The 141213-nt window shown below is 32.4% G+C and overlaps 15 protein-coding genes across 37 annotated transcripts; 3 read left to right on the forward strand and 12 right to left on the reverse strand.

Moving 5' to 3' along the window:
- Positions 1-13490: 13490 nt before the first annotated feature.
- LOC101209503 (GATA transcription factor 16) lies at positions 13491-14964 on the reverse strand. Its single transcript, XM_004134187.3, has 3 exons — positions 14405-14964; positions 14183-14329; positions 13491-14079 (listed from the first exon to the last, which is right to left on the reverse strand). The coding sequence occupies exons 1-3, from the start codon at positions 14426-14428 to the stop codon at positions 13804-13806; spliced, it is 447 nt and encodes a 148-aa protein (XP_004134235.1). The 5' UTR covers positions 14429-14964; the 3' UTR covers positions 13491-13803.
- Positions 14965-19311: 4347 nt separating this feature from the next.
- On the reverse strand, positions 19312-22446 carry LOC101213640 (heparanase-like protein 2). 2 transcript variants are annotated; one of them, XM_011652767.2, is made up of 10 exons: positions 22334-22446; positions 21743-21974; positions 21633-21669; positions 21345-21528; positions 21043-21191; positions 20718-20954; positions 20421-20610; positions 20221-20346; positions 20030-20129; positions 19312-19936 (listed from the first exon to the last, which is right to left on the reverse strand). In XM_011652767.2, exons 1-10 carry the CDS (start codon positions 22429-22431, stop codon positions 19625-19627), a joined length of 1665 nt encoding a protein of 554 aa, XP_011651069.1. In that variant the 5' UTR covers positions 22432-22446; the 3' UTR covers positions 19312-19624. The 2 variants fall into 2 exon arrangements, with proteins under 2 accessions (XP_011651069.1, XP_004134497.1); XM_004134449.3 differs by lacking the exon at positions 22334-22446 and adding an exon at positions 22077-22245 and having other exon boundaries at positions 19394-19936.
- A 471-nt stretch (positions 22447-22917) lies between these two features.
- Positions 22918-24521, reverse strand: LOC101213882 (protein MODIFYING WALL LIGNIN-1). The gene is made up of 3 exons (XM_004134450.3): positions 24226-24521; positions 23660-23910; positions 22918-23393 (listed from the first exon to the last, which is right to left on the reverse strand). Exons 1-3 carry the CDS (start codon positions 24391-24393, stop codon positions 22982-22984), a joined length of 831 nt encoding a protein of 276 aa, XP_004134498.1. The 5' UTR covers positions 24394-24521; the 3' UTR covers positions 22918-22981.
- Positions 24522-26886: 2365 nt separating this feature from the next.
- Positions 26887-29957, reverse strand: LOC101214125 (transcription factor MYB8). Its single transcript, XM_004134451.3, has 3 exons — positions 29577-29957; positions 29086-29215; positions 26887-27631 (listed from the first exon to the last, which is right to left on the reverse strand). The coding sequence occupies exons 1-3, from the start codon at positions 29707-29709 to the stop codon at positions 27004-27006; spliced, it is 891 nt and encodes a 296-aa protein (XP_004134499.1). The 5' UTR covers positions 29710-29957; the 3' UTR covers positions 26887-27003.
- Positions 29958-37046: 7089 nt separating this feature from the next.
- On the reverse strand, positions 37047-43135 carry LOC101214368 (putative pentatricopeptide repeat-containing protein At3g16890, mitochondrial). 8 transcript variants are annotated; one of them, XM_031882366.1, is made up of 3 exons: positions 40284-43135; positions 40008-40141; positions 37047-39925 (listed from the first exon to the last, which is right to left on the reverse strand). In XM_031882366.1, exon 1 carries the CDS (start codon positions 43054-43056, stop codon positions 40963-40965), a length of 2094 nt encoding a protein of 697 aa, XP_031738226.1. In that variant the 5' UTR covers positions 43057-43135; the 3' UTR covers positions 37047-39925; positions 40008-40141; positions 40284-40962. The 8 variants fall into 8 exon arrangements, with proteins under 8 accessions (XP_031738226.1, XP_031738224.1, XP_031738225.1 ...); XM_031882364.1 differs by having other exon boundaries at positions 40268-43135; XM_031882365.1 differs by having other exon boundaries at positions 37047-37479; positions 39839-39902; positions 40008-43135.
- A 2098-nt stretch (positions 43136-45233) lies between these two features.
- On the reverse strand, positions 45234-48792 carry LOC101210404 (hypothetical protein). Of its 2 annotated transcripts, XM_004134191.3 has the most exons (6): positions 48619-48791; positions 47870-47932; positions 47644-47691; positions 46802-46867; positions 46012-46080; positions 45234-45492 (listed from the first exon to the last, which is right to left on the reverse strand). In XM_004134191.3, exons 1-6 carry the CDS (start codon positions 48673-48675, stop codon positions 45484-45486), a joined length of 312 nt encoding a protein of 103 aa, XP_004134239.1. In that variant the 5' UTR covers positions 48676-48791; the 3' UTR covers positions 45234-45483. The 2 variants fall into 2 exon arrangements, with proteins under 2 accessions (XP_004134239.1, XP_004134238.1); XM_004134190.3 differs by lacking the exon at positions 45234-45492 and having other exon boundaries at positions 45649-46080; positions 48619-48792.
- A 1804-nt stretch (positions 48793-50596) lies between these two features.
- LOC101209903 (acetate/butyrate--CoA ligase AAE7, peroxisomal) lies at positions 50597-53734 on the reverse strand. The gene is made up of 3 exons (XM_004134188.3): positions 53261-53734; positions 52107-52697; positions 50597-51696 (listed from the first exon to the last, which is right to left on the reverse strand). The coding sequence occupies exons 1-3, from the start codon at positions 53474-53476 to the stop codon at positions 50800-50802; spliced, it is 1704 nt and encodes a 567-aa protein (XP_004134236.1). The 5' UTR covers positions 53477-53734; the 3' UTR covers positions 50597-50799.
- Positions 53735-56129: 2395 nt separating this feature from the next.
- LOC101210152 (chitinase-like protein 2) lies at positions 56130-59332 on the reverse strand. 3 transcript variants are annotated; one of them, XM_004134189.3, is made up of 4 exons: positions 58715-59332; positions 58477-58636; positions 57142-57560; positions 56130-56455 (listed from the first exon to the last, which is right to left on the reverse strand). In XM_004134189.3, exons 1-3 carry the CDS (start codon positions 59103-59105, stop codon positions 57143-57145), a joined length of 969 nt encoding a protein of 322 aa, XP_004134237.2. In that variant the 5' UTR covers positions 59106-59332; the 3' UTR covers positions 56130-56455; position 57142. The 3 variants fall into 3 exon arrangements, with proteins under 3 accessions (XP_004134237.2, XP_011651079.1, XP_031739420.1); XM_011652777.2 differs by having other exon boundaries at positions 56130-56468; XM_031883560.1 differs by lacking the exon at positions 56130-56455 and adding an exon at positions 56722-56801.
- A 4865-nt stretch (positions 59333-64197) lies between these two features.
- LOC101210978 (serine/threonine-protein phosphatase 4 regulatory subunit 3) lies at positions 64198-80881 on the forward strand. Of its 11 annotated transcripts, none has more exons than XM_031882485.1 (24): positions 64210-64555; positions 68977-69057; positions 69199-69298; positions 69511-69595; positions 69682-69731; positions 71434-71513; positions 72958-73017; positions 73765-73864; positions 73954-74031; positions 75444-75511; positions 75637-75705; positions 75779-75856; positions 75931-76026; positions 76224-76294; positions 76517-76594; positions 76702-76795; positions 77251-77349; positions 77784-77998; positions 78109-78223; positions 78675-78806; positions 78884-78991; positions 79081-79190; positions 79278-79373; positions 79702-80881. In XM_031882485.1, exons 1-24 carry the CDS (start codon positions 64511-64513, stop codon positions 80249-80251), a joined length of 2658 nt encoding a protein of 885 aa, XP_031738345.1. In that variant the 5' UTR covers positions 64210-64510; the 3' UTR covers positions 80252-80881. The 11 variants fall into 11 exon arrangements, 5 of the variants coding, with proteins under 5 accessions (XP_031738347.1, XP_031738348.1, XP_031738346.1 ...); XM_004134193.3 differs by having other exon boundaries at positions 64211-64555; positions 76508-76594; XR_004215207.1 differs by lacking the exons at positions 78884-78991; positions 79081-79190; positions 79278-79373; positions 79702-80881 and having other exon boundaries at positions 64199-64555; positions 76508-76594; positions 77863-77998; positions 78675-78805.
- A 1698-nt stretch (positions 80882-82579) lies between these two features.
- LOC101211228 (DNA-directed RNA polymerases II, IV and V subunit 9A) lies at positions 82580-84903 on the forward strand. The gene is made up of 5 exons (XM_031881860.1): positions 82580-82674; positions 82823-82879; positions 82979-83054; positions 84136-84294; positions 84549-84903. The coding sequence occupies exons 2-5, from the start codon at positions 82851-82853 to the stop codon at positions 84627-84629; spliced, it is 345 nt and encodes a 114-aa protein (XP_031737720.1). The 5' UTR covers positions 82580-82674; positions 82823-82850; the 3' UTR covers positions 84630-84903.
- A 542-nt stretch (positions 84904-85445) lies between these two features.
- On the reverse strand, positions 85446-108497 carry LOC101214610 (bromodomain and WD repeat-containing protein 1). Of its 2 annotated transcripts, XM_011652779.2 has the most exons (24): positions 108076-108497; positions 105879-106239; positions 105446-105600; positions 104975-105214; positions 102095-102204; positions 101922-101999; positions 101730-101830; positions 100672-100769; positions 100473-100588; positions 100206-100309; positions 100050-100127; positions 99403-99481; positions 98780-98948; positions 92862-92932; positions 91885-91965; positions 91720-91790; positions 90405-90501; positions 90245-90304; positions 89421-89475; positions 88928-89328; positions 86940-88769; positions 86243-86824; positions 86096-86154; positions 85446-85952 (listed from the first exon to the last, which is right to left on the reverse strand). In XM_011652779.2, exons 2-24 carry the CDS (start codon positions 106232-106234, stop codon positions 85757-85759), a joined length of 5187 nt encoding a protein of 1728 aa, XP_011651081.1. In that variant the 5' UTR covers positions 106235-106239; positions 108076-108497; the 3' UTR covers positions 85446-85756. The 2 variants fall into 2 exon arrangements, with proteins under 2 accessions (XP_011651081.1, XP_011651083.1); XM_011652781.2 differs by lacking the exons at positions 105446-105600; positions 108076-108497 and having other exon boundaries at positions 105879-106014.
- A 5259-nt stretch (positions 108498-113756) lies between these two features.
- LOC101211477 (ubiquitin-conjugating enzyme E2 32) lies at positions 113757-116346 on the forward strand. The gene is made up of 5 exons (XM_004134195.3): positions 113757-114018; positions 114727-114858; positions 115156-115240; positions 115397-115560; positions 115671-116346. Exons 1-5 carry the CDS (start codon positions 113908-113910, stop codon positions 116070-116072), a joined length of 894 nt encoding a protein of 297 aa, XP_004134243.1. The 5' UTR covers positions 113757-113907; the 3' UTR covers positions 116073-116346.
- Positions 116347-117751: 1405 nt separating this feature from the next.
- On the reverse strand, positions 117752-120069 carry LOC101211722 (universal stress protein PHOS32). The gene is made up of 4 exons (XM_004134196.3): positions 119734-120069; positions 119448-119557; positions 119250-119368; positions 117752-118108 (listed from the first exon to the last, which is right to left on the reverse strand). Exons 1-4 carry the CDS (start codon positions 119909-119911, stop codon positions 118021-118023), a joined length of 495 nt encoding a protein of 164 aa, XP_004134244.1. The 5' UTR covers positions 119912-120069; the 3' UTR covers positions 117752-118020.
- Positions 120070-121556: 1487 nt separating this feature from the next.
- LOC101214850 (UPF0481 protein At3g47200) lies at positions 121557-124916 on the reverse strand. The gene is made up of 2 exons (XM_004134454.3): positions 124406-124916; positions 121557-123135 (listed from the first exon to the last, which is right to left on the reverse strand). The coding sequence occupies exon 2, from the start codon at positions 123099-123101 to the stop codon at positions 121803-121805; it is 1299 nt and encodes a 432-aa protein (XP_004134502.1). The 5' UTR covers positions 123102-123135; positions 124406-124916; the 3' UTR covers positions 121557-121802.
- A 1158-nt stretch (positions 124917-126074) lies between these two features.
- On the reverse strand, positions 126075-134739 carry LOC101215087. The gene is made up of 13 exons (XM_004134455.3): positions 134313-134739; positions 133097-133283; positions 132693-132765; positions 130921-131059; positions 130729-130838; positions 130340-130480; positions 130119-130260; positions 129870-130010; positions 128290-128450; positions 128060-128131; positions 127742-127880; positions 126896-127162; positions 126075-126552 (listed from the first exon to the last, which is right to left on the reverse strand). The coding sequence occupies exons 1-13, from the start codon at positions 134604-134606 to the stop codon at positions 126397-126399; spliced, it is 2022 nt and encodes a 673-aa protein (XP_004134503.1). The 5' UTR covers positions 134607-134739; the 3' UTR covers positions 126075-126396.
- Between the last annotated feature and the right edge of the window lie 6474 nt (positions 134740-141213).

Here is a 141213-nt window from a genome sequence, read left to right on the forward strand (position 1 = left end):
CCCATCAAACTCCTTTTTAAAAGCATACAAAATTACAGATCAAGTTGGTGACTTGGGACCTAACTTGTCTTTTTTGTGCCCTAATTTCTTAATCATATTATTCCTTTAACATCCAACTAAACCTTTTCTTCTCTTCCACAAATTATAATCACAAAAACCAACAAAAGTAAACATAAATAATAACTAAATTCTCTTTGTTAATGATTCTCTTTTTCTTATTTTGAAAACAACCAAGTTTTTTCTACTCTCAAATAACAAAGGGTTGAGAACTAGTTTTTAGGGCAGTGAACCTTTTTGTAGAGTTAGATGGGAACAGGCAAGCTTTTACCATAAATAATTACTTTTATTAAAAAAAAAGAACAAAATAACAAAAGTTAGAAAATGATTAATACAACACCATATTACCAATCAGGACTATTGATTTATTGTCGTTCATGATAGATAGATTTTAAGTCATTTTGTTATATTTGAGTACCAACAAAAAAGATGTTCTTTATTGGTGTAGAATCTTAGTTAGTCTAGATTTTATGTACAACTTATATAGCCTTTTCTCTTGCTTTTCTTTTCAAAAGTTGTTGGATTATTATTTTTTCTTTGGTTGCAATGTTGTACTAGTCTTGCAAGAGTGAAGTGGATGGTGATAAAAGAAGAAAAGGGAAGGAAAAAGGAAAATGGGCAGTATTGCCAACATAGAGAGGTACACTAATTGTAGGAGAAGAAAGTTATAGACACGTCTTAGACTATGCCATTGTGTTTGTGGTTCTTCTTTTGGGTCTAAAGTGTTCTTAAAATTCCCCCAATAATTCAATTATTATAAGACTTGTGTGTGCCTTTTTCTTTCCATTTTTCTTTCTTCCCATTACCAAAATGATATCAATCCAAACAAAAACAAAAATGGACGTTAATAACAAAATCTTAACCAATATACATAAATTACTTTATATCACAGTATTTCTCAAAAATATTTACAAATATAGCAAAATATCAAATTTATGTGATATATTATTATCTAGATAATACACTATTTTTTTTTCTGTTGTGGTCCATCGCACATAGACAATAACACTTTGTTATATTTTAAAAGTATTTTGTCGAGACATTTTTAAATATAGCAAAAAAAAAAGATTGAAATTATTTACAAATATTGCAAAATCTACCTAATACATCCTAAATAACTAAAAAAAATAAAAAGCAAAAGAAATGATTTTTATTATTTTACTTTAATTCAAATAAATATATGTTACAATAATTGACATATTTTTTTTTTAGTTTTGGAAATAAGTTGAAGTCTGTAGCACTAAAAAAATGTCAAGAAAATAGAGTTAAAAAGAAAAGTTTGTAGGTATGTGACTTTTGAGATTTGAACTTTTTATAAAAATGAATTTTTTTCAGTTCATATAAAAGTGAGTTTGAAATATAGATAGGAAAAAAAGAAGTGGTTTGAAGGAAAAGCAGTTTTTATAAGCATTTTTAGCATTTAAATAGAATTCATCACAAAGGTAAGTCTATAAATTAGAGATGGTGTGTGTGGAAGCAACTCTTCTCTACATTTAAATACTCTAATTTATGAAACATAGCGAAGGACGTTAATAATTACTATTTCACTTTATATTTATATATAATGAAAAAGAAAATTGAAAGAAGGGGTTGGAACCCACGTGGAAGTTGCGTGTTCCTTACGCGGCCTAATAGAGTGAAGAACAATAATACCAAATAATGAATGTCTAATATATATTTGGACATTTTTCTTAGAAGGACATTTATAATGTGTAAAAACTCATCCACCAAATAATTTTGACAATCAAAATGAGTGATACCAATGATTTAATTCTTTTGTATAGTTTTCAAATAATATGTTTTAATTATGATTAGATGAATATTCTGAAATTTAGTGATAATAACAATATTTTAAGTAAGTTTTATTGGTTTTTTGAGGTTCAAGTGGAAGTTCTCTTTCCTATATAAGAAAATGGTTTTGGTATCATGATAAATTATAGTAATTAATAGTTTTAAAAAACTCCAAATTCAGAGTTAGTTAAAAGCATGTGTTTAATTCAGTTAAATTATGTTTAAATTAGTCTAATCAAAGGTTTAAATAAAAAATGTAAAATAACTTAATGTAGGTTAACACATATTCCTTTTATAATTCAACTGATAAATGATACATGAATTAAAATATATACAAATTCCAAATTGAATGGATTTGAAATACTTTTTAAGTGTTTGATTTTTTTTTATATATATAAAAAAGTCATTTTGTTATAAAAAGAAAATAAAGAAGAAGAAAAATAGAGTATCCTCAAAATAGCTTTTGAGGTATATTTTAAGCAATTTTCATAAAAAATATTAAATAACTTTTTTTATAAACATTATTTTAAATTTTATTGTTTGTTTATGGTTGAAAATATAAAGATTTTAAAATTCAAAATGATTCAAATTCTGTTTTTATTTAAATTTTCCAGATCAAATGGTCGAATTTTGCAAAGTTTGATAAAATCTATTGATAATTGATCTCATCATATTTTAATTTTCAATTAACACATTCATATATTAACTTTATGTTTTTTTTTTCAATTAGCATCAAACCAATAAAATTCAAATACTTCATTTCATAACTTTCTCGCTCTAAATAAAATAAATATTTTAAAATCATCAATCCAAACAAATATTATTTTCAATTTTTAAAATTCAGAATTTGTAAACTATAATTTTTATTAATCTTTTGGACATGTGGGACGTTGCCCTTGAACATACCACATGGACTTTTTTTTTAATTTTATTTAAGTTGATGGTGGAGTTGAATTTTAGCAAATAGGTCTAAATACCAATTTAGCATTTGAATGGTATATATATGCAAGTACTATTCAATAAATGAGATTTACAAATATTATATACTTGTATCGGTTAACTACTCATTCTAAATTTTAACGGATTTAGACAATATTTCAATGATCAAGAAATCAAAGTTTAAAATTCAATTACAAATTTTGTCAACAAATTTGTTGAGTTTCATCTATGAGCTTTTAGAAAAATGTATAATATACATTTTCGTATTGATTTAGCGTTGAATAAAATGATGGCATATTAGAAATGAATGTGATGTTTGATAAAAATTATAATAGAAGTGTAATTTTTTAAAGTATTGATGTTATATAATAGATATAGACATTTAAGCTTCAAAAATTCATTAGACAGCAAAGGGGAATCATAAAAGAGTAAATATGAAATTGAAGAAGAAAAAAATGTAGGAATTAGGTGATGCATTATGCACTTATATGGTAAGTGGTAACTATGACGAATGTGTCCCACCTCTACAAGAAAGCAAAAACAAAAAGGTAAGATCCAAATAGTTGCCCAAGATTACTTGAATCATCCATGCTTTTTTAAAGTAAATATAGGATCATATTCATTTTCATTTTAAACTTTTTTTTCTAAAAAAAAACATATACTTTTTTAGGAATGCTTTCACAGATACCAAAATTATATATTATATTTATAAATCGTAATAAAATTTTACTTTCTTATCACTCATACGTCTCGGATGAACCAAATTAACATTTATTAGTGTTTATTACTAACCGTTTGATAATTATTTTATTTTAATTTTTCTTGAAACTATTTCTACATTCAATTTTCTTTATTTGTTATTTATATTCTATAAATAGTTTTAGAAAAAACAAACTAAAATTTGAAAACTAAAATGAAAAGTAATTTTCTTTTTGGAATTTGTCTAAGAATTTAACCGTTGTAATTAAAAAATGTGCAAATCATAGTACGACATGGAAAATAAATAGACATAATTTTTTTTTAAAAAAAAAAGTCAAATGGAGTTGTAGAAAACACACTCTTAATTATTGTTGTAATATATGTTGTATCACGTATTAATAACAGAAAGAATAACTATAGAAACGCATAACATGACACAACATTTATAGATAGGGTTTTTAACCAAATTGAAAAAAATCATTTTATAAATATTGAAAAGCATCACAACTATATAACTTATCAATAATGAAGTATTTTGAATCATATGTTTTCTTCAAGATAAACGTTTAGTCTCCCCCTAAATCATTGACACGTGAACAAAGAATTTGATCTAGACTCCCTTTAGATCATATGCTTCATGCTTCACCATTGTGTCATCGGTGTGCATACTGCCCTTGTGAGAGACTCTCCAAAGTAATTTTTAACTTTAGGCTCTCCCTCACTTGCACGAATCTTCTCAAACAAAGTGTTCAACACCACACACCACATGCAAAAGACTTTCTCAACACATAATTTTGTTGCATATTTGTCAACACTTTTGTCTTCAACCACATCAATATCACACCCGACCACAAGCCTGTATCTTTTAGGTCACACGTCGTAACAAAACAAAAGCCAAGTTTCATATATTTATTAATAAATATTAACCAAATCTCAAGAGCCAACTTATTATAAGAAATTAAGCTTCAATCTTACCTTCAATAAAATAAACTAGTCAATCTCAGTAAGTAACAGAGGCTAATGTGATGGATGTGAATAATGGTTTTATTTTATTTGGATACAAAATAAGAGTGAGATTATAAAGAAAGTAAAAAATGAAGAAAACGTGGAAAGAAGAAAATGAAATATTATAATTTATAAAGATAGGAAGAAAGAAAGAGTTGAGAAATAAATAATGAGTAGAAGAAAATGATTATAACAAATAAAAAAGAAAGAAATAGGAAATAAGAAAACGAACAATTTAAAGAAGTTTTAACATTAATTCATAAATATCCCTTTAGAAATATATTTATAAATTTCATAATACAAAATAATATGCATAAGAAATACACGTGACAATTTCTAATTAAAATAAAGAAATAAATAAATGAAAGGAAATTGAATTTAATAGCAAAAAGGATATATAGATTTTCACACGAAGATTCCTCTAATTTCACTCCACTTTACCTTCTTAACTAAACGTGTCGGTTTCAGACTCTCCTTTTCACCCTTATACTTCCATTTTTTCCTACTTTAACCCCAATTGTTTCTCTTTATTCATAAACAACCCCTTCCAATTAAAAACCAATCCCACTGTTTCTAAAAAACCACATACCTTCACTTCACTTCACTAATCTCCTTTGTAATTCCATTTCCCACCCTCTCTCTTCCCCCCACAATGGAAACTCCCATTCCTCTCCAATTTCTCATCTCTCTCACCGCGCTTCTCCTCCTTTTTCCCTCCGGAATTTCATCTCTTCCGGTCTTCCACCCCCGCTCCTCCGCCGGTGCTAAGTACCAAATTGAATGCACAATGTGCTCTGCTTGTGACAATCCTTGCGCTCAGTATCTATCTCCCCCACCTCCTCCACCGTCTCCTCCTCCCCCCGTCAACTGTCCGCCCCCGCCTTCTCCTCCCAGCTCCGGCACCTACGACTACTACTCTCCCCCCCCACCAGCTCAACCCTCTTACACATACTCCTCCCCGCCGCCGCCGGGTGGAATCATCGGACCCGGGGGGTACTACCAGCCCCCGCCGTATAGTAATTACCCAGCTCCCCCGCCTCCCAATCCCATTGTCCCATACTTCCCATTTTTTTACCATACTCCACCGCCGGGCTCTTCCGCCGCCGTCCCCCGTTTGACGAATTCCTTGCCTTGCTCTGTTCTTACCGTTGCCCTGTTTTCCTTTTTACTTGCTTTGTTTTAAATGCAAATAACAGCAGACAGAAACTTGCAATAATGGCGGATTTTGCAGATCTGGGAAATTGATGGAGCTAAATGAGAAAGAGAAATTGAGAAAAAAGAAAAAGGGTTTCGATCTTCGAAGAAGACGATGAGAAATTCACTTCAAGAATTTGCATTCTGTTGGGGTAAAGAAATTTTCTTTCTCATCCGGAAATTTCCTCTGAATCTCTTTCTTTTTACTTGACTCCATTGTTATTAGATTGATTTGTAATCTGCTGATTATATATAAATTGTATGTGTTTTTACTTGTATTCTTAACTCAATTCCTCAAAAAGCAAATCTGTATGTATCGAATATCTTCTTTATGTTTGTCATTTCAATTATATTTTTAAAGAACTGAATAACAGTGTTGGGACAGTGATTTTTTTATGTTCTTGATTTGTTCATCAATGGCGGATATGGGTCTAATCATTTTAGTTTGTAATTGTTGAAATTAATAAAGAAAAAAAAAAAAGAAACTTCTCGAAACATTATTGTTCATAATATCCTGTTCTCTTAGACAAAATTGTAATTCACAATCTCTTTATCTCAGTTTTTATATTTGAACAAAGCCTTGAATCATGGGTCCAACTTGATTTTCTTTTAATAAAACTTCAAAGCTGTTTGACTGTTTGTAAAAGTGGTACTGTTCTTTGTTTAATATGAAGATTCCACTTAATTACATAATAACTTTTAACATTTATAATGTTAATGCAACAATTTGTTCATTTAAATAGTTTCTTCAAAATGTTAATGGTATAGGAAGGTAGCCAAATAATACTTTTAAATAGTTTGTTTAAGACATTTGTCACGTAAAATTAGGACTGATTTCTACTCTCTCTCTCTCTCTCTTTCCCTTCTACATATAAATAATCGTTTGTTATTTTTTAATGTGTTTTGAATTAAATAAACCAGCATATGTTCGATTGAACAGGATCATATTTTTAAATGAATTGAAAATTACTTATATTATTTGAGTTGTGAGATTTAATTAAGCCTACTTTATGCAAAATCAATTCTGCAAGTAATTGATTTCTTGAGTAATATGTGCTTCTCTAACTAACTTTTGGAAACTACATCTATGACACGTGTTCATAGGTTTAGGCGTAATATTGGATTGTACAAATACTAATTAAGCTTTAGTTACATAATTTTATTTCTATAGTCAATCTTAGTATGTTAATACATTTTCAATACAACCAAATATCATAGGTTTGGATTTTCTACGTTCAACATAGTCATCAAATAGAAAAGAATGGTTACATGACACGGTCACTAGAGAAAAAAAAAAAAGAGTGAATGAGTTAGGATAAAAATGTGACAACAAAAAACTTTTGTTTTTCGTAGTTTTTCTTAAAGAAAGTGACAAAGAAGTGAATAGAATTAACTTCATAATTCAATTAAACTAAATGGGTTTGTAATATCTTTTTTATTCAAAAGAATTGAACACAAGCAAACCGACAGGAAGCTTAAGGGATTAATCTTTTAGATAAAAAGCATATCAACCCTATTTAATTATTTTTGTTTTTCCAATTAATTAAGAAATTAGAGAATTGTTTGATCAACCTTATTTTAGCAAAAATAGTTTTTTTTTTTCTTTAAAAAAATCACACCGAGCTGTCACGAACAAAAATACACACACGAGAAAAATAAAATGAAAATGAAAAAAAAAGAAGAAGAAGAAGAAGAAGAAGAGTATTTTTTATTTCCATAATAATTGATAATCGCATGTGCAATTCCAACCAAAAAGCCAAAGGGTTTCTTTTTTGTATCAAAAAAGGGCAAAGCGAAAGAAAGTTACACCTTTCTTTGTCCAATTGCATTTTGATGGACCGAACTAAATCTCCACCGTCCACTTCATCTCACTGTATGAATTGCAACTTTTTTGGTATAATATAGGGAGAGAATTTGAAGTATAGATATCTTGATTCTTAACACGTATTATAACTATGGTGGTGGTGATTGCAATGAATCAAAACTGAGGTTACAAAAGTTAATAGGGTTTATGGAAGTATAGAGTTGTAAAATGAAAAAAAAAAAAAATGATTTGTAGAAATAAAGATAGTTAAGAAGAAAAGGGGCATTGAATGTAATTGTAAATGAGGAAGGGACAAGGACTATGGGTGGGGACAGGATTAGCTGGATCGCACGCATTGTAATGTGTGGTGGACCTTTTTTGAATCGGCATCCTATGAATTTTCTTTATTTATTAACTTTTTTTTTTAAGGAAAGAGAAAAATAGAAAGGTTAGTTTAGGTATTTTAAATTTTTAAAAATAAAAAATTCATGCAAACGTCAGCATCACCGGAGTTACAGCCTGGCAACCGGTATGGAGCGTTTTCCACTACCATTTGTCCGCCTCATCTCTTCTTTTTTCTCTAAATGTCAACCAACCCCTTCTAAATTATAAATATCAAACTTTTCTATCAACATAATAATATATATCTCTTTCCTTTTAATAATAGGTGCTTAATTAATTTTTTTTTATGCTCAACTCATTTTACTCAAACTATTATTAAAAGTAAAATGGTTCGATTTAACGTTTATGAGCTAAATTTTTTGAACGAATCCAATTTGTTCTTCGACGAATGCACGTTAGAAAAAACCAACTTCTTGCGATATAGTACTAAACTCAAAGTAATGTATAATCTTTATATGAAATAACGCAAAGTTTTATAAATTTTTTACCGAAATTAGTCTTGTGTTATACTAAGATGTCCATTGCCATTTGCAATAACTAATTTTAAAACAATGTTTTGGAATTAATTGAGTCTCCAATATTACTTGTTTGTGGGTTCATATTATTATTTATAAAATTACCTTTGCACCTCCGTTTAAAGATTTGTGTTATATATAACCATGTATTTAGTTATTTACATTCAATTAAGGTGTTACTAATTATATTATCTACTGTGGTATAGTTTTTATATGCATCATCTTATTAAACATTATTAATTACCATTTCACTTAGCCTTTGTGTGGTGTATAGTCACATTTGGGTGCCTCGTCTACTCTCTACTACACATAACAAATGAATTGCTATACATTTTAAACTATAAAGGATTAAATTGTTGTGTAAATAACTATCAACTTAAATATGTAGTGATTTTATAATTGTTGTACGTTAGGGTTAGATACCAAATTATTAGGTTGATAGGAAATACATAGATTTAAATTATTCAAATTGGCATTGGGTGTCATTGCATCACAAAATCTTATTAAATGACGATTACACTTTTTTCGTTTTCGTTTTCTTTTATAACAATCTATCACATGTCACCTTCTCCATTAATTCTATTCTTTCTCAATCTGTGGATTTTTATTTTGCTATGTGTATTGATTCTCATCTACAATATTGTAGTATTTTATTTGCAATCTCTTTCTTTACTCATATCTCTTCTCATTTGAACTATGAATCAAATGATTCAATATGCATCAAAATGGTCTTACAAGAGACAAACCCTTCGAATGACGGAAAATATTACAATCTAAAGAATTAAGTTATTATATTATAGTATTTTCTCACTAAAGTTCTAAAATTATGTAATTGATTAACATTTAATCACATCGTTAGTAATAATCACGTAGATATTATTAACTTTTACATTGCTTAATTATTTAATTAAGACATATATAACTTTAAGTTTAAGATTAAGAGGTGAGAAGTTTAAATAATCCATCTAAATGTTGTACTGTTAAACTAAAAATAAATACATAATAATAAATAAATTAAAGAAGAAGACGAAGAGAAAATGAGAATGAGAATGAAATATCAGAAGACATTTAATTGACTAAATTTCACCACTCTTTGATCCTTTCATGTTTCTAATCCTTCTTTTTTCTTTTCTTGGAACTAACTCAATCATCTCTCAAAATAAAACCCCTTAAGATTACATAAACCAACTGAGACAACCCATCAATAAAGTTCTGATGAAGATCCTTTTGATATGTTTAAGTGAAAGAAAAGAGAAGGTGTGATATTTGGACTCAATATTTAAATAGTTGGGCAGGATTTTGATTCAATATAAACAATATATATTCCTTTTGATTTTCCTTCTTGCTTTCATCTCAAACCAAAACCATAGCAGAAAAGAAACTGATGAGAAATATTTCATTTGCTTCATTATTGGACATACATTCGGCCTCATGATTCCAACCCAAAACTTTGTGTACTGCTTGGATGGTCACATGTTAAAACCATTCAAACCAACGGAAATCTGCGGTATGGGATTGAAGAACCTCTACTTCGACCTCTAGAAAAAACTTGCAGAGCTCTTTGATGCCTTTTCGGCCCACTTTCCTTTGGTTAATTTAGATGTACGAAGCTAGAGCAAAAATTCAAATTACTCTCATAGGTGTAGTTTGTCCATGTCTAAATTAGTACATGCTAAAGGTTGTTTATAATTAAGGCACAATAACCTTTGACTCTTTCTCTTGAGGTTATGTACTATACTCTCATAGGAATAGTATATTGGAATAGGTTTGGTCCTTGAGGTTCTTACAGAGTACAAGCTGGTGGCAAACTCGGGTCCGTTGGGTGACTAAAATTCAAGGACTCGACCTTTCTTTTTGAGTCGTGTGTGCAGCTACATGCACACTCTTATACTTCCTTTGAATTCGAGTTTTGTGTTGGATAACACTTCAACAATATGACTGATAGTTACCAAAAATAATTTATTGTTTCCTTTTTTTTCTTTTTCTTTTTCTTTTTCTGAATGTTTGTTTTTCAATTTCTGAGAAACAAACTACACTTAGTAATATAAAAACTTGTTCTCTTTTTCTTCCCTTCTTCCCTTTCCTTTCCTTAACTTTCATGGGTTATGTTCAATCACTTGAGTTCTCTTTTTTTTTCATTGATTTACCTTATTCCATTCAAATTTCTCATATTTTAAGTTTTTAGTCTAATTCCAAATTTCAAAAACTTAAATTGATTTTTGGTTGGATTTTCAAAAACATTGATAAAAGTAAGTGACAAGAAAATGAAAAGGGAACTTTCTCCTTAATATTTTATAAATTAACTTAATTTGATTTCTAAGGTTTTAATTTTTGCACTGTTCACGGTCAATAAATAAATAAACATTTAATTACAACGTCTCCCAAAAGCTAAAAACAAAAGTGAGATTAGCTTTTATAGTAATTGATACACTTCATCTTTAACGAAGGTTAAGTTGGATTCTAAAAAGTTAATGTCAATTACCGCTAAACTAAACTCACTTTCATAAAATATATTATATATTAATTTCAAAAGCTCATATATATCTATTTTTTGTATAATTTAGATTATACAAAATTCAAAATTTAAGTCACGGTATTTTAAATAAATTTTATTTAACATTAGTTATCAATATAAAAACAATTAAAAGGTTAAATCTTACTTTGATTTATACAATTAAATTATACAAATTTAATTAATTTATTACTAAATAATGTAACTAGGTATTCCAATTGAAAATTAAAAGTACTAAACACTATTTTACTTTCTTACTTGTACATAATTATTGATAAGTTTAGAGATATATAATATCTTCATTACATTTTTCTCTCTTTTTAAAAGAAAATAAAAATTTCCAAGAGAGGCGATCCTCTCTCTGAATGTTCTTATCTTTTAAGAAGATGTTTCAAATAATAATTAAGAAAAATTGTAAACTCTTAAAAACCATGGGTGGAATGAAATGTCTTTTATACATGGGCTCATGAACGTCTCAAGTTAACACTTCCAATATTCTAAAAAAAATGGATTGAAATTAGGATTGTAATGTTGATTTGACAAGAAGAGATAGATCCATACTAGTTAAAATAAATATAATCGATTCATATTCTTATACTTCTATTATTCCAAGTCCTAAAATTTTACGAAAATCAAAATACTGTATAGAGTATATAGAGATGATCATTGAATAAGTAGTAAATGTTGATAGCATATGTGTGTATATATATATTGCTTCAAATATTCTATAAGTTTTTTAGTGCTTACTTGGTTATTTCTTTCTTCCTATCTCGTAAGGGAAACTTTCTAGTTCACCACAACACACGTAATATGTAAAGCTAATTGGTACAACTCATGTCAACATATCAAGTTAATCGATTAGTTCATGAAGAAGCTCAATAAACATTGTAGACAAGAGTATCGTTGATTTAAATTAAAGCAATATACTAAAGGTCAAAATTTAAAGAGTCTATGCATATAAACGGTTGACGTGTACCCCTTTTTTAAAGTTAGAGGTTTAGATGCGAAAACGAGCTTTAACTTAGTAATTAATAACTAACATGAACTCTTTTTAAAGTTGGGGATTTGTTGTAATAAAAAAAAAAAAAACATTCGATTGTAAAGAGAAAAAATAATGTCAATCGAATCATACTTATTACGTGACTAATTATAATCAAATGTAATAATGTTACAATGTAAACAATTAATATATAACCATCTTTATCGAAGATTTAAGATTACATAAATGGCAATTCTATAAAGTCGCTCGAACAAAATTAGAAAAGGAAAAAATATTGTTTATGACATGATTCTTTTAACTCGGAAAACAAAAAAACAATATAGTTATAAAATTAGATTAAATTCAAAATGGAAACTTGTTTCTTATACTCAACTTTGATGATGATTGATTCTCATCAAAGTTTTGACTCTATTTTGGTACATATAAATTATAAACTTTGGATTAAAAAATGAATAATATTGTCATATTAATATATATTTCATATAGAAATGATGAAAGAAAGGGACAGTTATCCTAATGATAACTCTTTTGGAGCAAAATGATTGGATGCAAAAAATCCATACCCTTCTTCTCCACCCCATCTATCATTCCCACTCAACCTTTTGGATAACAATTCTTTTCATTTCCTCATAAAATCATATTTTTCCAAATCTTTTGTTTTCTTTTCTTTTATTTTTTCTTTTAAGTAAGACCCATTAATCATTAGTTTGTTCTTTGTTGTTTTGTTTTAACATTTTGTTATTGTTTATAATTAATTTTTTCTTCTCATTTTTGTGTTCCATCTTTTTTGAAATTCTGATAAATATAACTCCTGATTAATCAGATAGTTGAATGAAAGATGAGTCTATCTCATATTTCTTTTAACTTAAAAAGAATGACAGGAACTGAAAAGGTTATTTAATGCAAGACTTCATATACTAAATCAAAAGTTTTGGAACTTTACAAATCAAAATAAAGTAAGAAATCAAGTTTCAAGGCCAAAATAGGATTTAAATACTAATTAAGAATACAGGTGTTTAGTGTAATTTCAAATTTCCAAAATTAACAATAAAATCACAATTAATTTTCATCATAATTCAATTTCGTTATAGGGAAAATTCTCAGGTTGTTGTGGGTTCTTAAAAGAATCCTAGTATGAAAAATTGAGCTTTGACTTGATAAGATACTCTTCTCTTCACCAAATAATTGTATGAAAGGAGAAATATGTCCATTCAAAGTATGGACAAACATTGCCTCTCAATTGTAATTTATTAATTTGTCAATTCTTTATGAACTTCTATGTAAGGCTCAAATTTTTTGTGACATTTGACCGTCCAACAAAAAGAAAAATAAATTCTACTGTAAATCACTTCCACAAAACATATGTTTCAATCACCAAATATAACTAAAATGATAGAACATTACTACCTCTTTTAATAAATTATTATAAGTTCAAGCTCCTTTCCACTTCATTATTACAACCCTGTTTATGCCACCATATTACAACAAAACATGCACAAATTTCTTAGGAATCACAACACAAATCCCTAATTAACATGTTTGATTGAATTTGGAGATCATCGAGACACAAGAAACAGCAATGACAATGTTCAACAAAATTCATTATCCAACTCTTTAACAAAAAACTACATTACTCATTACTCTTCAACATCCAAAAAAACCAATGGTTAGTTAATACAACAAAAAGGGGAAGAGATCCTAAGGGGGGGAGGAGGAATAATAATAATGAACTAAGAGAATTTCACTCAATATTTGGGGAAAGATTTAACAAAATGGATGAAGAAGATACACTTCTGGGTCAGATTTTGCTGCTTTGGAACCTTTTTTTTCTTTTCTTTTTTTTTTGCTCTTATTGTTCTTTCTGATCATAACGACAATGGTTATTTCAAGCATAAACAGAGCCACAAGATAAAGCCATCAGAAGCACAGCAGCTTGTTCTTCTTCTCCTAACTTCTTCCTTTGTCTTTCAACAGTAGATCTCTGCATCAAAACTTCTCTACCCAAAGCCAAAAGCCTTTGTTTCAAACTATCTCTGAACTTACTATTACTACTTATATTACTGCTCTTTTTGTTCTTCTTATCTTCAACAACTCCTTTGCTCAACCCTAAAATCGCTCTTCTCTTCTTCCTACTTCTGATCCCACACGCATTGCAAAGAGACTGAAAAATCAGAAGAAGAAAAAACAAACAGAAATCAGAGATTTGAATCAACAAAAACACGCTCTAGGTCTATTAAACTTCAGATCAATCAATGAAAGATCACCTTAGGACCAGCCGGGCCGCCTCTCCATAAAGGGGTTTTCGAAGTACCACAGTCGGCACAAGTCTTCTTGTTTTGCTCATTCACTTGACTCTCCTCCGACGAAACCCCGCTAGAGTTCTTCCCGGACATGTCCTCCGACTCGGATCCCTGGACCATTAACAAACACTGATTAGAAACCATCAAAATCAGAAGTAATCAGCAAAAACAGAGGTTAGTACTCACTCTATCACTCGGATCCATCATCATACACCCACTACTAAAGAGATCTAAGAGAAACCCAGATTCCAGGAACACAAAACTCGAAGTGGGTAGTGAGTGAAAGGATCAGAGAGCACAGAATCAAAGAGTAAGTAAGTGGGAAACCCTGGATCAGAAACAGAGGAAGAGAGTGGGGAAAGGAGATCAGAGAAGAAAAGGGGATCTGAGAAGGAAGGAAGAAATGAAACCCAGAAGAGGAAATCAATGGTGGAAAGAAAAGGGATAAGAAAGAGATAAGATTAGAGAGAAAGAGGGAATGGAGTGAAGAGAAAGACTGGGTTGGGGTTGGGTATTCAGAAAACCGAGGGAAAAGGAAAGATTGAAAGGAAAAAGAAGGGGGGAAAGAAGTTGAGAGAGAGGGAGAAAGGAAGAATGATGAAAATGGGAATCTCAATCAAACCGACACAAATGCAGTGGCCGCAAGCGGATCTGAAAATCCCTATCTTAAATATATACAACCACAGAGAGGAGAAGAGAAGGGTGGGGGGAGGGAGGGAGGGAGAGGGAAACCCTAGCTACCTCTTTCTCTGCTGTTTTTTAGTAGAGGAATAGACCAAAATACCCCTGCCCGAAAAAACCCTTCTCCCCGCCAAAAAGTTCCCCCAAATCAACAAAAAGGGCGCCATCTCCATTCTCCACTCCCCCTCCCGCCTCCCGCCTCCCTCCTCTTTTTTCTCCCATCTTTACCCTTTCCATTCTTTTCTTTTTTCAAAACAAAATTATTAAATCCAAATAACTTTTTCATTTCAAAAATTAACAAACAACTATATGCCCTCAATTTTCTACATAATAACAACTTCAACTTATTATCCACTTTCTTTTTACATATTATTAAATTCTCATCCATGTATTTTATATGGATCAATATTTTTTATACTGTATAAAAAGACTATAATTCCTTAGTACTTAATACATAAATAAAGATTATAATTCCATCTCTAAACCTTGGTTGACCTACCTAATCATCCATCCATTGTAATGTAAAGCTAAATCTAATAACTAAGCATAAAGCTAACATTTTGAACCATGAAAAGAAAAAAAGATATGATTAGAAAATGTAAATAAATAAATTTGGTATTTAAATGAAATTAAAGAAATATTAGAATAGAAGAAAAAAAAGGGGAGCAATCATACGGTCCTTGACCAATAATAGAAATGGTAACTTTACATCTAGACCGTCTGATTAGTAATTAGTCAACGTGGGCACACCTTTTGGCATTTGAATTTGGCGGCAACTTTGAATGTTTTCTTTCAAAATTAAAAATAGTGTATTTATTGTTTTTGGACCAAAGTAGATTTGAGAAAATATGTGATTGAAAAACCACCACTCAATCATTTTTCTTTTTTCTTTTTGTGTGTGTGTGTGATCATTAATAAGTGGTGATCTTATAACCAAGTTGCTTAATTAACAACACAAATTCAACCACATAAAAAAAACTAGATTGTGTTGTTTTTCTTTTATCTCTAATTAATCTGAATCAATCAACTATGATTCAATAATTGTTGCAGTAAAGTACAAAAAGTTGATAAAGTTATCTCTTTAATACATATACATGTCATTACTCTATGGCATCGAAGATTTGAGTGTCAAAACCTTTCAAAAAGGATAGAAAATTCATATGTAATGACATAGACATATTTATAATTTTTATGGTTTTTTTTTTAATAAAAATAGATGTCTCCTCAGTTTTTTAGTAATTAATATAAAAGGCTAGATTACTATTAAAAAATATTTGATTAGACTGTAGGGTGGTGAAATTAAGAGATTTGAATGCAACTTAAATTAAATCTCGTTAACTATAAATATATATATTTTTTTAAAACTATACATAGACATAAAATTCCTAAACCGGATCATATTTACCTTTCTTAATTCATCTAACTAAATGAAGATATAAAAAAAATGTACGAGAGTATGTATTTATCACTAGAACTAGATCCCTACAAAGTACAAGTTTATGATTATTAGGAATCTCTAAAATGTAAAGGATAGATTCAAAGTGACAAGAATAATAATATGGAAGAAGGAAACCACTACAGAAAAGCCATGATGTATGTATTCGTTCTACCTTATTAATTGTTCTGATTCGTCATTTCTTAAATTATATTTGAATTTTGAGGTAAAATATATTTTTTAATATATATATATTAATAATAATAAAACTTTATGAAATTGTTGGAAAAAAAACCCTTTTTAGAGTTTGAACAAAAAAAAAAAAGAGTAATGATATGGTGAACAGTGTTATCAATAAAAAAAATGAATGAACGGTAAGAGTTAAATAATTTCATACATAAAAGAATGAGTTTTACATCACATGCCATTAAAACCTTCCAAATGAAGCCAATTTATGTAAGAAAAACTTGAGATTCAAAGTTGAATTTTAAAGTGAAGAAGTTTGTTATCGAGTAATCGATGAGGGATGTTTGTAAAAATAACAAAAAAATATTATGATGATAGAGTATATGCCACTACATTTTTTAAATTGTAAAAGTAATAAATTTAAAAGCGAAAAAAAATTATCATCTAATACAATTTCTATTAAAAGTAAACTTACTTGTTTTGCTATTTATTTTTCTATTAATGTTTTTAAAACATAAATCAAGTCTGGAAAACTAAATAAAATAGATAACTTTTGTTTTTATTGATAGAATGCTATGGTTTTTCTTTTTTAAGATGAAAATATTTTGTTAAACAAAAACAAACACGAATTTAAATAACTAAAGTTGAAACTTATGAAAATTCAAATGAAGAATTGAAGTTTAGTTCAAAAGTTAGAGCTTACTCTATTGTGTAATTTTGATATATGTGTGTACATTTCTTCTTATGTTGACATAAAATAATCCAATCTATTACATAAACACAAGGCATGAGAGATTACATGTTGTTTGGATTCTCTAAATAACTTTTTTTTTTCAAAGTGATTTAAATTTTAAACACTTTTTTTTTTAAATATTGATTAATTTTTGTTAAAAGCAAGTATGAAAATTGGTGTAAATGGCAATTTTTTAAAATATTTATCAAATATAACATAATTTCATATTTCATCAATGACATATACTGATTTACTTTTATGCGTCTAATTAAGATCATTGGTACACAACACTCGTAAAAATCTATTGGTAATAAATCTTAAATTTTGCTATATTTGAAATTGGCCAGAAAATACATATACTTATATGTTTGATTACTTTTTATACAAAAGTTTATTTGACATATTTTATTACTCAAACTGTTTCTATGTCAAATTATTATAAAATATGACTAGTAATTAGCATTATGATCTTATAAGTTCAGTTTGTTGCTGGGGGCCTTACCAAGATTCCAAACCAACCTTCCCAACTTACCCGACCTTTCCAACTTTCCAAACCCAACCTTTTGGATTTCTTAATTTCTGAATTTCGGTCTTTTAGTTTTGGTGGTTTTGGATTGTTGTTATGTTGGTCTTAAGTATAGGAGAACGTATTCATCATTGAAGCTAGCCATTCCCAAAGTTGGTTGCATATGAGGTGGTTGTTTTCAAACTTAGTCATATAAGTTGGTTGCCAAAAATAGTATTTAAAAGGTGTCAATGATGTTTATTTACAGAGTTAAATGGTGGTGGTTGTTAGCAGTAGTCATCATCAAAGTCGACCATCCACCATGTGTAATGCTAGGTAGAGATAACCATATACGGAGAGAAGTTGTGTGGAGGGCTTTTTGATAACTTTCATATACTATGAAATATGAATATTAGAGAGATTAACTATTAACATCATAATCTATGAAAACAATAATATACCCTAATCTCGGACAACATCAATGAAAACAATAACTTATTTTATTTGGTGTATGAGAATTACATCATAATCCACCAATAATAATTCCTATATTCAATTCTCACGAGTTCGATATATCATTTTTTTTTGTTGCTAAAATATATACAATAACTACACCAACCATTTTGAAGAAGAAAAATTAGTGACATCATAGATTCACAGGCAACAAAAAATTGAGAAAGAGAAAAAAGTCCTGGAAAAAAACGTGTTTGCAAAAAGAAAAGAATGTAAATAATTGAATTTAAAAAGAAAATTATAAAGTTTTCAACAATTTATGACCATGGTGTTGACCATCATTAAATACAAATAATTAAGTGAAACTTTTTATAGATAACACAAAAATCTATTTACAAAATAAAATAAAACTTAAATGAGTTTATATCAATTTTGGTATATTCATTAAAATATTTCGTGATCTATAATAATTCGTTCTATAAGTAATTCACATCTCACCTTTATTTAATAAATAGAATATACATAACTATCCAAAATATTTTATAGACTTGTATCATTGATAGACTCGTATGATCTATCGATACTAATTTTTACAACATGATCTATCAGTAATAGCGTCTATCACTGATAGAATTTGACAAATTTTGCTATATTTACAATTTTTTAAAATATTACTATATACTTAATAATTTTGAATTTAATGCTAAATTTGCCATTATCCAATATTTTCTAACCTTTACTCAATCGGATGTCTCTGTAACTCAGAAATTTCAAGTTGGTATCTAGGCCCAGTCGGCCCAATGCAATCAGGTTGGCTTTATATTTTCCGGTCCATTGTAATGTTCATCAATTTTTCAACTATTTTTTTTCTCTTATAGTGGTCAATAATATTTTCTAATTTAGACTAGATCAGCTTAATTAAATTTCAATTCAGCATCTCCAAATCAACTCATTGTTTTCTTTAGGTAAAAATTTTCAAAACAATAACTTACTTATTGACACATAACTCAATAGATAAGATATCAATTATCATCTCAAAAGTCGATAATTCAATCTTCTTAAAATAACAAATTGGATGTAATAAATGCAACACGTAACTATAACAAGCAATATCGGTTATTGATTGTAGAGTTGTATATCTCTATATATTCCCACTTACAATTGAAGTACAACAACACACGATTGAAACCATTAAGATTGTTTTTTTTCATTCAAAATCACTGCTACAAGCACACATATCCAAGAAGAAATGACAAAAAGGAGGTGATAAAGAAATTAAAATGCTACAAATATGTCATCTTGGCATTGTTTCAAAACACACCACAAAAAAGTTATTGCTTAGTAGACGCTAGAAAAGTCCCAGAAGAAGAGTGAATGAAATGGACACCAAGCTTGGGATCTGACTGACAAAGCTTATTTGCAAGCTGAGGCTTCAAAATGAGGGATGACAACAAAAACAATGGACCAAGTAGCAATAGTAATAGAAGAATTACTATCACGATAAATAGGCGTAAGATCTGGTAAATCTCCATCTTCTGTGGTTTCCAATAGATTTCCATTCAAAAGCACTGTTGAACTTCTAACTAACCCATTATTTGGAATCAAATGATATTCTTCCCTTTGACTTGCCTTATCAGCCAAACTCGTGCTCATCATGTTGTTTTCAATGTCAACTGTGAACTCCGTTTCATTGCTTAGATTAATGAAAAGCATGGTTACACCACTCTACATTAACATGATAATTCAATTATAATAATCAATACTAGTGTTACCAATACCAGTAATAACAATGAAGAAGTAAAGAAATATGCTTCTTACTCTTTCTTTACTGCAATGAGCATAAGTACGCAAATAAGAAGAGACGTTATTGTCAACTTTGAGAACACCGGATCCCATAAGTCGGTGAAAGAGAAGAGCTCTGGAAAAAAGAACAAAATACACGAGAAAAACACATTTTACGAGTGTGTTGAGAAATGTAGCAGAGTTGTGAATTTTGAAGAGTAGCTTACCCGTAGTAATCTGGAGAAGGGGCTAGAGTATGGGGTAAGAGAATACCATAAAATCCACCTACTAAAGTTTGTCTACAATATACTTTGGTATTGTACAAAGCAGCCATTGCAAGTTGATCTATGTACCTATTTAATTCATTAATTCGAATTATTAAAGTAACTTTTCTCTAAACAATATCGAGTTAAAAATAAATAATTACCAAAATCCATCAACAAATGTATTAGAAATATAAGGACTGCCACCATGAAAGGTTCCACCAGCTTCTCCAACCCAAGCAACAGACCAAGGGGCATCGTTTTCGACTATGTTCTTAAGTTGTTGGAAATCCTTTGATTCTTTGCTAAGATAGTTAGGATCCACAAAATTATTGATTACCTTAGGGTCATCTCCTAGAAAAACCACAAATGTAGTTTGATCACAATCTCATTATTCAAGTACTTAATAATAGTTTCAACTCTAGATGTATCCAAAGGTATGAAAATAGTCGTTGACGAACCTGCACCCATATTATATATGTGATGAGTGAGAATGTCTACAATGCCTGGACCTGTTCCATTAACAAAATCTTTATACCATGGGGCATAAAAAAATGCACTTGGGGCTGCTATCGATGCCTTTTGTTGGGAGTTATTGTACAAACGATCAATAATTTCCCTAAGCTTGATCAAATCCTTTTCATATTGTGCAGAAGTAACATTTGCCCCGATACTATTATGACCAACCATTTCATTACCTGACACAATATATACATATACCTAAGTTCCATAATACTCAAACAAGAGAGAAATTAACCGCTCAGTATGTACATTATTTGAACTCACCGAACTCCCATGAATTGATTCGATAATTCTTCTCAATCGTGTATTGAATAAATGCCTCTGCATTAGTGTAGTTCCAATCCCCTTCCCATTGCAATCCTGTAGTATGGTGCCTTCCCAGGAGGGCATTCAAGCCAAAAGTCACTATTGCCCTGTATGTTTATCAAGAAAAACACTAAGTAATTACAAACTATTTGTAAAAAAAAAGGGATCAAGTTTGTAAAGTTTGTCTAAACTGCAGTAATTGAATCAGAATGCACATGCATAGTTATTTTCGAGAGGGTAAAAGAGATAATAACACATACCCTGTCTTGTTGAAAAATTGGTTCAAATCATCCCACCGTTCCATAGACAAACAACCATCGCTGATTTGAAACAATGCAGAGCTATTTCTTGCAAATTGAGGGCAATTGCCCTTGAAGCTCCCAACATCATAAATCAATTTGTCTTGCAAAGAGCCTCCTACTCTAATCCTAAGAGTCTTGAAAGCTAATGAAACATTATATCATACCCAAACAAATTAGTAAAAATTGGATTATAACGTTTTTGCTATGTAAAGACATTATTGTAAAGAGATTAAGAAAAGAATATACCTTGCACAGCCTTGGTAAGTGTAGGAAGAGACAAGTTCTTGGTATAGAAAAAAAAAAAGTGTTACTAAAAATAAAATACAACAACAACACAAATCTATAAAAATACTCACCAAAATGAGTGCTGATGCATTTCCATCCCAAAGACAAGGAAGTGTAGAACACTCATTAAAAGGCCAATAATCAATAGTCATACAAATATAATTCTCATCTGTTTGTGCTTTTCTTATAGTTCCATCTACCACAATTTTACCCATCGTAACATTCTTACCATAAATTATTGGAATAAAAGCAACCAAAAATATCAAAACAAATTGCCCTCCCTTCATTGTTTGAATCCAAATTCTGCCAAAAAAAAAAATTATAAAAATTAGTTTAATATATTTATATATATACAAAGTTTGGGATAAAGAAATAAAGAACTCTAAAAGCTTAAAAGCAACGTACAAGAGATTTCTACAATTAGAAATTGGGTATTAGAAAAGAAAAGAAACGGATGGTAAAACAATGTGGAAGAAGATAATGCTTCTAATTCTACTGTTTTTCTTTTCTCAACCGCATAACAAGGATAATAAATAAGAATAAGAATTATAATGGTGGTTTAAACCAAATATCTTAGCTTGTTTAATGATGTTGGTGTATTTGAAAACATTTTATGATTATAACTTTTGAATGCATTTGACAAATTAGGATTGGACCCATACTTTTGGAGCTGTTGGGGATGAAAAAGGTATGTGGATGGGCTTTCCATCTTCACCAAACGACAAAAACCATCTTCGCCAAGGAATTTGAGGGCACTCATTGAAGCTCAACAGACATATATACAATATATAGTTATTATGCTCTTCTTCTAGCTCCATCAATCACAATTCTACACCCCTTATAACATTTTCACTCTAAATTTTTTGAATAAAAGCTACCAAAATTGTGTATCAAAATAAGATTTCCATCCCTTGTTTGAATCACCTATGATATTTGAGAATAATGATGATGAGACCAATTTAGGAAGAATTTATATCATTTGAGTGCCTAACCATTTTGTCAAAAATCTTATTATTTTTTAACTTTAACATAAATTTCTGCTTCTTTTTTATTCATTCTCTTTAAGTATTTCTATATATGTTTGTATTGAAAATTTTGTTTTCCCCCTAATTTATAGGAACGAATCAAACATTATTCATTTTTTAAAAGCAACAAACTAAAAAATAACAAAAAGTAGAATTGAGAAGAACAAACATCAAAATATTACTTAACCTATTATATACAAATTTTTTTTTCTTTTCTTTTCTTTTTTTTTATAAAAAACAATCTCTTTCATCCAAAAAGAGAGAAGAAAAAAGAAAAAAAATGTTTTAAGCAGAGAGTTTGCAAAAAGGGGCAGTAGATTGAAGCAGAGACCAGAAAGGAGCCCGCTCTTGATGGTGTTGGCTATGTCTTATTACAGGGTCCTCTCTTGCGATGGGCGGCATTGGCTGCAGCGGTGGCGACGACAATGACCGCGGTGGTGAACTGTGGATATGGTAACTTTCCAATACCTCTCTTCTCACATTTTCTTGCTGTTCAAACATTCTCTGTGCTCGGACCGCGGTCATGTAGAGACCGGCGGCAAGGAAGACTGTGGCCAATTGAAAAACTCCGGCAGCTGAGAACAAACCTTCTTTGATCACCAAACAGCTTTCTTTTGGAGTTGACCAATTGTTAAGATGCCCTGACTCCACACTCAATCCTATTAACAATAAAATTTCTCCAACTGCAAAACTTATCCTGTCATTGTAAATTAAATCACCCCATTACATATTTAAAGAAAAAAACTTCTACACGGGTACAATAGGTAAAACTTTACGAGATACATCATTGTTACATTACTCCTCTTATTATGGATTGAAATATAATCAACTCACACAGTAAAGCAGTATATAGTTGGGTTATGATAAATTTAAAATTTTATGAAAAAACTAAAGTGGAAAAATTGGTGAGTTTAAGGGAATAAATGGAAAATGGAGTTATGATTAGTTGTTTTGATAATTTACCATGTTGAAACGAAGAAGAAAGCAGCTTGAAAGGTTAGAGATTTGGAAGTTGCAAAAGAAGGATCCCAAGCAATGAGAGCAGGAGGAGCTGACTTACTCACTGCAATCAACACATACAAATGTTGCACCACCATCATCACCGCCATCCCCAGAAACGCGCTCGCCGTGCACAGCAGCGGTGTCTTCCCGCTGCCGCTATACGAGCATCTCCTTTTTTCCTTATTATTTTCATCTATACCCATCCATATCACCTATCAAGTATGAACAAAAAAGAAAAACAAAAATCCTAAAGACAATTAAATGCAAACAAGGTTGTACCAAAACAGAAAAAAAAATTACTATATACATCTAGAATTATTACAATATTTAATTTCCACACTACAATTAATCGCTTAATTCAATCGTCGTATAAAATGCATGTATTATCAACCTCAAAGTTGATTCCCACCCACCTAAAAAAGAACACACTGCTGCACACATATAGACACAAGGTCTTGTAGATAACACAAAGCATTCAAAATTAAGTTTAAAATGGTCAATATCATCATATAGAGTTAATTTGGTACCTGAGAACGAGTGGTCTCAGCAATGAGGCAAAGAATGAAGCAACATAGACCACAGAGAATGGTCAAAATGATAAGAAAAGTACCCATTTTGCTGCCCAATTCAGAGCTCTTTGGACTTGGAAGAAGATCATCATGTGTGACAGCCATGTTTTTTTTTCTTCTTCCCATTAAAAATTTTGGTTTGTTTTGACCAAAATGGAAGTTTGTGTTTTTAAAAACATTATATATATTATTACAAAGAAAAGAAAAGGAAGAAGAGAGATAGAACACAAGAACACGCAGAGAATTGAATTACAGAATTGCTTCCACCAAAGGTTGCTTAAAAGCTACAAGATTCTTTAATCCCAATTAAGCTTATATCCAAAGAAATTCACACACATTTTTATTCCTATATCTTAAATTCCTCGTGAAGGAAGAAAAATCAAATCTACACATATTTAAAAGTAGAAGCTTTTGTGATTTTTTTTTCTAAAGATGTTTGGGGAAATTAAAACCATCGATCGTAATTTTTTAGAAAGTTTACAAAAATTTAAAGGAAAAAAAAAATGTTGACCTTCTTTATTACTTTACAAATTGCTTTTTTTGATTGATAATGAGTATTTTTATTCTAATTTAGTGCAAACCACAAGATTGGAATATGATTATTATTGGAACTAGAAGGAGCCACTATTCTCTATTAAAATTAAATGAATAAAAAAAAATCTATTATATTTGATATAATAAGTGTAGTGGATTTTATGATTTTATTCTAAATAATTTGCTAATTGTTTCTATTTTTTAAAAACAAAAATAAATAAGAAAAAATAGTTAACAAAGAGAGGCTGAATTACTACTAAAAAAAATCCAAAATTTCACCTTTTCTCCACCTAATCTCAATCAAATTATATTCCATACTGATAAACAAATAGAATTAGATTTGGTTAATGGGAATCTTTATGTTCCTTAATTTGCAAGAAGAGAACATACCAAAGTGCAGATTCCATAAATTACAAACTTCTTTAGAAGCTGATCACACAAATCAATGATTCTTCATCCTTCTTCCTACCAACCAACTCCCAGCAAAATTAACAACACCGCACCAAATAATTATAATGAATCCTGACAATAATCCCAATAACTCCAGATCATCAGCTTTTGATCCGGCCGCCACGACCGGCGGAATTCAACCGCCAACGAAGGCAGAGAAAAACCCAAACTCAAAAGCTTCCACTGCCACTGCCACCGCCACCGCGGCCTCCAATAACGTGGGGAAGGCTTTGGCAGAGAGAGCAGTTTATGGATCCCAACAGCGGCGGACAGGAAGAAGAAGAAGAAACCTCATCCATGAACATGGCGCCACTCGGTTGCTTCCAAGTAGGCTTAGTAAAGTTTCTTTAGCTGATCATCATTATAATTCCTCACCCTCTGATTAATATTTTGTTGATAACATATATATAATATAAAGTTTGTTAATTAATCTTATAGTTTGTGTGTATAGCATTTATTATGTTTATATGGATTAGCATTAGTTTAGTTATGTTTCCCAACTTATTTTTCTCTTTTGAATGTTGATTAATGTACATATGTTGAAGTATTACAATTGTTGATCCATAAATTACTAACACAATTATTATTCGATTATCTTCTATTTCAAAATTAGAGACTTACTACTTTCATCTCTGTCCTAAGCTAAAAATTACTTTTATTTACTTAATACATTAATTTGCATGTTTTTTTGTTTTAATAATAACTAAACACTAATTTTTTATACGTGATAATTACAAATTTAACAATTACATTCCGAAACCTTTAAAAAAAATTATAAATATAATAAAATTTGTCAAATTCTATTAATTATAGAAGTCTACCATACTATATTGTAAATATTGGTTTATCGCTAACATACACAAGTCTACTAACGATAATTTTACTATATTTATAATTTTTTTAAACGTTAGTATTCTTCATTATTATCCCTAAGATGCACTCAATTCCGGTTACACTTTGACACCTAATTTAGATGAATCAAACTCATGGGAGATTGGATTGGCCCAACGTGAATTTCTTTGGTTAATAGGCTTATTGGGCCTAGGCCCTTGGGTATGGTAGTTTATCTCTCTTGTAGAAAAATGATCTAATAAATACATTCAAGTTTTAGTAAGTTTCTATATATGTAATATAAAAAGTTTAGTTAAATTTCCAATACTAAAAATAATTAAATGACTTTTGACAATGCATCCGAAACAATTGGATTGTTTAAACTTCAAATAACTTTTCATATTTTATGAATAAATTTTTACTTATTTTGAGTATCGATCTGAACATAATTCAACTAGTTAAGATATATATTATTGAGAAAAACATTATAAGTATATTTATTTATTTTATCATGTCTTAATTGAGTCAATAATCTCACTATCACGAGGTATGTTTTTGAAAAAGAATAGTAATTGAATAGTACTATATCATAGATCTATTGGATTCGAAAAGTCAAAAGACCTATATTAAATATAAAATTGAACGTCTATAAACTTATTAGACACGTTTAAAGATTTAAAAACCAAATAGCGTACTCCACTCGTGATTTAATCTTCATTATCTTTTTTTTTTACTTTCTCTTTTTAAACTTTTCAAAAACTTGATGAGACATTTTAAAACAAAATTTGAAAGTGTAAACACACATACAATCAACAAATATTATTTTATAAATGAAATATTATATATATAATCAAACATAGGGTTTTCCTATCTAATTTTTTCTCAGGAAAACCCTAACTAACTCTAAAACATTGATCAATTTCAGTTTCCCATAACCCAAGATGAAATTTCCTCAAGTTCCCATTGATCCAAACTACATCCTTCCATTGATCCATTATCTTGATGATCCCAATCCCAATTCAACCATTGATCCATTTCCAAAGCTGAATTCACTGAAGAAGAACAATTAGAACCATAATTATGATTATGATCTTCAGTACATCTCACTTTCTCATTGCATCCATTGTTATTATTGCCTCTTGACTCCCCCATTCCCCATTCAATAATTTCATTATTCAGTCTCATTATTTCACCATCTAGCCAATCATATGGTCCCAAGTCCTCTTCACCTCCATCATTCAATACTACTCTACTATTTCCCAATCCATCTTCATCTTCTTTATCATCCTCTTCCGAGCTCAACCCTTTTTCTACTTTTTCTTTCTCAGTTGTTTTCATTTTGACAGTAGCAGCTTGTTGTTGGGCACTTTTGCTAATGTTTCGCTTTCGCTTCGATGCAGGAGTAATGTCAAGGATGCCAGTTATGGGTGAAGACGACTTAGCAGAAAGTCGTGTCATTGTGTAGATTCTTCGACTTAGATGAGAGTTCCAATAGTTCTTTATTTCGTTGTCTGTCCGGCCAGGTAAATGTCCCGCTATCAAAGACCACCTAAAACACCGTCAAATCCAAAATAGTTGTCACACACACATATATAGTTTAAAACCCTAATTAACTACTCAACGAACCAAACATTATCATCGTGTTCATTCAACAACGTCTCAATTAATATTATACATATATGGATGAAAATGAAGGAAAAATTAATACATTAGAATTGGAAGTAAATAGACATGATGTGTACAGTCTAAGGGTCCACGAAATTTTATTTTTGGTTGGGCATATTTATTTGCATTGGGAGACAAGATTGAATGAAAATGGGAAAAAAGAAACTGTTAAAAATGTAATGGCTTTTGTCGTTTGCTCTCTTTGTATTTAGGGTTTTTGAATAATTGTGTGTTCAATTGTGGTCCGTGCTAAGAACAAATGCTACACCACACCACCAAATGTTAATTAGCTTTAAATTTAAGGTGGGACTGAGGGACTGAGGGACTGGGGGACACCCCATCCTTCTACACATTTCTTAAATTTAAACCAAATATGGAAAATATATATTATGATCACATGGGATTGATTGTTAATTTGGATCAAATTTATTACTTTCTCTATACATCAAAATAAAAATAGTTTCTCTTTTTTACTATACAAAATCATACCTCAAAACTCAAATCCATAATATAATTAGTTCATTTTATTAGACGTTGAATTATGTTCATGTATTGGCAAAGGGAAGATTTTAATTATAGATCTTTTAGTCCATTATCATATCATGTCTTAATGGATCTATTACTCATTTTCGTAACGAAAGTTACAAAAGTATCTTTTAAAATTAAAAAGAAGTCACTTAGTTTTTTTTCAATATGCGATATGCATGGCCGGGTGTAGAGAGATCCAACGACAACCTTTGACTTGGAGATGATAATATTTTTTTTTTTTTTTTTTTTGTATTCATTTGAGTTATGCATACTTGACATTAATTTATTTATATTAAAATATAAATCTTAACTTTTCAAAATTCGGAGACTCACTACGTAGCGTGTCAACATCAAACACATGCTTATATATACGTTTAATTTTATAAATAAGTAAAAAAAAAAACAAAATGAGTTCATTCATGCACTTATTAAAGGATTTAATTTGTTAAATACACACCTTTTAAACATCATGCACTATCAAATGCTAAAAACAGTATAATTAAAAAATTTAAAGATGAAAAACGAAAAAGAAAAAAAACACAAGCTAACAACTAAGTAATACGTGAAATATCGAGAAGTAAACGGTTAATTTATATTTGCTTTGTCAAAAAATGTCTCCATCAGTTTTTCGAGTGAAAAATAAATTATCAAAATATAAGAAGTAAAAAATTGATTATCATAGTAAATTAATTAAGCTAATAATCATTAAGTGATCATAAGGTATGAAAAACTAAAGTGAGTAAGTCGTGTTGTTGCCAATAACATGAAAATGTATTTAATTATCAATTGAAAAATCAGTTGTGTTCGTACCTGTTGCCAAAAACATTATGTAGCTTTACAATCATCTGTTCTTCCTCAGTTGTGATGTTCCCTCTCTTCAAATCTGTCCTCAGATAGTTAATCCATCTCAATCTACAACTCTTCCCACATCTCAACAATCCTTTTACATCATATAAACCATAAATATATCAGAACCATATGTTCAATAGTAAAATTTATACTTGTGATTTTTTTTCACTATATAAGCATTTAAATTTCGAGTTGAAAACTTAAAAACAAAGACGAACTTTTAAAAATGATTTTTCAGAGTCGTCCAAAAGCAAAACAGAGTCTGTAAGCATATACAGCTGAATCAAAACCAACAAAAAAAGCACAAAATGTTGACAAAAACACACACCCATACAAGAGAATCTAAATCAAAACGAAGTTTGTAATTTCATTCTACAAAACTCAAACAATTAGTCATTGTACTGATCAAGCTATGAGAAAGAAAAAGCAATGAAAATGAATTGAAATGGAACCTGCATTCTTTGGTAAGGATCTCCATGAGCCTTCACCATTAGCTTGAATATAATTGGTCAAGATCTCATCTTCTTCAGCTGTCCATCTTCCCCTTTTCAGCCCCACTTTTTCACAACAAGGAGCTCTCACCATAGTTGATAATGATGAGAGCAACAATGTCCAATTACAATAACAAAAAACTCTTTGGGCTAACTATTATAAATTGAGATAGTAAAGATATATTATTATAATTCTCAATAATATTTTGTAGAGTTTTCTCTAGACAGATGAAGAACAGTGGCATTGCATTTTGGGAAAAGGTTGTCCCTAAGTTTATAGGGTTTGGCTAATTGAAGGAAAAAGGTCTCATAAATTTAAAATGGTGCACCATCTCTTTTGACCCCCACTTGATTGATATTGCTGTTTTCACCGTTTTGATCTCTACATTGAGATGCCCATATTTATTGCTACAACTGTGAGATTGAGAGTTATTACCATTGTGTGTTGTTTAAAGCCAAACATATTACACACTACGTCATGGTGATATGGCCATGCCAATGAGAAATGAGTATATGTGTGTTATGACAAAAACAATCCACAAGCAAATAATTACCAAAATTTAGATAATTGAAACACAAGTCAGTGTGTTAGCAATGTTGTTGATCAACTAGCAACAGCCAGAAAAAATGTTTTATTAACTTGAGGAGCAATAGAGAGATAGGGGTCAAGGGTAAGAGTTGGAATAACGTTCGCATATGCCACCACATGCATCTAAACCTTGAACAAGATAGAGTCAAACTAAAGTTGAAAATGGGAATTAGTGAATTATTGATGATCATCTCTATAGTTTTGGTTTAATTTGGTCATTTCCAAGAGTTAGATAACAGATCTAAGGCAGATATTTGAAAGACTTTACCTTTGTCTATGGCAGGGTGTGCTCTTATCTTTTAAACGTTTTAATTAATATGCGAGAAACTTCTTTTTAAGGCTCCAATTATACGTTTAAAATTAAAGCTCTCTTTATTTGGTCAAATTCTAATTTTTTAGATCGAAAAAACTTCTTCTAATACCATATTAGATAACATGAAGCTTTATTTTAAAACTCATTAACAGAAACGAGTAAAACTCATTTATTTTATAAAAAAAAACTGATCTCATTTTTTATCTTTTCTACGTGAGATTTTCAATTGTATAAATTATTCAACTAAAAAAAGTAAAATTAAAATTAAAATGTTTCAATAAACTGTTTATGGACACACTACATCAATCATTCCAAGAAAAAAACTTTATTACAATATGATCATCACAATATAGTTACCCCGTGATAAACATGCGAGGTAATTAACTTAACTCGAAGACTTGAGTCTTGTATATGTTGATTAAAACAAAACTATATTGAATTCAGAATCTTTTGATTTATGGTATATGTATGTCAGTTATGAGCTAAACTGCCGTTAGCTTATATAATCTTTTTTAGTATGACTAATTCCTTCTTAATTATATCATATCAGCTCATTTCTTTTTTACAAAATGAGTATCAATTTCAGCTTAGAGTGCGTAATGTTGGAACTAAATCAGCAGCTAAAAGTGATCATAGTTAAACCAATTCCACATGTCAAAGCCTATAATAGAATTAACGGCCACATTTAAAAATAATAATAATAATTTTTCTAAAGTTTGTTTTCTAACCCTAAATTGACCGTTACCCATATTTGTAGTTCCCAAATTAATGTTCCACCCTGCATTTGAAAGTACATTGACACGACACATAAGTAGAGATAGTATAAAGAAAACATAAGATTAGTGGCACACGTCGAGAGAAATAGAAAAAAAATTTCGACGCATAAATTCTAGTTGGGATCTTACTCGGGAAAAATGATTAGTTGGGAGAGAATATCTCGACGCATGGAATATAGCGTCAAGATATCCTCTATTTTTTTATAAAAAAATATCTTTCCATCGTCATCATCTTACTTACTTGGGTAATTAACCATCCATTTCATCATCTCCTCTTCAACTTCCTTCCTCTTGCATGCAAACAAATATATGTAGACACACTAAGCAGTAAGTAAACAACAAGGAAAATAAAATCATATTTTACCTTGTAAACTCACAATTGTTGCCAAGAACATAAAGAGCGATTACAACACATTCTAAACTGATGAAAAATCAAGAAGAAATATTGAGAGAGAGTTAAAATAAAAAAATTCAGTGATAGAAAAGGAAATTAAGAACAAATTCAAAGAGGTTTATATTTAGGATTTTAAACTTTGAATTACCTCCAACCAAGAGCAGCCACTGATGATGACGACGCACTGGCGACGACAATGGACGGATGACGATCTCTCTCTCTCTCGGCCTCTTCCTTTTTTCCTTTCGATTTGAGCTCTATGTTCTGTGAATACATAACTAAAATGTGAAGAGGATCTTCAAACGCACTTCGTGAATGTCGGAAATTTCACCTATTCTCGACACCATAAAGTAAAGTGTCGGGAAAAGTACTCTCTATTCTCGACATTTCATTTATGTCATCGAGAATGGTTGACACCATCCCCGACGTGTGTTAGCATGGTGTTGGGAATAATTAAAAAATAAAATAATAATATATCTTTTCCCGACGGCATGAACATTGATGTCAGGGGTTAGTGGACTATTCTTGACGTCTAAACGTAGACGTCGAGAATGGATATCTCCGCTGATTCTTGCCTGGCGGCGTCGAAAATGGTGGAGACATTTCCAACGTACGTTTCATCGATACCCATTTCGACCTCCGGAATGTCCAATTTCTGGTAGTGACATACATCTGAAAAAAATAACATTTTAAAAAAAATAGAAAAAATTCAAGTATTATGGAAACATTATACTATCTCCATTCACACTATAAATTTAATTTTAAAAATATTTGAAAACCCAATCCTCACCTTAAATTAAAAAGGTGTATTGTATTGATGTTCATATTACTCTATAGTATAGGAGATAATATACCAATAATGATACTAATAATAATAACAATGGCAAAAGGAATATTAATTTACTGAAATGAAAAAGAGGCAATTATATAATGAAATTATTAGGGTGGCAGACAAACTTTATTAAAATAAATGAGGAGTAAACTCCATGAAACCAACAAAAGGGAAGCTTCTGTGTCTTCTTTCCTGTAACGTACACTTCAATGCTCTATAAAAGGCTAAAGAAAATCTCTCAAAATTTTGCTTAAAAAAAACCCTACCAAATAATGGAAAATCGATAAATCAGTATGTTTCATATATTATATAACCATATTGTTTAATTATTTAACTGCAGCTGCTGCCATAGAATATTACTCTGTCATCACATTAAATTATTAATTTAAAAACAAAACAAAACAAAAATTTAGCAATCCCATCATCTAAAAGGTCTGAAATTATTTGTGAAACATTGGGGCCAAATTACCTAACACAACATTTAAGACATTCCCTTTCAAGCATTCAATGGTTTCACATGCTTTAATTTTGTACAAATAGGAAAGTTAATGTATATGTATATATATCTCTCTTTTTCTTTTTCAAGTGTATGTATACATATCGATCGCAGTGATAGATATCTATCCCTAATCGACGATAAAATGTCTTGACTTATTTTGCTATATTTGAAACCGTTGTTAATAAATAAACGGACAAAGAGTATTATATATTGGACATGTGAATTGTGAAACACTTTTTTCATTATTGAACAAAAAAAAATGGAAAAAAAATAGCTTTTTATCACTAAACTTATCAAATTGTATGATCACTGTTCTAAAATAATCACTTTTGAAATATATCCAACCATGGTCATTGAAAATTGATGATTAAAAAGAAAGTTTCAATTAGCAATTAAAGTAGTTTCAAAGCAGGTCAAAGTCACTTTCGAATTTACCCGACTGCGTTGTCTCGAAAATGGCAAAATAAGAAAGGGGAAAAGAGACTAGATTTGAGAGGGTTAAAGATAAAAACACGAAGGTAGGGATGGTACAGAATGGGAGTACTGAATGGAAGGATCATTGTTGGGGGTTTGTAAGCCAAGTTTGGAAGCTGTGAGTGTCATCATTTATTTCAGAAACAAAGACTGCAAGTTTTAGTTTGGTTTTTGGTTTAAACAATATATGATATATACATTACGCCATTTTTACTTAACTCTTCTTTAATATACAAAGCTTTGTCTTTTTCTTTCCTTATAGGGACATAGATTTCACCTGAATGTTTGCGTGTTGTCACTGTCCCAGGACATTGAGTAATTCCTGCTATGTTTACTTTACTATGTACTACCTTTAAACGTTCGATAGTACAGCAATTCTTGAATATTCAAGTAGATTATTCTATGTAGCAGGTGTATTTATTTATTTTATATTTAGTTTGAGTTTATTTTTATCAATCCATAGTAAAGTAATAAAATAGATTATTGGTTATATATAAAGTAGTTGGTTTGAGTTTTGGAGTTAACTAAGAAAGTAAATGGACTGTTCATTCATTGAAGCTCTACTAACTATCTCTATGCATTCTCTTAATTAGTACTGTAGTGCTTGTTCATATGAAACTTTGAAGAGAGGGAGAGAGAGATTGTGGTAATATTGAAGATGGAAAGTTTTAAGAGTATTAGTTAGATTGGTTGGTTGGTCCCAACGTGTGTGCATAAATGTAAAAGAAAGAACAATAAAGTTTGGTTATTGCATCATGTGTGTGTCGTACAGTTCTTTTACTCTTTTTTTCTTTCATGCAAGTTGGAGTCAGCGGTGGTAAATTGTTACTTCTAATTTAGGAACATTTTGGTCTCTCAAAATTAACCTTTAGGTTTTAAAATACATTATTTTTCTTACTTTTTCCAACTTTACTATGAGGCCCACCTCACAGCAGTGACGTTATAGAAATATTGTGTGAAAAGCAAAAAGAATAAAACAATACAAAGTTTTTTTTGGTTAAATATCCTTTAGCTATATCACAAATATTTAACTATAAAAATAACTAGAGTACATAGAAGACAAATAAGACACTTTGGCAACTCACTTCGATAAATACAGCCTAAATTTAAGAAACTTATTTGCTCAGATAAGAAATATCATTGAGATTCAAAAGTATGTAACTTAACCATAAAGTTAAGTTAACAAGTTATCACCCTAAAGTCTATAAATACCTTGTTCTCATCTATATTTGTTGTTTTGTTATATAGTTTTTTGTTATTTATTTTTACTTACGGTTTAAAAAACAAACCCAAAATTTGAAATTTTGTTTTTTTTGTTTCTAGAATTTAGCTAAGAATTTGACTTTCGTACTTCATAAGTGATGCAACAATTATAAGTAATTGAAATCATGAAATAAACTTAACTTTAAAAAAAATGAAATGTTTACCAAACACATCTATGCTTTTTTAATGGAACTAATCGGATATGAGAAATTATTAATTAAAACTATATGGTAGTTATTTTAAATGAAATTTTTTTTGAAAATATTTACAAGTACATCAAGATGTCATTGTATATCATTGATAGATACTATCAGTGTCTCAAAACAATGGATGATATAGTAGTCTATTAATATCATTCATTCCTACATATTATTGAATCACAATAAAATTTTGTTATATTTATAAATATTTTTTTCCATCTTACTATATATCTAAAAAATGAAAACTCCTAATACTACATAACTCGAACCAAATTTACTAATTATGAAAATTAATTTGCATTAATTAGTGAACATTTGGATTCATTAGAATAAATTTGAAATGTAACCTTAGGTGTTTACTCATTTCCACCCTCTTTTTTAAAATAGTTTCTATCCTATCAATTTTTTGTAAATATTTTCACAAACAACCCTACCTTTTTACTCAATCCAAGTCAATTAATGTATATTGATAATCTTATAAACTTTTTATTAATGTTTTGTAATTGCCAAAAACAACTTTACTTATATTACTTCATCCATCCCGATTTTTAAATATAACAAAATGAACCAAATCATAGACACTGAAATTTTATTAATATTTATAAATATTTTCAATAGTTTTGTCATTTATAATAGTTTCTCTAAAATCGAATACGCTTGAAGTTGAGACATGACCTACTCTCGATTCAACCTTTTCTATGTATATCTTAAATGCAAGTTATTGTTGTTTGTTGTCGTTGTTTTCATTTTTGTTGTAACAACAACTCAATTATTAAATAGGTTAGTTGAATTAAAAAATGATTAAAATAATAATGACAAATGTTATTCATTTATGTACTAAATTTTAAATTTTGGTTAACCCTTGTTTTCAGATTTGTTATTCTGATGATGATTTTATGATTTGGCCCTTTCATCTCACTTCTTGGTGTTGGTGTGGTGTGTACTAATTTAAACCACAAAAATCATCAAACCACTCTTTTTTTTTCTAACAAATATAAATATACATTTCTACCAATTAAAATCTTAAAATAATACTTCTAGGCAATAATTTAAAATTTGAATTTTTTTGTAAATATGTCAATTTAAATCCTCCTTTCAGTTTGTTCTACCAATATCACGTGAAACTTTATGGTTTAATTCAATTAAATGCTTAAAATTTAGACTTTTCATTACGATTATCTTTAAAAAAAAAATCTCATATGTTGATTCTAAAATATTTGTCAAATGTCAATTTTATTAAAGTGAATTATTAGAATAAATGAATAGATAATTCTCTAGGAAAATGTTGACTAATTAGAATCTAAATTGTAAATATAGAATTCAAATAATTTTATAATTCAAATTATTTAAATTATTGTTTCCCACTCTTCTTTATCCTCCCTCTGTCTTCTCTCCCCGATAAAATTACTCAAATTTAAACTTTTTTTACGATTTAAATAATATAAAAAGATATTTTTTTAAGGGTCTTTAAGGATAATAAAAAGAACAAGTTATTTATAAAAAAAATCACTAAATGACAAAATTTTAAAATCAATAAATATTTTCTCTACTTTTATCATTTTGACAAATCTCTGTTTTTTTTTTTAACAATAATACTCTCTCTCTCTCAAACTTTTTTTTTCCTTTTTGAGAAAATATCTCTCAATCAATATAGTTGAAACGTGAAACCCTTAGCAACGTTTCCTCTATTGCTATCACTCATAGGGAAATTTTGCGGCATAAATTTGAATAAGTCAAAGATATTATAGTGCCAACTTTGGTGATGTAAGTGAACATGGGGATTTCTTTTTTCTTTTCTTTTCTCTTTTTCAATTTTGGTTCAGGAAATTTTTTTTAAAAAATTTTGTTATAAACACTTGTAAACACAATATCTATAACGGCCATTGACAGATACCTATACACATCAATGATATTTCAAAATATTTTATGACATTTTTTCATTTAAAATAATTACTCTAGTTTTAACTGCTTTGTATTACTGATTTACTGATTATCTAATCAAAGTATTTAAAACTATAACATTGTAAAAGCTCTCCCTGCTAATTACAGTAATTTGCAGTAATATACAATAAAATTGCAAAGGCATGAAAGTTTTTCAATCACTAGTTGGGAAGAAAATTAATCTCCGAAGAAAGAGTGGAACAATGTTATATGTAAAACAACACAAATTCATACAAGTGAGAATTTGAATAAACACTTTTTTTTAGTCAATCTAAACACATCCTTACTAGATTAGACTTGTATCTAGGACCTTGTAAAGATTTTAAATTCATAAGCTTTAAGATCTCAACCATAAGAAGATTCGTAGTCAATAAAATATTCTACATTGTATTGCAGCCTTCTTTTCGTCTCTTAATGACTATGTAAAACTCATGATATTGAAGTAAACTTGGCTGACAAGCAATCTGATCGACTCATGCCAAAACTTTTCAGTCTTGTGGAGACATTATGATTCAAGTGAGACAAAGCAACCGCTCGCTCGAGACCCAACTTATCCATCTTCATCTCGACAGATAACTATACCCTGCAAAATGCACTTTAAAAAGAGTAACCCATGAAGTTTCTCATGGACTCTCCAACCTAAAGAATGGCAAAAAATTCAATTTTCTGAGAAAATACAATAAATATAAAACCCACTTGCAGAATGGTAGAACCAAATGGATCAATGCAGTGGTCCAGATTTAGTAAATAGACAAATATTCTCTTGAAACAAAAGGAATATCAGTAGCTAGCCATCAATACACTGATACTTTGCTTCGTCATCAACTACAACAAGTTGATAAGTTACTACGTAGATGACGCTCCGAGCCTCACAAATTTGACGATACACGACGGGTTTGCAGTTGCAATCTCATAAAAAGAGCGGTGGCCAACGGGGAGGGGGGCAAAAATTAAATGAAATACAAAAGTTCAAAAAGGAGGCCAGCTATTGGTAGAAAAAGTGCAACACAAGTTGTGAAGAAAGAAACTAGATTGAGCCATTAATCCAAGCAAAAAATCCTCAACATCTGAAAAGGGCCTTTGGTTTCTTTCCAACCAAATACTTCACAAAAGTGCAAAAAGACCACTTGTCAATGGAGAATGGAAAAGTTTGGTCCATCGTGTCGCAACATCGAACACCTTAATAGGAGAGGAGCATCCCTATATAATAAATGATTAAAATCCTCCCACACCATTCTTATAAATAACACACCGTTGCAAGTGAAGTACATGAGCCGAGGACCCCTAATTGATGTCAAAGGTATTATTCCTATTAAGGGCAACTAACCATGAAAGGAACCTAACTTTTTTTGTGAACTTCGGTTTTCTGTACTTTACAGATGGAATAAGAAAAAATAGAATTTTTTTTTAAAAAAAATAAAGTAAAACACTTTGAGATGGATTACGCTACTATCTCAATAGAAAAACAAAGGGAACAGGATCTGCTAGCGATTTGAATTCCGCAGGTTCCTAGTTATTAAACCCCTCATTCAAATCTAAACCAATGGGGTTAACCTCATATCTATTCATTGTGATCGAATACCACAAGGCATGTGGTTTTAGAGCGAGAGAGATAACCTCTCTAACAGCTATTCAATACACTTTTCGTTCCTAGGGTCTAGACTTTATGTCTATTTGATCACCAAAAGATTACAAAATGATTCTAAATGATTTCCCATTTAATTACATCCTAATGGAATGGTGACTAACTATTATTCTAAATGAAAATTTTATGCTTTTCGTTTCAAATCACTCAATTTGAGGCACTTTGGTATATCGGCTCAATTGTTTGAGTGATATAATGCTTTGAGAGTACTCTTATTAATTGAGGTTGGAGAGATTTATCTGTGATGGTAATAATTTTTCACATAGTAGAACTTTTTCTGATGTGCGGTTTTTCCTCAATTTTGGAGATTTTTCACATAAATTCTTAGGCTCCAAGTTTTTGTTCCTTTCTTTCAATTTCTCTGTTTAGTCCTCTTGTATTAGAGGGAGGGTTTTCCCAACAAAGATGACTATGAATGGTTCTCCAGTGAAACCCAAACAGTTTAAAGATACATATAAATGGTTCACACTAACTTTCAGTGGGTGGGGGAGGCCACCAAAAATTTCTAAGATTATTGCCTAATATCTAGGGTGAGGCACTTCAACACTGCAGGAAACGGCCACTAAATCTATTCAACGAACAGCGAGGCTGGGAAACTCTTCAATGAAATGAACGACGTGGCTGGCAGAGGCCACTATGTCCAGAAAAATTTTAGGGCAAGGAGGATGTACTGTTGACAAAGTGGCTGTGGATGACAACTTTAAACCAGCTTGAGGAAGTGTTAGAATTTCTTTTGATTTTGAGTAAGTATTAGGTGTCTTACTCTTTCCATATATGTAATACGCTATAGAGTCTCTATTCAATATAAAAAGACCAAAGTTACACAGTTTAAGAAGTAGCAATATATTATTTACCCTCTCAAAATTATTCTAGATCCATAGATATTGAAAGTCATAAACCAACGAAAACACCAAGTACTACGTGTAAACTGGAGTATTAAGAGAAAAGCCACAATTTTACTTTTCTTTCTATTTTCTGATAATTACAAAAGGTACAAGAGGGGGAATAAATAGAATAATACAGTGAGATAAAAAGGAAAGAAATTTAGGGCAAATCTCCCTATGAGCCAAGCCCACTAACTCTAACGGTAGACATAGTCACAGGTACTGACTCGCTACCACAAAGCCTTTAAGTTCATAAATATAAAATTTGAAGGAAAAAGAAGAAATAAAACGCTAATAAGTTGGCTCCAGATTTATCTGCATTATGTGGGGGTTTTCTTTTGGGGATGGGGGGGGGGGGGGGGGGGGGGGGTGATGGTGGTATAATGCATGTAATGTGATGCAACTGGCATTACCTCTATCACAAGGACAGCATCTTGACAAGATCAAGTTCTTGAAGAATATTTCTACAGAGTCAACCTGACATACGACATCCACCTAGCCTGTCAAAAGTGTTAACGACAGTCCAACGCCAATTATAAGAAATCCAATTAAAGGAAGAAAATATAATCCTCTGCAACCTACCTATCTGCAAATAGAAAAGTAAAGGCAGATATAAGCCAGCTTTAACACTATTCTATCTCCAACATAAGAGCTTAGATGTGAAACCAACAGAATAGAATCACCCAAGTCAAGTCGCTTTTATGGCATTCATCATTCTGACATGATAAACAGAAAAGGGTAAAATGGAATAGCGCAAGAAAATAATGATCAAGATTTCTTGTAATTCTGTTTTCATTTCTATTGGCAATAGAGAAGCAGTAAGAATGTCCCAAATGTCTCACATAATAATTAAAAGACCTGATCCATGATCTGCAAATGGAGCGTCCAGTCCTCAAATCAAGCCAAGGCTAACAGTTAGGAGGAAATCAGAGCCAAAGTCCTTCAAACTTGGACTCTTCTTCCAAAGTAAAAACATAGTAAGATACTATCCGATCCCCTTTTCACAAAACCAATAAAGTATTTTCCCCTTACTGAAATTTTGATAAATTGTATTAAGGTCACATGAAAGACAGTTGTACCATTACAGGAACTTTCTGTTTTTCCCACAGTAGAAGAAGCTCCAAGCTACGGTATAAATAAGCTGCCAAATTCTGAAGCCTCTTATAATGCCAGCAGATGGTAAGTTGCAAACTAAAATAACGGTAACAGCTTAGGTTTTATCAGACACTGCTCCTGTCCTGACAGCTAAGCATCAAGACTTCGGAGAATATCGTGATGTTTTTTAATAACTGGATATTCAAACTTGCTCATGCACATTGATTAGTTAGGCAACATCTGTTGACCAAATGAAATGTTAATCACTTGCCTTCCTCTCTCTGAAACAAGGAACGCTCGTTTTGAAAGTGCTTGAAAATTGGAAACATCATGAGATTGGTACCAAAAAGAAACCAATCCCAGTTTCCAAATTGTTTATAAAATGTTCTTGTCATCATATTTTCTTCAATCTTCACAATATCCTTAGCATCCTCATAAAGGTCTAACTATGGGCAAGAGTGTCACTAAAAAGACTGCAAGTATAAGAGTCAGGAGTACAACCATTCTCCTTCATTGAGAGAAAGATCTCCCTTGCTTTATCATGCCTACCTGATTTGCACAATGATTTAATAAGAGCACCATATGTATAATTGTCAGGCTGTATACCCAACCTTAACATAGAATCAAAGAGTTTCTCAGCCTTCTGAAACCTATTCTTTCCAGTGTACCCTTGGATAAGAGCATTGAAGGAGAAAGTATCAGGTTGTATACCATGCAGTTTCATTTGTCTCAAGAGATGAGTAGATCTAGAAACATCTCCAATCGCACAGAAGGAACATATCAATATATTATATGTGATAACATTTGGAGGGACATCCCACTCAACCATTTCAGTGAAACAACCAAACGCATTCTCATGCTTATGTGCTTGACAGAGTCCATCAATTAGTGAATTAAATGTGAAGATATCTGGTCTAAAACGAGATTCTAATAGCATTTCAAGAAGTTCCTGAGCTTTGTCCATATTCCCATTTCTGCAAAACCCACCGATAAGTGTATTATAAGTAACAATATTTGGAGAAATGCCTCTATTATGCAGATCCCTAAACATTTCTGATGCTCTGTCCATTGATTTGCCTTTGCAAAGGCAATCAATGACCATGTTATATGAATATATGTTGGAAATAAGACCATCATTTATTAACCGATCCATATATCGGTTTCCAATCTCCATTTTCCCTGCCTTATACAAAGCTTCAATAAGCGTAAGATATGTACTGAACCCTGGCTTGACACCACTCTGCACACAATTATCAAATACAGTGCATGTTACCTTCAAGTCTAGCTTCTTTAATACACACGCCAAGGTGATATTGAAGGTTGAACTGCTCGGAACATAACCCTCCTTGCCAGTTTTAATCAAAAACATGACAGCCTCACTGGCCATAGAATTATTTGAAAGGCAATAAAGAATATTGTCACAAACCAATTGAGTTATGCCCTGCTTCCTCTCAACAAATTCCAACAAAAGTTCAAAAGCCTTATCTGGAGCAATACAACGAAAAACTCCATGAACCAAGGATCTCATAGTAGCTTCATTTGGAACCACATTCCTCTCCTTCATTGTCTGCAAAACTTTGAATGTTTCACCAGCCCTTTTAGCATTGAAAAATCCATCAATCAAGATTGTATATGTGAAAACATTCGGAAAATATCCCAAGCCCTCCATTTGTTTCATCAAACGAAGTGCCTCATCCACCACCCCAAGCCTACAAACGCCATGGATGAGAATGTTATAAGTGAACCTATCAGGGACACAGTTATGGGATGACATTTGTTGAAATTTCAAATACGCCAGGTCTAACGAATTGGACTTGATCAATGCATCCATTACAGCATTGTACAGTCTGGTGGTGGGATTAAGACCCAACAACCCAATTTGCCCAAATACCTCTACACAGTAATTTGCCAAACCCAATCTACCCCAACTGCCAAATAATATACAGAGTAATTCCTCTGTCACTTTAAGACCAGACTCTTTAATTTGCTGAAGAAGATCAACAGATAATAGCACCGGACGGTCAGGGCCTTCTCGATGAAGGTTGCGAACAAGAACCCCTTGAATCAGTTGTTTCTTTACAAGTAAAGGGTCGACATTCGAAACCCAGATATAAAACCTAATAGCACTTAATGGGTTGTCTTGATTTTGCAAAATGCTAACAACAAATTGAGGAGACAAAACGACCCTCTTCGCCTTAAACTCGTGATTTAACAATAGAAACCAGTCTTTGCTTAAAAGAATCTTGGAAATATATGAACGATCAATTGGTTTAAGACTCAAACTATGTTTATCATCAGCAAGAGACGGAGGAGTGGAAAGCTGAATCGAACTGGGAGCCTTTAACGGAGTAGTTAGTGGGGAAGGATTACCTCTCGAAGGCGCTTCAAGGTTGTTAAAGGGGCTTTGTTTTGAAGTTCGTTGAATTGAATTGGATGGTAATTGCCTCCGATGTTTGTTGATCGGAGTGTAAGCTTGTAGTGGTCGATTTCTTAAAACAGGCGTTGCCCTGAAAGCCGAAGAAGGAAACCCTCGCATTGCCTTGCACAAGACTGAGCTTAACGCTAGCTACCCACTTTGTTGTGCTAACTACCGACTATTGTTTATGGGTTTTTTTGCTTTCAAGTTTCAAATATTGCAAAATATTTACTAATAACATATCATGGAATGTGTCATTGATAGATAAGAATACTCCATTCAACGTTTATTACTCTTAAATTGTATATACAAAATAAAAAATAAAAAATGCCTTAGTCTTAGATTGAAACCATTAATCTATTAGTATTGTGTTTAAAAAATACTATTTGAGGTTTTACATGTTTAAATAATACTCTCAAATTTTAAAATTTTTAAAAACATACTAATCGATAGTATATAGACGTGGAGAGGCATGTTTTGTAATACACTATCATTTTGTAACCCATTTGTTTTCTAAATAGGATAACTAATGCAATTTTTGGTTTTGAAAAGAAAAATGTTTTTAAAATCATGAATAAAATTTGAAAATGAAAAGAAAAGAAAAAAACTTTCAAAAATATATTTTGTTTTTTTAAAAAAAAATAAAAGTTACCAAAACTTATATGGTTTTTATTTAATAAATAAAAGTTTAAAAACTAAAAATAAAATAGCTAACAAATGGACTTATATTTATACTACTTTTTTTTTTATGTAAAAAACATTCACAAATAAATATCTTGCTCAGCCTCTAACATCAACCACAAATGACAATTCCAAATTCTCCCCGACCTATTTTTAGAAGCAAATATCGTCAAAATGTGAGCTACTTTATTACAATCACGAACAATAAAGGCAACTCTAGATACACTGTACTTTTATTCATTAAAAAAAATGTTAGTCCCAATTAAATTTTGTCACGTCATCATGGCAAGTATTGTGATATTTATAATTTAATTGGATTTGAATAATCAAGTTTTCTCATATCAAAACTAATTCAAGCCCCAGGAAAAACTGGGGACAAAGAAATAGTAGGTCCAAGTTCTCCGAGTAAATAAGCCTAAGCGTACATCCAAAAGGTAAATGGGTCCAAATTCAAACCCAACAAGCAAATAGACCTAAGTTCACTTAAAGCTCATGAAAATTTTCTATAGATAGAGACGTTCTCATTCATTTAAAATGATCTTTTGGTTGAAGGAATAATTGAAGTTATGAAAATTTGAAGATTCAAACTTCTACAAGTTCTCATGCAAGTATGTATCAACCTTGAGATCAGCATCTTCTGAAAGATTGAAAACTTTGGAGATTAAACTTTTCTCCTCGTTTGATTCAAGAAGATCGAAGCTCAAATTGACTTGCAATTACATTCTCTTCCTTTGATTCAAGAAGATCGAAGCTCAAGTTGACTTCAACTACAACATCCTGAAGATTGAAAATCAAGAAGTTCTAAGTTTTTAACATGTTCGAGAGAAAGCATCACATGAGTAGATATTATAAATGGTATTTACTATATATATTAATATGCAAAATTCAACTCCACCAATTATATTTATGCCAAATATAAATAAAAACTTCAAGTTCACAAAACTCCTAAATTAAAATTTTCCCTTAAAACTCAATAAAAAGATAAATAGCAAAGTAAAAAATAAATAAATAAACCAACAAATGAATATCCCTTTTGAAGCAATAAATCTTCTTAATAGTTATAATTTATGGAAAAATTCAAAGGACATTTTCAAATATAACAAAAAAAAAAACTTAAAGATACATTTTTAAATATAGTAAAATAAATTAAAATATCTACAAATTGTAGCAAAAATTTAGATTATATAAATGATAGAAACGGATAGAAGTATATTCGTGTTCATCAATATCTATTATTGTTAAAATCTAAAAATTTTGTTATATGTAAATATTTTGTCAAATTTATTATTTTTGACAAATTTTCAAATTTTAAAAATATTTATAAAATATATCAAAATCTAGCAAACTACATTACACGTAGAGGGTTCATAACTAAAATTAGCTTAATAAATAACAATGGGTGAAGGGATATTTATACAGCCTTGGTACAAAGAAACTACCCAATTAATTAATGACAAACTTAGGTTAAACTAAACTACCATTATTGATTAAAATAGAAAACGAAGCACAAAGTACAAGATCAAAAAATCATACTTCAAACTATTAATTACATATGATTGAAGTACAACTTATATATAACAAAAATTGTACAATTAGTTTCCTACCATATCATGTAATTTATAACAAAATAATGAATGTTATATATATATACACACAAGATTTTCGATGATTTATTACTAAATAAACAGTTTATTTACACATTTCCACTCAACTAGTCGTGGAAGATAACGACAATGTACACTAAAAAAACCTCTTCACGAGATTTGATCACTAAACATTTATACTTAAGAAAAAACGACTATTTCAATCTCTTACAAAAAAAATATATTCACTTTTACGAAGTAGATATTAATTTATAGCAATGAATCAATCTTCCTGCACAACAACAAACCAAAATTAAATTAAAAATCAAAATAAATAATATTTTTAATTAATTGATATAAGCCATAAATATACACGAATAATGAATAATAAATTAAACGAGAGAATCGAACTTTTGAATTATTGATTTGAGAGTATATACTTTATGGATCAACGAAAAGTAGAACCGATTAAGTACAATTTATGTTGAATGGTATTATTGATACCCTAATTCCAAACACAATTGGTATATCATATACTTCAAAACTTTACAAAATTTCAATGTGTTTCTCTTTTTATTTTATTTTTTATAAATCTGGTATACTAACAAAATTGCGACAAAATGAATTAGTAACATATCACAGTTTATATGTGATAGACCACGGTAGATTAACTATTTATGTTCATGATAGATATAGACATTGATAGCTTGATTTATTACATTTCGTTGTTAATAGACTATGATATTTTGCTATACTTTTATTTATTTATTATGTTTGTAACTAGTCAGTAAATAAAATAGTATTTATTTACCGGTACAAGATTGTCTTGTCTAGAAGTGCAAGCCGGTCGACGTGGGGGAAGTTGTTGTCGTTGGGTTCTCTACGAATGATGAAAATCATTTTCATTAATTAACAATGTTATATCATTGGATTAAAATACTATTTCAATATCTTGTTCAGTAACTATTTTGTTTTTTGTTTTTTAGAATCAAGTGCTCAGTATGCCTCCAAATTTATTCATTTGTTATCTACATTCTACTAATGATTTAAAAAATCAAGTCAGATTTTTAAAATTAAAAAAAAAAACTTTCATAAATTTATTTTTGTGGTATTTTTAAAAACAGCAAAATAAATTAAAATATTTACAAGTTATAGCAAAATTTTGGATTCTATCAATAATAGTCACGGATAGACTTCTATTCATATCACTGATTTAGCATATAGGTGGTTACCAATGTCTACTATTTATAAAATCTGAAAAATTTTACTCTACGTTGTAAATATTTTGTCAAATTTGTTATTTTTTATCATTTTCTTTTATTTTTAAAAAATAAAAATGATTGGAATATACGAAATAGAAAACAAACTCTAAAATTGTTAAAAACAGCAAATTTGACAAAATATTATTCTTCTATCACTGACTAAGTCATTGATAGAAAATGTCACTTGCTATCATTTGCTATTATTAATATAATCCAAAAATTTTACTCGTAAATATTTAGAAAATGTCTCGTTTAAAAACAAAAATATCGAAATGATTAGTAAGCAAAGTTTGAATATAGTAAAGGGGATGGTTAGTATTTAGGGAAAGGGAAAGGTACCTGTAGTTTGGGTCGGAGAGTCTCAACCATTGCCATTGTTTTTTGGTAACCTCCGGGAGCCCCTTGCTTTATTTTAACATCATTATTATTATTATTTCAATAAAATTTATAATAACCTAAAATTCACAACTTTCTCATAACACATCTTCCTTTAATTAACTTATAAAATTCAACTAAACTTAATTTATGCCCCATTAACTCAATTCATATGTTTAGACTTCCTTAAGTAATTAGTTAAACTAGTATGTCATAAACCTAAATTTGATTAAATGTTTAAGTTAACACTGCAGTTACATGCTTACAACTAAATTTAAAATATTGTTAACTTTTAACGTATAGTTTTTTTTTTCTTTTTGTGTTTAATAATGTTACATTGAATTAATAAGTATCGTCAATGTGAAATTAATTCACTGATAACTGACACAACCCTTTATCATAAAGATAGAAGGTTTGATAATGATAATTGGTATTTTACCTACTAAGTGATATTCAAACTGTGTTGGAATTGTCATACTAAAATCACACATCACTCATAAAGAGAAGATTGTGAGTATATATCTCTCAAAGTAATATGATTTTATGAGTGATAGACTTTGACGGATTTAACTATATTTGTATTGTTTTAAAAATATTACTATATACTTAATTATTTTGAAATTAATTATCCTATTTAAAACTACTCCTTTATTTTAGTTTGGTAGTTGTTTTATGTGGGTGGGGAGAGGTTTAGGAAAGATGGACCAAACCAAAGTTGTTATTCTTTGAAGAAAAGAGAAAAGGGAAAAGAGAAAAGTGTTTGGACACATGAAAATATCCTATTCTTATTGGGGTTATAGAATCACCTTGCATAGGGCCCAGTCCGCTGAATCAAAAAATGCTCTTTCGTTATCCTGCATCCAAACACCACTTTTCACTCCTCTGTTTCCTCATTTAATAATTTAAGAATAATATTATAAATAACTATGAAAATGGTCAGGTTGTCAGAGTAAAACTTGTAAATAAATATATTATAATACAATGTTTATTTTATTTATTAGTAATTAAAAGACATAAAACGACTTAAATGACCTTTGAAATCAAGGGCTTCTTCCTTGGCACCAACCCTCCGTACTTCTTCCCCGTCGGCATTTCCTATAAATTAAAGAAATAAAAATAACGAATCCTCCAACTATATTTTAATTCATTAGTACCAATAAATGTGACATTTTTTATCATTTTAAATTCCAGGTTGGCAACCGAGCGTTGACAACGTGGAATTTCCACGTGATACGATTTTGAGATGCCAACAACTAGACGACCCAAAACGGCATCGTATATTTGTGTATAGACTGCACACAACCGACGCCCACAAAACGCCGTTATTGGGTAGCAGATTAGCCATTGCGGATCTTGGGACCCACCATGATATGGAGAAAAAAAAAAAAAAAATCGGACGAAGGAGAGAAGTACATCCCAAAGTAATCGGACGATCAAAGATTGGGGGAAATTACCCGAGGAAGCCTAGATCATATTTGTTCGTTATAACGGTAAAACTGTTCTTTACTGGCCATTTTATTTTTTTAATTTTAGTTTTAGAAAACTATATATTTGATTTTTTAAGATATAATTTCAATGCTTTTCAAGCGAACATTCAAAACTTGGTTTTGTTTTTAAAAACTAAATATATAGTTATGGGTGAAGTTTTAACCTTTTGTTTTTGGGATGGAAAAATTGGGCTTATAAATAAAAACATTTTCGACAAATAAGTTGCTGAAATTGAAAATTTATATAACTATTTATTGATCAAAAGATTTAAAAAAGAAAGAAAGAAAACTTACCTGTTGATGAGGAGGTGAACAGAAACTGTCCCCATACCCACCATTGAACTCTTCCATTTCTACACAAATTTACGCAAGAGCTTTGATAGGGAGAGAGAGAGAGATGGAGAGTCTTCGTTTTATATATATTTGTTTTTTAATAGCAATGAGGAATGAAGGATTTTTGTGTGGAACCAATATTTATAAGGAATATGGAGTGAGAGAAAGAGAGAGAGAGATCATATTGTTATGAATGTTATTTTTCAAACAAACAAAAAAAAAAAACTTGAGAAGGGAGGAAAGTGGGGGGAAAAAGGGAACAAACGCACTGCAAAAATGTAGAGAGAGATAAAGATGAAAGAGTAAGAAGGTAAGATAAGAATATTAAAGAAAAAAGACAAAAAAGATACGTTTACACCTACACGTTTTACTGTTTTCTTTCTCTTTTCCCCTTTCTCTTTACAATTGTATTTATATAATAATTATTATTATTTACCTAAACCTTTCTTATCTACATCCCCCCATCTTCTTGTCAAAACCCTCCAAATTCTTCCCCAAGTTAAGTATATATATATAGTTCCATCTATTTAAACGTATGGAATTAAGAAGTATGGTTTCTCCCTATTTCGAAGTATAAGAACTTTCACTTTTATCTGGGAAAAAAAAATCCATCGATGTAGAGGTGAACATGATAGATCGAAAAATTCGAGTCAACCACAGATCAAATTGAAGTCGTTCGGTCGAAAAATGAGAGGAGTCGATTTTGAAAAGTTTCAAATTGAGAATTTTGATCAAAAAAGTATTTTTACATGTTAAACCAACTCAATCGACTCTTGCTCATCAATACTGAGGTCAGTTTTAAACTTTGTCAAACTAACTAGGATCAATTTTGTAAAAAAAATGACTCTGATCGATCGATGATCACCCTTATCAACAAGAATGTCACCATATATATGTGTCAAAAGAAGTTCCAAAATTAAGTTTCATCAGCATAAGTACCTTTTTTCCAATGTATATTCTTGCATAAGCATACAAATTTTGTCAACCAAACATAATTTTGTTGACCTAATGCAAGTTTACCGACGAAAAATGTTGCATTGACATACAAGTTGTTATGACGAAAATACATGTTTTGTCGGCATAATTATTCTTCAAAATCCGTTAAAAAACATATATGTTTGTTGACATCGTTTTCGTTTGCATAAATGAAAATACAATGTACTTACAATTATGTAATAGTGTGAGAATTGTTTTGATTTGATTTTAACTTGTTTGAAGAGAAAAATTAAATCTTTGGTTAAGTTATACACATTTTGACGCCCCTAATCACACAAATAGTTGTTAATGTTTTAACGATAGAGCAATTTGTTTGCATCACGTACATATTTATTGATATACTATGGATTAACTATAACATAGGTTTTACCTAATGAAAAAGAACAATTAAAATTAGAATTGTGTGGGTTAAGTTAATTATGTTATTGTGGGAAAGTTGAGTGTATCCATTCCAACATTTGTGAGATATAGCAATAATAACATATTTTTTTAATTATTGGGGTAAGGTTAGGTTATAATGGGGAATTTTTCTCTCCAACAAAAACGCATGCCCACCAACGATTCCTTTTCCACACGTGCCAGCCTCCAATCTCTTACCAACAAGCAAACAACTTTATTTTTTATTTATTGTTGTTAAGATTTTGACAAATAAGCCAATAAATATTTATTGAAAAAGTAAAACCTACAAACCTTTCACGAATTAATTAAAAAAGGATTGATTTATAATGATGAAAACAAGAAATAAAGAGGAATTTGTTTTTCTTATAAAAAAATTAAATTTATGTATTATGGAATATTCTTTGCTTTTCATTAGTAATTTGGTTAAATTTGGAAGGGAAGATTCACGTGGAAACGATTGGCCCAAATAAGTGAATCAATTCCTTTTTTTAAATGAAAAATTAATTAAATTAAATTAGATTATTTTAAAAAATTGCATCCGATAGAAAAAAACATTATATATTGCGAATATAAGAATTTGAAGTGACAATGACAAATGTCAGTATATCTTTATTAAAATGTACTAAAACAAAGTAATCTAATGACAACTATTTATCTATATATATTAAGTTTGTTTCTGGTGTTCGTAAAATGAACAAACTAATTTACCTACCGAAGCAAAGCTCATTTCAAGTGGGACAATATTCATTACAACTTGCTCATCTTAACAGGTCCCATCTCCTTAGCCTTCGCCCTCAGCAGATGCTTTTGAACTTTCCCAGTTGCCGTTTTCGGTAGCTCCCCAAATACCACAGATTTTGGGACCCAGTAAGCTGGCATTTTCGACTTACAAAACTTCATAATATCCTCAGCCATTCGCTGCTCATCACCCTTATCTATCTTCGACTTCAATGTCACAAAAGCACAAGGAGATTCTCCCCACCGTTCGTCTGCCCTAGCGACAACTGACACCTCCAGTATCGCCGGGTGTTGGTAGAGAGTGTTCTCTATCTCCACACTGCTAATGTTTTCACCTCCAGAAATGATGATATCCTTTGACCTGTCTTTTATTTCTATGTAACCATCTGGATGTTTTACACCAAGATCACCAGAGTGAAACCAGCCATTTGCGAATGCCTCTTTGTTTGCTTTTGGGTTCTTTAAGTAGCCTTTCATAACAGCGTTCCCACGCATTACTATCTCTCCAACAGTTTTTCCATCAGACGGTACGGGTTGCATTGTTTGAGTGTTCACAACGTCTAGACCCTCCAATCCAACGTACCGTACACCTTGACGAGCATTCATTCGTGCTTGGGCTTCTGGAGGCAATGAGTCCCATTCTGGCTTCCATGCACATATTGTAGAAGGACCGTAAGTTTCAGATAGGCCATAAGTGTGAGTAATCCGGAAGCCCTTCTGTGACATTGCATATAATACCGAAGGAGGTGGAGCAGCTCCTGCTGTCATGACATGGACAACATGGGGGAGGGGAAGGATAGTATCTTCTTTAGGGGCATTAACAATAGTATTAAGAACCACAGGAGCAGCACAAAAATGTGTTACTTTATGCTTGGCTATGGCTGAATAAACTGCCTTAGCTGTGACCTGTACCAAAAACCAAAAACAAAAATTTTCTATCAACAAGAACGATGGCATGGAAGGACACCTACTTTTATGGTGATACTACTCTAGATAGCAACAAAAATATGCCATCATTAAATTTCTCAAAGGGAAAGAGCTTCACTGAAAACTTGACATAGAGTTGAAAAAGTTACAAAATAACTTTATCAATGATAACCGCCTCACAGTGGAAGTATATTGCATCACAGCATCAGCCGTTGGCACACAACAGGTTTCCATATAATGAATGAGAATGAGTTCCAGATAATCTTTCGTTTTAATATCCATAAAAGTGCTAGTGTTCTGTTTTTCTTTGATCTATTGTCGTTTGAATCTACGATACTAGGAACTATTCAATAAACATAAAATGGTTAGATATATTTTCTTGTTTATACCTGCCGGAGGCATATACTTGTTCCACAGAGAGCAGCCAGTGCCCATGTGTAACACCAACCATTGCAATGGAACATTGGAAGAGTCCAAAGATATATAGCTCCTTCATTCATCCCCCACACTAGGCCTGCACTCAAAGACATGACATACGCCCCTCTGTGGCTTAAAACCACCCCTTTAGGACTTGCAGTTGTACCAGACGTATAGCCTAAAGTAATGCTCTGCCACTCATCCTCTGGTGGTTTCCAAGCATACTCAGGATTGCCTATTTCCAAGAATTTCTCGTACTCGATAGCCCCTTTTGATAAAGCATATTTGAGTGCTTCCGGATCACAGTTTTCATCGCCAATTACAATTAGAAGTGGAGGCTTGTAATGGCCATCACCCTTTGCAGCTAGTATGTTCAAAGCTTCCTCTGCTAAAGGGAAAAACTCTTGATCCACCATAACAACTGCAGATGCTGAGTGACCGAGAAGAAATGAAATTGTTTGAGCATTTAGACGAATATTAACACAATTCAGTACAGCTCCAGCCATGGGAACTCCAAAATGAGCTTCATAGATAGCTGGAATATTTGGAGCAATTATTGCTACCTAGATTCAACATCCAAGAAACCAATCATTTATCATTCAATTAACATCAATAAATCACCAATATCACATACTTTAAACTGATAAGCTTCTAAGATAACGCAGCACACATATTACAAAACCCTCTGGATTCGCGTAATTTCAAACGCCTATCGACTGTTTGAAAAGAGAAAATTCAGTAATCGAATATTGGGAGTCATGAAATACCAGAAGATCCCACCCCGAAACTTTATCAAGTGTCGTTAAAGCCTACAAACTTCACTGTTCTGGCTTTCCACATCATAAAGTAAGTAAACATGACGGGGCTAAAATCCGACAAACACTTAATCACTTTATGCAAGAAATGGATTCCTATTTAGAACCTACTGCAATAATTATCCTCCATGATCAAGTTGACTTTTAGCTCAAAGAAAAGAAAAAGATTCATCCAGCAATTACTTTCCACTCAGCACTCACCGATTCTGGATTTCAAGGAAGACAACCATCGCACCAAGGTCAGTCAAATGAATCACTCCCGCAGAATAAATGGAAAGAAACAAACAAACATGGAGAGAAACGAGAAGTACCGTGTCTCCGGCGCCGATGGAGCGGTTTGAAAGAGCGGAAGCCAAACGGCGGCAGCGTTGGTAGGTCTGACGCCAGTTGTAGCGGCGAGATCCATGGACGACCGATAATCTGGAAGGATGAACCAAGGCGGCTCTCTCAATAAACCACAGTGGCGTCAAGGCGGTGTAGTTGGCGTGGTTCTTCGGTAGATCGTCGATGTCTCTGGCTCCGGCCATGGCTCGGCAACCGAGTTCTTCTCTCTCTATTTGGTGGGTATCGGTGGTTCTCTCTCTACCAACAAACGTCAGGCGGTAATGTAGTGTGAGAAAAAGCGGTGGAGCGAAGTGTGTATATATATATATTATCACCGGGAACAGTAGAGAGAGATCCGACGGCTGGCGAAAGTCCAATGGTTATGGCATCGATCAGATTCTTCCTCTTCCTTTTCTGTCCATCTCATCGGACTCTCATATTGCAATGCAAAGCCTTCAATTGTTCTTTTTTTTTTACTTTTAACATTTTATTATTATTATTTTGTTAAAATATGATTTTGGTTTCCAAATTTTACGATCAATTGTTTATACGCAGTAACTGAAATAGATCAAAATATACCGTTATGTTGTCACTATTATTTATGTCGGTAAGTCTATCATGTTCTATTACAATAATAGACACCGTAATTTTTTGTGTCTTACAGACAACTATTTGTGTGATTTTTGATATCCCAATAATTTTGAAGATGAAAATTCAACCTACTACTCCTAAAATAGAAGTTAATTCCAATTAATGCTTATTTTGGCGTATAAATACTAAGATTTTTTTATAACGAAACTAATAACAACAAATTTATGTTTATCATGATCATATAAATAATTTGAAACTTGTTAGAAAAACACTGTTGTTTCCATATGGGTCGAAATATGTTGAATGCTTAAAGGATATGTTTAAAATAACATACCATATAATTATAATAAGCTATTTTAAAAAAATATAATTATTGATAACATAAAAAGAAATCTTCCTTTATAGATATATTTAACACGTGCGTTAATTTTTAATAAAAATCAATCGTTGAAATTTTATTGAATCAAATAGATATAAAATTAAAAGTCAAATAATAAAATTTGAAAGTGAGTTGAAATTAAATTTAGATTTAGTTTAGAATTCTAAAAATGAAAGAGATTGATTAGAATTTTAAAGCTAATATCATGAAATCAAATAAAACTAATTTTGTAATTTAGAAAAACCAAACTAAAACCAAACACATATTGGTATCTATACGTGTATATATAGATTTCCAAGTTAAGAGTTAATTTAAAAGTAGTCTCAAGATCCAAATTCAAGCTTAAAAGAAAGGTAAAGAAAATGAAATCAATTAGGTATGAAATTAGAATTGTTTTGAATTCCAAATCAACCAACCATTTAAGATAAACATATAAACATGAATTCCTTGTTTGCTTTTTTAATTCTAAAGAAAATGAAAATATATAAATAGAAAAATATAAATGGGTGGGCCCATCACTTTACCATTTTAATTTTATGATTTTATTTCTATCTCTCTCCAATTTTTCAATGGGAGATTTAGAACTTTTTAAGATGAGTATATTTTTTATTATTAAGAAACATGTAAATTCAATATATAAATAAGATTAAATTGTAAAAATTATCTATCTAGCATAGTTGTAATTACACTTTTTGACTTCTAATAATAAATATTAGACTCATCATCTTTTAAAAATATTAAAATTAGAATTTCGCAAAAATTAGATCCACATATAATCAAAATTCAATCCTCAAACTTATATAATTAGTAAAATTTATACAATCATATAAAATTGAATTGAGTAGTCAAATTTTAATTTTAAAAATTTAAGACATACTCACACCGGATGATTTTTGTAATTTAACCTATATATAAATTTAGTTCTTTATATATATATAATATCTATAACTTTACTGATTATGGTTGGTATTAAAAAATAGTTTTTGAAAAAATTATATTTTTAATTTTTAAGTTTCGAAGAACTTGTGTATTGCTTGTAAATTTTAGAAAGGGTATTTTTTAATAATAATAAAAAGAATACAAACTATTTATACTTACGAAATAGGGTATTTTTCTATTTTTCTATTTTTTCAAAAAAAATTAAAAATATATCTAGACTCCAATATATAAAAAGAGTTTTAAAAAATATACGTTATTAGTTTTTTAGTTTTTAAAAATGTTGTTTGAAAGGACATTAAAGTATTTTTTATTTGATTGCTTTTCTTAATATGATATTTAATTATTTTTTTTAAATCTAAAAATGATTTGATTTTAGAAATTATTCTTCTAACTTAATATGTAATCCTACTTTAAAGACCTCATGCATTAAAAAAAATACATTTTAAAACATAGATACTAAAAGTAGAGTTTTGTTGAGTTTGGTGATATGGGTTGTGGAGGATTAAAAGTAGAATCACGATGTGTCTAATCCACCGAAAAATGGTATCACACCAACCTATCAACTTGGCCAATGTGAGAGTTTCAATTATATGTCATCTACTCATTTTAAAACCCACATGCTATTTTGTCCAATTAGAGACTTCCTTTTAAAAATTGGAGCTTTTCAACCAATTTGAATGAAGAGGCCAATTTTAACTTTACAAGTGAATGGGACAAAATAATAACTGCATATATTAATAAACACACCTTTCGAGAAAATAATAAGTTTTCTTTTTTTTTTCTTTGGAGAAAACACACCTTCAATCTCTAGGGTTGGCTTCTAAAGTTTCGAAAAATAATTATAAATGATGTTAGTTGAATTAACAGAACGTTGATGATGATGGCAGTTAAATGGTTGCTTGACATATGATAATGATGTGGCTAATTCATCATTAGTGGCAAAAGTATACACAACTACATATGTATTTTCTTCATTTAATATTTACACATAGGTAACACAAGCAGAAGTTCATTTTCATTTAATTTTTAACCTTTGACCAAATTTCACTTACGCCCCACTCTCCTTCATTTTTCTTTGCTCCGTTGTTTGCCACTATAATGTGTTGGTGTGCCACTCGTAAAATTTCCCTCATGGTGACCCATTATTCCATATGTGGACGGGACCTCTCTACTAGTTGAGCCTCATTCACGAAGAACAACATTTGAGATTGAAGAATGTTACACGACCAGGAATGATATTGTTGGCCCTCTAGCTTAAAGTTGGTGGAATAAACTATAATAACACACTCCATGTTGGAGTTTCAAATATTAGTGTTATACAATTATCTATAGGTATAACCTACAATTTATTTGTTTTCTACTAAGCTTGAATGCAAAAGATCATAACCAGATTAAAATAATTTACATCCCAAGCGTAGACTATTATAACCGTAACTAATGATTAACTCTATGTTCCAAACACCATAGTTTTAAACTTGAATTATGATGACTAAAAGAATCATTTGTTTGCAAAGGAGAATTTCCTTAACTCATGGAAAATATTAAGAAGATGGCGGAAGGTTTAATTTCTTTATCTCTTTGGTTTCAACAGCTTGAGAAATACAGATAACCAATATAATCTGCAACATCCATACATAAAATGTATTTATGTTACTCAAATCACAAATGGTTCACATTCCAAACTTAGAAAGAACAAGATGATTATTAATAGACTACAAAAACTCAAATGAAATGAAAAAACTTATAACAAACAGAAGGAAAAATAATCAGTATCAATTGGATATATACACAGAACTCTCGCACACAAAAAAAGCATATATATAACTTGAATTCTTTCCTTCCCTTCAATTTAATAGCTTTATACATCACAAAACATCTTAGTTTCCAATCCAATTATTAATATTCTTTCATTCTCCATAGAATCAAACCAAGAATGAATTGATTGAGACAAAGACGAACCTCAAGAAGATGACGAGGACGAGGAAGATGACGACTCAAAAGGTTCCTGCTCAGCACAGCTAAGGACTTCATGGGATCCAGCTTCTTCTCGGCCAACACCCATCAGATCAAGGTAATGCAAGTAATGGGAGATGGGGTTGTTCATAGAGTCAACTTCACCCTGACCACACGCAGCATCGCCATAGAGGATGTTAATGGTAGTGCCAAAGCCAGGGAGTCGCTTGGCCAGTGTGTCATTCTTTGTCGGTTTCCATTTGCCTACAAACACATCATGGGCTGAGGGCTGGTTCTTCTTCACTGGGGTCATCCACTTCCAAATTGCGGCCTGAAATGCTAGAGTGGCATTGTCTTCAATGTACTCTGGATGGTCCAATAGATTAACATTCAAGGCTTCTCCTGTTTTTCCATAGTTGTAGTTCCTGGTAAAGCCCATATTCAGCACAAAGTAGCTCAATAAGTTTCAACGACAAACTTGGTCTACGCACACATCTATTTGGTCTGTAAACTATAGATTTTGAACTTTGACTTATGGTTTTGGCATCATTCACCAAATAATGACATTAATAAGAGTGTTGAATAATGATTGAGTTGACACCATCTAAGATCATAAATTTTTACAATTGAATCCATCTCGTCACTTAACAATAAAAAAACTTCTATGATGTTTCTAGATTTTAATTTGTGACTCTACAGATATAGTATGCACGGTGACTACTATGAATTCGAGTCTTTGACCCATTCCTTATTTTTTGACATTATCTGTATTGACCATTACACTAACACCAAACAATTTAAATATACACATAATAATAAAAACTGAACTGCTCCATACCGATAACCAACAGTTCAATCGATTCAGTTTGACCGGTTAGCCATAGGCTATTAGCCAGGGGCAGGACAAAATGGGCCATGAGACAACGCTGAAATGGCCGAAAAGATGACCGGAAGGAGGGAATGATCATGATATACAATATACAAACAAACATTGCATATTATTTCGGGTTTAGCCTTCAAATAAATAAGTCGCCTTTGGACGGATTGAACAGTTTGTTCAGTTTTCGCTCACACTCCTAATCTATGGTGGATGCAACTTCTAAATCTATTATTATATAGCCTAAACTCACTTTATTTTGTTAAACTGACCACTTTTCTAATCCATTTGTTCACCATATCATGTTTATCCAATAAATCCTATTTAGTTTAAGGTAATTAATGGTAACACAACACGAATTCAAAATTCCAAGTCGAGAAGCACAACCATCAAACTTCAGTAAATATCCTTCCACCAATCAACAGTGGGATGTTAAAAGTGGAGTGGATTTAGAGAAGACATACCAGTAGATAGGCAAGGCACCACGGCCATGGTAAGAAACTCCAGGAGTACAGGGATAAGTGAGCTTGTAATATTCATCACAGTACAATTTATCAGGACTGAGCTCCTTGTTATAGCACAAACCCCACGCCAACGGACCTCCAGTCGCCACTCCATAGCCACCTGAAACATTCAATCAAATTTCAAACCTACACAGATAATTAAAAACAAGAAGCATAAGAAGAGAATGAAGAAACTAACAAGTAGTTTTGCTGCCAACATGACCAAGAAAAGCAGCAATTTCCTTCATCCCCATAAGCTTCCCACCGGTGGTACCAAATCCATGAGGCTGAAACAAAGCCGCCGCCGTAATAAAAGATCGATAATCCCAAAACCCTGCAGCGTGAGCAACCGGAGAGTTCCTCTTGGAGAAGAGATTCTCAAATTGATAGGTCTGAAAGTAATCAGAAATGGTATGATTACAGCAATACTCCGACCAGCCTTTACACTCCCACCCTTTGTCACAAAGCTTCTTCCCTTTCACAATCTTCACCAATGGCTTGACGGAGACTTCAGAGTCGTCAGCAATGACGGCGATGGCGGACAGAAGCAGAAACAAAAGCAGAAGCCAAAAGAAGGGCTTGGATTCCATTGTGTGATGAAGAAATGGGGAAATGGAGGAAGGATTTTAAAAGGGGGGAATGGGAATTGCTTCATTTGAGAGGGAAAGTGATGGAAAGTGAAATTAGAGCTCGATTAGGAGGAAGAGATTTTTCAAAGTTGGAGGAGAAACAGTGTTTTTACTTTGGAGTGATTTGCAAGCGATGCAAAGTTGAAAGATGAAACGAACAGACCATTGTTTGCTTCTGTTGCAGTGCTGCTGCACCTTCCTGCACTCTCCCACGTGTCGAGGGGTTTTCCTCTTGCCAAATAACTAATTAATATCTATTGTTATTGTCACTAGTTTTAATTAACAATGTGTAGTATGTAATAATGAGGATCAAACCCCGTGCCTTGAACATAGTAGTACATACTTGTTGTTATCTAAACCATATTTACACCAACTATACTTGTTTAGAAAAAAACAAAGGCGGGATTCACACTTCAATTTTAGTATGAATATTATTATGAAACACGACACCCATTGAAGAGAAAATTATAGCTTAGAATCTTGTATGTTAGACAACATGACAACTTGTGTGGAAAATTTTATCCACAAGCCTCTAAAAGTGGTATTATAAATAACCTCCTTAATTTTTTAAGACGGGACAAATGAAAAACACAAACTTCACGTGTCTTTGTAAAGCAACGCTAGTCTTAGTCTAAATATTGAGTAGTTTGTTGAAGTAAAAACTTTTGATATTAAACACCAACACATCCTTAAACAAAATTTAGACTAACAAATAGAACATGCCTATGATTTGATTGCTTCTTATAACCAATATTTGAAACATTGTTGTAAATTGTGTGAGTGGGCATGATAGACTGGAAAACTGAGTTGACTGACCAAATCAAAGTTGGTTGGTCAAAGAATGAAAGGTGTTGGTCGATGTCAGTTTTGAAAAGTTTCAAATCAATAAATTTGAAAAAAATATTATAGAGAGTTAAACCGACTGACAAACATTTGCTCATTAACCATTGGTATCGGCTCGATTGTTTATTAAACCAACCATAGTCAATTTGATGGCGATTTGATTGAAAAACTAACTTCGATAGACCAATGATCATCCCTAATAGATTGGGTCACTCCCCATTTAAATTTTACCAATGCTTCAAAATGACTCACATGCACTATATCTCAAGCATTGTAATAAAAAAACTTAAAATGCAACTATAGTTGCTAATTTCCAAGTAAGTGGCCTCAATTATTAAAGATATACCTCATTCATTCATCCGATTTTTTTTTTTTAAAAAGTCACTCCTTACCTCTTGTGACCTTCTATGGTCATAGCATGTGAAAACTTCAGACCTTCCAACTTCAAAATTTTTCGTACTCAAGTTTGTTGTTTTATTTTGGGATTTTTCAAAAATAACAAAAAAACACAAACTATTTACGACAAAAAACCACATAAGAAAAAGAAACTCATTATACTTGATTTTATCCCAAAATATAAATAGTTTGTCCACTTTATCATTTTTATAATTTTTCTTGAATTGAGTGTGACTTTCATATTTAAAACCATTATTGGTGAATTGTTTTATAGTTATTTTAGTAATTTTTTAAAATAAACTATAGATCCTAGGTAAGCAAAATAGACTTGGCTTTGATGAGTTATTTAGGTTATGACAATTTAGGTTAGGGTTATTTATATGCATACCACTTAGGTTAGGGTTTTTGACAATTCCCTTTTAGGTTATGATATTGTTGGTTATATTACTGTTTTAGGGTTTAGGGTTCTTGAATGGTATGCATGCCCAATCGATTGGATATTTGTTCTTGAATGGTATGCATGCCCAAAGAGCATTTCCTTTTTCTTTGGTTCTATTTAACCTTAGCAAAATATTATGAACAAGTTGAATGTGTTTGTGTACATATATATATATCTATGTATTCAAACAATTTCTCTAACTAATTGATTCAAATCAACACTAAACAACGATAGACATGATATGCTTATATCAGTAGAATTGATAAAGACTATAATAGAAGTCTATCACATATAATCTAAAACTTTATTATAACTTATAAGTATTTTAATTTATTTTGTTATTTTTTAAAATGCTTCTTATTTCTAGTTGGAATGCATGTCTTCTACAATTTTATATTATAATATATTTGATAGAAAATTGATATTTGATTTAATTACGTACTGTTAATTTAATAAATCTAACTACGATATTCAGACATGACTATCAACAAGTTTAACAGGTAGATAGAATAAAAATTTCAAATTGTTATAATTAAACTAAAGGTGTGCAAGTTTTTCGAAAATTTGTTTTTATTTAAATATCTTGATAAAAAAAAATCTCAAAATAAAAAAAACAATTTGTTTTTTTAAGTATTTGTGCAAACATAGTTTTTAAATATACTAACATGTTTTTATTAAATTTTTTTGAGATTGATGATGGGGAGGGGACGATCATAGGAGTTGGTTGTCGAAAGTTCACATTAAAGTCATCACAAACAGTGGTCAGAGATTGTGTGACGATGATCGCCCAATATTAGCCTAAACTGTAAAAGAGTTTTTATAACAAAATTTCAAGGTTGATTGGTAGCGACAATCAATATTATTTGCTCCCGTCGGATAGATCCACATCCAGAAGTCATAGTTGGTTTTTGAAAATTCGTTATTAGAGTCAACAGAGGTGTTGGTCGACCACATTCACGGGAGAGTAGTCTAAACCCTAAAAGTATTTTTATTATAGTTTTTCAAGATTGATTGGTGACAACAGAGACTGGTTGGTGACAGTCGCAAGAGTTGGTTGTTAAAAGTTTGTCGATGGAGTCAACTGTGGTGGTGGTTGGAGATTAAGCCGACAACGATTACGATAGGTGATGTTCGAATCCTAATCCTAATCCTAATCCTCAACTAAAACTAAACATTGCTCTAAACAAGAGGCTGACTAACATAAACAATACAACTACCCTATTAAAAAGAATGGAAAAACTAATTAGAATTTATATTACTTCAACAGTTTTGAAAACAAGTGGTAGGAAAACAAACATTGGTAAATACATTTAAACTTATAAGAAATAAAAAGAGAAGGTGGATGGGATATGATATGACATGAAACCCAACTAAGTAACACATTAATTCACAATGAAATCTCCCATAGCCCACGGAATGAAATGCACAGAATTTTCGGCCCTCCTCTCTCTCCAAATTTCCCTCGTGTTAAAATCCCACCTCACGTGCGAACCACAACGTTTTTCAAACTGGGCCCCTCACGCCACCCACCACCATTTGTCCACTTTATTTATTGATAATTAAAAAAGAAAGCGCGTTAATTCCTCCCTAAGGACTCTCCAATGGCCAAATAAAACCGTCCTATTAAATTATCTTTTTCTACACCATACTTCTTTTCTTATTACTTATTTATTCGGTCCCCCTCTCTTTTTTAAAGCCAATAAAAACAAACAATCACGACTTCCCTTCTTCAAGTCAGTGGATAAAATTTACATTTAAACACCGATAGAATACATCATCGTAAGTTTCCCTAGAGACTAAGATATAAGCAACATTGTTTCAGTCCTCGTGATAAGACAAAATGACATACTAATAGAAACATATGTAGCCATGAACTTTGGGAATACACTAGTTAATCGTGTTAACAAGTACCTGATAATATGAGAAAGTTATACAAATTAACCTTGTTCCTTTTTTTTTTTTCATGAGCAACATACAGTTTTTTTAGGCATTCACACACAAGGGAGCAACTAGCAATGTATATTGTTGGAACGCATATCAATCAAAGTTAATTTAGCCATGTGAACTATTACTTAACTACGATGATACTATGAATATACACCTTTATAAAAGTTTGCTTAATTTAGTTATAGAAGCATTTTCAAATATGTCACAAGTTACTAATGTTGATGTTGATAAATGTCAATGAACGTCTAAGTGTTTATTATTGATAATTTAAAGTTTTGCTATAATTTGTAAGTATGTTGAATGTTTCTTTTTTCACTTTACATTTACATTACAATTTGATCCACACATTTCAAACTTATTCTTTAACCTCTTCACTAAATATTCACGTAAAGTAGTTGGAGTTAATATTAGTTAGTTGTCTTGAAATAACTTTGAAGTTAATTTTAATAGCAATGAAAAATATGGAAACTTAATCGATTGTAATTCTTCTAGAAACAAATACATACGGATGTTAGAAAACAAACAATTAAGTATGTAGTAAGAAATAATGTTAAACCTGTAAATATTGAAATTCAATTACCATATTGAATCAAAACTTAAATTTAAGCGATGGATCTATAACAATTAATATATATATATATATATATATATATATATATTATAAATTGAAAACAAACTCAAAACTAAAAACCCAAAATGTAAGACGATGAAACGAGATGTTTCAATGTTTACAATAGCCAATTGACGATTTATAAATAGTTTTTAAGAGTTGGCCAGTATAGTTTTGCATAATCCTTCAAAGTGAAAACTAAATCCAAAATAGATAGAGATTTATTTTTTTAGTTTATTTATACAACTCAACATACTCAAATTAGCCCATGTTTTAGTTTTCATACTTTTAATTTAGATCAAATTTAACTTTTGTTGCGTTCTAACCGTTTATTATAATTTTTTTTTGTTGGCAAACCAAAACCCAACAATAAATCTTGTAAAGAATAATGTCAAATCAACTTGTTTCACTAAAAAATCAAACGTACCTGAATTAATGTTTAAAGTTGGTTGTTAGAACGATTAAAACACACAGTTTAATTAAAAAAATCACGTGAGAAATAATTATCATTGTAGTGTAGACCATCAACATTCCATCATATAAATTTGTTTTTCTTAATATTTATAAACTCACGAAAATGCAATAAGGAAAGACAACAGAGATAAGTTCCATACACAATAGTTCCTAAACACATATTAATCTCAAAATAAACATAGGTGGAAGATTTATGGGATCAACAAAATTTGAATTAAGAAGAGAGAAAATTTAAAAAGCTTCTTAATAATAATAACAATAACAACAACAATAATACCAATTTAAAATTGGTTGCGTAATAGTTAATTTGTAGATGAAGCGCCCGCACTGCCACAGAATTGTAAATTCCCAAACTTTTGAGAAACCATAAAAGAGGAGAGAGAGGAGGGAGAGAGCGCGAGGGAGAGAGAAAATAGCCGCGGGAGAGAGATAGAGAAAAGGGAGTTGCGAAGCTTCACACTGCTTCTTCTTCGTTCGTCCACGGCTGATTCTAGGGTTTTCCAAATCCATCCTTCTCCCCCGTCCATGTCTTCTTTCTCTTTCAATTCCCTCTCACCACTCCTCATTCTCTAAACCCTAATTTCAACTTTCTATATTCCCTCCATTTCCCCCCTCTAAATTCGATACTCCAACCCAAGTTTTTTTGCGTCACACACCATGGGCGCGCTCGATAGATCACACTCCAACTCCAATTCGATGCAGGTCAGCTTTCATTTACTCAAATGATTAACTCTGCTTAGCCTACCCGGGTTTAATTTCCTCGTTTTGGAGTTTGAGTTTGGTCTTTTAGTAGCTAATTGTAGATTTTAGTTTTTCTTTCTTCTGTTATTTTGCGTCGGGGGAGGTTTATTTTGAATTTTATTTCCAGTGCAAAAGCTGTTTGCGGGTGGTATTTGTGTGGGCCTGATATCTTGGTACTCCTCAAACTTTTTATTTTGGTTAGTTAATCGGAGTTTTTATTAATTACCTCTAGGATCTTTCGGGTATCGAAGATTGAAGATGGGCGAGGGTTACTGATTGAGGGATTTCTAATTACATTTTGCTTCCCTTTTCTCCTGGGAATTGTTTAGTTGGAGGTCTTTACGTACTAACCCATTGGTTGCTGTTATTTACATTTCTCTTGAGAACGCTACTTATTTGAATTTTGAGATACTTCTTGGACTGTTGTACTAGTTGAATTGGTTAGCACAGCGTGACAAGAGTTGAAACTTGAAAGTAATTGGGTTATTGTGATGCCAGCATTGTCGGTGTTGACACTGTTTATAGGTGGAGAGAAACGGCACTCTAACTTTCTCCCTCTTGCCTTGTTTTTTTTTTTTTTTGGTTTTTTTCTTTTTAATGAAAAAGAACAACTTTCATTGAGGGGAAAAAAATGAAGAATACACAAGCATACACAAAAAGTACAAGCCCACAAATAAAGGGAACACCCTTTACAATAAAGGACTCAAACTATGCAAAACCATGCTTATTGTATAATTACAAATAAAACTTTGAGATCGAAGCCCACAAATAAAAACGTGAAAACGAACAAAGGACCAAGCATCTGAGGGATCCCCATCCACTCCTCTCAACACTTCACTATTCGCTTACCCCACAAAATCCATAAGATCGTGCACCCTGCACACCATAAAAAATAACCCTTCTCCTCTAAAGGTGGATTGAGGAGGAACCCCTTTTCATATCACTGAGTCACTGATGACTGACGTCTATGTGATGAGCATACATCATCTCTAACGTTTGGAAAAAGAACCCCAAACACAACTTGCACAATGACACTGTTAGAGAATATAATTCATATCTTCCTTTGCCGTTTGACACAAAATAGAACAAAAAAGCCTAACTAGTGAAGCCATCTTCCTCATGAGCCTATCTAACGTGTTCACACAACCGTGAAGAACCTGCCAAGTGAAGACCCTAGAGCTTCGTTTATGCACTCCCTCTTGCTTGGTTGCTACAGCTCAACTCAGTTATTCACTCCCTCTATTTCTTTTTTCTTGGCTTGAATATTGTTATTCTTCTTCTTCAGGTTCTTGTTTTTGTTGTTTAGCTCTAGTGGCTTGATTGAATTTAAGTGTCATACATATATGTATGAGCTTCATTGTGCCCTCATGGGTTTTAATTTTAAAAATGAGCAAGCCAAGCCTTTATGGTTTTTTTTTTGTCTTTTGGTTTGAAGATGCTTAGGAAGTTGGGCGATCATTAAAATAACACAAGATCTTCATAGAGACATGTGCTTGGTGAAGAAAAAAAACCATCAATATGCATGGTTGTTTTGCAAAATTAACAAAATCAACTTTGGGAGAAAAAGAAACTTAGTAACTCTTGGTATAACAGGGTTGGAGTGATTTTAGTGCTTTCTCAGACTCTTCACGTGGGGCAATGACTTCTCACATTACTTTTATCCCCTTAGTTTTCTCCAAGGATTGGTTTGTTCTGCTAGTGGTTAAAGAGTCCTCATGCTTGAACGCCATTAAAAGTTCTTCCAGGCTGTATAAAGACTAGAATTAACTACTTTTGTGTTCAACAACTTTAAGCATAAAGGGGTCTTTAGCATTACCTAATGCCCTATTTGTTCACATGTTTTGAGAAGGGTTTTGGCAAGGATATAAAAAACCCATTTATGTTTCATGGATGTTCACTTTTTAAAACCTAGGTAGTTATTATCCCCCTTGGAGATTGGACTTTTTTTCTTGGTAAATAGATGAATAGGTTAGAGTGGAGGGAGAATTACTCATCAATTGCTTCTTAGTTCATGTGTAAATTAGTTTTAATTGCTTTAAATTATTGTTTATTTACGTGATCAAGAATTACTCATAATTATTATTTATTTAAATAATGTTGCTCCTTGTAAAATAAAAAAAAAGTTTAGTTGCATAGAGTTTCAATGTTTGTTATTGTGATATTACATTAATTATTTCACTATATTATAATATTGTTGTAAATGTTTACTAAAGCCAAAGGGGTGTGAAAAGTGTGTGTGTGTGTTTTTGTTTGAGACACTATGTATAACAGTACTTGATGTAATTAGTTTTCTTAATTGCTAAGTTTTAGTTTCCTAATTGTTTTACTTATACGTTTTGGTTTACTTTTTAGTTTTAGGCTTGTAACCGATGGAATTAGGCTATAAAAGCCTGTTCTCCATCTTATTTCAATTCATTCAATAGTATAAGTAATCATTTGAAGAACCAAATTTTCCAAGATGGAGTTACATCAGATTTGATATCATCAATACTACATAAAAATAGAAGCATAACTAAAGTGTAACTATGAAAAAAAATACCCTAAACAGAAGGAGTTTTGCATATAGGCTTGATAATTCTTATTTTTAGTTAACAAAGAAGGAAAAGCCCTAATAATAATAATTATTCTTTCAAAATATTGAAAAAGCCCCAAGACCCAAGGCTTTGGGCCTTAGGGCTTCACAAAAGGCAGATACCTAATGTGCTCTTCTGCTTTTCAAGGCAAGGTGCTAGACTTGTGCTTAGGGCTCAGACACGTGCTTGGGTGGGCTCCTTCAGAACATTGATTATCGCATGATAGTCCTTGTTTGGACTTGATTGCAATTAACTAGTATAGATGTTTAATTTGAGTTTAAGGATCCTTTTGTTCATAGCATATAGATCACCAATCAATCTAAAAACTTCAGCTAATTGGTTTTGGTAAATTTAATTATATGATATCAAGATTTTAAAACTCTTGTTCACTTGTGGGCTCGAAAACAACCGGGCAAAATACACTTTTGGTCCTTGGTGTAGGTGTCTATTTGGTCCTTGAAATTTTGAAATAGACACTTTTTGTCCCTGTGGTTTGAAAAAATGTTTTAAATGGCCTTTGAGATTGTTTAACCATTATAAAGATGATTATTGATTTGGCATTTTTTTAATAAAAAAAGTTGTTGGGTGACTTTCTCCCTCCCGTCTCATCTCTCTTCTTTCTCTTCCAAACTCCCAGCCGTTGCCACACCACCATTGGCACTGCAATGTTGCTCCATTAACGAAAAGAGAATGGAAACTACCAAATCTGGAATGATGCAAAGTGAAGTTCGTACATTTTTGTTGAAATTTGAGAAAAAAGTGTTAGACTATGATTTTTGTTGAGGAGAATTGAGAAATAAATAGGGGTTATATTTCGAAATTATGAACATGGTATCTGCTGATTCAGTGATTGTAAATAGGCTTCTTGAATCCATATCTCTAAATCCTATTTTTGGTCGATTTTGTTTGTGTTAGGGTTTGAAATTGAAATCAATATTCCTCAGTTTTAAGATTCACTAATGTATCTATGTGATCTCCATGGACGACAACGATTTGGTATGCCTGGTTTCTACTTCAGTTCATCTTCACCCTTGTTTCCCTTCTTCACCATCACTGTAGTATGCGATTTATTATTTTAGCCAATTCATTGAAGAAAAAATGCCACATTACTAGCCAAACCCATTAAGTTTTGCCACATCACTTGAGTTCAGTCATTTGTTTAATTCTACGTCGTCATCTTAATGGTCAAACAATCGCAAGGACCATTTAAAACATTTTTTCAAAACTCAGGGAGGTGTCTATTTTGAAACATCAGGAACCAAATAAACACCTACGCCAAACCTCAGGGTTCAAAAATGTATTTTGCTGAAAACAATGTTAATTGGGGAGGAAATAACTTTCCACAAATTTAAACATAAGTCTTCCTACTGTGATGACATGTTAAATCACCAATCAACTCAAAGCTTAAGCTGATGTTGGTAAATTAGTTATTTCAGTACTTCAACAGAATACGAGATTTATCGTCATGTGAAGTTCAACCCTAGGACTGCTAGAAATTGGTAGGCCTTCTTGTATTAGACCTTCCTGGGGTTCTCTCTAACCTGCCCTTGGTTGTATCATGCATGCTTTTGTGGCTTTTGTTCAATCCTCACTGTTACTTCTAAAAAAAATCTGGGGATGTATATTTCAATTTGAAATGGTTGATGTGGCCTTTGGTGCATGTTTTCTAATGGTGTGCTTGAATTGTGTTTTCTTGTTCTTTTTAACATCATAAATGTCTTATCGTCTAGTATGCCCTCCATTGGGATAGAAATTGCTACAAAATCCAAGTAATTAAATTAATATAGAATTTTGAAAATGTTTTTTCAGCGTGTTAAGGTCTACCGATTGAATGATGATGGCAAGTGGGATGACCAAGGAACAGGGCATGTCACTGTGGACTACGTGGAGGTTTGTCTGACTTCTCGATCTTATTGATGTTTCTGAAACAACGAAAGGCTTGATCCATACAGATGCTCTGAGTTTTGTTATAAATTAATCATGAGAGAATTAATTTGGCACTTTTGTTTAAACTTATATGTATTATCATAGAGGTCAGAGGAATTGGGGCTGTTTGTCATTGATGAGGAAGACAATGAGACTTTACTTCTGCATCGTATCAGCTCTGATGATATCTATAGGAAGCAAGAAGGTAGTAGTGAATTATTCTGACACTCTAATCACTTTTTTCATGGTTTGGAGGTTTGGCCTTGTGTGCCCCTTCTCCCTGTTAGGAATATTATATTTCTTGTTCAAAAAGAAAAAGGAAAGGGAAAAAAAAAAAGGAAGCAGACCAGCAGCATGATTTCAAGGGGTTAGAGTTAAATATGGAATACACAATTTAAACAATGTTTGAAACTGCAGATACTATTATTTCATGGAGAGATCCTGAATATTCAACAGAGCTAGCACTTAGTTTCCAGGAGGCTACAGGATGCTCTTTCATTTGGTGACGGCTAACTTTCTGATTTTATTTTATTTTATTTTTATATTTTGCTTTGCATTAAGTTTGGGTCTAATACACTCCTCATACAGGGATAATATATGCAACGTACAAAGGAATCTTCATTTTAGTAATCTTAGCAGTAAGTGTGTACAATCTTCATATGCAGCCTTTAATTCTTGAAACTACTTATTATTTCATTTGCATGCTTTAAAATCACGACCATATTGGTCAAAGCACAGTTTCAATAGAATGATTCATAGGTTGATCTAGTTAATGTGTATCTAATGAATGTGTTTTACTTGATGGATATGGCTAGTTTATTTTATTTTCACTTCTTTGTGGAGTTTGTTTCTCTTGAACAATTTTTCTTTTTATTATATTAATAAGGAGTGTTTCTTGTTGAAAAAAACTTGATGGATTTGGGGTGGTTTAGATCTTACAAAATGTTGTTCAAATTACATCTATGCCATTGCCACTCTATTTTATTATAATAAAACGTCTTCATTCTTCAGGCCCTTGATATTTTTAAAGCTCCACCAAGATTCAAATAACTTGGATTGAGCGCCCAATGAAAGATTTTTATCTTTTTGAGGATAACAGTCTTTCCAAATAACTATGTAAAGATCATATAAGATTAGGATCCATTGTGCCTACCAAATCAGCCATGAGGGATTTAATTGTAAAAACCAATGAGTGCTCAGTGGGCCAAATTTATGAATTAGAAGAGTGCAATATGGCAAATGACAGATGTTGAGATGAGGATGTCCATTAAAAAATTTCCAACTCAGTAAAAGATTATGATGTAATTGTATCCCAAGCATTTTTGGATGGAACCCACAAATTAGACATATTAACCTCTTGGCAAAGAGCAAGACGAAAAAGCCTAGGATGAATAGTGGAAACTGGAAAGAATACCATAGCTTAGCCAAGGGTCATTCTAAAATGACGTTTGTCGACGATTGGGGAGTTCTTCCTTATCTGTTTTTTGGAGAGAGACTATTTTTGTGGTTTGCCAAGGTGTGCGGGCGTGCGGTGCTATGGGATATGTGGGGGGAGGGTTAAGTTCCCTCCTCCATTAGGGGGTCAGTTTTTGATATGGTTTGGAGAATTAAGATCCTAAGAAAATCATGTTCTTTACTTGGTCAGGCGAACACTTTAGATTAGTCAGCTAGGAAGACGACCTCGTTTATGGGACCTTTCTGCTGTATTCTATATCGGAAAGCAGAGGCAAACCTAGATCATCTCCTTTGGGACTGTCACTATGCCTAGGCTGCGTAGAGGTTCTTCCTGCCGGAGTTTGATGTTTGGATTGCTATCCAATAGGACGTTCGTGCTATGATCAGGGAGTTCCTCCATCCGTCTTTCGAATAGAAAGATCGTTTTTTGTGGTTTGCAATGGTGTGCGCGCTTGCGGTGTCATGGGATATGTGGGGGGAGAGGAACATTAGAAAGTCGAGGTTAGAAATAGTGACTCGTTATTTTTTATTCTTAGTGAGGTTTCATGTGTTCATTTGGGGCTCGGTTTTGAAACTTTTTTGTAATTATTCTCTTGGCAATATTTACATATTTGGAACCCCTTCCTTTAGTATGAGTGTTTTGGTGGGCTTGTTCTTTTGTATGCCCTTGTATTCTTTTTTTTTCCTCAATGAAAATTGTTTTATTTATCGACAAATAAAGAAAAAATTATGAAGTACATCAGCATGTATATACCTTTGACATTGAACTAGAAGATTTTCTTTTCATTGTCTTCCTTTTATTTTGTAATCATGTGCTTAATGTTTTATTGGTTGAGAAATAATGTACGATATTTGTTTTCCTTAATCATATGTTGTTATGTGCAGACGAGGCATTTCAAAGTGTGAATAGTGAGCTAAAGGAGCTTCCTGCCGTTGAACTATCTACACTTCCACTAATACTTAAGGTGTTGGGAGATGTATCCATTGTCTTTCTTTCTCGCATGTGTTTCTTCTTTTATTGGAGAAGCATGATTTGTTGTTGAGGGCTAAATAATGACAAAGTTGAAGTTTGCTTAAAAAATGACATAGTTGAAGTTAAACATCAGGGTTGGAATTGATGAAGGACTATTTGATGATTAAATTGTTTAGGATACACGTTTCTGGTGATGCTCCCTTAGGGTGGTGGTGGTGTTTATTGTTGTTTAAAAACTTCATCAATATTTTATGAATTTGAATGATGATAATAACGACAATTTATTATTTTCTTTCATATTTTTTAAGAAGTTTTTGAAATTTTATCTAAGTTTCTAGTGTCGAAATATAGAAGCTAGAAGGTCCTAAACAATCAATTATTTAAAAAAGAAAATATATATTCAGTTAAATTCTCCCTAGTGATTTATGTCCACTTAATATCCTTGGTTTCATTTTCTCTCTATATTTTTGCTTTACAGTATTGGAGCAGCTTTATACCCTGAATTTATGAGACTGTAACAATCTTCTCTCTATCTAATTATTTCTAACATGCCCAAAATTGAATGAATACTCCCTATAACAGCATATTGTGAATGATCTTTGACAGGTGTTCACTTCTGTCTATTCATGTGTTAGAAGTTATAATGTTCTTTCTAAATCCGAACCTTGCTGAATTGGATACATTCATCTAATTATTTTGTTATTTTCCATTCTTATGCCCCCTTAAAAGAATACCATATGTACATGCATATAAATATGTTTCGTACTACTAACGAGGATGTTAAATAGATATTATTTTGAACCAGAAGCAAAACCTTCCATTGGGTATTTAGAATGTCTTAATTGAACACAAGAAACGTCTTCTCATTGATGTAATGAAAAGGCTTAAAAATCTAAAAGATACAATCTCTCAAAAGGAGAGAAGTAAATATAAGAACAACAAGTACAACCAATTAGAGATAAACTTTTAAAAATCTATAAATGCCTCCAAATATTAAAAAAACAATGACAAGTACAAAAAGCGCAAAAAGGACAACCAACCAACAAAAAACTGACAAAGAGCAAAGTGGAAACTCTTCAATTTTGCACACACTAAAAGGATCCTTTGATGAAGCAACGCTAAAAAAACTCCTAATGCTCAAAATCCCTCCAACAAGAGAACATACCAGAGCTCAAGTGATATTAGATTACCACTTTGTGTAGTAAGAAACACTTTTACACAACGTGTTGGATTTTCTTCCTTTTGGTCTATTTTCCTCTTTAGTTGTGTGTCTCCAATATTTGTCTTCTCCTTAGATTTGTTGTATTTTGAGCAGTAGTCTCTTTTGATTATATTAATTAAGATTTAAGAACCATATAGCTTTTTGCATTCTATAGTTCATAAGTTGAATGGGTAATCTGTACAATTCTTTAAACACATTATTATTTGTTTTGTAGACTGTGGTTGAGAGTGGAATTGCAGATCAAATGAGGTTGACAGAACTACTATTGAATGACGTAAGAGCTTGAATTTTATGATTTGGTACTTTTGGCTGTTAGTTCATTTCAATTTGAAGAGCACCATGTTGGTGGTACTCAAGGTGCCTGGTTTAGGTGTGGTGCTTGGTAGACTCTGAATGATCTTTTTGATACGTTTCTTTATAATTTCTTAAAGGATTGGGTTGAAGTCTAGTATTTGTTTACTTCTCTCTGGAGTTCTTTTTGTAATCAGACTCCTTGAACTGCACCCAAATCAGATAGCCTTTTCTTTATATTAATTTCTTTCAATGTCTATCATACACTGAAATTACATAGGTGCATTTGTTGTGTTGTTGAGACCAAGTCTTGGTTATCTTTCATAAACTTTTTATGTCAACAAGTCACATTTCTTTGACGCCTATCTTTTGTGTGTTTTCCTTTTTCTGTTTTTTAATAGGCTTTTTACTGAACAAACTTGTTGGTGTTTTATGGATTTATTCTCATGATATAGTTCCGGGAAATTAAACCTTCGACCTTACAGTCTATTTTATCTTTTCCATGATGCTGCCTTTTGATGAGATTTGTGCTTGAGGATTTAAATACATGATTTGGGGTAAAAAGGAGGAATTAATGCAGGATATGTGATTTAATTTTTTTTTAAAAATTATTGGCTCTATTGTTGGGTATATGATCTTTTCCCCTTAGGTTTCGAGTTACTAGATTAGTGTCTCTGTGTCTGATACGATTGTGAAATTTGTCTTACTGAAACATATTGTTGTAATGCAGCAAGATTTTTTCAGAAAGCTGATGAACCTTTTTCGAGTATGTGAAGATTTGGAAAATACCGATGGCCTTCACATGATATTTAAAATCGTTAGAGGAATTGGTTAGTATGAGTTTTGCCTTCATTGTGTTATTACGGACTGGTGGTGCTGGTTCTGATAAAAGTTGTTCTATTTTCTTTTAACTTCTCAGTTATGCTCAACAGTCCACAAATCTTCGATAAGCTATTCTGCGATGAGCTCATTATGGATATTATTGGTTCACTTGAGTGTAAGTTCTGATAATTCTCAAAAGTAATCTTAAATGATTTTGCATGGTTCAAGTTGTCCTGTTGTGGTCTATTGTCTATAATATATTTGGATGGTGCTGTTATTGTCATGGTTTAGGATGTTGCATAAGTATTAACCGCGTATTTAATGATTTTTTGTGTTTCCTGATGTACATACCATTTCGCTTTTTATTTTGTATTTGATTATTTAAAAAAAATTCTCTTATTTCTTTGCAGCCATAATCTCTATAGAACATAAAATTCTGGCCTCTCCTTTCATCTTCTAGCCACATAAGGGCTGTTTGTTTGTTTTGAGGGTTGGGCGTGGGATGGTTTACACATCCTAAGCCCAGTTCTTGTTTGGGGTAAGGGTTTAGTGAGAATGACTTCTTAAACCTTTTCCCATGGGATAGGCAACGGCAACACTATTCAACCCCATGGGTTACTTCCTCTTCTTTTTTCATCTCTTTTTTTATTTTACTTTTAACTACAATTTTTTTTATTTTAAAAAATGTCTAATTTTTTTTCGTCTTGTGGTATCTTTTTTGATAATAACAATAATAACTATTAGATCGTCTCTTTGAAATACTCTCTATATCCTTAGTTGTTAAAATAAAGTGTCATTATATTAAATAATCGTTTCTTGAACTTGACAACTACAACTTGTTACTAGTTTGCTTGACACGAGGTGCCTTTACTTGACAATAATATTTTCGATTAACTTAATTTAATAACATTTTGCATTTTTCGTTTGTTAGTCAATTTAACTCGAAAACTTATGGTGTGTTTGGACTACATTTTCAAGTGTTTAATTTAGAAAATAGGTTGTTTTGAAAAAAACTAGTTTGGAAGCCATTCAAAATAGATTTTTAAGTATATTTTAAACAATTTTTAGAAAAAAGAGTTTAACAAAAATGAATTTCTTGAAAAACATTTTTTTTTTAATTCGATCTGAACAGACCCTTAGAATGTGTTTTTAAACTTAAATGACTAAAATGTTCGTTTTTAACAACTTACAGGCAAATATTCGGTTATTCGTCTGTTGCTTCTTTGGGCAACTTGGGAATTTAGTTTTCTAGTTTTAGTCTTTAGATTGCTTGTCGGCAAAATATTGCTGTAATTGCCATATATAGTAATTTGCAGACATCCCTTGCTCTTGGTAGATTTTCTTCGACTTTGTTGCTATATCAAACAATGAAACCACACAATTTTTGAAGGAGAAAGAAATTACATTTGTTCAGTCTGTTCCATTTCAAATGTATAAAATTTAGTAAAGATAATGTAAAGAATTCATTACGTATTTTATAGATTCCTTATTATTTATTAATATTATCAACTAACTGATTCTTCATCCTAAAATAAATAGGCTCATTATTATTTACAAATATCTGATTTTTCTTATTTGCAATGCCAGATGATCCTGAGGTTCCACATACTCAGCAATTTCGTAATTTCTTGAAAGAACACGTTGTATATAAGGAGGTATCTTTGATAGTGTTAACTTCTTCTGATGGGGAACGTTGGGAGGGATGCATGAAACCATCTGCTGGAATATTTGGACTTAATTTTTATATTGATCTTTATTTATCTGCAATCTAATATTGCAGGCTATTCCCATTAAGGATCCCCTTGTTCTGTCAAAAATACATCAGACATATAGAGTTGGCTATTTAAAGGTACGGTCATTGAGTGCCAAACTTTAGCCTTGCCTGCCATTTTTGTCATTGAATTATTAATCGTCTATTTCAGGATGTTGTTTTGGTGCGAATGTTGGATGACTCCATGGTTGCTAATCTGAATTCTATGATTCATGCTAACAATGCAGCAGTAAGATCTAGATTGTTGATTGAGCTTGTTAGACTTTTATACTGTCGTAGTCTGAAGGCGTTCTTCTCCTGCAGGTTGTTACTGCATTGAAGGAAGACAGTACCTTTATTCAGGAATTAATGGCTAGGTTGAGGTCTCCCTCCACATCTTGTGACTCTAAAAAAGACTTGGTGAGTATTGGTTATATATTTAATCTTATTCATTTGTCTGTCCGTGTGTGATTGTATGTTCCCACTGTGCATTGGTGTTTCAATGGATATTCTATTTTTGGCATCAAGTTGAAATATGTTATTCACAATTCCATGTTAGAATTTGGTTTCTGTCTTGTTCCTCAAAGAATATCATTGGTATTTTGTTTGTGCTTCAGGTTTATTTTCTGCATGAGTTCTGTTGCTTAAGCAAAAGCCTACAAATGGTGCAACAGCTTAGATTGTTCAGGTAAATAACTGTTAATTTTAAGGTCAAGAAGTTATATGCTCCTGCTGGTTTTGTGTTAACTGACTTAAGTTGAGATGTATGGATGGATGAAACCTGCTTTGGTCCAATGGGGCATGTTGCCGCCATTTCCCATCCACTTGATTCCATTTCAATCACAAATGATTTTATCTTTCAGTCTGAAATTAGTTTTTATGATTATTGTGTTCATTCCAGTTTCTACAGGGACCTTATGAATGAAGGTATCTTTGACATCATTACTGATGTGTTACAGAGTCAAGACAAGAAGCTTGTCTTAACAGGGTGAGTACGTCAATGACATAGTTTAACCTTCCCGTTTGTCTGCATTTAATTCTTAATCTATGATAGTTTTTTCGTTCTCCCAGTAAAGCATTAGTTTATGATTGCAGGACAGATATCCTCATTCTTTTCTTGAATCAGGATCCAAGTCTTTTGCGTACTCATGTTGTTCGACAGGAAGGATTTCCACTCTTAGGACTCTTGGTATGCATGATCAATCTTCTTTCTCTCTCTTCTAGTGTGTAAACAAAATCACAAAGAACCCAGAATACGATAGCAATCTTAATCGCAAATTTAGTTCCTGACAACCCAAAGATGAATACATCTTTTGATTGTTTTTTTTTCTTGGCTTTGATCACTTATTAACATGTAGAAGCACTTGACCTAACAGTGAAAAATGCTCTCTTCTTTCATCACCTATCTTTCCTTAACCATCTCTTTTCATTATCTTCGGGAAAAATTCCACAAACTTTTCACAAGAAAAGGAAATGCATCATGCATGTTCATGATAGAATTGCTGTTCTTTTAAGACATTGGGAACTGACTTCTTTGAGAACTTAATTGACCAGTTTCAATTAATTAGTGCTTGTTGTGTGCAGAAAAAGTTGCTGCGACCTTTATTTTCTTTAAGATTAAAACAAAAAACTTGTTAATTGCAGGTCAAAGGTATGGTAACAGATTTTGGGGACAACATGCATTGCCAGTTTCTTGAAATTCTTCGCAGTCTATTGGATACGTATGCATTGTCTGGAGTCCAGGTGCCTTTTTAACATTTTTACCAATAACTTTCTATCTATATTATTTTAATGCAAGTATTGTTGAATTTTATTTTGAAATTCCCATAGTGTTTGTTGCTGCTTTATGATATCTTGCCATCCTGCCTTTTGAACTTCTTCAGTTTTTTTCTTTAATATACAACAGATGTATTATGCTTTGCATTTTGTGTCGCAACACATTTGAGTTTATTTACGCAGGTGTAACATTTTGATTGCTGATTTCTATTTTCTTATATTTCTGCTGAAATCTTGGAAAAACTTGTCAGTAAAAATTTTCACGTAAGAAGTGATTGTTTTTTTTTTTTGTTTCTCTCTCTCTCTCTCTTCTCCTTCTCCTTTTCCTTTTGCAATTGCTTGAATAGCTTTCTCTGTCCATTTTGTCATGAAATGTGCTACTGTTTTTTTTTTATTTGCAGAGAGATTCAATTATTGAGATTTTCTATGAGAAGCATTTGGGCCATTTAATAGATATTATAACAACATCATGTCCTACAGAAGGTTTTCAATCAGCCAAGAAAATTGAAGGTGCTGGTGGAAGTCTTGGAGATAAGAATGGCGTGAAGCCTGAGATTTTGTCAAACATATGCGAATTACTTTGCTTTTGTGTTCAACAACATCCATATAGAATAAAGTAATCTTTGTGCCCTTTTCTTTTCAAGTACCAAGATTGAATTCCCTTTACAATCAATTTATATACATTTTAAAGACTATATGGCTTATTTTCTTATTACTTTATGGCAGGTCTAATTTTCTCCTAAATAATATGATAGATAAAGTGGTTCTATTAACACGACGGAAGGAAAAATACTTGGTTGTTGCGGCAGTTCGATTTATTCGTACTGTTCTTTCACGGCATGTAAGTGTGAATTTGTAATTATGATACAAATAATGTTCAGAAAAGATTGACCTTAGAATTGCAATCCATTAAATTTTGTGGATGTAGACCATTACCAATCTAACCCCATCACCATGCCGCTATAATTTTATTGCTCGTGTAGAGTAGAGGTAGTCAATAGCCATTAATGCCAATTTAGATATGGGCTTTCTGCGATAGTAAGAAATGGGCTTTCTATAGATGACAGATGAAATAAGAATGTTCATCAATATGTATTATTATGCCACCTTGCTTGGTGAAATTTCCCCAAATTTTCTCTAGTCCCAGTAAGCATCCCCTTGCATTTCTAGTAAATCTAATAGTTCATTTTACGTTGTTGCATTTTTCCTTTTTTTTTTTTTACCTCTTCCAATGGGCTGCTCATCACTATTGATTGTGGATAATCTACCTAACGATTTTTAATAATTTGCAGGATGAACATCTGATAAATTATTTTATCAAGAACGGCACTCTCAAACCTATCATTGATGCATTTGTTGCTAACGGAAGTCGGTATAATCTGCTTAATTCTGCCGTCTTAGAACTTCTCGAGTTTATTAGGAAGGTACATAAAGTTCCCTCATCTCTCGCTTTTTCCTTTCTGTCTGGAGCTTATGAGTTTTTCTTTTATGCCTGTGGCAGGAAAATTTGAAGTTATTGGTTAGATATATTGTTGATTCCTTCTGGAATCAGTTGTCCCAATTCAAAAATTTGTCTTCCATTCAAGCTTTAAAAATTAAATATGAGCAGGTAAACTTTTGTCCCTTCTGATTGGCTCCATCTCTCTATTCAATTTATGTAAATTCTATTTTGCCCCCATCTGTTGTATGTGCTTGCAGTGCCTTGAGAATTGTGAAATGAAAGGCATTTCGAACACGTCAGATCCTCGGAAAAAAAATGATGAGCGTGCTCCAGAGAAAGAAGAGGAAGACTATTTCAATGAGGACAGGTATACAATTTTGTTGTTCTCACATTACTATAAAGTAAAACATTTCTTTCTGGGATATTTTCTTGTCATTAACCTATCCCATTTCAGTGATGAAGAGGATACTGCATCTGTTGCTCCCAAACAGAATGTTGAGTCTCAACCTGCTCTATCTAATGGTGTTACTACAAATTGCCCATCAGTAAGGTATTTTCATGCTATCTCATTTTGATATAAAAAAAAAAAGTGATAATTCTTCCATGGGCACGCTTGGAAAAAGCACATATTAAGGGAACTTTAAGCACTTTAAGTTCCCTATAAGCACGTTGAAATGTAAGCTCTTTCCAGAGACATGCTAATTGTGTTACCCTAAAAGCACTTCATAATGTTCTTGGAATTTCTAAAACTCTACAAGCCCTCTTGATTGAACCCATCCCAAGAACATGTTAGACAATCTAACAATGGTTATGCATGTGTGCCTCGGGGATCTAACAAAGGCTATATTCGACACTTATAGCACCTTCTATCTTTTCAGTTATAGGTCAGGTGGTCTAGTTGATTATGATGATGACGAGGATGATGAAGACTACAGACCCCCCCAGAGGAAACAACCTGACACTTCAGACGAAGGCAATGAAATGATGGAAGCACTAAGGCAGAAGCGGAAGTCGGCTCCTCAAGAGGAACCTGAATTGGTCAAGAAGCAGCGACTGATCAAGAAGTTGAAGCCTAAAGATGGTGTATTTGTTTCTTTGTGTACCACACTGAGTCAGGCCGTCTTACCTGGTACAAAGACAATGAAAGCTACTACTCAAACCAGTATGTGTACGTCTTATGAGAACAAAAGCTTAGGTGAAAAAAATCATGAGACAGGTCCTGCTATTTCCAGCAGCTCTTCCGATAGTAGTAGCGGCAATTCTGATGAGGAAAGTTGCAGGGAAAAGGAATCTACAGCTTCTAGAAGTTACTCCAACAGTAGTGTCTTGCATATCACTTCCGAAAATCATCAATTAGGTGGGGACGACTATCCACTGATACCACCAAATTCCTCGCCCGAAATGACTGTGAATGGATCTTTAAGTTAGTATTAGCATCAATCTTCCTTCTGGTGCTTGCCAAATTATTATGATATTTGACTCATGGATGTGCTTGGAGGTGAAAAATACTTGGCTCTGAGACTACACGGAAAGAGATCAACGCACTCCTGAAAGAAAGTGAATCAGCAGACTTGGAATATAGTTGATTTTCGGGATTTCGGTTTCAGCCGAAGATGAGGACATCTTACTGTATAGTGCAACTGAGCAGGGAAGATTTCTTCTACTCTCTCAATTTTACCTCTAGCATTTTACTCTGTAAAACATTTGGTCGAATTAATTTTGCTGGTTAGCATTGTCACCCTCCTCTCTCTCTGTCTAAATTTACGCTCTTCTTGCTCCATTACAACGCTTCCTCTCTTGGGGGAGCATGGTATAATTTAGTTGGTACCAAACTTTGAAATGGTATAGAGAAAAGGGCATAAAAGTTTGCCCTGTACATTTGTCTTTCTTTTAGTATAGGGGACTTAGTTCTGAAAGGTAGAGATGAATATATACATATAGTTGATCGGAGTCCAAATTTATTAGATGTAGAGTTGAATCTCATTTATTGCAACTGTAAATTAACTTTTAGTGAGTTCACTACCTAGTTTGTTTGTGAAATTATTCATTTTCAATTTATTGAACTTTTTAAATGAATCAAACGTATGAAAAGTAATGAACGTGATGAAACTGTTATTGTAATGCAAATATTTGGTGTTAGTCACTTGAGATGTTGGCTTAGCAGCTTCTCACCCCATCTCCAAATTTAGACTCCTTATTGATCGGACTCTTAATGAACCTCCTTCGTATATACCTACCGTGATATGCATGTACACCACTGGTTCGATCATGTTACTAGCTAGTGGTGTTGTGTGTCTATCTATTTGTTACATACATCAGCGATAGAAATATGAAATCCAACTGATATGCAATTCAGTGTTATATATACTAACATAAACATTAAACAAGTCATCTAAATATTAGCTGGGAGAACATTTTCAACGGACGAATGAAAACAAAATTAGTTTTTGTTCAATAAGTATCGTGGTTAAATATAAATAATTACGACAAATAAATGCATCATGGATTATGTAAAAATTTTCTTGATTCAAATACTGTTTTTTCCCCTTGAATTTCATCATAATATACTTGGAAAATGACTAATTTGCAAATAACTAAACCTACGTTGTAATAGGATATATTAGTTATAATGTGATTAAAATTTGCTCAATTTAGATTCAACCCAAGGAATATTAATATAAATATCTTAACAAATAGAAATAAATTGCAGTGACAAATAATGATAATAATAATGCTGATGTTGCATTTATTGTTAAAATGTAAAATAAAATTTGGGATCAAACTACAAATGGAAAAACTTCATAAACGATGACCCATGGGTATTTTCCTTTAGCTTTTATTACAATTATATATATATATATATGTATATATATATATGTATGTATATATATGTATGTATATATATGTATGTATATATATGTATGTATATATATGTATGTATATATATATGCATGTATATATATATATGTATGTATATATATATATGTATATATATATATATATGTGTATATATATATATATATATATATATATATGTATATAAACCCTTTAGTCTCCTCTTGTAAAATTATGGTATTTTCTTTTTATTAATAATATAATAATGAACATAATAATAATAATATGAAAATATATGATAGTCGCAAATACAAGCATTAATCCTTTTTAAAAAATTGTAAATACAGTTAAGTTTGTGTATTGTCTATAAGAGTCATCATATTACAAGTTAGGTCTATTAGCGATAGTAGTATATAACTTTGCTATGTTTGCCACTTTTATAAATATTTCAATACTATTATAATATTTCTTGTTATAAATAATTTCAAAAAACAAGACGTAGAAATCATTATTAAACATATTTATGTTTTTTTATTCTATAAAAAATAAAAAATAGAGAACAAGGAAAAACAACAAACTTGAAAACATGATCAAATGTGCCCTAAATTTTCACTCAATTATAACTATTGTATTGTTATTTTATGAGATAGTTGCAAATTTAACAATTAAATTCAAAATAATTAAGTATATAACAACATTTTAAAAAATTGTAAATATAGCAAAATTTGTCAAATTTTATCAATGATAAAGTCTATCACTGATAGATTATACGAGTCTATTAGTGATACAAGTATAATTTTGTTATATTTATAATTTTTTTAAAATGTGACTGTATCTTTATTTATTATTATTGAAAGGGCCGTCCATTACCATTACCCCTTTTATTCACTTGATAATTTTGATTTGGGCTGTGGAATTGGAAGCCCATTTACAAGTCTACACTTTCTCCCGCCATTGGAAGAAAGCTCTTGTGTTCGGCTTGAATCCTTGATCGACGTTTCTGGAAGGAAGCGCAGGTGATTTGGGATCGATCTTCTTCTTCGTTACACTCTTCAAAATCTCTCCTTTTCTTTTTTCATACCCAATCTTAGACTACCCCACTGATTCCTTCTGATTATCAGCTCCTAAAGCCCTAGCTGAAATTTTGTTTATTCTCTAGCTCAGGCTTCTCTCTTCTTCTACCCTCTACAAGATGAGTACCATGAAGTTTTGCCGGGAATGGTATGCATTATCATAACCACACTCTCCTCTACTTGCGCTTTCGTTCCTATGAAGTTTCCCCCCGAAAATGTTGTAACCATTGATATTGTTATGTTGCAGTAACAACATTCTCTATCCGAAGGAGGATAGAGATGAGAAGATTCTTCTCTATGCCTGTCGCAACTGTGATCACCAGGTACCATTATTCTCTTTCTTTTGCATATTTCAATTTGTTTTGAAATGTGAACTTTTTTACTTTGTAGTAGTATTAACCTAGGATAAGAAAGGTTATTTGGGCCTGATTCAAGATTATCCCCTTAAATGCTCGGGCTTGCCTCTTTAGTTCGTCATCCTGTGTTAAAGCTTTCCTTATGGCGTCATGTTATCTCAGTTTTTTAGCCTGCCCTTCTATGAATTTGGATGGACCCCTTTGTTCTTTGGCTTTTATAGTCCACTTTCACATCTATAAATTTCAGTAAGGGAAGATTTATGAACATTATGATTTAACTAGTTATCATCTGATAGTATGAAATGCTAACGAGCCCATAAAGTCCTTTGTTGTAGATATGCATGTACAACTGTAATCATAATTTGAGAAAAATGGTAGAAAGGGCCTCTTGTTTCAATTAATCCAGGAGACGGAGTGTAACCTTTAAAATTTTTTAGGATGATATATATAACTTGTCTAATTCTGAAGGTTCCAAGTTTGATCTAATTTTTCATTGATTTTAGACTGTTACACTGTTATTTCACTCCCGGAGTTCACGAGATTGTCCAAGTTAACTTTCATGAGTTATCTTTGATTCTCCGGTTTCTTCGCATTTGTTTGTGTTCTTAAATTCTTTGGCATGTTAGCTATGGTGGAAAACTGGAAGGTTTTGAGCCTGCGACCAATTGAATTACATACCTTATGTACTTCTATACAGTATATGTTTTCTTGATGGACCGTTGTTTGAACTTCCTCTCTGCTTTTGTGTAACTAATTGAAAGAAATTTTAATTTTTATCTACTGGTAGATAGACCTGCTTTCTGAGAATTGTATTTTAACCAATATAGTAGCCTTTTTTATTTGTTCCTAGGATTGCCACAAAATCACCCCATTGATGGGGGTGGACATATAAGTATCCATAGTTTCCCCCTGCTGTTCTCTCTTCTTTGACTTACTAATCCTCTTCTCTGTGTATGGAATTGTTTTATTTCTAGATATTGATGATTTCTTCCCTTCTTATTCCCAGTTCGTAATCATTCATTTTTTTATATATAAAAATTGTTTACAGGAAGTCGCTGACAATAACTGCGTCTATAGGAATGAGATTCATCATGCTGTAGGAGAACGCACTCAAGTTTTGCAAGATGTTGCTGCAGATCCAACTCTCCCTCGCACTAAAGCTGTCCGATGTGCTCAATGCAACCATGGAGAAGCTGTTTTCTTCCAGGTCCACTTTTTGCTTCCGAACTTTGATTTACAAGGCTTGAGCACGAGCACTCTTTTCCTTTATTCTCTCGATTGTTAACGTCATAGATTTTCAACACATGCTTTATTCTTACAACTCTTTAGTAAGGTTCTCTTGAATGAGAAATATCAACTGTTAGTTTGCTTGTGTAATTGTGTGAAATTCTGTCAAGCTGCTTGGAGGTTTCATCATGTTTATACATGTATTAGCCTTGATGTCATTGGTTGTGTGTGCAGGCCACTGCCAGAGGAGAGGAAGGTATGACATTGTTCTTCGTTTGCTGCAATCCAAATTGTGGCCACAGATGGAGAGATTGATATCATACACATCTCCAATATGCATTCTAAGTTTAATTTGCACACCAAATGTTTTAACCATTTCATGCTTGAAGATGTTATCTTTTGCATGGTGGGTTTACAACTGTACTGATTGTCTATGTGGGTTGCTAAGAACCATCCTCATTGCAACTTCTCAATTTAACTTCCCAGAGATGTACTGGAACAATGCCATTTGTCTAAGTTTCGTTTCACTCTCAGCTTGGAAAAATTAAAATCTTGAAGAAAAAAAATCGTTAAAATGTTATAGCAAAAATTTATGAAGCCGATTCTATATTTTAAACTTTGGTCATTTGTCCTAAAAATGCAACAAAAATGATTATAATTCGGAAGTGTTTTCGATAATTTGCAGTGGTCGTGATCAATTCAATTGTAATCGAAACAATATTTAAGAATAACCAGCTGATATTGTTACACTAATAACATTTTCAGTTGACTGTAATGGCAATGATAGTAGTAAATTATTTTAGTCTACTACGTTTAAGATATCTAAATAGATGTTTTAAAAAAATATCTGAATAGATAAACGTGATTCAATAAGTGCTAATTTTACTTGTTAGTTCCTTTCGAAATCTGTAAACTAATTTTAATTGAAGGACAATGTGAATAGTCCTTTTCAAAATTTATTAAGAAAACCCGAATAAATCAATTTCATTTTGGGAAATTAAACACAATCTTTTAATTTACTAAATGGAAAAGGGATCTCAAATAAAAATTCATTTACAGTATTAATGTTAAACTCTTTGCTGTATAAGTTAAACATTAACAGGTTTTATTTATAGGCATTAACCAAAGATGTTTGAATTGCTCAATACGGACTCTTCATTTGTTATTGCCGTGGGTGTTAAATATAGCTGTATACACAAATTAATCAAGGTGGAAAATGGCAAATCCCCCCCCCTCTTTCCCTCTATAATTTCCTAGTAAACCTCAATCTTCAATCGAGAGATTATCTAAGAATATAAATAAAAGGCGCTGTTTAATCAAATAGGGAAAAAGAATTAACTACATACAGGAGAAACAACCCAAGTGGGCTTCTTCTTCAACCTAACATTGGCCAATAATTTCTACCAAAATTCTTTGAATGCTAAGCTGTATTTTACAAGAAACTATAGAGGTGATATGTTGCGATCAAACCAGTCTGACAATCGTCTAATTTTCTTTGACATGTCTTCATTCTTTGCCACGAACGACTCAAAATTCGATAACATTACCATGAAGTCATGCTTCAAAGCTTCCAAGCTTCGGTAGTAATCATTCTGTAGTCTTTCCTGGATTATCTCAAGGCACAATGGCACAGGAAACCTATAAATGTACAAAAGGTCAAAATTATCGATTATATCATAGATGAGGATATTTTGAGTAAATTACTTGTAGTAAGGAACTTTGATCTAGAGGATCAACACGAGTCAACAAAATGTTCACAAAATGGATTTTTATTTAACTACCTGTTCTTGTATTGTGTCTTTCGTGAGAGAATCATCAAATCTTGAATCCCAAAACGACCCTGGAATTTTAAGGACAAAATCAGAACATGGCCATCTTAAGACGTGTATAATCAGATAAACATTATAAACCTTGAATAAGTAGATTACCTGCATAGAAGGTGACATTAATTTATCAATGGCCATTAACAACTTTGATTTGGTTTCATCATCTATTCGAGGCTGTTCCCACTGAATAATAGTATCATAGAGCTCCCAAGGACTATGTAAATGTGGTTCAGCAGGATCACTCCTATACCTAATTGTGTACCTCTCCCAAGGACTTTCTGGGAACTCTGAAGATTTTGCCTGCACAGAGATAATTCGACCATCCCACCAACTACCATCTACTCCAACGTCATTTTTCCACCAAACTTTGCACTTGTCCCTGAACGTCCAATTCCTCTGCATTGCTGCTTCGAACCGAGATTTTTCAACTAAGAAGTCAGGGAAGCTAGTCAACTCAGGAAGAGTTAACTTGAACGATTGAAGGTATACTTGGGAAGATGGATCTATGAACTTGAGTAGCATTTTACAGCAACTATCTCCAGAACCTGCAGAAGTTGAATAAACAAGCTCCACAACCTTACAGAACTCAACAGCTCGTATGGTTCCTCGGTTTGATGTCCAAGGTCCCATGTCTTTTATGTGGCAGTAATTTGCACAACAGTGTTGTATGTATTCCTGATGGCCCTGTAGGAAAGGATTCACGTTCTATTAATAATCAATGAAAACTATAATTAGCACCAAATAATAAAAGAAGGAATGTAAGAATCAAGCTGCAGGAAACCATCCATCACATACTTACCTGCCTCAGATACGCAACTTCATCTCCAAGTTGGGGAATATATCTGGAGCCACCCTCATGTGCAGGCATCATTAACCACGATCCTTTTCTGGCATACTGAACTGATTTTCTTCTGTCTACTGGATTTATGTCTTGAATCAGAGTACCCCTTCTGTTTCGAGTGGATCTGGATCCAACTGTCATCCTTGAGCTTGATCCCCACTCTTCACTTGGAATATGGGATCTGTCTGCAGAAGAATTTCCAGAGCGTCTTGATTTCTGTTCAAGTTCTTGATCCTCGTCTGACTTTAGATCATCACCCACATTATTTAGATCATAAGAGGACTCCTTAAACCTTATAGACCGTGCCTTACGGAGCATAATTTTGTGACTGTCTGCATCAGCAGGTAGACTACTGTTGCCCAAGGCATGTTCTCCTGAGGCACAACCATTGCTATCTATATTGCTCTTTCCTTTGTTTGACTTGGATCTTGTATAAACTGCAGTGTACATTTTGTTTGTCTCAACTGCTTGCAACTCTGATGAGTTGCATAAGGTTGAAACTGGCTTTTCATCAACTGCTATGTCCATATCTTCTGGGCAATTATTTCTAAGATCAGAATAAGTTTCATTCGTGACACTATCTTTCAGCCCATTTGGATGCTGAGGGCTTCCAGATACTGTATTGTATTCATCATTCTTCGAACTTTCATCCAAGGATTCTATCTTATGCTTCAAAGAATGTTCAGGATCCAAGGAAATACTCTTGAACCTTATCTTTTTACGCATTGGTGCAGTATTTTCAGTTTGCTCAGGAGCATGAGTCCCATTTTGTATTGAAGTGGTGGTTGCGTCAGAAGAAAACATGATCAAATTATTTGAATCATCATGGTCACATGACTTGCTGTTGCCAACGCATTTAAGCTCTCCACCATTAACCATCTCCTGAGAATGCCCAGAAGCATTGTCATCCTCCTCCTTCAATTTTGTGGGAGATACTGTGTCCATTTCATCTGAACAAAAATTCACTACCTTTGCATGGGGGGATGGTGCACCAAAATGATTTTCTCGTTCTAAATATTCATGGACTGCATTCTCATTTTCATTATGATCGCCATTGGGAAGTGAACTAGATACTGCATAAGCATCAGAAGGCATGGTATCCCCAAATCTTATGCGCTTGGATGAACGAACCCTGGACCCACCCCATCTTATGTTTCCGTTTGTGTAGACCTCAGTCAGATCAGAATTTCCATCAATATTTACAAATTGCCTCTCAGATCTCACAAGATTCTGACTGGTTTCAATAACTTCCTTTGGTGATCTTGATGAAGAGCTAGCCACATCAGCTGTGTTGGAACAAGAAAGTGCTGTGCTTAGAGGAGGATCACCCTTATTTAGATTCTTAACGGAGAACTTAACGATCAGCTTCTTTCTGTTTCCGGCATCTACACGAGATTCAGGAACATCAAGAGATTTTGTTATCTCCTCGGCTCCATATAGGAATACTTCTTTCCCTTTTGAATGCTTAATTCTGTTTTGCAATGACCTTTCGTATTCATCGCTCTCAATGTCTGAATCTTCTAATGTAGATTCACTTTCTGAGCAATCACCTCCCGACTCATATTCTTCTTCTCCATCTGTAGATTTTCCCTTAAATGATGATATCCAATTGCGAGCATTACGTGCTGCTGCTCTTTGAGGTCTTAAGGACTTGGATGCTGATTTCTTTTTGGAAGGCTTATGGCCAGACTTTGACTTCCGATTCCTGGAACTCCTAATAGCATCACCTTCATACTCATCCATATTTCGTCTTTTAACACGCCTTCCTGAAGAAGTCATGACTTCCATCTGAAATGTTGGTGGAAAGAAAATATCAAGAATATGAAGGAAAGAGTTTTCTTTTGGAGAAAAATGTTAAAAGATGGAAAAGGATCTAAATTGGCGAAAATTAATACATCAATTGCAAAGAGAGAGAGAGCTGCAGAGGAAGAATATACAATACTCACGTCTGCCTTTTGTTTTTTCCTTTTTGATCTTCGAAGACCATCGGCAGGAGCATCGTCAATCCCTGTGTCTTCAGAGCTGCATTCTGGATCGGTTGAGCAATTCGAATTTAGACTTCTCTGCTCCCCACCAGTAGAATAATCTTCAGTGACGTTGTATTCTGAATCAGTATCCTCGCTTTGCACTTCATTTTCTGGTCCCCAATCCATTGCATCCACAATGTCAGGCAATGGTTCAACCAACATGTCCAAGTCTGCCAATGGCAGCAATTGGTAATCGGGGTCGAGATTGAAGTCGGGCCCAACAGAAAGTTTTAGAGAAGAGGGACGCCATTCAACACTCATAGCACCTAAACGTCTTTGCTGGTATGCAGTCTGATAAGGTTCTGGATAAGGTATCATGCCTACCATTTTTCATTACACAAGCAACAAACACAAAATGAATTAATACCAAAACTGGAATCATATACCAACATCAGTTAGAGAAGAGGGAAACCTGAGTCGGAAAGAAGATCTTGCAAATTCCTTCTGTAAGTACTGAGTTGGGTTTCCTGAATCAAATATTTGCACAATCGGTATGATAAAATATTATAAGAATTAAAATGAAAGTAAAGAACAGAGGAAAAGAAAAGAAATACCAGTTCTCTTTTTCTTTCCTCAATGAAGCAACCACTCTCATTGGAAAAAAAATGAAAAATTGCAAAGGCGTACAAAAAACTAAGTACCCAAAAAAGAAGGTGTTTAGAGGGTTGAATAAGAAGCCTAGTGATTCCACATGATAGGCACACATCCCGCCAACCACAAGAAGCAACCTTTCTCACAAAAGGGCGAATGGAGGAGAAACTCCCCATTCATAACACAAATGTCCCTCTGATAGGCGAGCAAACATAGACTATAGGGAAACAAATTTCAAACCAAATGCGCGAACTCACATCTCTAGGGGATGTGACACAAGTCTTCCTTCCCCCTCCACATTTCTAGAGGATGTGGTTTGCAAAGGTGTGTGCTTTCTTTTGGGACCTCTTAGGAAAGAAAAGCAATAGAGTATGCAGAGGTGTGGAAAAGGACCCTAGTGACATTTGGCCCTTGGTGAGGTTTTAGGTTTTTCTTTGGGCTTTGATTTCAAACGTTTTTTAAAATTAGTCCTATTTTACTCAGTTTTTTTGGTAATGTCTTTGCTCTCTTTCATTCTTTCTCAATGAAAACAATCATTTCTAAAAAATATTAAAATGTACGCAAGCTACCCAAGCAATTATCACAGACCAGTAGAAATCCCTTCGGTGTGAGTTTCATAACAAATATCGTAAATAGTTTTCCTACCTGGTCAATTACATTGCCGGAAGGATCCTGAATAAGTGGGCGATAGTCACCAAGAAAGAACTGCAGTAAAGGCAAGACAATCAGTGTTCAAAAAGGTTCGTAAAACATATGATCATAAAGGAAGAATAGTGCTCAACAAAATATCAATGAACTCAAGTACCTGATCATACTTGGCATCCTGTTGGGATTCTCCCTGCCCTGTGCTTAATATATATAGCTGTCCAACATCATCTGAAAGTATAATTGATGTCCCGTCTCTGTATCACAAAAACAAAACTAAGACATTATCATTTTACGTAAGGGATACATGGTAGAAAAGCAAGCCCTCAAACTAACATCATCTTCATATGAAAGAACAAAATTGGTTCGATTATGCACATTGCACAATCAGCTCAATGCATAATGATAAACTATGATGAACCTATTACACGGGTTCTTTTCTTTTTTTGGTAACTACTACTTTCATTAAGAAAAAAAAGAATACAAGGGCATACAAAAAAATGACAAGCCCCAAAAAGACCCTCGCTAAAGAAAGGGTTTCCTACGGGGTAAAAGAGTGCCTATAAAGTAATTACAAAAAGCATTGATACTGAAGTCCAAGGGAAACATGAAAAGTCACCAAAGACCAAACCTTGCTAGGGTCCCTCTCAATACCCTGGACATTCTATTGCTTCTCTCACCCCACGATAATAATAGCCACAAGAAAACATTGAATTTCTACAGTTCAATAATTCACAGTACTATAGTTGTTGAGGCTTATAACTTGAAACACAAAAGAAGAATGGAGAAAATCGACTAGGTTTTCTTTAAAACATATAATAAATAAATATAATAAAATGTCATTGTATTCAATGCAGACACTAATAGACATCTATTAATATATATTAATGATGGATGATAGTAGTCTATCAATGTCTATCGACAGTGAAATTGTAAATATTTTGGTTCATTTTACTATATTTGAAAACAACCCATAGAAAAATGTAAGCAATTATTTTACGTAAGAAAAACTACAGTAATTTTTCATTCAGAATGAGAAAAATTACAGTATTGTGAATTAAAATTTTAAAAAATTAGAGCTTTGTCAGAGATTGTTATAAGAAAGAAGGGAATTGGGGATACTTCTTAATTTCTCTTAGAAAAAGCAAGTCACGCATTGAAAAGATACTGTACTGGTTTTACCTGGGCATCATAATCTTCACATTTATTTTTATTAACATTCCTTTACGCATTGATACAATTATCAAAAAACATTAAACATCACCTACAATGACGAAAAATAAAAAGACGGACTTCATGACATTATGCAGATTTCTCCCTGGAATGTCATTCGGAACTCTCAAACATAAGTACAAAATACTACCTCAAGAACCATATCATTTCACGGGAGAGAATGCTCTAACAAATGTGAGAACATTAAATTAGAGATAAATAAACATGTAAGGATCAATTTGGGAACTTGAATATGAACTTACGATGAAAACTTCCCATCAACCAGTTTGAAGTGAGAAATTTCATATATCCGAATTGGTGTGCCTTCCCAAATCTAGAATCAAATAACATTATATAAAATAGAGGTTCTTATGAAGAAGCAACAAATAGAAATTATAACAAAAACTGAAGGGAACCCAAAAACTCACATCCCAAACTATCGTCTTTCCATCATATCCAGCACTCATAGCAATTCTCGGATTGAAAGGATGAACATCGAGTACATATGTCTGCCAAGGATATGAAGGATATAAGCAATCTTATAAGAAATTACGACTGAAAGTGGATATATTTAGGCCTCGTAGTGCATTAAGCAATGAATGGCGGTGTCTTTTCAAATGATAGAAACTACTCATATTATTATAGCCGCTTCACTCTTATTTTCGTCATTTCTTGCTACTGATGTATTAGAATCCAATTTGTTTACAACAGTTGGCATTGACTCATGGGATAGATAGTTTCAAGTAATAGGCGTCTGCAATTAGTGTGAGGTATTGCGTTATTTAGTTCCTGTTATTAGTCTCAATCTTCTGAAAATTAGTTATACTGGCCAGACTTGACCAAAAGTATCTTCTGGTAAAATGAGTCATAAAATCTAAATTCAAGTCCATGTAACAATTTGAAACAAATATTGAAGGAAAGTCAGTATGAAAATATGTATGATGATAATCCTTAAGTCATAATATACTAAACTGTTCTTAATGTAAAATTTTCTGCAAGTCATTCACACTCTTTGAAACCACACAGACAGACACTGCTCCTAAATCCTTCCTCTTGGTCATATTTAACAGTGTTAATCCTAGTCAGATTGGTATCAAAATCATCCAAATCAATATTTTTCAACACTTTAGTAGCTTAAAAGACAAAGAAGTCTTGATTGGTTTAGCTCCAACAAAACACAACTTCTCTTTGTCACAACTTTTAAAACAATTACATCCATACTATTTCCAACAGTTAAAGACTTGCCAAAACCCTAGACAATAAAAGCTAAAGCATGAAACATTGTAATGACATAAATGCAAGAATAAAATAAGAATCTTTATGATACTCTGACAGATAGATCTATACAAAATTCATCATGCGAACATGTTAAACCAAAAAATTCACGAATAAATAAAACACTTACAGATTCAGTATGACCTGTCAAAGAGTGAACTAAGCTGCCATCAGAAGCATTCCAAACACAAATTCTACAATCTGTACCACATAGGAAAAACTGCTAGGTTGAGAAACTAATAAATCATGCTCCTAAAATTTACTAAACTATCTGAGATCCCAAGGAAACATATTTGTTACACCAGCAGCCCTACTAGAAAAAAAAAATTAACCAAGAAAATCATGATATAGAAAACAGAGATCGAACAAACAGCAATATTGTTCATTTTCACACAACATAGCATTATTACAATTTGTACAGTAAATGCATTTGTGTCAGTCACGGTTTTAAATGTTCACATCTATAGAAATGTTGATGCCTTGTCTTAATTTTATGGAAATGTTAATAAAGTTTTTGTAACTTTTCTCTTGATTGTTTTTAGAAAAGAAACATTTCATTGATAAAATGAAATATGGGAACCTCCAAGCACCAATAGGTGATTACAATAAATATTTCTAATTGGAAACTAAATAAGAAAGACTGAAATGATTGTGAGTTAGTTTTGCACCAATACAGAGCAGTAGAAAGAGTAAAATCTAGGAAGAGGTCAAAACTTGAAGATCTCGGAAAAGACGATTATTGCGCTTGCCCCAGAAGGTCCAAAAAAAAGCACAAACAATAGCTAACCAAATGGTTTTCTTAATACCATGAAACGATGACCAACCAACGTAGAAGCAAGGCTGAAACATACGCCTACAACATAGCATGCCAGAACTGTAAAGCATAGGGACAAAAAGGGATGCACAGCAGATTCTAAATTATTATGGCACGTGTGGCACGAAGGGGAGATGGACATATAGGGCAAGCGTCGTTGGAGACAATCAGCAATATAATTGCTTCTAGACTGAGTTCCCAAAGGAAAATTTTGATTTTCTTTGGAAAATGATCCATCCAAATAGCAGAATAAACCTCCTTAACATGAGAGTCAACAGATCCCACCAAATCATCCTGAAAAGATTTAACCGTAAACGTGGAGGAAGGATCAATGATCCAAATCCTAATCAGGAAAAAAGCGAAAACGGACAAAAGATAATAAAAGGGGCAAAGCAGCCCACTCAATAGATTCTAAATCATTTAGATCTCAACGGAGTTGCAAATCCCAAGCCTCTGCCCTGGACCTAGACATCAGCAACCCTAACATTAGAGGAGTGAGTAAGCCGAAACAGATGAGGAAAAGCCATACAGATAGCGCCACAAGAAAACCAAAAATCCTTCCAAAAAGAAGTCAATGTACCAGAACCTAGCTGAATACAGGTACGATTGGCCACCAGACCAATAGTCTGACAAATGAACCACCAAGAAAATTTAAAATGACCACGAACAACCATCGGGCATATGCATGTGGGGGAATAATATCTAGCCACAATGAGATTACGCCATAAAGCAAAATTACGACGGTGAAGATTTTTTTATATAGAAACAGCTTTCATTGAGAAAAAATGAAAGAATACAAGGACATATAAAAAAAAACGCAGCCCAACAAAGCACCCTACCTATAACAAGGGGTTCCAACTAAATAAATGTTACCTAAAAAATAGTTATCAAAGGTCTTCAAAAACGAAGCCTAAAGAGACACATGAAATCTAATCAATGTTGAAACCTCACTATGGTCCCTCTCTCTACCACAAAACACCGGATTATTCCTCTCCCCCAAACATCCCAAATCACAATGCACACCCCAGCAAGCCACAGAAAACACCATTTTTCTCTTAAGGGCGGATGGAGGAGGAACTCCTTTGGCCAACAAAGATAAAACCAAACTCCTACATAAAAGAACTCCACACAGCACACACATATTGGCAATCCCAAAAGAGATTATCAAGGTTTTCCTCTGCCTTCCGACAAAGCAAACAACAAAAAGGCCCAACGAGCAGAACCCTCCTCTTAATAAACCTATCAACAGTGTTAACCCAAACAAGACTTGCTAAATAAAGAGCCTAACTTTCTTAGGAACCTTAATCCTCTAGACCACATCGAAAACAGATTCCCTAGAGGAGGAGGGATCCAAAAGTAAACTGAACAAGGATTTACACATAAAACCCTGCGAATACCAATACCACCCATCAATTTAGATTGTTGTGTAATCCCAAAAACTGACGAAGAAGCTTTCATTAAATTAATTATTCAGAGGAAAATGGAGCTCTGACTGGTGATCACATTTCTCAACAAAGATCTCACCTTCTTTCTATGGCAACAAACCAAGAGATTGTTTGAAGAAAACATTGAAAGTTGAAGTGGCCTTATTAAGAAGATGAGAATACCAAATTCATCCACAAAGACATTGAAGATGAACCTCTTAACTTTTATCAGAACCTTTTTACAAAAGGCAAGGGCAGCCATTTCCTACCCCCAATCTCTACAATGAGACCCAATTTTACCAGGACAGGATGCTGCCCTTGAACTCCACTTCAAGGAAGAAATATGTGGCTATCAAATTAAGCACCAACAAATCACGCAGCTCATTGGGTTCACAACTGCATTTTGTAAAAAGATCGTGGAACATCCTCACATGATATAAAGGGAGTTCAATGATTCCTTTTTAGAATGCCTTCTTTGATGGTAGCCTCAAAGAGATTTACATGTTCCTTATCCCAAGAAGATAGCCACAGAAATGTGTGAGATTATAGGCCAATGAGATGACTAACATAGAATGCCCCATGATGTCTCCACCGCCTCCTACAAGGAAACATCGAGGCCCAACTAATATAGAACCTTTAGTCAAGATTTGATCCAAGGTGCTAACTCTTTTATACCAAAACTAATACACAAAGAACTCACCTTCTTGGAAATCTTCACCTTCTAAACCAAGGGGAAGATAAAACCACCCACTGAGGAAGAGCTAGGAGACCAATGGCAAGAATCACCCCTCCCCGGCCAAAGGTAAATAGAGGTGAGGGAGAAAAATGAGTCGAAATACTATGCTTCCCTTTAGTCAACAGATGAAGGAAACACAAGGACAGAGAAGGCGAAATCTGCCTAACCAAGGACAGAAAGGAGAATAAATTATATAAACAGAGGAATAAAAAGCAGAGGGGTTTATCCCCCAAACACTTGTCTTTCCCGAAAAAAGGTATCTCTGTCATTCCCATTGTCAACATGTATAAACAAAGAAAGAAGAGAAAAATCAAACACAATAGCTTTCCCATGGATTTCTAGAAGTTCCTTTTAACCTCACCAATCCATACAAAGGGTTAAGATTCGTACTTGCTAACAACTTAGGGCCAAGTACTTGCTAACAACTTAGGGCCAAAAGGTACCAACTTCACGATAGAATCTACAAAGCCATTTAACTAATAGAGTTGTGTTTCATGTTCTGTTATTCCCAATACCTAAACCCCCAAGTCCAAAGGGGCCTAAGACCACTTCCGAACACACGAACTGCGAATGACCCCCATCCACCATTTCCAATAAGCTTATCCATTTCCTTGCGAATTGAAGACAAGAACTCTAAAAAGAGACAAGTAAATAGGGATGTCACTTAATACATCCAAAGCGATTACAATTTACATTGCATTATAAAGAATTAAGGGTGAGCATGCATGATAGACCGAAAAACCAAACTGACCAACCAAACAAAAATTGGCCGGTTGGAGAAGAGGAGTCATCTTGGGAAAATTACAATCAAGGTTGGTTTGAGCATTTACTACACCGACCATAATAGTCAGTCCGGAGACGGATTGGTCGAAAAATCGACTTCGAATGATCGATGCTTAGTGCTCACCCCTAAATAATTAAAAGATGACAACAATGATGGTTTCTTATCCCAAAATAGTAACAGATGACAATAGTTTTTTTTTTTTTTTGAAAAGGAAACCGAAACTTCTGCAATAATATAAATTTTGAAATTTGAATTAAATATTTTTACAAATATTTTCTACTCATAAATATTGAAGTGACAAATGTAACCACGGAAATGTCTATTTTCCTTTCGAAAATTGCACTTTTTGGTCCCTATGATTTGAAGTTTGTTTCAAAATTGGTTCCTGAGTTTCAAAATTGAACGATTTAGTTCCCTGACTTTTAGGGAATGATCTATCATAATTCCTTCACTAACGAAATCCATTAAATATTAACAAAAAGGCTGAAGAGGCTTTCAAGAAATAAAATTCTCTCCCATCTTCTCCTTCCTCTTCTTCACCTATGCCTTGCCATCAACTCCTCCTTCAGTCGGAGAATCCGCCAAAGAAGCTTGATGGGTTGCCTTCAATGATGTCTCCAAATCTTCCCATTGAATAGCCAGTAGCCATTTCAATGATTGTACATCCAAAAGCCGAAACATCTGTTGGAAAATCCTATTATTCACCTCTCAGCAACCCCTAGTACCATGAAAGCAGGCCAATGAAAAAAAGCCCCAACTTCATTACCGAAAATTCCATCCACAAATTTTACACAACCTAGATCAGATATTTTCAAACCCTCATCACTCAGTAACAAATACCGACTCTTGATGTCACAATGTGCCAATCAATTAGCGTGGTATTCCAATCCTAAGAGAATCTAACACAAAAAGTAACAAATACCCACTCTTGATGTCACAATGTGCCAATCAATTAGCGTGAAGGTATTCCAATCCTAAGAGAATCTAACACAAAAAATATTCCGATCATTGATTCCTCCATCCACCCATCCTTGCTTTGAATTGCATCACACAATGTCTCCTCCGTCAAATAATCCATGAACAGATTGAACACCGACAGATTGAAGGCTTAAGGTTCAATGTCAAAACCTAAGCATTTGATTAGGTATGAAGCACTTGGATTGAAGAGATGGAGAGGAAGGGAAAAAAGATTGGCATCATGGAGAGAGAGAAAGAGAGAATAATATTATTCATTTTTATTCTATATAATTATTTAAATTGTTGTCTTATTTTTTAAAAGTTACACCAGCACCTCAATTATTTTCTATGCTCAAATCAGTTTGGATCTTTGATGGTTCGTTTAGCGCCAATGTGCGCCAGTTACTAAGGGGACCTTATTTATAAAAAAAAACCTTTTTCTAATTTGGGTTAATTTGATAAAAGCGATTCTAGCAGAGATTTGGTTTGAACGTAACCAACGCATCTTCCATGATAAAAAAAAGGAATTTGGTTGACATCGTAGAGATTTCTAAAAGAAACGCAGCAGCTTGGTGTTCTTCAAACGTAGAATTCAAAGATCACTCCATTCAAGACATCTACCTAAATTGGACCGCCTTCATCGGATGAGTTTCATTGTAGTTTCCCCCGATTGCCAGTTCAGAATTAGTGCTTCTGTAGTTTGGATGAGTTTTATATTTATTTCTGCCGTTATGTTTTTACTTTTCAGCCTTGCTTTTATCTACCGTAGGTAACTTCTGATGTATTTTTGGTTGTTACTTTGACCTTTTCACGACCTTAGTATTGTTCTTTTACTTTGGTCTTTTCTTTGTATTTTGGATATGATGAGGATGCTATGGGGGTGTCAACCTAGTTGAGATGTCCGAGTGCACCTACTAATCCTAGCTCTATCTATCTCTCCCCCCTTTCTTGGCTTCCCTATTATTCTCATTGTATGGCTCTTTTGTACATTGAGTTTATTAATAATAAAGAAGCTTGTCTCCTTTTCAAAAAATATTTAACGATTTCTGTTGTAGAGGAACTAAAATAGAGCATTTCCTATATTCTCAGGAACTAAATTGTTCACTTGCAAAACCTAGAGACCAATTTGAAACAAACTTCAAACATCAGAAACCTAAGATGTAAGTTTCCTTTGTTTTTTTTCAACAAGAGAACTTTTAATTGAAAAGATGAAAATAGAGGCTAGTTCAAATCAAACTTTTCTTTCAAGCTTCGAGTAGTTAACAAAAGACTCAAAAAGGTGTTCTACATTATCTATATATATTTGTTAATTTGTTAGATAAAAAAAACTGACCCATTATAGCTGCTAGGACAAAGCGATTATCTAGGCTCCAAATTATCATATTTACACCACGAGGAGTAGGAAGAATCCTCTGGCGAGGGCCGCCTCGGGCAGGTTGCGGGGGCATGGGTGGAGGTGGCACTTTTAAATGGTATGCACGGGTCCAGCGACCAACCTTCCCCTGAAACAAAAATTTGAAAGCAATGGCAATTAGATATCAGAGTGATATATAAAAACTATATTTCCCCTGCTTAGTACAAGATTGCCACTCTCTTTTAATGCTTTAAGTTTATAGCTCTTCAATACTATTTTTTATTGCTCACAAACTATAAGCTCAGGTTGTACTGTTTCCTTTAAGTTCTCCTTTGTCATAGTTCTTATGTGGGATATGATGGTGGTTATAAGAGGGTGTCAACCTAGTTGAGATGTCCGGATGCAGCTACTAATCCTATTTTCCTTTTTTGTATCTCTTGTACTTTGAACATTTGTCTAATTTCATTATCTTAATGAAAGGTTTATTTCTTGTTTAAAAAACTATAGTTAATTGAACCAAAGAAACCTACAAGAACCACTTTCCATCACATTAAAGAGTAGACACCAGCATAAAAAGAAAGGAGTCGTGTGTAAAAACTTACATGTGACCTCCGTGATCTTGGAACCCAAATAATTGCACTTCCATCACGAGAACAAGTAACTATATTGTCATAAGTAAACCTGGGAACCACAAAAAGGAACTAGTTTAGCATAAAGATGCACTATGTACCCATTTTTATTTATTTATTTATTTTCTTCTAAGCCCATATACTGATACTATTTTCCATTTTCCATCCACACAAGCAATGATTTTTTCCTTTGGTTCCTTGGTCACATTTTGCCAAAAGTCCATCTTTATATACTTGACATGAAAATGGATATCAATTGTCTCTCAATTGACTTTCCACCAATTTGGTGAAGAAATGAGTGGTTTTCACCCCAAAATGCACCAAATGGGAATGAAATGAAAAACACTCATTAAAATCAAGAAATATTATAAAATGAGATATTTTATAGCCTAGAACTTATTGTGACAAAGCATGCAGAGCAAACTTATAAGTCCTAAAACCTTAATAGAATTACATAAAAAATAAAAATAAACCCCGCAAAATTTCAAATCGAATTCTAGTCCAAAAATAAAATTAGACAAAAACCAGATGAAGTTAACAGCAGTTGTTGACAATATCATCCTATAGACAGATATCCTCTAACTCTAAACTTTCTTCCCATCAGAAATAGCAAAACAAACCAGGAGTTTTTGAACTTGTGAACATTGTCTTCCTTCGCAACATCGGTAGTAGTAAATCTCGATGCTACTGCACATCCACTGCAGAAATATAGCAAGAGTAGATTAGCATGAAACTTGTAATAATAAAAAAGAACCTATACAATAAGAGGATCTGACCTGAATTGCACATAATTGACATCATTCTCGTGGCCAGCTAACACATCAATCTCATGATTTGGTTGGTCTGGGTTATCATTGTTTCCTTTACAGGCACTCCAAACCTGCTTGGTAAAAGATCATATGAAGATTAGTTAACTAACTGTCTTCTTTGTCTATAGGAGCTAGGAGCTTATCCTTGCTTCAAAGTTTAAAAGCTACGCACGGAAACCATGCAAGGGATTGAAGAAGATTAAGAGGCTATTTGAAGAAAACAAGTAATCTTACCCTTGCCAGAGTGTCAGAACTACCAGTAACAAAAATAGTTCCACATGCATTAAATGCACAGCAAAATATTTGATGGCTCTGAGGAAGAGTACTCACAGAAGATCCACCATTTCTTGCTGCAGCCAAAAAAAATGTTGCAAATTAAGTTTTAGGCAAAAAAGATATCAACGGTATCGATAATGCCAACAAATCAGCCAACCAGTCACAGAGTCCAAAGGTTTTGGAACATAAATCCGAGGAGCACTCTGAGAAGAGCTCCGAGCATCCCATATCCTACATGTTCCATCATCTGACGATCTACACAAAATAAAGAAATCCAACAAAGTGATTATGTAAAAAAGCACCTGTTTCATTTTCTAGTGGCAATATGGAGGAAAATAGACAATAAAAAACACATCTTTTTAATGAAGAGATGAATAGTGAGACTACCACTCAAATGATGAGTGAAAAAGGAAAAATAAAGATAAAGGACTACGTACAAACAAAAACCACAACAATCTTAAAAACCTAACGAATATAACTTCTTCAAAGAACAAAAGAGAGGCAGCAATGAAAAGTGTTAGCATCTCAGCAAATAACTGACACATCAATTTGCATCAGGAGAATTGTCCTTCCACTGTCCACAGAAGTTGGAATTGGCTTCATAAAATTCCAAAATCACGGAATTGTTGGTACGCTTGTTCCAATCAATATGCATTGGGTGTTCAAGAAGAATCCAGGAACAATATCTTTCAGCTCCTATGTGGTTGAAGCTCAAGTCCAAAACCAAAGATGATTAGGAAAAATGTTAAATTTAGTCTAAAAAGCCAAAGAATCTTTTTGACTCAACATTCTTGAATGGGCCGACAGAGATGTAGCTAAGTTTAACACATCTTGGCAGTGCTCTCAATCTTCTCCTTTTATTTCTTCCTGTTTTTTTGGGCTTGCTAACTATTCCTCAAATGGTATGTGGCAATTAGGGAGCTCTTTTGCAACTTCAATGACCCTAGAGGCAGAAGAGATCACATTTTCACTCTTCCCTTGGAACATATTTTGAACTTTTTATCATTAAATTGCATCTTCGATGAATCTATAAGTAGAAAGGATAACATTCCTACTCATCCCTTATAACTTGAACATATGTGTAACTTCCAAATCATCAATGTAAAGGCTGCTTCTTGTTTGGGGAAAAAACACACACGCACAACAAAAACATCAAAAAAGACGGGAAAAACACTAAAGCGGCTAAGCTAAATGATTAAAAGGAATCGGCCTTACGAAAGAAGCTGGTATGCAGCACGAGGACTAAAGGCAATTGCAGTAACAGCACCAGTATGTCCTCGTAAGACTGAAATTGGTAGCCCATCAGGCAAACGCCACTGTAATTTAACACGAGGGAAGTCAGGTAAAGGTTCATTTTCCCACAATATAAAAGTGAACAGAAAAGAACCATCAGCAAAGTGAACTTACAACACGGATAACAAAATCATTTGAAGATGATGCCACCACAGCATTGTTAGAGCTAACAGCAAGGTCAGTGATATCACCCTTTTGAAGAGCAAAATACAGTAACATATAAGCACACTCTACACAAGAAATTCTGAATTGTGCCAAGTATTCTACTCCTGATAATTAAATCTCACCTCATGTCCTCTACAGCTTGCCAAGCAATATGCAGTTTCCATTGACCAAATCTTGACAAGGCGATCATCTGACCCAGTTATAACGTACCTTCCCGCACGGTCAAAAATTGCTGTTGAAAGTAAAAAGAAAAATAAAACATTAGCTAGACAAAGAAATAGTATGCAAAATTGGTTGGCCCAGGTATATGAGATGGTATTAGAGGGTATTTAAATCAATTATGAGGAGATAAAAATTGAAGAATCTGCAGTAGCAGCAACTGAGTACTTTTTTAATGAATAACCGAACTTTTATTGGGAACAAATGACAGAAGCAACTGCGAGTCAGTTGATTCCTATCAACAATTAAACAACTCAGTTTTAATTGTTTAACCTCAATGATAGAAAGTGCATACACAATTTTACTGTCTTTGTTAAACGCCAATCCCTTGCAGCACAGCTGTCTCCAAAATGGTATGGGGCCCACTAGAATTAATTTAAACCTCCTTAATACAGCTGTTAATGAACCAATTAGAGAGAGAAACAAAGATAAAGCCCCCTTAATTACTACCAAGAGTAATAACGTTTTACCCTCCACAGTAATTAAGGATTCAGCCACTCCTAAACAGCTGCCAATCTCTGAATCGGCCACTGCAATTCCTTTCGCATTCTGCCCCGGGGCCCACTAAGAATCTGGTATCTCCAACAAGTTTAATTCATCCAAAGGAGGTAAAACCTTTCAAGCACTGAAAATCCTTAAACACTACATCCGAAAGCAAACCTCTTTCAACAACTTATGAACAGCCCTCTTAAAATCTGAACTGAATGGTTTTTGCTCCCTCAAAGTTCCAATTTCTGCTCCTTCATAGATCCATCGCACAGAGCCATCCATCTTGGGAAAAAAAAACCCGATCTCCTGGAGGTGTGCAGCCCCAAAACTCAGTTCTCTGATGGTTTCATCAGATCAGTATCTATAGGCTCCCCTACCAAGTCTTTTCATTATTCCCAACTCCCCAACCTCAACACTAACGTAACTTTATTGCAAGGTTCCCCCTATCATATTATCAATTCATCTGAGAAGCATCTTGCTGAGGCTATAGACTCTCCTTTCAGAGTCAGCAGTGAAGATTCAGTGGGTTTTCTAGGGGATTTTGATCATAAAATTACAGCAAAGATAGAAGAGGCCGACCTTACTGCACAATTTGATGAAACTGTCATCCCCCCTTTTAAAGTTCCCTCGAAATTGCCTAAAGACCTGCTGTCTTTAGTCAGTGATTGTGGCATAATTCTGGTCTAAGGGGTCAGCTTACTATCTTCATTCACTCAACCCCATGAAGATTATTTCTTGGAACACAAGGGGCCTAAAAGATACCTCCAAGAGAGCAGCCCTCAAAAAATTCATAAAAAATTGCAATCTGGACATTGTCTTGATTCAAGAATCCAAAATGGAAGCTATCAATGCAGTCTTTATAAAATCACTATGGAGCTCTAGAGATATTGGTTGGAACTTTTGCATTCTAATCCAAAATGGAAGCTATCAGTGCAGTCTTTATGAAATCTCTATGTTAACAAAGCTTCTTGCAAATAATATTGCATTTAGTTGCCAATTGGCACTCTTTTTGTAATCACCTTTAGGTGCTTGGAGTTTCCCCTTATTTCATTTTTATAAATGAAATGTTTGTTTCTTACAAAAAAGAAAAAGAAAAAAAAGGGGGGGATCCAGTCACCCCCATGGAAGAAGGTGAGCTTGGCATCATTAGCATTCAACATAAAAACAAACCTCTTTTGGCCTGGTGGATTTGGAGAGTTAATAATGAAATCGATGCTTTGTAAAGAAAAGCAATTGCCATTAAGAATGGTTCAATTCACTTTGACCAACAACCCAGGATCTCAACCATCTTATCATCAAAGGGTCCTCAATTGCTTTAAAAGTACTGTTTACAGCAACATCACCTTTAAGGTCAGCAGTGGTACCCATACGCAATGCTAGTAATAGGATTTTGAAGGATGATTTCCCATCTTTATTTGCTCCTACTCTCAATAAAGATGCTGCCATCACTGACTTTTGGCATTCTGAATCAGCAACATGAGACCTCAAGCTTAAGAGGCACCTCACAGAGGCTGAAATTAATGAATAGGCAAGGCTTTCATATATGCTCACTGACAGTAATGATTTGGTGCTTTGAAACTCAGACCATAATGGATTCTCCACAAAATCTTTGGCCAGAACTTTGTTAGCCATGGAGTTCAATGCAAAGAATCTTCATACAAATTGATCTAAACTGGAAAGTATCCCAAATCCCAAAGAATTTAAATCATACTCATGGGAATTTGGCCACCTATGACTCCCAACACTAATGACAAGCTTCAACAAAGAACTACAGGTATCTCTATGTTGTCTCGTGTTGTATTATGAACACTGTGCGCCCAGAAACTCGCAGCCACCTCTTTGTCTCGTACTCCTTTGCAAGATCTTTATGGTATTATATCACTTAAGTTTTGTTTTGACTGGTCAATAACATTACCAACGGATCTTTGGACTCAAATTAAATATTATTCTCCTTGGACATTCCCACAAGAATGGAAAGAGACTCTTTGGCTTAACTTTACATGGGCCATCATACAGTCATTACAGCATGAAAGGAACTTGGGCATCTTTACAAATACATTACAGCTGTAGGACTTTGAATCTTTTACTTCTTGTGTTACTTACACTGCGCTTAATTGGTATAAATGGTTTTTCCCTTCTGTAATTTAGGCTTAAGCTCTCCTATAGCCCAATGAAAATGTTTTTTGTCATTGAATAGGAACCTCATTTGTAATTTATTTAACCAATGAAATTCTTTGATCACTATCCAAAAGAAGAAGAAGAAGAAAAAAGTTGAAAGAGAGAAAGAAAGATACCACAATAGACAGCATTCCTATGCCCCCGTAGCCTCTTTATGTTTTGCATTTTCTGAACCATTGTCGATGGCTTAGCAATTGCATAACATGCTGCACGTACAGAAGGCGCACGTTGATGTCGGGAGAAACCACCTCCAATTTCTCTCAAACTTAATCCACGAACAGAATCAGCTTTCATATGAGGCCAACGCATATGTGCTGGGGGACCACTTGGTTTGCTAACTCCTTCATGTTTATCATCTGAGAATCAGGAATTTTCCGGGGAAAAAATGAACAATAACTCCACAAAGCAAAAGATAGAATAGTAGTCTAGAACTTCCACTAAAATAATTGGATCAGGCAGAGAAACAGCATAAGAAAGCATTGTTGGTATTATAACCTAAGTCTTCACTAATAATCTCCAAAATCCCAGTACACTGTATAATATAACAACAGATTGACAAGGAAAAGGTGCAAGCAACTATCACTTACAGCTCAAAAGTGAAAATGTGCCCGTTCCCAATAATGTAGGCACATCAGCAGCATTTGGAGCAATTCCACCACTCATACCTCTAGATGGAGGGGCCTTGTTAAGTATCAATTGCTTCAAAAGTTTTATCAGGTGATTCTTATCGACATGGGGATACCTTTAAGGGTAACAACAACATAATAATAATTATACCACGGAAGGCTACAAAAAGTAACATTACAAGATAGATTTACTTTTGTATGTGTTGAATCAAATTGAATAATGAACAACGGAAGAAGCAAGTACCAAATGCACAGATTTTTCTTCCCTTTTGTTTCTCAGTTATGTAATAGGATTTTCATTAGTAATCTTGAGGCAAAAATACCACCACCACCCCACCCCCAAAGAAAAGCTACAAAAGAAGGAAGGCACAAGTGTTTAGCAAGAAGAGCATACCTCTCCACTAAGTGTTGGTAACTTAATGGAAATGACAAGCCATCGTCATTTTCATGGCCACTATGCACCCCATTTCTTGAATACCATGCATGATATCGTCGGGGTAAAAGCTGGTGTTCAAAAAGCTCATCCCACAGAAGCCCACAAGTTCTAAGACATGGCCCAGATGAAAGAAAGTGCATAATAAGAAAATATACTTCTCTGGGGTCAATTTCTACATCAGGCTCCAACGTCCGATTTGTCTCAGGTTCTTCAAATTGAGTTTGTTCGTGCAACTTAATGGGAAAACTTGAATGTTTCAGGTTAATTGAAGGTGTAGAACCACAAACAAACTTTCGAAGAGCCATATTAGTCATAAAACCTACAAGTAGAAAAAAAAACAAAATTTTCACCAATAAAAATCTCAAGATCAAATACTTAGTTAAATCAACATTCTTTTTTATAGGAAACAGTAAGCATGTATCAATATGATGAAATATAACACAAAAGAACTTCCTACTAGATAACTATTTACAAAAAGTAACTTCACTTTTTTATTTGTGGTGGTAGATAAACTATAGTTACAAAAAGGAGGAAATAACTTGCTTTGAGTGATAGCTAAAAGAGATGTGGATTCACTAAAATAACTAAAGTCACAATATTTATCCATGGTGTACGTTGTGTTCCAACCAAAGATTTCAAATGGAAGCAAAAACATTAAAAAAAATAAAAAACCAGTGAAACATTGTTGAAAAAAAAAAAAAAAATTATAATAGCAATAGTAATAATATAACAGGAGAAATATTAAACAAAAAGTGAAGTGGGGTAATCGAACCTTTAACCTCTGATAGTACAAACTTTATGTCACTTGAGCTACGGTCATTTTGGCAACAAGAGAGATATTACAACTAGCATAGGACATGATATCTTTCGTTTGGCTTAATATTTAGTCTTCTTTTTCTTTTTAACAAAAATAATTTTTTCATTGATAAATGAAATGATCGAAAATGTATTCAAAGATACAAACTCCCCAAGGAAGTGAAAAGACAACAAATCATCAAATAACAAACGTAACTCTAAATATTATAAGAGTCTAAAAATAACCTTGTTTGGTCTTAAAGCTCTAAAGTTATCTAGAAGGTGACCCCCACAACTTTGAAATAAAGAATATTTCTTCATGCCCATGGTTGATCCTCCACCTGAGGAACTCTCAAGTGACCATCTAGTAATATAATAAAATCACAACCAATGCACTAAGGGGGTATTTAGCCTTTTGAACAAATTAAACTGAAAAAACCATCAACAAACTAGATGGTACTTTAAAAAAATTGAAAATAAAATAAAGTCCAAATTTGCACTCTTCCCCAATAAACTCCAACTTCACTTCTTCATCCTCTATAAACGCTCATTCCCTCTCAAGTGTAATTTTCTTACTTCGGCTTCTGTAATCACGGTCATGCCCATATGAATTCCTTCTCCTAAAACATCTTCCTCAAATACCTCCTCTTTCTCTGTTGAACTTTTGGCCATTCAGCAAAAAAAACCTCTCAATCTATGTCCCACTCAAGCAAACCGATGAAGAAAAATTGGAGAAGAAAGCATTACTGTCAACCCGTATGGAGTAAGTTAATAAAAAAGTGTCCCATGTCCTCCAGTTCTCTCGCAACTGATCAAAGGCAATTAATTCAAAGCTCTTGAAGAGGAAAATCATATTGGGCGATAAGCGATGTGTGAGCAAGCACACGAACGTGCGAGAGATGGAGACAATAACCCAGTTAGCAGTAAGACTAGTGCCGTTCTAGTCTACTCTTGCTCAATGCTCATCTAATTTCACAAAGCGTACAAGGAAACAACAAAGCCAAAGTGAACGTGAACCGCATACCAAAGTAATAAATCGGAAAAAACCAAAACCCAGACCTACTGAACTGAAGGAGTCATGGAATTCATCCAGATGGTGAGTCCCAGAAACTCAGAAACTCTTTTCTCCACCTTTGAAATCCAGACCTCTCAAAATCCATTGTGCATCTCTATTCCATAAACTCTAATTCAGTTTTATTGAAACTCCCCACATGACAAATTAACTAAAAAAGAAGTAACATATACAATTTCATCATACCAAATTTTAAAAACATACCCACAAAAAAAAAAAAAAAAAAAAGCCCTACACAATATTCAAAACATTTGCGAACACCCAAAACGACTACCATTAAATAAGTACCTTCAATGGGGTTAGCTACAAATTCCCAACAAAAATTGTACGGTGGACAACTGCATCTTTAGCTTCTGAGATTGAACGACTGTGCTGGATATGGATCAAGAAACTGAATAAAGAATTGAAGTGATGAGATATCGTGAGAATGCGATTGAAAACTATGGAGTGTGGGCGAGGATGGAAATTATAGGTTTAGATTCTTGAAGGGAGCTCCAAATTTTTCATTGAGAATTTCTGTGAGAGTTCATTCTTCTTCTATTTTCTTTTTTTCTTTTTCCTTTTTTTCCTTTTTTTTTCTTTTTTTTTTTTTCTCTTTTTTCCCTTCAGTCTACAGGAAGACGAGCAAATACAAAAAAAAACAGCGAGACGAATAAAAAGGAAATGAGAGCAGAATAGAGAATCGAACGAAGCGTTTTGAAGTTTACAACAATCCCTTCTCCCCAACTTAATTGACGAAAATATTTTTTTATATCGTACTTAAAATAAAACCACAATCTATCCGACGTCGTTTTATTGTTTCAGACGACGCCGTTTCGATTTTTTCTCTTTAAAACTGAATCGGCGGGATTAATTACCTAATTTAAATCATGCGTCAAAGAAAAAAGATCGGTTCAGATATAAAATATTGAGTTTTTCTTTTTCTTTAATGGAATAGAGTCCCCCAATATATATATCGAGATTTTCTTTTTAACAATATAGTAAAATTGAAGTTTTTACTTTCAAGATTATAATCTACATTTTTTTATGTTCTTTTAAATAAAAGTTTTATAGAATAATCTACTCATTCTTAAATAGAAAAATCTCCGTTTTGTTTTATTTATAAAATAAATAAATTTCATTGAATTATTATATCTCACAAAATGGTCTAAAATAATTATAAAAAAATAAACACCAAAACTAATTCTACTTATAAACAATTAGATTTATAATTCGTGTTAAAGTTTAAAAGAGCGTAGAGTGAATTATTATAGTATGTGTTTCCAGTGCATATCATTATAGTTTAAATTATTATAATATATGTTTGAAGAACTAAGAAATAGTGAGATGGAAACGTGAGGAATAGTGAAATATACGATAGATGGAGGTTAAAGAATAGTGAAATAAGGAGTGATAAATTGGATAAATAAGAAATACAAAAAAGTATAATAGTCTTAGTCTTGAAATTATGATAATTCTTGAGATAAACATAGAGTATACTCTTCTTCGTTATTTGAGAGTCCAACTGTCCCTAAAATTATACTATATTATATCGATATTTTAATTTATTTAACTATAAATGTTCAATGATTTATGTCTTTAATTAATTAAAAAAAATTATAGATTTTTGTTTAGGCGAGGTTATTTGATATACAAATATAAACAATTAAAAAAACGTTTTTCCGAATTAATTAAATCGAAAAACATTATTAGGGCGACATAAATCCAAATAGATTTACTTATACGTTGCATTTTAAATATAATAAAATTCCTATAATTCGTGACAAACTTAAATGGTTACGATTTTTTTTGTAATACAATAGTATATGTGTTGTTTTTATTAGTATTTCCATCCATTCTCCATGAGACATACTAAAAGTAGTAGTTATAAGAATTGTTAAATCACGTTTGTTATTTGTAAAATTACTCATAGGGTATCTATAATTGTTCAAATTATATTTTAATGATATGAATTGCATTTAAATGTACCGGATTGATTTAAAATAATTTAAACGATGTTTAAAAACCTGTTTTAGAAACGATAATAATAATTTTAACTATTTTGAAATATCATTATATTCACTAATTTGATATTTAGTGAAACTTAAAAAACACTCTCACACGACCATGAGGATGGTGGTTAATATTGGTAAGTTACAATTACACGATACCGAATAAATGTTAAAATCAATTTGTCAAACTTTGTAGAATTTTGATCACCAAACATTTAGGGGTGTTTGTGGCAATGAGTGAATTAGTATAGTATTGGTTATCATAGTCTGATTAAAATAGTTTGTGTTTGGAGTGTTGGTTATTTTAATTTGAATTATAGTAGTATATGTTTGGTGGGTAGATTACTTTAACTTGATGAGAAAATAATATATATTATAGCAAGTAATAATTAAAAAAAACAATGATCGTCAAATAGTAAAAACTGTATGCCAATAGTAAATACAACAGCAAATTGAGGGTCACTAGTTAATTAGAAACTTTTAAATAGTATGGTTATTATAATCCTATATAATATTTGCCCTAAAACCCCTTAGTGATAAATTTTGAAACTTCGAACTTATACCATCGTGATAGATAATAAGAATGAAGTTTGAGTTGCAGTGAATGATAACGAATAACCAAAATCTACTTGTAAGATGGTGCCTCTCAAAGTGAACCTTTCAGCTCATGAGAATTAGGATGTTTATGAATTTGCCGAGTCTCCTTTAACGTAGATGATCACGATTCCTACTTTTTGAAGCACGTGTGTTCTTAAAGCTTTGCTCAATCGGTCTACAAGGGTCCCAAACATGTTAATGTTGCCTTAAACGAGGTTGAAAACAACTATCCTTGATCCAAAAGGTCTTGAAGTGATTAGTTTGTTGAAGGAGGAAGTTGGGGGCCTTGTGGAGGTCTTTAAAATTGCAAATAACATTATTTTAGGTTCAAATCAAAATATTGTGCATGTTGTGTATTCGTTTTGCAACGATTGTTGAACACTCTTTTGTTCAAGTTTGGTACGAGATAGCAAGGAATGTAAATTTGAGAGGGTATTCTTACGTAGAATATGATGATGTAATTTGAATTTTGGTTTTTCTGGTTGGTCACCATCTGCTATAAAACATGGACAACCCTTGCAACTGTGTTTTTTTCCAAAATAAACAGAAGTTCACATTAAATAACAAATTTATAAGGAATACAAAACTAGTCGTAAACAATGAACTAATTCTAGTGGGGATGATAGAAAACTCACTATCACCCATTCCTACTGAACCACATCGAACCAACACCGCTAAAAAATATTACTAGGCGATCTAGAGACATCTGTAAAACTACCGATAACCCTTTTAACATCAAATTTCCAATCTATTTGAGAATAGTGCTCAATGATTTACCAATTAATATTTTATTTTAAAAATGCACATAGAGATAGAGTAAATAAATAAATATACATTTATAACCAACTAGTGAGTAACACGTGGTATGCACGTTAATTGTTTATTTCATTTAACTAAATATAAATAGAGCAATTAATTACACAAATTCTACGAAGTTGTATTTATTTACCCATTGTTTTTTAAAATACATTTTTGAGCTTCATTTCTTGATAGATTTATTATCCAAGACTTGTTAATGCATGTGTATAAAATCGAATGAACTAAAAGAGATAAAAAAATTGATAGTATGATGATGAAGCAATCAATTCAATTAAACTTTAGATCAATTAGTAGTTTTTTTTTTATATATATACATGTATTAGTTACCCATCAACATTGATTTGATTATTCTTTCGATATTTGTGCTAATTTTTATACATTTATGTATTTATAACCTATTTAATAAGTATAATTATTTAACAAAATTCTCAAAAATTATAATTAGTTATTGTTTTGAAATTTAATAATTAAATTTAAATGAAGGTATACTATTCAAATAGAGAAAACAATTTATGGTGAACACATTTTACATATTTCCATTAAAAAAACACACTTAATTACAAAGCAATAATTTAAATCGGAAAAATCTAGTTATTTGGCATTGTCCTATCACTTTGTTTTTTTTCTTTGGAAATAATGTTTACTAGTTCTCTTTTAGTCTCACACTTTTACATTATTCATACTTGAATCCTCAACAATTTATTTGCATATTTTTTATTTGGTTGATTGCTTGCTCTTAGACATCACAAATTTTCATTTAAACTCGTTTAATGACTAATTTCTTCACATCTTTAACTTTTTGTTGTGAACATGAATAGAAAATTAAAAAAAAAAATGAAATATTTATACCAAAGATGTAAAAGGGAAAGATAATTTGAATGGTTGAAACAAATACAAAATAGTCGATACGATAGAATGAAATATGAATAGATAGGAGATAAAGAGATGCCAATGACTTTAGAGATATAATTACTTGAAAAGAAAAAGTTAAAATTTTAATATCTAGACATTTACTAATAACTAATGACCAAAATAGGAAACAAACAAATTTACTTACAAGAAGGACAAAATTGAAAGTTTTTCTCATCCATACATATATTGTGTTTAATACTATAAAAGTAAATGTTAACTAATTAGTATTGATATATTATGTTTAATACTATAAAAGTAAGTGTTAACTAATTAGTATCGTTAAATTATCAACTAAACTAATATAAAATTTGAAGTATTTGCCCAAGTTATTTCAAAAGGATTAATTTTCAAATTTCATATAACTTCGAGAGTGATTAGGCGTTAGGTGTTGAACTTTCATATACTAAATGTATAGGCAATAAAAGTGAGAAACTCTCATACTTTAGTAATTTTAGAAGTGAAATTAAAAAAGAGAGAGAATTGAATGTTGAGTCATAAATACAAACAAAAGATAAAAGTAAACGAAACAATGGATATTAGTGTAAATAAGTAGGCAAAACTTTGGATAATGGATATTGAACATCTTTGAGTTTTGAGTAACTTTAACAAAATTATATTACCTAAGACATATATATCAATTGAGATATTTAAGCTTTGATATCTAAAAATAAAATGACAATTCATATTTACCACTTACGAAAATTTCCTTAAAAATAGTCGTCATAATTATATATAATAAATTAAAATAAAATTATAGATTTAATCCAATTTTTTTAACCTTTATCTATTTAGCTCATAAAATTTTGAATTTTGTCAATTTGGCACATAAATTTCTAAAGATATTTTAATCTCATAAAATTTTAAAAGTATTTTAACTATCTCTAAATTTCAATATTTTGAAGCAAGAAATAAAATTTTGTGTATAACAAAAAAAATATAAAATTATAATTTTGTGTATTTGTTATATCTGGATTAAATTTTAAGATTTAAAGTTTACATTTGAAAAATTATTAAAACTTTGTTTAGTAATATTTAAATTTAAAATTAAAATTAACGAATAAGTTTATAAATGACGAATATCAATTTTAACCCTAAACTTAGGTGTTGTATCAATTTAAACTCTAAATTAATAATAGTATCAATTTAAGAGTTTTTATTTTTCTCTGTCTTCTTTGGATTTTTCTTGTTCTTATAAGGCTCTCTTATAATTGAAGAGTTTAAATTAACGCAGTTAAAAAAAGTAAAGAGTAGGATGGATACATTTGGTAAGATTTAAAGACTAATTTGATATAATCATTAGTATAAAAATTAAATTGATATAACTCAAAATTGAGTGTTTAAATTGATATTTTTTTAAATAGTAGTAATAATAATTTATATTTTAGAACGATCAAATCAAGTGCGTGTAAACTGGTCCGAATATTCGATGATATAAAAAAAAAATTACAATTTTTTTTTTTACAATTTAGGATAACTAATTTCAAAGAGTAGTTTGTTAATTTTAATTTTAACCGGAGAAAAACAACATGAAAATATCAAGTAACTTTTTTTCTATGAACCAATAGACATAGAACACGTCAACAAACAATCAAAGAATGACGTGGCGCGTCAATACGCAATATGTTTGTTTCGCTCCCCTTCTTCCTCCGTGCCAATAAATTGCGACTGCCTGGCTTTGATTATCGATTCAAATCCTCTCGTTTGGTTCCGGAGATTGCTTCTTTTCCGATCAAGTAATTTTGTAGTCTCGTGATCGGTGGTGGTTGCAGTCGGATCGGATCTGCGATTGAATTGAGAAGCTATGGCGGAGGATAAGTACAATTTGAAGAACCCTGCGGTGAAGAGGATCCTTCAGGAGGTCAAGGAGATGCAGGCTAATCCTTCTGATGATTTCATGAGTCTTCCTCTTGAGGTTTGTTGCTTATGATCTTATCTGAATTTCCATTCCTGTTTTAAAATTTAACCTAATGGGTGTTGTTCTTGTTTGGTCTGTTTTACATTTCAATGGTTTCCGTTTCTCTGTTGAATGGATTGTTTCATTGTGATTGTCCCCGATTGTTGAAATGGCACGATGTATGTGGAAGTGTGGACGGAAATCAATTATCAATTTGGTGTTCTTTCATTTTTCTTACCTACTCTACTGGGGTCTGCGACTAGTCGCATATGAATGATCCATTAGGGCTCAAAAAGGAAGAAAGTGAAAACATTAACCAGTTTTTTTGGGTTAAATTTTTATTATACTATTCATTCTAGTTAACGATCTTCGAAAATTATCGACGGCTGAAAGTTTGGAGCAGGCCTTTGTTTTCAATAAACCCTTGTTCTCTAGCTAGGGTAATAATCATTTTGTTTAAATTGTTTGCTAAATCTACGAACACATGCGCATTCGGTCTTTTTGCATAAATCTCCATTTATCTTATACATGTGTGTCGACTTCATTGCATTTCGGATAAAGAAAAGCAAAAGAGAGGAAATATCGGCTATGGGAACTAGGAAGGTTGCTTGATTGATACACCAATCTTATAATTATATGCATAATTTTTGTATTTCAATTGTTATAGAATTTAGGGGTTTTTCCAAACCTCCCTGTTGAATTTGAGGCTAAATGTTGGTTTTTCAGGAGAATATATTTGAATGGCAATTTGCCATCCGCGGACCTGGTGATAGTGAGTTTGAGGGTGGGATATATCATGGACGTATCCAATTGCCAGCAGAATATCCATTCAAGCCACCTTCATTCATGCTATTGACCGTAAGATAGTGATCTCTCGTCATGCTTGTTTCTCTTTCTGTTGCTTCTCGGCTTATATAGAGCATGTTTGGAATCACTTTTCATATCTAATACACTTTTAAACACAATTTTTTGTAAGATCAAAATTCAGTTTTAAAGATTAGAAGTGATCTCTCAGATTGAATAGAAGACTAGGATTGTTCTGGCAATTTCATAATCACTCTCAAACAAGCCTCCTATAGTTCTTCTGTTGCGTATTTTGACAAGTGATGTTATACTTAATGGAAGAGCTTATCAATGTCAATTCCTTTCTTTCAGCCGAACGGTCGATTTGAAACCCAAACGAAGATTTGTTTGAGCATATCAAATCACCATCCAGAGCATTGGCAACCATCATGGAGTGGTGCGTTCTTTTTATTATTTATTAAACTTGTCTTGTCATCTTATGTTATGCATTGTCTGGATTTTGCATTTACACTTAGTTGCTTCAAGTTCCACATGCTCTGATCTCCGTTCCTTTTTTCCTGGCTTCCCCATTTCTGTTGATTACTGTTTGTAGTGCGCACTGCGTTGGTGGCATTAATTGCTTTCATGCCTACAAACCCAAATGGAGCTCTTGGTTCCCTGGACTACAAGAAGGAAGAAAGGCGAGTACTGGCCATCAAATCTCGAGAAGCACCCCCGAAATTTGGTACTCCTGAACGTCAAAAACTAATTGACGAGGTACTCCCAAGTTCTGTTGAAATTTTATAAGCTATCAAGTAGCAATAATGCATTGAATCTCCAACATGTGATATGTCATTGTTAACTAATCAGCTTCCTTTACATCTCAGATTCATGAATACATGCTGAGTAAGGCGCCGCCTGTCCCTCAATCGGGTTCTACAGATGTCTCTGGCGAGAAACCCACCAACGAGGAGGCTGATGTCCAGGTAACTTCTGAAACTGCTGAACTTGCAGCTGCTGTGGAAGAGCTGCAGAATTCACCTACAATCAACAGGATCGTTGAGGAAGCAGTACCAGAGGTCCAGCCAGAAGTGGCAAGAGTGGCGCCATCTAGTCGCCCCACCACTCAGACTGAGCAGGGGAGGCCTGAGACAAGAGTTCATAAACCAGCCGATGACAGGTTATTCACATGGGCTGCAATCGGGCTCACTCTTGCAATTGTTGTTCTTTTGCTGAAGAAGTTCATGAAAGCAAGCGCTCATGGTTCTGTGTTCATGGATGAATCTTAGAAGATTGGAGATGATATTTGTTGGTTGATAGCTTTGCTATGAGACACAAGGGTCTTATGTGTATTGATAGTTTTAGCGTAAATTCTAATGTTTCTTATCATTCTGATTCTACAAGGAAAAAAGCAATCTTATGTTTTTATGGTGTTGCCTTCTCCATTATTTGTAGTTAAATAATAACATATGCAAAATTGTTTGGCTTAAAACAGTTTGCCTATAGATCTTTTCCTTTTCCTCGTCTGTTTTATGTACAAGGTATTATTAGCCATACTTGAAATGGGTTATTCTTTTGGAAAACTTAATCTTTTTACTCATTCGGATTCACCTAAAAATTTGCCAAAGCAAATGTTGATTTTATTATTCAACAACTATGTAGACTTTCAGAGTTAAATTTCACGAATTTCAACTTTCAAAAAGTTCAGGAATAAAACATTGATATATTGGTATTTCAACTTCAGAATTTTACTATTATATATAAATTACTTACATGGACAATACATTAATTTTACTTTCAAACTAGAATGTAAATTTTGTTATTAGTGTTTATCTTCATCACCCTTGCACGACCTCGTTTGACAAAGAGTTTGTTTTCCCGTGTGGGTATTGACAAATCTCCCTCTAAAATACATTCTCTCGACATCCTTTTCTTAAGAAAGCAATTTAGTTTTTTACACGTTTCTCACCTTATCTCCTTTTGGCTTCAAACAATTCTAATAAATAGCTACAATTGGTCGGTATCACTTCTATTTTTCTCTTGAACCAATGGGGGACTATAACTAAATTTAAACATTTTAAAATATAACAGTGTGTCAATTATAGAATTAAACTCATGTCCACACATATCTCCTTTACTGTTTTCATTATATATATATGATCATTGATGGTGTTAGAGTGTTAAATATGAAAGATGTAATAGTTTTATATTGTGTTATTTAGAATGATGTGTAGTTAGGTTTATTGTTATGTAAAATGCGGTTCAATCGGTCTTCCGTAGAGATACAATTTGAATGTTTTACTATTGTTGTAATACGATAATAAACCCTTATGAAATCTTTACAATTTCATGTCTCTCTAAATTTATCTCTAAAGCTTTCGAGGGGTTTTATTTGGAATATGCAAGTAATATACGATGATTATTATAGTGATGTATAGTTTGTATATTATGTTGATTGTTTTTGTTCCAATTGTACTGTTCAATCTAAGATTTGCTAAGTTATAAAAAATATATTTGTATTACGTGTCATAAAATAACTCTAACTTTCAAGTGTTTAGTATTTTGTTTCAAAAATACTTGAAACTTTAAAAAATGTTAAAAAGTATATTTGCTCTTAATAAACTAACATGAACTATTAATGCATCATTCCTCTTAGCTAATTTAAAGTTTGTCAAAGACACTCTACCTTAGACAAAAAAAAAAAGTCGAATATTTTTGTGCAACCTTCTCTAACGAGTATTAACGTTTTGTATTCATAAACTAACAATAACAATATTTTTGAAGTCTTTACCAAAATTCCTTCTAAAAAATGTCTTATATATCATTAAATGATGTTTACATTCCAACACATTTGTTTCTTTTTATTTTTTTAATATTTTAGCGTGAGTTGCATATTCTTTTTAGCTAAATTCCAAAATCAATCATTAGTTTTCAATTTTTGAATAAAGTATAATAACAAATAACAAAAAACAAAATAGTGGACATATTTGTACTAAATTGTTATTAAACAGAAAACTGTTTTCAAGAACACACCCAAACAGTCTCTAAACCATTCCAATAACAGCCCATAGAAACACTCATTATTTAACAAACATTTTAACAACACGTCAAACTAGTTAAGGACAGACCATCATCAACATATACATTACCAAATTCACAAAACACAATCAGTATCTTACAATCAGAAAATTTGAATGGGAAAATGTAGAATTTAAGAGTGTTGTTGGGTTGGGATGATCAGTTTTCATGATCTGCTTTCTTCACCACAGTGACTGGACACGAACCATTGTTCACTACATAGTTGCTTACACTCCCCAATATGGCCCTGTAAAATTATATTGCATACACAAATTTCATCAAATTCAAAACAGTAAAATTCAAATTCAGATTCTAGATGAGTTGACATAAATTTGGAGTTAAAAGGAATCTGTGTTTAGGGTGCAAATTGTCTAGTCATAAGTTAGAAAGCATTATAGAGAGAAAAAGAGAAAAGGGAAAGAGGAAGTACTTCCATAAATATTTAAACTTCAATAGTAAACACAATTGAAATTGGTAAAGTTAAGTTATTTAATATCAACTTATGAAGTTATTGGGCCAAACACTCTCAAAGGTTTGGACGGGTAGCTTTTAAGGAATCTGGGAACTATTATGGGAAACATATTTGAGTAACACTGGAATACATAGTTCATAAGGATATGAATGGAAAAAGAAATTGAAGAACTTCATAATCTGTTTAAACAGTTATCTAAACACGTTTTTACAGTTTCAAATCTATGGCAGGTCGATAAACAGTTGACCGCATTCAATCTCAAACTTTTAGGCCCAATTCATAACCAATTGGTTTTGCTTGTTTTCTCCCAGTTTCCTTAATTACAATGGTTTTTTTTTTTTCGTTTTCAAGAAAACATTTGAATTCCTTCCAAAAATTTCAAAATAAAAAAACAAAGTTTTTAGGAACTTCGAATTTTGGTTTGGATTTCAGTAAGATCTATAAAATGTAGAAGAAAGAAACTAACAGGTGTAAACAGACTTTAGTAACATGATTTAACAAGTATAATAAGAGAAGATACTATTAGATATGTTCTGTTCTCTACAAAACAGTTTCAGAAAACAAAAATTCTACATATAGAATCATTTATCAGTTTTAAAAACACATCTCATCCTTAACTCTAGTTACTCCAAAATTAATTTCGCATTTAATTCAAAAAAATTAAATGTAAATTTTATTTCATCAAAATTGGGTTCTAATTAAGAAACTACGTTTCATAGTGGTTTTAATCATCGGAATTTGAATACACTTCCATTTTTAACACCTTTCATGTTGTTGTAAAGACCAATTCATAAGCAACAGTAAAGTACGAAAATATTATTTTGGAAGCGTTAGCCAAACTTTTATTGTTAATTAAATCAATGATTAACAGCATAATTAAGGATTTAAACAACAGAAAGAGAGAATTGGTTGTCACCTCTTAAGTTTGCCGAGACCTCTGTTCCCAATGATGAGACAAGTAATAGGAATATGATCAATTGCTTCACAAATCTTCTCACGAGCATCTCCCCAATAAATCTTAAGTAAAACATTGATCTGTTCAATTACACAAAAAATTCCATATCAGTGCAATGAATCCCAATGAACATTAAAACAAGAACACCTGATAAATCACCTCCTTCTGAGCAGCCGCCGTTGACACAATATCCAGAGTTTCAGCATCAGGCTTAATCCCGTACTTCCTCATAGTGTTCGGATCGGAAAATTCAACCAAAGGAATAAGCGCTACAAAACAATAAACACACACATGCATCCAAAAATTATAAATTACCCATCATCATCAAGAAACAGAAAAACCAAACAAAAAACGAAAAATCAATGCCAAATAATTTCAGAAAATCGAAGCGATGGAATAAGAAATGCATGTATAATCTGGTATGATCGAAAGAGAGAAATCATACGAGATCCGGTGGTTTGCCAGAGCTGCATCTCGCCGTCTTCATAATCGCCTTCGGGACGAACGGCGATGAGAACAAGGAAATCGCCCTTGCGGATAACGTTGTCGATGGCCCATTTGAGGGCTTTAATGCTACAGGCAGAGAAATCCACCGCAACGCCGACTCTCCGTTCACCGTCCATGATTTTTGTTGTGGGAATGAAGGAATGAATGTCGAAAAGCTTCGTTATTTCTTTTTTAATGTGAAGAATTTTGGAGAGGGGAGCGGAATTTAAGGGGAAGAGACTCCACCATCGTAAGGATTAACCATTATTGATTGTGAGAGAAAGAGACGAAGAAAAGGACAAAAAGGGAAAAGAAAATGTGAGGGAAAAAATGGGCGTGGAGTCGTTGACGTTGACATATGCTCTCTCTCTACGAGATTGATCCTCTGTGGACGGCTGTACATAACCATTCTATTCCCCCATTATCATATCATTTATATGATATATGATATGATCTTCAATTAATTAATTTTACACTTTTTGTAATTGCTATCTTTTTTCCTATTATTATTCAAGTTGATTTTAAAAGCTGCCTTTCTAATTATTTAATTTTGATTAATAGACACTGAGTTTAATGATAGTTTTAGTGAAAAAGTTAAAGTTTATAAGCTTATGAATTAAAATTATGAGACTTCAATCAATCATATCAATTTATTGTCTTATTCAAATATTGGAAGTGATATTTAATTGTGTTTAATAAAAACTCTCCATTATTATAATCGAACCAATTTAGAATTTTTTTTTATTTCATTTGAAAATACCAATACATTGTTTTTGTTATCACACAGTCATGTACTTTCTCAAACATTAAGTATTATTAAAATCAACGCACTTAGTAATTTTGAAAAGAAATTCTAATTCTTTCGTTGTATGAAAATGGTAAGAATTTAGTTGAAAAATAGAAAAAACGTCTTTTTTAATTCATTTGTTTCAAAACGCTACACATTCAATTAATAAGTTTTGAATTTGATTTTAATTTAATTTAAAAGTTTTAAAATATTGCAACTTTACCTTTTGCCTTAGTTAATTGAACCTCATACTTAAACATTACATTTTGAAACTTAATTGTTCATTATTATATTTTTGTCTTTAGATAGTGTAGGCTAATAAGGGTAAATAATCAAACGAGTTATACAATATTTTATTGCTTTAAAACTATATTTAAAATTATAAAGTCATTAAATTTAAAGAAACCAAAATTGAAATTTAAAAATGAAATAGAAATGAGATTCAAATCAACAAAACATATTAATTTTAATAAAAAGAATGTTTATCCAAAATAAAAGGTGGCAGTGAAAATTGATACATTTACATCCACTTCTCAAAACAATCAAAAGCATTCAAAAGTTACATAGGATGCGAACGTATGATGGTGATCATGGAAATCCAAAGGTGGATGATTGGTAGTAACTAATGACAAGCGAAGGTGTGGTGTATTGTGGCGTAGTAGCATAATACTCTATCCCTCGACAATGGTCATAAATGGAGGGTGAGAAGGGCAAGGGCATGTGTTGCCCAATTAGTGGACTTTTTATCATTTCCTTCACAAAAACATTATTACCCACTAGATTTTAATGTTTCTTTTTTTGGAAGGTTAAAAACTGACAAAGTGCTTTTGCATTAATATTCAATAATCTAACAAAAAAATCACAAAAGGTAGCGAGAAAAAGTAGATAAAAGAAGAAACATTTGTTTGAAAAAACTGCATACACCATTCTAACAATATTGAATTTGTCATATTTACCTCCTAAAATTTTGTAGGTAAAAAATGAATATAAATGTCTTTCCACCAATGAGCAAATTAGAAGTTTTAAGATTAAATAAAATAAGAATTAAAAGAAACTATTTTCCGTAGTTTCTTTATTTTTACTCAAATTATTTTTTGATATAATTTAATTAAAAAAATGAATGTCCGAAATTAATTTTGCAACAGTGAAGGGTTTATAATCGTAAAAATCGGTAAGTTTAGGGAGTGATTGCCAAAACGGAAACTTATTGATACGGTTTAGACGTCTTTGGACTCCGAAACTTATTTGTAACGGCGCTGAAGTACTGAAAATGCAGCGAAAAAGGCCGCGCCGAAGATCACAACCACCATCAAAACGGTGGCAACGCTGATGGCCGTCGAATTGCTTCTCAGCCTCCGCCACCGCGCGACGGATCGGTCCGGCTTCTCTTTTAATTTTTGAACAATGCCGGCAAAGAACGTTCCCGATAGGCTATCCTTCTGCTCGCGTATCCATTTCAGTTTCTCAATAATCTGTTCCTCCTCGTCCTTCAAAGCATTCAGGATTTTCTTTCTGCACAGTATCTTCACGTCTTCATCGCTCTGGAGAAGGTGGCTCATGAAATTGAGATACGATTTCACTTGCAGATCGGTTCCGAATTGACAGATTTCATAAGCAGCAAGATTCCTCAGAATTGTCTCCGTTTTCTGGTACACTCTTAGAGGCGGAATTTCAAGGACGCCGTTCTGAAATTTGATGTCCAATAAGCTTTTTGAAGATCTGGCGTTTTTGAATTTGATTCCGGCAGCTTTAAGCTTCGACGCACTAGGTAATTCTTTCGATTTCAATTTGTCGTTCGTCTCAACTGGCGGATAGGTGGAGAGGAAACAAGAATACACCATTTCGAGTAAATGATTTGCTTCCACTATGAAGTTATCGCCGATAAATTTCCGGTCTCCAGGTACCATAGTTCTAAAGAATCGGGAGGTCAGGTCACTGAGATACATATTTTCCTCTAACCCATCTAGCACCTTTGCATAAATTTCTTCGAGAAGGAAGTATGGAATCTGATTTTCAAGCAACACCAAATCGCATCTTAAATCGTAAAGCAAACCAGGAGTAGTGAAAACAGGATCATTCGGGCGCCTGAACCTCCTTTTCGTGTATCGCAAAAGTAACTCAAGAATGAAGCAGCAATCAAGCAACATGATCTGTGAAAACTCATCCCTATCCGAACTATAAAACTCTTTCTCATAGCATTTCCTCCCCCGGCTCTCCGATTTTACAACGAGTTTAATAAGATCCTGTAAAGTGAGAGACGGTTTGTGCGTCAAGAAAGTGGACAAGTAATGCCACTTGAGCTTTTCAACAGATTCGAGATGTGGAGCGCCGTGGTGGAAAGGGCCGATTGAGACTTTGGCGGGAAGGAAGACGTTTCTATCTTCAATATTGATTTCGCTTGGAGCTTTGTAGATGGTAAAGGATGAACAATTGGCTTCCAATTTTCGTTCAATGCAAGATAGGAGAGACTCTTCCTGAAAGCTTTCTTGTGAGATTCCAGAAATATTAATCGTATGGGAAACCGGTGTTGATGGATCCATCTTTCCAGCGACGGTCAGAGACTTTCCGGTGGTGCTTTATTTTGGGGACAGAGTAAGGTAATTGGTAAATCATTATTAACAACAATGATCTAATTCATTAAAACTAATACTAACCAAATTGAAACAACTCTAACACTTGTAACATTTGAATCAAGGTATTAAAGCACTAAATTGAACTCAAAATCTAGGAATCAAAGCATAATGAATAATTAAATTATGTAAGATAAAAAGTGTATATAATCAACCAAAAAAAGTCTTTTGAATCTTTCAAACCATCTTGAACTAAAAAAGAATACTAAACTATATTTGAGTTAAACTTCTAAGATACAATTTTATTTTTTAAGATTTTGATATAGAAATAAACATCGATTTAACAATAACTTTACTTATATATATAACTTGATGATACTTTAAGTGAATTGTGTTTACACATTAAATTAATAAATGATTAAATAATTGAGAGGAATGATACCAATTTATGATAAATATTCCTCTTTGTTTTGGAACAAATAATCAGTATTAATTTAATAAAATGTAGAACATAGTTTCTGATTAAACAATTTAATCTCAACCAAACAATATGGAACAATCAAATCTCTACTTACACCAAAGTATAAAAACAACCCCAAGAAAACCAATTCAATAGAGAGTAATGGTGATGGACAACAAATTTAAGAATAACAGCTAAGTATATAAACATTTTAAAAAAACGCTATAAATATTAATATTTTGAATCTTTAGCTATATTTGCAACTATACCCATTTAACATGCATGAACAAAAATTTAAAATACAAGAAAAGAAAAAAAAACATATTTAAAACCCAACTCTGTATTTATAGGATTAGAAAAAAACGTAAAGGAGTCTTACAAAATATTTGGAACAAGCAATGAAGCTTTGAACTCTTCTAAAATCTACGATAAAAGAAGTTAATAAGACATAAATTTATTTTTCACTCGTAAGTCCTGCAAACTCTTCAAGTCAAACAACCAACATAATTTATATCTTATCTATGCATTTTCCAACTCAACTCCCTAGTTTCTTGACCGAGTCACCCTCTCAAGGATTGTGTTGCACAAAAAAATTAAAGATTTGATTGATATTAGTAAATGATTTTTCGATACCTAATTGAATGACCAAATATCAACGAAAGAAAAAGATAAAATAGTCGTTTCACGTAGTAAAATGATATTTCCACTAATGAAGTGACCAAATATGAATGGAAAAGAAAGAAAGAAAGAAAAATCACAATCTTTAAACAATATTTTTTTGCAACAAACACAAATGTTACTTCACTCAACATACCTTAAAAGGACTTCAATATCTGGTGATGCCTTGAAAATATGATGAAGTGAAGAAATAATTAAAGAGAGAAAAAAGAAATATTAAGTGTTAGTGTAATGAATAATGATGAAGCATGTTGGAAGATGATTTATGAATAATAATATATAAGGTTTAGGGAGGCAAAAAAAGAATCAAAGGGTGACTTGAGGAATTGGCTAAGGAGAGACAAACTAAAGAGAAGTTAAGTAGGTGAAACAAATGAAGATCACAACAGGGTACGGTAAATTCTTTCCATTTCAAAAGAGCAACCACCAAAAGCATATTAAACTTTAGCTAAAGAGAGCAACAAAATTAACAATTCATTGCTTCACATTTAGTTCAAGAATTGGTGGTACAGTCCTAAAAGTGAAAAATTCTCTTCTCTTGCTTGGTTTTCAGAACTTCAATCCCATGCTTATTCTTCTTTATTAAATACCAAACAATTTTACATGTTATATGAAAGGAAAATTGATAAAATGTTATAAAATATCAACTAAAAATCGCCCAATATTTCAAATAATAATAATAATAAACTAAAACATGTTTTTACAAAGAAAAAGAGAAAGTAAGTTATAAAATTAAATCCATTTGGTAAGACTATATTACTAATGGAAACATATCATTCAAATTTATTTACAATTATTTAAATATTAAAAACGTTACCACCCTTGATTTTCTTGTCTCAAACTTTTGGCTCACAAATTACCCTATACTTTCTCTTTGTTGGTTAAAATATAATTTTAAAAGAAAAGGACTTAGATTGATGCTACCAAAAGTTGAGTACAGGGGTCTCCGATCTATTCTAAAAGTATACATAATGATATATACACATCTATGGTCTATACTCAACTTTTATAATAAATAATTTAGATCTTACACCTTTTTGTTTCTATTAAATTTCTAACTGTAAAGTTGGAGAATATTTCACCACCCTACGGATCAAACATAAGACAAGAAAAGTTAAATGTCCAAATCAAATCTAGTGTGTACCGTCTTAAATCTATAGTCAAATTACAATACACCTTTAAAATATGATGGTTGTTGCTGTATATGCTTAAACTTTAAATTATAAAAATCAAACATTTGACTTCAAATGAATAAATTAAACCACACGACTTAAATAGTTGTAGAAGTGTATTAAATATATAAAGTTTCACAATTTACCTTTTACTATGAGGATTCAATTTTAATACTTGATAAATTTGTGAGCTCAAATGTTATAGTTAAGAAGTTTGATTTTTATAATTTAAAAATAATAGAAACCATGTCATTATATTTTCTAAATATTTTCTAAATTGTAAAAGTAGCAAATTTAAAAATGAGAGCCTTTTTTATTACTGCCTAATAGTCATCCGATAGCCCTATGATTACCGTCTGATATCAGTACTTTTGCCATATTCGTAATATGCAAAAAAAAAAAAAAAAAAAATTCATGAGATGTTTTTATCATTTAATACAATTTCCATAAAAAAATAATTATAATAGATAAAAATTTTAGGAATAATAATCAAGTGAATAACATATTTAAAAAATTATAAAGATAGCAAAATCTATCAATAATATTATTGATAGACCACCAACAATATGATCTATTACTGATAAACCATGAGTCTATCACCGGATAAAAGTTTATCACTAATAGACTTGGGTAGATTTGTAAAAAAAAATTAATATTACCACATATGTTAATATTTTGATGCCAAATACTATATTTGGGAACATCCCTTAATTACAATGAATCAAAATCTAGAGCATAAAATCAAAACTATATTTTAACTAAAAATAATTTTAATATTGACAAAATTTTAATGTTATCATAAGATTTACGAGATTACATGACTAAACCACTACCAAACGAAGTTGATCTTATCTATAGTGGCAAAACGTTGCAGGTTGAAAAAAAAAGAGGGGCCAGAAAAACAGAAATGTTCTTACCTTTATACAGCCGCCATTGTTAGAAAGATAATGCAACATCATTCACATTTGAGTGCACGAGTAATCTCCCATGAAAGTGGATCATTAGCGAAATTGAGATTGTTTCCATATGTGCTGCTCCGCCTTCTGCAGTTCACTATTGCAACCACAAAATTTTCATTCTCAAGTGAAGATGGGTACATTACTTGTTCTTCCTGCAAGATTAGGACCAATTGTCAAGACACTTGTGTTAGAAGAATCAGCCCAAACACGATACTTCATATTAAATAGTGATTCTCACGACCAGATTTTCATACTATGATATATCACAACTTTGCAAACCAAAGAAGATAGTGTTGCAGCAGTGATTTTCTTTTTAGCAAATTATAAACCAGTCCAGCCACGCAGAAGATAAAAGGCCAAAATATAATTTCTTTCAAAAAAGTTGTCATGTGACAAAATGGGGTTGCAAAAGAATGGGTGTATTCCAACTAGGATGTATTTAGAGAGGTATACTAGCAAATTAATTCTTTATTATTCAACAAAAACTATTTTCACCTCAGGTAGTTCGCAGAATTCATCGGGAGATATTTGCAACAACTCTGCAGCAGTTTGACCTGTACACCATGCAAAGATTTTTGCACTATCATCTGCCAGGGTGATTTTGAGGTCGAATGTACGCATAAGCTCAGACTTGCATTCACAACGACAGAAGCTGCACTCAATTCTGGCAGGTGTCTCCTCGACAAAATGACCACAGATTGCATGCAAAAATTTCGTACTGACGTGACAATGTGAAACTTGGTCAAGCCGAACTTGACAGACCTGTTCGGGAGATTTTGGGGAAACAAAATAAAGATCGTAGCTGATAGAGAAGAGATATATCAAAACTATTGGAAGCGGTTGGAAAAAGTAAAAACATGCTCTTGTAGATCCATCCACTTTTTGATATTATGATCGCATGCATAAAATTCATGAACTGATGGCCAACTTAAATAATCACGGTGAGAGTGGAAAGAACACATTAATTCTTTGAAGGCCAAAAAGTTGTGTTTTGATATTGAGAGTGCTAAGGTTTCGTCAAGATGTGCGACTAGTGCTCTCTTGTGGTCCTGATGAATGGAAATAACCGAGACATTTAACGCTAAAAAGATACGTACATATATTGTAATTTTGAATTATTTATGGCCTCAAACTGAAAATATTATGTAATCAGTCTTTGTTGATAAACCACAATATTGGAGCTGTTTTCTTTCTTTATAGAAGAACCGGCGAGGGCCCTCTCCCATCCCCCTCGGCCTCGAGGTTACTTTTCCCTTTCAACTTTGAAAAGGTCCTTATTGCACATATAACACATACATATTATAGACAAAAAGAGATAGAAGAAAAAGGAAAATACTTTACCTTTGTACCATGAGTGTTGCTCGTAAGATCAGAAAGTCGCGAAAGTTTATGAAGACAAGATGAAGTTAACAATGCTGGCAAGCAGCTAAGGTTAACAAACGAAGCTCCAACATGATTCTCAATCCATAAAGCCTCTAAGCTTCACAAGGAAAAAAACTCAAATCAAATTAGAATTGGCATCAAGAAACCGCCAACATATATAAGAGAGAACATTGAAATTGAAGACAAGTTATAAATAATGTTTGGAAGAATTTCAAATTGTACAATACTTCTAATTTATTTACTGGATAACTGAGTAAATAGTTTGAACTAGCTCACCGATTCTTGTTCTTGGTGCATGTCAGGCCGCTTATAAATACCGTATGCCCAACGCTTACCCTTCCTAATGACCTTTACAAGATGGGACGGGGTACAAAGGAAAAAATGAAAGTGAAACTGAGAAAATGTGAAGTATATACGATGAGAAGTTTTTGCTATTTCACGCGCTATGTAAAAGTGAAACTAATAAAACCCACAAATTAAAAGCTAAGTAAATAAAATGTCAATACCAAGATCTCACAAAGCGTAACTTGGCCAAAACTTCTCCCGTGTTATCTTCAATTCTCATAGAGAAACCGGCTTCTGTGGTATTTCTTTCATTAGCTATATCTAAAACGTTACCATATAAGCTAATGCCAGTCATCTTGTCTTGAAGGTCGATCACAAAAGACTGTAAACTTAACAAATAGCATGGAAAAAATTAAGATTTGTCTCCACAAATATTAAAGAGACAGACTTCATGATGAAAGTATTTTCTTAAAAGCTTGGATGATATAGGGGATTTGAACTTCAATATCATAGCATTGCAGCCTCTAATATATAATGACTTAGAATTTGATTTGGATTTCAAAACCAGCGGGTACGAACCGGCCAACGAGATAAACGTAGAAGAATCGACTTTGCCGGAGGGAAATGAAAGGGAGAGGAGGATTCAGAAGAGTTGAATGGATTGGAAACAGAGTGGGAACATAAAAAACTGATTGAACAATTGAAAATGGAGTTAGAAGAACATGGAGTTGAAGAAAGTGAGAATTTTTTTATATAAAAGAAGTAGAATCAGGAGAGAGAAAAAAGTTAGGATGAATGCCTCATTTTCGTGTGAAATAAAAAAAATGGGTAGATTAGAGACGCACTCCAATAAAAACAAAAATACAACACCATCTACCTAAGTAGTTTTAAATCCACCCATTTTCCCCAATTTAATTTCAGAAACACCCTAATTATCCAAATCACTCGAGTATGACATCCCAAAATTTCAAGTACTACCTATTTATTTGTTGGGATGGTATTTGGAATTTTGAACATTAAATTGAATTAGTTTGAGGAGATAATCCGATTTAATTTATACGGCGAGTTTGAATTTAATTTGAACTTAAAGAAGGATAAGAAAAATATATATGTTTATTTAATTAAACCTAAGACTAAGAGAGTTTTGAATTTAAGGACTTAGAGAAGGATAAGAAAAATATATATGTTTAATTAAACCTAAGACTTTAGAGAAGGATAAGAAAAATATATGTGTTTATTTAATTAAACCTAAAACTAAGAGAGTTTTGGATTTAAGGAATATAAGTGTGTATGCATATATATTAAAAGGGTATTAGAGTTTAAGGAAGAAAATACATAAATGTAAAAAAGGGTTAGTGAGACCCTTTTTTATATTTATATATTTTCTTCCTTAAACCCTAATACCCTTTTAATACACACTCATATTCCTTAAACCCAAAACCCTCTTAGGTTTAATTAAACAAACATATAAATTCTTCATATCCTCCTCTAAGTTCAAAATTCAATTCAAACTTAGCCTTAAAGATTAAATTAAAATACCTCCTCAAAATAAATCACTTTAATCCCCACCAAATACCATCCCAACAATTCAAGACAAATAAATAGGAATTACCTGAAAATTTCCGGATGTCACAAACAAAACTGGGTTTAGTTCATACACAATGTGTTTGGTACTGTATATGAAGTAATGGAGTTGGAATAGAAATTATAAATGTCAAGGGTCTATTGTATTATAAGTAATTTCATAAAAAGAAAAAGAATACAAATACAATCAAAACATTAATTTTGAAGTTACACTCACCCGAAAAGGATAGTTACCAAAATCAATTGCCCCATGTGAATCACAGGGCAAGGAAACTTGAGAAACTTGGGGACTCTGAGTAGGATACGACATACTGACTGTCCTTGAAGCTTGGTTTATATTCTGTGTTAAAACACATACCTGCATAGTAGAATATTTACATAATAACAGGATCAAGAGACATGTATGTTTTTATAATTTCGTGTGTGGATGTGTGTGGTCCCAGTGAGTTGGGGCTCTACAACTCACTTGCTCCTCATGCTGAATGCAAGGCACCAAATATAACTGTGTTGCACTACCATATTCAAGACAAAGTTCATCACTTGTTCCTACGCCATTCTCGTTTACAGTTGCAACATATGGTCTATCAAGCGCAAGAACACTACCAACACTGTTCAATTGAGAACTGTTAGGTTTTGATATAATCATATAAGAGTATTCTTGAAATAAATTCAAACTAAAAGATTCACCTTAAAAGGTTGGCCAGTAACACCTGTTCACCCCATAAGAGAAACTTTAGCTTGAAACCATCATTATCAACAAGAATGATTTGTATCATCCGTAAACCATTCATCATCTCGTGGATTTCCAGTGGGCCAATGGACTCAATCCTGCAAATATTGAAGATACGGCAGCCACTATTTAGTTCATTATAGAACATCCAAAATCCATCCGTTGTGAAAACTGGTTTATTTAGTTGATTCAGCCTCTAAAGTTTAAGCATTGACCATTTTAGGGAGGGGGAAAAACAAAAGACGACCAAATCATAAATGCAGCCTATACAGGATAGGAAACCAGTTTAAACAGAATTGGATTAAACTGAAGAAAAGTAGGCAAACAAATGATGGACATATCTTGCCTTGCATACAATGAATATGTAGTCCCTTCGTTGACGGAATCAAGAGAAACAGAAGAAAAGGTATCAGAACAAAATTGAGCTCCTAGAAGCATGACATCATCGTCCTCTTCCTACAATAAACAACAGGATACTAACTGCACTATAAGAGAGAGATGCAATATTGGTTCTGGTAATTAAACCATTTTTGACAACCTCATCTAACAATATGATAAGGTATTCAGTTGGTAGAAGTCGTGGATAACCAGAACCACCACTGGCAGCACGAAGATAGCATCCGGTTACAAATATTTGCCTCCCTTTCTTCAGAATTCCATTCACTAAGTCATAAAATCTGCCATTCAAAGATTCCTGTTTTACTAGTTCTTCCATGAAACATAAAGATGGCAAGTTCTTTGTCGTTTGTAGAGTCAAAACAGAACCTCAAATCAAGATGAAAAGACAGAGATGGAAATCTATGTTTATGGATAAACCCTACAAAAATGTGCTTCATACTGCTTAAATGCCAATATGCACTACAAAAACCCAGCATTCATACTCAGCAACTGTATCTGACCTACTTGAACAAGATCTGTAGACATCCTTGAGTTCTAAAAGAACTCGGCACTCAAATCTAGGCCTCTTTTATTTGTTTTTTATTTTTTCTTTCTTTTTAAATAAAATAAAATAAAAACTGCAAGCATTTAATGCATTCACTGAGAAATGGTAATGAAAAGAAGAAAGTACTGCAATGGGGCTTTGGAGAATTGTTAGGAAGAAGGAAGTTCTTTTCAGATAGACTTAGAGAAGACTTTTAATCATCTCACTAGGAATTCCTGAATGAGATTATCGATTAAAAAAAAGTCTTGCTTTTAAATGAAGAAATTTGATTGGAAATTCTCTTCGATCAGCTAATTTTTCTACATTAATTAATAGCAGTCAAAGGAGGAAACTTTTGTTATCAAGAGCATTTGATAGGACAACGCTCTCTCTTTCTCATTGAAAGTTTTTGAATGTTTCAAGATCTTAAGGGACTGTATCCATCTTTCTTGTGTACAGTTCCGTCATGATACTATTTTCTTTAAGTGATGTAGGACATTTTGTACTCTTAGTCTTGTCTCTTTTGTTGGGGGGCTTCTTATAATACTAAATTACTAATATCATTTAAGTTCTTGAAGATCTTTATTTGTTACTTAAGTCTTAACGTGAGTAACTTCAGTTTTACTGATCTGTATCCAGCTGGTTGTTTGGATTAATTTTATCGGTCTTTGGTCTCATCTGGCCTTTGTCTATAAATTGGCTGAGTGGATTCTGAGACCTCTTGTTTCTATTGACAGAATCAATAAAGTTCTCTCCTTAAACTTTGTTTACATCATCCACTCTTGTCCTTGGTATGAACTGTTGTGTCAGGTACAAGTGCGAAAAATCTTGATCAATAACCATGACTACCCTTTTGCCTTCCACGTGTGGGTTATATGTGGCAGGCATTTGATATTTCCATCACCCAGAGATCGAGCATTCAAGGGATTATGGATGAAGTCACTTTGAATTCATCGTTAAGGATTCTTTCATCATTCTATGGGGCATTCATTAGCAAAGAAACCAATAACTTCTATGGGGTTAGATAGGTTGTCGAAGAGGGAATGGGGTTTTGTGCATGTTAACGCTTCTTTGTTGGTTTCATACTACAAAACTTCTTTACAATTACCCTTTGTTATTTATCAACAGCAACAGGGGGGTTCTTTGTGATCTTTTTGTTCCCTGCTTTTAGCTGACCTTTAAATTTTTTGTAGTTGGCGTCTCTATATACTATTATTCTTCTTAATGAAAGCTGGATTTTCCAAATTAATACGTCACAACGAGAGTGCAGTGCAGTTAAACAGCTGTAAGCATCTGCTAATTTAGTAAGAAAATGGAAATTCATTCATAATGGTTTTATAGGAGGAACCATAGATCAAATAGATGGCATCACAAAGTAAATGGTTTACCTACGATGGAGATAAAGATCAATTGTATTAGAACTCCAAAAATCGCCCAAAGTAAGCATATGTATATTTGTACCTTGGGAAAAGACATGATAAAAGATTCAGATCCTTGCATGCAATGACATCTAAACAGTTAAACTAGGGATACGACATCCTGTACTTCAGTAATTCAGAAAACCAAGCAAAATCGAAAAATAATAAAAGGTATCAGTTTTTTGGGAAAAAGATGTACATCTTATTCAGAAATTTAACAAGAACTATTCCATTTGAATCTGTATGTTTCGGTTTCTTTAACCCCTTCCTTAAGCTACAGATATACAAGCTCGTAAATCATGAATAACTAATTTGGAAATGCAATATCCGGAACATTGCTCAAATTACAATCGCCGGCTAAAAGATATAAGTACCTGGAAGAATAAACTCATCAAGAATTACAGCTTCCAAAACGCTACTTAAAGCCAGGAAATTCTTCTCATATATGGAGTCGATAGTAACTGTTTTTGGGAGCTTCTTTCTCCTATTCTTCTTCTTCAACTGGTTAATACATTCAGGTATTTTCTTGGGAGCACCAACTCTGTGTTGCTCATACCAAGCCTTCAAAATAAAATCACTAGTCAAATAACTGTCTTGTGGAACTACACTTTGAAAGATTAACTTAGACCATCTTAGTTGGTAACTAGAAGTGGACCAGTCATTGTCTAGATAAAACATTTAGATACTGGAATTGCTCCATATTCATCAAGTATCATGCTCTATCTAGCCGTCTAAATCACGAGCAATCTTTTGATCCCTTAACATAAGTGTTAGGTGTAGTCGTTCTAGGTATAGATAGCTTTGTCTGGTTTTACCAACCATTCAGTTATTAACTCTCTCCAAGATGCTGCATAATACATCGCCATTATATATCAAGTATATCACTTTCATCCCAGAACAACTCTCCTCACCATGACATTCATGGCTAATCCCAAATCCTATGACAAGGAGTGAATCAGGTTACACGGGTGAATTTAAAAATATACTTGGATAGGCGTTGGTGTAAAGAATTTTATGCTTGCCAGAATTGTATTATTCCTATGCCAACAAGTCACAAACTAGAGGGGAATTGGCTGGAGAGATGGAAGACCAGAATGTAATTTCCTCCTGGAGAAGAATTGAATCCCTTCGTCACCTGTGGCTTTCTTATTCCCAATCCAGGTTATGGTGCTTGGGAGGCAACCAATCATTTCTCACATGAACAATTTCATAATTGAAAGTGAACCCAAAAAGACCATTTAGAGGATACTAATACTTTAAGAAACAAATATGTGGGATCAAGGTGCAATCTAGGTCACTCGGGGTTTGCCCGCATTACCTAGTACTTACAAAACCAAAAGGACTACAATTGGATCAATCAAATTTAAGCAGACATCAACTTCAAGGGCCTAGAAGCAGCCTAGAAGCAGCCTAGAAGCAATATATGACTACTAGTACTCGAACTTGTAAGTTATGTAACCAAGAGATTCCATCAAACTCCTGGAATCTTTCATTTGAAATCAGACGATTAGCATAATTATACTATTCGATTACTCAAATTATCTATACGATCAAAGATAGAAACCTTATAAGAGTTCGAATTTGCAGTACCTGCGAGAGCTCAGATAGCAAAATTGCAGGGGTAACAGAACTGGAGTAGGCCATACAAGTTCTGAGGACCCGAGAAGCGATCCAAGTCCAACCCGGGGTATGGGTCTCCGTTCCATTAATATTAGGATCAAAGTCTTCATCGTCTTCGAATGCTAGCACAGACCTCGCATAATCAACAAATTTAAGAAACGGATCATCATCACCTTCTTCCTGAAGCTTTTGGGGGTCATCCAACTCCATGGCTGAGTTTCGGGCGGCGTCGTGCGAGTTGAAATGTTTGCTGTGAGAAGACATTGGAGAGAATCGCGGAGTTTAATTGAAGTTCATATCCAGATTAAGCCATTGCGCAGCCCTAAATTTGAGGTTCGTTTTCAGCGGGAAGAAGATTGTCAAATTGCCGCGGGTTTCTGAGGCATATAGTTTTAAATTCTTAAAACGCCAAATATTAATTTAGATCCCTCGTTATGGGTTTGTATCTCAAGACTCATCAAATGTCCAAGTCCCAGACGTCGGCCCAATTTCATTCTAGACTCGATCCAAGCATGGTTTAAATTCGCTCACCCCAATTCAACACAACTATTGATGGTTAGGTCGCTCGATCCAAGTCAAAGTGGTCCTTCAGCTTTTGGTATTGTCGAACATTTTCTAAAAGTTTTATTGCTTCAAATTATGTTTACTAACTCTTTCCAAAATATTTCTTCAATAGTTGTCTTTGTTGTCTTTCTAATTGTTTTTGTATTTCTTTTCTAAAAAAGAAAGACATTTTCACAAAACTTTCGAATAACTACACAACGGTGTTGGCCACACAATGCTCAGAAGATGTTGTCTTGGTGCCATCTTTGCACAAGTGGAAGAAAACTTTCAAATGCCATTTACAAAACATTCTTGCAAACTTTTTTTTTCTTCCTATTTTCTTCTAAGAAGTCTTTCGAGAACATATGTATGTATACGTGTGTATACACATATATATTTGCAAAATCTCTTGTTTAAAAGGTCTATCTAAAGACATTTTCTAAAAGTTTTCTCGCGAACTCTTTCCAAAATATTTCTTGAATTGTTGTCTTCTTTTTTGTTTTTGTTTTTTCTAAAAAAAAGACATTTTCACAAAACTTTTGAAAAACTGCACGAGCAAGGGTGTTGACCGCACACAAAGAAAATTTTCTTTTAAAAGACCTATCCAATGACATTTTCTAAAAGTTTTCTCATTTCAAATTTTGTTTGGGAACTTGTTTCAGTATATTTTCTTGAACTTTCGTCTTCAACTTTTTTTACAAAGAAAAAAAAACATTTGATTGAACTTTTAATATACTCCACGAGGAAGACAACATACCGTCGATGCGCGAAAGACACAGCCTTGGTGCCATTGTGGCACAAACGGTCAAACAAACTTTAAAAGGTCCCTTACATAATATCATCTTACTTTTCTTCTTTCTTCTTTTTCTCTCTAAAAAACTATTTATGAAACACATTTTCTCTCGGATGTAGATTTTGCAAAATAAATTCTCTGTTTAAATATTATTTAAGAGTAAATTTTCACTTTTGTATTATTCTATACCTTACATTTATCTCTTCATGATTATTGGATATGTTCTATAACTTTTCTCGTAAATTTCTATATAAATTGCAATGGTTGTATAACATTTATCAATTTAGAAAAATATTAGGTGATCAAAGGAAAATTGATTGTTTGGAAATCACTTTTTCTAAGGCCCCCTATGATTGTCATTTGTTTTTTTTTTTTTTTTCAGAAAAAAATATTATTTCTACTTTTAGTTATACGTTCGAGTATTACATTATATTTTAGTTTAACTTCCTGTATATTATTATTTTAATACATATCTATGTTTTTTTTCTCTTAATTTTTTAAAATTGAGTATAAACACACATTTTATCCCTGTATGGTGGTAATGGATATATTACTTTTGAGTGATTTTTCACATTTATATTCATTTTTCTCTTTTCCATAATGGAATCTATCTTATAACTCTTCTCATGAATTTCTATGTGAATTGCAATTGTTGTATAACATTTATCATGTTAGAAAAATATGAGGTGATTAAAGAAAAATTGATTGTTATTACACCTCGTATCGATGTCCCAAATTTGACATTTGGTTTTTGTTCTCTTAATTTTTTAAAATTGAGTCTATAAACACTCATTTTATCTTTAAATTATATGTTCTAGAATTACAATATATTCTTTAGTTTGACTTCTTGTATATTATTATTTTTGTACATTTATTTGTTTTATTTGCACCAAATACTATCTTTTTTTTATTTGTTTGCATGTGACACTTTCAATAATATCCTCTAGCTATATCAAAAGTAATTAACTGAGAGAATAACTAAATAAACAAAAAAGAACAAATAACATAGAAGAACTTGTTAACCCAGTTCAGCGAGTACTACCTACATCTGGAGAGCTTCTTAGCTTAAATAAGAATTGATATTGTTAAGATTCAAATGAGCAAACAACGACACTATTAAGTTATAATAAAAATTTAATCAAAGACAGATTCTTCTTGAATTTGTGTTTGAATCTTCTTGAAAATAAACTCAGGCTCTCCCTGAATCCATCTCCATAAAAGAAGCAATTCGACTACATTCACAAATAATAATTCTTCAAAAGAGAACTTTTCTGATTTTTTTTTTAGTCGATGCACACACCGAACTAAGCCAATCATTTTTTTTTTTTTTTTACATTTATAAGCACTTTTCAAACACTTAGAAAGTCGATCTAAATATGCATCTTAGAAGCAATTATATACTTGGGTGCATCCTACGTATTATCCCATATCTGCATCCATTCTCACCACTCACATATAAAAAACATAAAAGTATTTAAAATAAAAAGGGTAAATTTGCTACTTGACAAATTATATAATGCAATTTAGTAAGATGCATAAATATAGATGATGTTCATCATGCACCAAATCCTTTTTTTCAACTTTGAAAATCATAAAATTTTGGCTTTTTGCCTATGTCGTCATTATTATATACAATTACCATTTTATACCCAAATGTATATTTTTCTCTTTGCCTTTTTAATTCTTCTACTCTTTTTTTCCCCACGTTTTTCTCTATTTTCTTCACGTGTTTTCTTACAACGTGGGGTTGAATTTTGAGTTTATGCATATGTGGTTCGATTTCTATTGTTTGATCCTCTTTGGTGAATGATTGATTTGAGGAAGCAAAACATATTGATATTTCGGAAGTTGAAGTACAAAGGATGTTATGTATCATCTAATAACTTTTGTCTTCAAGTGTGATTCAATTTCAATAGTTTGAGAGTCTTTTGATCATTGAGAAAATTCTCTTTGAGCTCATTGGAGTATCAAATTTTCTAACCTATTTGTATTGGTGTATGCTTGAATTGAGGAAGCGAAATGCGTTGATAACTTTAGTTTTTAGAAACTTATTGAGTACTTTGGTTATTGGAAGAATTCATGCTAGAATTACACGTGAGTCTTAAATTTATGGCAGAAGAACACTTCTATCTCTTAAGTGGTATTTTGTGGGCTTAACCTTGATTGATCCACGAACTTGGTCCTTGTACATAGCTAATTAAATTTCGGAATTCGTTCATTTGGGTCAAACCAATTAAGCCTATTCTCACACTACTTAAGCTCAAATACTAATACCAAGTAGGAACAAATTAATTTATTCAATTTAATAGGCACGACAAAATGTATCAAACATCATTACGATTTCACAACTCAAACTGTTTGATTTTTTAAGAGGTTATGTATCTTTGTTTTAATTTGAAAAACACTTTAACTTAAATTAAATTAGTAACAAATTGAATCGTCTATAATTTTGTTATTAATTTAACAAATAACGTAATAATTTGTGATTGATCTAAAACTCTCATTCCACCAAATATTTTAGTGTAAATGTTATTGTGTTGCAAAAAACATGCTGCTGTAAGTTTGTAGCTTTTGCATCTTTTTTGGGGGGAAAATTGTATTGTTCTTCAAAAGGGGTAAGTTAGGGTTGAATTATTAGAAATTAGAAAACTGGTCAGAGCCAAACTTCACACAGGTCATTGTACTACATTACATACATATATATTGCAATGTGCAACATACACATGTAATTTTATATAAAAAGAAAAAAAGCTACTTGACACTGCCAATAAAGTACCAAATAAATCTGACATTTCTTTTAATATATATATATATATCAAGTACTAGGCCATCAAAGATAGTTTAAAAGCTTGTGATCATAAACAAACAAGTATCATGCATCTTAATTAAAACTCTCTGTTTTAAAATGTATTGGGTGCATTTATTATAACTTTAACTTTTTGTGTAACATCTTTTGATTTATTATGTTATTAATATTGCATGAAAGATGTGATTTATGTTCAAATATATATAGTACCAATATTCTTGTGTTCAATTTGTCTTTTTGTTTTTGGCACTATGTCCCTTTTGGGATAAAGTTTGATGTAGTGAGAAATCTTTTCAAATACTTTAAAAGAGGGAGTTCAAATATAAAGCATAGGGCAAGACAAGAAGGGTTGTTGAACGTAAATTATGATCCATTTGTGTTATGTAGCTTTGCAAATACAAAGTGAAATTATTGTATAAAACACACACATATATACCTCCAAAGTCAAAGCTAGTCACGTAACGAAATCAAGACATTCCAATAAAAACGTTTTGAGTGAAATTGTGTAAAAAAACATCTAAAAGAAAATATGGACCTTTGTAATTTGTTTAAAAAATTTATACATGTTGATTTTTGATTTGTGTAACAAAAATGATATTAGGTGGTTTGTGGTTAACTTGACAAGGCTTCACTCGAGTTTTTTTCTCCTGGTGTGGGATTGTTTTTCCAGTCGTAGTTGAATTTCGTATTGTAAACACATAACACAAACATATTGAATAGTTGAATTTTGAGATGTGGTTTGTAGTTTTAAGAAATAAAAATTGCAACATGTGTTAGCCTTCAAATTGACATCAGATATAGGGGCCTCAAAACTAGGTTTAGTTTATAAAATAACATACTAAAATATTCAACAAAAATTTCAAACAGAAATATGGTGTAACACATGCATTGCATATTATGCCTTAAATATTTTTTAAACATTCTGAGTAGATTACATCAAATAGATTACATGAATAGAGCGTTTGACCCAAAATGAGACAAACTTATGAACTCCATTAGAAGGTTTTTATAAAGTCATGACTACGTTTTATTTAACTCATTGTACTATATATAAATCCTAAAATTTCACAACTACTTCATTCTAATATTTCAAACAATACTGGGAGGTGAATGAGTGAAAGGTAGAGAGGGGGAATGGACCTACAAAAGATGTACAACAATATACAAGAGAGAGTCATGTGTCAGAGTAAGTCAAATCTGAAAAAACAAGAAATGAAATAATGAAACGAAGTTGAAAAATATGTTAGGGTTTGATAATATATATATATATATATATATATTATATATAATTAATAATACACTTCTTGCCCATAAACAAACACAACATAACCACATCTCTATACCCCACATTTCTTCAGACTAAAACTTTCATCATTTTTCTTTCTCCATATATCAATATATCTATCTATCTACAAACAACTAAAAAGCTTCTCAATATCTCATGTCAACTACTACCTTTCTCACATATTCTTACCCCACCATCCATTTTCTTTTCTGTATACTTTATCTTCCTTTTTCCTTTTTTTGTTTCTTTTTTATATATACACAATCCTTATGTATAGAAAAAAAGTGGATTCAAAATCCTATATATATATTGCTTATATATAAGATTATATAAATTAAAAATTGTGTACTATACTAGTCTTTGTCTCTGTTATGTTTGTTTTAGATCAATAAAGATTAGGTTTTTCAAGTAAAACTCGTAAATTTATTGACAACTTTTTTTACATTTTAATTTATTTGTATTAAATAGCAATCACGTGATCAATGTTAAATATAACAAATGCACATAAACATATAAAAGATCATTATTTACTAGACTGATATAGAAGATGCTTCTATGGTGATACATAGATTAGGTTGAGACGGAATTACACTTGATAATTAACAAGCATCTTGTTGAAAAATGGACCAATTCAATATTTATTTATTCTCATATATTTTTTTTAATATTTGGATCTCATGCCTAATTTAAGTGCAGGGTTGGTATTTCGATTAGCCTACTTAAAGAAAGAAAGAAAGAAAAAGAAAAAGAAAAAGAAAAATGGTTTAATGTTGCAAAGTTTGCTAAGCCTTTTCATTTTCTTTCTGGCTACAAATGCTACATGAAATTAGTGGCAGCTCAATAATGAAATTTGAACCTCCCTTAGAAAAATATTTATAGAGAATACTTTGCAACATTAGTTCTACATGCATACACACCAAATACCCATACTCTCAATAATCCAACAAACACCTTTTTTGTTCTAACCCTTGATGATTACTACAAAATTATGTCTCTTTTGATAGTAAAAACATTATCAAAAGAAGTTGAATAAACGTTGAAAAGAACCTTTAGAAACTACACACCATTTTGACAATCGTTTCTAAACACCATTTTGACAATCGACAAAAACGCTTTAGTAAAATCTCGTCGGAAAAAGTCATGAGATGATATAATTAAAATACATATATTTTGTAAAAAATGTGATTTTGTGTAACCATTTGGAAGGTGGCTTTAAGAAATTTTATCAATGTTGGTGTGCTTTTTATTACATCGGTGGAGGTACCCTCTGGCTCGACACATCATCTATGACGTTGATAAAAAGTCTTTAAATTATATCAAGCATTTTAGGCTCATTTTTTTGTCAACCCCAACATGCTGACATGCATTTTTTTTTCTTTTGTGGGTATAATTGTTGGAACCCAAACTTATTAATACTTGGACTAGTACATTTAAATTTATTTGT

This window comes from Cucumis sativus, chromosome 3 (assembly GCF_000004075.3).
Source record: "Cucumis sativus cultivar 9930 chromosome 3, Cucumber_9930_V3, whole genome shotgun sequence".
Taxonomy (NCBI): Eukaryota; Viridiplantae; Streptophyta; class Magnoliopsida; order Cucurbitales; family Cucurbitaceae; genus Cucumis; species Cucumis sativus.

What these genes read in the sequence shown, in the direction of transcription:
- LOC101209503 (XM_004134187.3), bottom strand. Translation starts at nt 14,428, where the DNA reads ATGATGATGGATCCGAGTGATAGA. An exon ending in TGATGGATCCGAGTGATAGA is followed by an intron (nt 14,330 to 14,404) that starts GTGAGTACTAAC and finishes TTAATGGTCCAG; the next exon opens with GGATCCGAGTCGGAGGACAT. An exon ending in GCGGCCCGGCTGGTCCTAAG is followed by an intron (nt 14,080 to 14,182) that starts GTGATCTTTCAT and finishes CTGATTTTTCAG; the next exon opens with TCTCTTTGCAATGCGTGTGG.
- LOC101213640 (XM_011652767.2), bottom strand. Translation starts at nt 22,431, where the DNA reads ATGAGTGCCCTCAAATTCCTTGGCGAAGATGGTTTTTGTCGTTTGGTG. An exon ending in ATGCATCAGCACTCATTTTG is followed by an intron (nt 21,670 to 21,742) that starts GTGAGTATTTTT and finishes TTCTATACCAAG; the next exon opens with AACTTGTCTCTTCCTACACT. An exon ending in CAATTTTTCAACAAGACAGG is followed by an intron (nt 21,192 to 21,344) that starts GTATGTGTTATT and finishes ATAAACATACAG; the next exon opens with GGCAATAGTGACTTTTGGCT.
- LOC101213882 (XM_004134450.3), bottom strand. Translation starts at nt 24,393, where the DNA reads ATGGGAAGAAGAAAAAAAAACATGGCTGTCACACATGATGATCTTCTT. An exon ending in CTGAGACCACTCGTTCTCAG is followed by an intron (nt 23,911 to 24,225) that starts GTACCAAATTAA and finishes CATACTTGATAG; the next exon opens with GTGATATGGATGGGTATAGA. An exon ending in TTCTTCTTCGTTTCAACATG is followed by an intron (nt 23,394 to 23,659) that starts GTAAATTATCAA and finishes TTACAATGACAG; the next exon opens with GATAAGTTTTGCAGTTGGAG.
- LOC101214125 (XM_004134451.3), bottom strand. Translation starts at nt 29,709, where the DNA reads ATGGTGAGAGCTCCTTGTTGTGAAAAAGTGGGGCTGAAAAGGGGAAGA. An exon ending in ATCCTTACCAAAGAATGCAG is followed by an intron (nt 29,216 to 29,576) that starts GTTCCATTTCAA and finishes ATGATGTAAAAG; the next exon opens with GATTGTTGAGATGTGGGAAG. An exon ending in CATAATGTTTTTGGCAACAG is followed by an intron (nt 27,632 to 29,085) that starts GTACGAACACAA and finishes ACGGTGTTTTAG; the next exon opens with GTGGTCTTTGATAGCGGGAC.
- LOC101214368 (XM_031882366.1), bottom strand. Translation starts at nt 43,056, where the DNA reads ATGCGAGGGTTTCCTTCTTCGGCTTTCAGGGCAACGCCTGTTTTAAGA.
- LOC101210404 (XM_004134190.3), bottom strand. Translation starts at nt 48,675, where the DNA reads ATGGAAGAGTTCAATGGTGGGTATGGGGACAGTTTCTGTTCACCTCCT. An exon ending in GTTCACCTCCTCATCAACAG is followed by an intron (nt 47,933 to 48,618) that starts GTAAGTTTTCTT and finishes TTTAATTTATAG; the next exon opens with GAAATGCCGACGGGGAAGAA. An exon ending in CTCTCCGACCCAAACTACAG is followed by an intron (nt 46,081 to 46,801) that starts GTACCTTTCCCT and finishes CATCATTCGTAG; the next exon opens with AGAACCCAACGACAACAACT.
- LOC101209903 (XM_004134188.3), bottom strand. Translation starts at nt 53,476, where the DNA reads ATGGCCGGAGCCAGAGACATCGACGATCTACCGAAGAACCACGCCAAC. An exon ending in CCATCGGCGCCGGAGACACG is followed by an intron (nt 52,698 to 53,260) that starts GTACTTCTCGTT and finishes TGTTGAATCTAG; the next exon opens with GTAGCAATAATTGCTCCAAA. An exon ending in CAAGTATATGCCTCCGGCAG is followed by an intron (nt 51,697 to 52,106) that starts GTATAAACAAGA and finishes TTTTTGGTACAG; the next exon opens with GTCACAGCTAAGGCAGTTTA.
- LOC101210152 (XM_004134189.3), bottom strand. Translation starts at nt 59,105, where the DNA reads ATGGAATCCAAGCCCTTCTTTTGGCTTCTGCTTTTGTTTCTGCTTCTG. An exon ending in TGTTGGCAGCAAAACTACTT is followed by an intron (nt 58,637 to 58,714) that starts GTTAGTTTCTTC and finishes TGAATGTTTCAG; the next exon opens with GTGGCTATGGAGTGGCGACT. An exon ending in GGTGCCTTGCCTATCTACTG is followed by an intron (nt 57,561 to 58,476) that starts GTATGTCTTCTC and finishes GGGCTTTACCAG; the next exon opens with GAACTACAACTATGGAAAAA.
- LOC101210978 (XM_004134193.3), top strand. Translation starts at nt 64,511, where the DNA reads ATGGGCGCGCTCGATAGATCACACTCCAACTCCAATTCGATGCAG. An exon ending in ATGCATTGTCTGGAGTCCAG is followed by an intron (nt 77,350 to 77,783) that starts GTGCCTTTTTAA and finishes TTTTATTTGCAG; the next exon opens with AGAGATTCAATTATTGAGAT. An exon ending in ACAAATTGCCCATCAGTAAG is followed by an intron (nt 79,374 to 79,701) that starts GTATTTTCATGC and finishes CTATCTTTTCAG; the next exon opens with TTATAGGTCAGGTGGTCTAG.
- LOC101211228 (XM_031881860.1), top strand. Translation starts at nt 82,851, where the DNA reads ATGAGTACCATGAAGTTTTGCCGGGAATG. An exon ending in ATGAAGTTTTGCCGGGAATG is followed by an intron (nt 82,880 to 82,978) that starts GTATGCATTATC and finishes GTTATGTTGCAG; the next exon opens with TAACAACATTCTCTATCCGA. An exon ending in GAGAAGCTGTTTTCTTCCAG is followed by an intron (nt 84,295 to 84,548) that starts GTCCACTTTTTG and finishes TTGTGTGTGCAG; the next exon opens with GCCACTGCCAGAGGAGAGGA.
- LOC101214610 (XM_011652779.2), bottom strand. Translation starts at nt 106,234, where the DNA reads ATGACTAATATGGCTCTTCGAAAGTTTGTTTGTGGTTCTACACCTTCA. An exon ending in GTTCTGACACTCTGGCAAGG is followed by an intron (nt 100,310 to 100,472) that starts GTAAGATTACTT and finishes TTTACCAAGCAG; the next exon opens with GTTTGGAGTGCCTGTAAAGG. An exon ending in GAAAGACGATAGTTTGGGAT is followed by an intron (nt 91,791 to 91,884) that starts GTGAGTTTTTGG and finishes ATTTGATTCTAG; the next exon opens with ATTTGGGAAGGCACACCAAT.
- LOC101211477 (XM_004134195.3), top strand. Translation starts at nt 113,908, where the DNA reads ATGGCGGAGGATAAGTACAATTTGAAGAACCCTGCGGTGAAGAGGATC. An exon ending in TTGGCAACCATCATGGAGTG is followed by an intron (nt 115,241 to 115,396) that starts GTGCGTTCTTTT and finishes TACTGTTTGTAG; the next exon opens with TGCGCACTGCGTTGGTGGCA. An exon ending in GTCAAAAACTAATTGACGAG is followed by an intron (nt 115,561 to 115,670) that starts GTACTCCCAAGT and finishes TTTACATCTCAG; the next exon opens with ATTCATGAATACATGCTGAG.
- LOC101211722 (XM_004134196.3), bottom strand. Translation starts at nt 119,911, where the DNA reads ATGGACGGTGAACGGAGAGTCGGCGTTGCGGTGGATTTCTCTGCCTGT. An exon ending in CTGGCAAACCACCGGATCTC is followed by an intron (nt 119,558 to 119,733) that starts GTATGATTTCTC and finishes ATTGTTTTGTAG; the next exon opens with CGCTTATTCCTTTGGTTGAA. An exon ending in GGTCTCGGCAAACTTAAGAG is followed by an intron (nt 118,109 to 119,249) that starts GTGACAACCAAT and finishes ATAATTTTACAG; the next exon opens with GGCCATATTGGGGAGTGTAA.
- LOC101214850 (XM_004134454.3), bottom strand. Translation starts at nt 123,101, where the DNA reads ATGGATCCATCAACACCGGTTTCCCATACGATTAATATTTCTGGAATC.
- LOC101215087 (XM_004134455.3), bottom strand. Translation starts at nt 134,606, where the DNA reads ATGTCTTCTCACAGCAAACATTTCAACTCGCACGACGCCGCCCGAAAC. An exon ending in ACATATTCATTGTATGCAAG is followed by an intron (nt 130,481 to 130,728) that starts GCAAGATATGTC and finishes CAATATTTGCAG; the next exon opens with GATTGAGTCCATTGGCCCAC. An exon ending in AATTCTGCGAACTACCTGAG is followed by an intron (nt 126,553 to 126,895) that starts GTGAAAATAGTT and finishes CTAATCTTGCAG; the next exon opens with GAAGAACAAGTAATGTACCC.